At 33.8% G+C, this 144179-nt stretch overlaps 12 protein-coding genes and 1 pseudogene across 14 annotated transcripts; 3 read left to right on the top strand and 10 right to left on the bottom strand.

Annotated features, from left to right (window-relative positions):
* Positions 1-17059: 17059 nt before the first annotated feature.
* Positions 17060-19739, top strand: LOC11435064 (GDSL esterase/lipase At2g04570). Its single transcript, XM_003616788.3, has 3 exons — positions 17060-17617; positions 18685-19174; positions 19273-19739. Exons 1-3 carry the CDS (start codon positions 17237-17239, stop codon positions 19467-19469), a joined length of 1068 nt encoding a protein of 355 aa, XP_003616836.1. The 5' UTR covers positions 17060-17236; the 3' UTR covers positions 19470-19739.
* Positions 19740-19893: 154 nt separating this feature from the next.
* LOC11429701 (transcription termination factor MTEF18, mitochondrial) lies at positions 19894-24315 on the bottom strand. The gene is made up of 2 exons (XM_003616790.4): positions 22386-24315; positions 19894-20109 (listed from the first exon to the last, which is right to left on the bottom strand). The coding sequence occupies exon 1, from the start codon at positions 24227-24229 to the stop codon at positions 22451-22453; it is 1779 nt and encodes a 592-aa protein (XP_003616838.3). The 5' UTR covers positions 24230-24315; the 3' UTR covers positions 19894-20109; positions 22386-22450.
* A 4351-nt stretch (positions 24316-28666) lies between these two features.
* On the top strand, positions 28667-37406 carry LOC11425020 (centromere/kinetochore protein zw10 homolog). 2 transcript variants are annotated; one of them, XM_024784280.2, is made up of 15 exons: positions 28667-29138; positions 29408-29695; positions 31217-31354; positions 31458-31616; positions 32035-32196; positions 32544-32777; positions 32857-33006; positions 34984-35076; positions 35315-35410; positions 35564-35692; positions 35802-35879; positions 36046-36204; positions 36294-36438; positions 36541-36623; positions 36846-37406. In XM_024784280.2, the coding sequence occupies exons 1-15, from the start codon at positions 28878-28880 to the stop codon at positions 36927-36929; spliced, it is 2259 nt and encodes a 752-aa protein (XP_024640048.1). In that variant the 5' UTR covers positions 28667-28877; the 3' UTR covers positions 36930-37406. The 2 variants fall into 2 exon arrangements, with proteins under 2 accessions (XP_024640048.1, XP_003616841.2); XM_003616793.4 differs by having other exon boundaries at positions 29000-29134.
* Positions 37407-39711: 2305 nt separating this feature from the next.
* On the bottom strand, positions 39712-41191 carry LOC11425581 (stemmadenine O-acetyltransferase). The gene has a single exon (XM_003616795.4). The coding sequence runs from the start codon at positions 41124-41126 to the stop codon at positions 39807-39809; it is 1320 nt and encodes a 439-aa protein (XP_003616843.1). The 5' UTR covers positions 41127-41191; the 3' UTR covers positions 39712-39806.
* Positions 41192-45040: 3849 nt separating this feature from the next.
* On the bottom strand, positions 45041-46363 carry LOC11431172 (stemmadenine O-acetyltransferase). The gene has a single exon (XM_003616797.3). The coding sequence runs from the start codon at positions 46361-46363 to the stop codon at positions 45041-45043; it is 1323 nt and encodes a 440-aa protein (XP_003616845.1).
* Positions 46364-50260: 3897 nt separating this feature from the next.
* LOC11425021 (stemmadenine O-acetyltransferase-like) lies at positions 50261-52496 on the bottom strand (annotated as a pseudogene).
* Positions 52497-53765: 1269 nt separating this feature from the next.
* On the bottom strand, positions 53766-59184 carry LOC11434558 (protein disulfide isomerase-like 2-3). Its single transcript, XM_003616803.4, has 9 exons — positions 59006-59184; positions 57415-57573; positions 56395-56508; positions 55900-56063; positions 55687-55786; positions 55228-55404; positions 54993-55138; positions 54403-54549; positions 53766-54313 (listed from the first exon to the last, which is right to left on the bottom strand). Exons 1-9 carry the CDS (start codon positions 59126-59128, stop codon positions 54136-54138), a joined length of 1308 nt encoding a protein of 435 aa, XP_003616851.1. The 5' UTR covers positions 59129-59184; the 3' UTR covers positions 53766-54135.
* A 2668-nt stretch (positions 59185-61852) lies between these two features.
* On the bottom strand, positions 61853-75267 carry LOC11421296 (triacylglycerol lipase 2). Its single transcript, XM_039834531.1, has 14 exons — positions 75133-75267; positions 74925-75076; positions 74776-74848; positions 74530-74594; positions 74322-74434; positions 71285-71394; positions 64651-64754; positions 64308-64448; positions 63853-63963; positions 63625-63768; positions 63466-63506; positions 62849-62928; positions 62645-62740; positions 61853-62323 (listed from the first exon to the last, which is right to left on the bottom strand). The coding sequence occupies exons 2-14, from the start codon at positions 75036-75038 to the stop codon at positions 62004-62006; spliced, it is 1512 nt and encodes a 503-aa protein (XP_039690465.1). The 5' UTR covers positions 75039-75076; positions 75133-75267; the 3' UTR covers positions 61853-62003.
* Positions 75268-76022: 755 nt separating this feature from the next.
* On the bottom strand, positions 76023-99308 carry LOC25494911 (E3 ubiquitin-protein ligase BRE1-like 2). Of its 2 annotated transcripts, XM_013598825.3 has the most exons (20): positions 99199-99308; positions 98947-99064; positions 97867-98028; positions 92553-92640; positions 92236-92466; positions 91935-92102; positions 87694-87887; positions 87529-87612; positions 87298-87417; positions 86977-87163; positions 86733-86893; positions 86068-86139; positions 85743-85819; positions 79711-79902; positions 79304-79376; positions 79118-79204; positions 78008-78145; positions 77704-77906; positions 76784-76946; positions 76023-76442 (listed from the first exon to the last, which is right to left on the bottom strand). In XM_013598825.3, the coding sequence occupies exons 2-20, from the start codon at positions 99055-99057 to the stop codon at positions 76311-76313; spliced, it is 2643 nt and encodes an 880-aa protein (XP_013454279.1). In that variant the 5' UTR covers positions 99058-99064; positions 99199-99308; the 3' UTR covers positions 76023-76310. The 2 variants fall into 2 exon arrangements, with proteins under 2 accessions (XP_013454279.1, XP_024639849.1); XM_024784081.2 differs by lacking the exons at positions 91935-92102; positions 92236-92466; positions 92553-92640; ... (1 more) ...; positions 98947-99064; positions 99199-99308 and adding an exon at positions 88006-88625.
* A 5627-nt stretch (positions 99309-104935) lies between these two features.
* On the bottom strand, positions 104936-105507 carry LOC11425582 (SKP1-like protein 1B). The gene has a single exon (XM_003616811.2). It carries the CDS (start codon positions 105422-105424, stop codon positions 104957-104959), a length of 468 nt encoding a protein of 155 aa, XP_003616859.1. The 5' UTR covers positions 105425-105507; the 3' UTR covers positions 104936-104956.
* Positions 105508-127382: 21875 nt separating this feature from the next.
* On the bottom strand, positions 127383-128798 carry LOC11431233 (ethylene-responsive transcription factor 3). Its single transcript, XM_003616813.4, has 2 exons — positions 128694-128798; positions 127383-128586 (listed from the first exon to the last, which is right to left on the bottom strand). The coding sequence occupies exon 2, from the start codon at positions 128582-128584 to the stop codon at positions 127730-127732; it is 855 nt and encodes a 284-aa protein (XP_003616861.1). The 5' UTR covers positions 128585-128586; positions 128694-128798; the 3' UTR covers positions 127383-127729.
* Positions 128799-135607: 6809 nt separating this feature from the next.
* Positions 135608-136318, top strand: LOC11431234 (transcription elongation factor B polypeptide 3). The gene has a single exon (XM_039834134.1). It carries the CDS (start codon positions 135654-135656, stop codon positions 136302-136304), a length of 651 nt encoding a protein of 216 aa, XP_039690068.1. The 5' UTR covers positions 135608-135653; the 3' UTR covers positions 136305-136318.
* A 4159-nt stretch (positions 136319-140477) lies between these two features.
* Positions 140478-141615, bottom strand: LOC11429515 (ethylene-responsive transcription factor 3). The gene is made up of 2 exons (XM_003616816.4): positions 141535-141615; positions 140478-141431 (listed from the first exon to the last, which is right to left on the bottom strand). Exon 2 carries the CDS (start codon positions 141427-141429, stop codon positions 140575-140577), a length of 855 nt encoding a protein of 284 aa, XP_003616864.1. The 5' UTR covers positions 141430-141431; positions 141535-141615; the 3' UTR covers positions 140478-140574.
* Between the last annotated feature and the right edge of the window lie 2564 nt (positions 141616-144179).

A 144179-nucleotide genomic window follows, 5' to 3' on the forward strand; every position in this document is an offset into this window, starting at 1 on the left:
TACTTTTTCCAAAATTGAAGGATAATTTTGGAAATAAATGATTATTATTGACAAATTAAAAGGTTCTTGCACACATGAATGTTGGTATTGATAGCATGTGCCTTTGAGCATCTCCCATGGTAAAATTTTAAGGAACTCACTACATTGCCAACTCAATTTTATGATACTCATGAAGGTGAAAAACACAAGAAGGGGGGGTTGAATTGTGTTTTCTTTTTCTCTTAAAAAATACTTCTTCTGATAAAACTTCAGAAGCAGTTTGATTGCTTCTGATGAAATGATCAGAGTCAGATTGCAGCGGAAAAGAACAGAGCAGAGAAAAGAAAGACAAAGACACAAGCAGTTATCCTGGTTCCTTCCACAACACGGAAGTAGTCCAGTCCCCCTTGCACTTCCAAGGAGATTTCACTATAATCACAAAGATTACAACTGCTCAATACTTTCTAAGTATGAGACTTCACAAAAATGCTCAAGCACACACGCAAGAGTCTTCCAATGCTCAAGCACTAAGCAAGAGACTTCTAATGCTCAAGCACGCAGGCAAGAGACTTCTAATCAAACAAAAAATACAGAGAATTGAGTTTGAATTGAACACTTGATATACAATCAGTGGTGTTCACAATACAATACAGAAAAGACTCTAGACTTTGAATTTCTAGGTTGTATCAAATCAGTGCAGAAATTCAGTGTGCTTTGTAGAATCAAATTGACAGAGTTTTGGCGCTTTTGAACTTATGTATCTCTATCTACAATCTTCAAGTCTTCACTCCTTTATATAGAGGCGTGAAAGAGACGTTGAGATAATCAGCACGTCTAAAGAGTCGTTTGAAATCCTTTGATTATCCACCAGTGATCCTTTGCCTGATTTGGGTGTAGTCCTTTGAAGAATAAGCTTCAAATTCATTCCCATCTTGAGTGAACAAATTCTGCAGGCATGGCTGTTGTTTTGTCTTGTAGCGTAGACAGAAAACAGAGTAGTGGAGGTAGTGGTTGTACACTTGTACTTTGTCAACTCTATTAATGAGAGACAAGTGGTCAGTGCTATCCATATATCCGTTGATACATCCCTTTCAATTCTTCGTTCTTCGTTGATAAGACTGAATTGAGAATCAGCTACTTTGAATCTTCAGTTTGATTAAAGGATCAAATGTAGCTTCTGGTGAAGATATTGCTTCTGATGAAAACTTTTGCTTCTGATGACTTTCTGCTTCTGATGACGTCATCTCTTCAGGAGCAGTTTTCTTCAGATGCTCAGAATTTCTTTTTCTTTCCATTGTTCTTCCAAGACCTATTGAAATAACTTGAGTAGCCTTTGGTCCTGTACACTTGAACAATTATTAGTAATAACCAATTGACAATTTTTAATACCTTGTTATCATCAAAACTTAATAAGGTTCATTGTGAAACACATTTTGTTCCAACAATCTCCCCCTTTTTGATGATGACAAACAATAGTATTTAAAATGTTCAATTGATGTTGATCTAATTAATAAGTTGACTACTGGGGCAGAGGTTTGTAAGCTCCCCCTGAGTCTAATAGATCTTTAAGGTGAGGTTTGTAAGCTCCCCCTAAGTTCTATTCTTATTAATTAAATTTCAATAAAATACTTATAAAATCAAATCAGAAGTATTTAAAAGAAATTTAGAAGTGGTTATAGTAGGGCTCAGTGCCTTAAAAAATACTATACATTTACTCCCCCTTTTGTCATCAACAAAAAGAATAGAAACAAAAGAAAGAGTATCAGAGCAAGCAGCATTAAAAACAGTAAATATCATCAGAGTTAAAGCTTGTAAAACATATTGAAGGTGAAAAAGCACAAGATCCAGAAACAATGATAATATATATAAAGAAAGATTAAGATACAAAGACACAGCTACTAAGAACAAAAGTAAAAAACAAGCTAGAGTTGGGTGTGCAACTAAGGTTGGGCTTGCTTATACAACTGTTCTAAGAGATACTTGATCTGATCATCCTTCTTCTGAAGTAGCTCATCCTTTTCCCTCATTCTTCTTTTATATCCAGCCTGAATTCTAGCAGCCCTAGTGATGTACTCTTCTTCTGGATAGAAAGGAGTGATGTCCAGCAGAGGCACAAAATTCAGCTCTTTCTCCTTAGCTGCTTCATGCATATCATCCAAAAGCTTCTTCAGCATAGCAGAGTGAGATGACACACATTTAGTTCTAAGCTGATCCAGCAGCTCATCAAAGCTCTTCTGTAGATCCATCCACTGATCATAATAGTGAATAGGAGGTACAGGAACTGTTCTGCGAAGAATCAGTGTCTGAATCTCATCACTAAGTCTGATCAGTTGTTCCTCTATATACTCAGACTCCAGGATATGGTCAGGGATGAGTGAAGGTTCAGTTTGAGTTGTATTTGATGTGGAAGGTTGGTCAGAGGTTAAGTCTATTATAGTGGGTGAATCTGGTTGTTGTTGTTGTTCTGTTGTTTGGTCAGAAGGTATATGTTGGTCAGAAGTTGTTTGGTCAGGAGCAACTTGTTCAGAAGCAGTTTGCTCCTGAACAGTTTGCTCAGGGATGGTTTGGGTTTCTGTTTGGGTTTCCAAGACAGTCTTTTCAGAAACTGTCTTAGAGGCCTTAGTGGGTGTTGGTTGCATTTCACCACCTAGATGTTTTTCTAAGTTGTGAAGGGTTGAGGATTCTTGGTGTTGGGGGGTTTCTGAAGTAGTTGCATCTGAAGCTACTTCAGAGGCTTTTTGTGGAGATTGATTATTTGGTGAGTTTGTTTGGGTAGGTTCAGGTTGTTGTATACTAACAGGTTCTGGAGTATCTGGATATAGTGGATGAGTAGTAGGCAAATTGAATTTCTCACAAAGTTTTATCCTATTTTTTGAAAATTCTATTTGAGTACTCTCATAGTCAAGTGTTCCAAATTCTGTTAGTTTGGTAGGTTTGGTTTTTAGAAGCTTGTCTATATGTTGGCTAAGGGGTTGGTCATCTGATTCTGTGGATGATGAAGAGGGTGAAGAGGGTAGAGATAGAGACTGAGTATTAGTTGGAGCTTTAGATGGATTACCTGAGGACTGAGCTTCTGGATGAATTGCTTCTGGAGCTTTTGAAACTGGTTCTGATGAAGTTGTTCCTGAAGCTTGCTTATTCTTCAAGGCTTGAGAAAGCAGAGTTGCTCCATACTGAACAGTTTCTAACTCAGACGCTAAAGCAGCAATGTCAGGAGTAGGCACATACCCTGCAGCCTTGAGACGCTCATCCCTATCTTTCTCAAACAGTTCCTTCAACCTTTTCTTCTCTGCTATCTTGGATGCAGAAACCTCCCTAGCATACTGCCTCATTTCTTCAGTCATTTCGAAACTGGGCATGACTATGGGCTCAGAAGTTGCAGTCCTTTTTGCCTTCTTGGGGCTTGAGTCTTCATCCCAGTTCTCTTCCAGTTCTTTCAACATTTATTCCCTTCTTCCTTCAGCTGTCTTCAGATTTCTTGTTAAATTAGACCTCTTCCTTTTGATGGTCTGAAGAGCAGCTTCTCTTTTATTTTTGGGACTTGAAGGCTTTTCAGAAGCAGCTTGATCAGAAGAAGCTTGTTCAGAACCAGTTTGTTCAGAAGCAGGCTGTTCTGCTGTTTCTTGAGTACTCCTAGTCCTTTTACTGATAAGAGGGACATCATCCAAATCCTCCACTTCCTCAAGAATGGTGGACATAGCAGATTTTTCCTTCTTGACTTTCTTATGCTTCTGAGCACCCACCTCAGTAGCATCTTCAGCAAGGTATTCTTCCTTGGTGATCTGCTTCTTTTTAGATTTTCTGCCTTTGGCCACAGGCAGATCACCACCATACATTTCTTCTGGGATATCTTTCAGGCTGATTTTCTTGTTGTAGCTCTTGTAGTAGTCCAAGATGTAGGCCCTCTGCACATCCAGGGGATCTTTCTTGCAGATGGGGATGTGATGAGTGACTAGATCAGATATGACATCAGATTCATGCATATCTGTATCTAGTTTCCTGCATGTTGAAATCAGCCTCATCTTGACTAGAGTTGCCCCATTGATTATTTTTCCTGTGACTGCTCTCAGCTTCTGATTATCATAAATACCCACGTCTTTCAGGGCACTTAGGAGTTCTCCTTCTTGAAAGATTATGGAGAGCAGCCTACCATAAGGAACGTACTTCCTGTTCTCCATCTGACTCTTCTTGAGTTCCTTGATCATGTATTTAAACATATACTTAGGAACGTTCATTGTTGTTTCCTGAGAGATGGTGTGATGCAGAAAGACTTTGTGACCAAGTGAAGGTTGATCACTTCCTCCACCTTTGGGAAAAATGTTTTCATTCTGGATCTTCAGCAGCATTTTCTTTTCCATGCTTAAGGTGCTGTAAGGCTTAGCATCCTTTGATCCGTAGATAGTGTTGTTTACTATTTCCTTCCAAGGGCTTGTTCTGGGGTTAGGAATCTCTTCTCCATCGTATGTCCCAGAAGCATCTCTCCTCATAGCTTGAGCAATCACTTGCTCATTGATTGTTACAGGAATCCCCATGACGTTTGATCTAATCTCAGTCCCAGTGAAGGCGAGTAGACCCATTTCTTCTCTGGTTTTTCCCTCCAAAGTAGGATCAACCAGAATCATCTGAGCTTCTTCCTGTTTAGCAGCAACTTTGTCAAACACTGAAGCTCTTACCCAGAATTGTCTGACAAGCACTTCATAAGTAGGACCGTTGAGAAGACTGAAGTAACTCATTAGCTTCTGCTTCTTGTAGAATCTTACCAAGTCGCACCCATGGTGAGTTAGAGAAGTGAAATCCACAGGATTTTCCGCTTGAATGATTAGCTCCCATTCCTCAATAGACATAGTTCTTCCTTTGATTTCATAAGCAGGAGTATCTATATCCATATTCGATGAAGAACCACCGGCAGAACTTGAAGATGCCATTGATTTGAAGTAGAATTAGGGTTCTAAGGTGTTTTGAGAGGTTGAGAGAATGTGCTTACTTACACAGAGGGTTGAGAAGAAAAAATAGAAAGTGTTTGTTGTGAAGTGAGAAGTGTGTGAATTGACTTAGTGTTTTTATTAAAACGTTTGTAATTCAGAAGGGACAAACAAACACAGCATTAATGACAAATTGGGGGCGCGTGAAAGTATGTTAAAAAGCGAATAAAAACATCATTGCCCTTTTTGTTATACTCCAATACAAATAGACCACGTCAGAGACTCTTCAGAAAACTACTTTTTGGGTAATGGGACAGCTGTTACATAAAGTAACTACCAACGTTCCCACTAACCAAGCTTTTCAGAAGCAAAGAATAACTCTTTTGAAGTTTTAGTGCTGACGTCATCTTCAGAAGCACATTTTCCTCAGAACCTCAGTTAAGAGCTTCTGATGAACCAAAATGCTCCTGAATAAACTTCAGAACCAAACTTCTTATTCAGAGGCAAGCAATTTTTCAATCAGACACAAAATGCATGTTCAAATTTTTCTTAATAAAATCAAATCTTTCAACAGACAAAGGTTTTGTAAATATATCAGCCCATTGATGTTCAGTATCAATGAATTGTATATCTAAAATTCCTTTTTGAACATAGTCTCTGATAAAATGGTGTTTGATTTCAATATGCTTGGCTCTTGAATGTAGAATTGGATTCTTTGACAAACAAATAGCAGCAGTATTATCACAATAAATGGGAATACTGTTAGCATTGATCTGATAGTCTTCCAACTGATGTTTCATCCAAAGTAGTTGTGTGCAACAACTTGCAGCTGAAATGTACTCTGCTTCTGCTGTAGACATAGCAATAGTTGCTTGTCTTTTGCTTGCCCAGGATATCAGATTCTCTCCCAGGAATTGACAATTTCCACTGGTTGATTTTCTTTCAATCCTATCACCAGCATAATCAGCATCACAGAATCCAATCAACTTATAATCTAGGGATTTCCTATACAGGAGTCCAAGATTAGTTGTTCCTTTCAGATACCTGAAGATTCTCTTAACTGCAGTTAAATGAGATTCTCTAGGATCTGATTGAAATCTTGCACACAAGCATACACTGAATAAAATATCAGGTCTAGATGCAGTGAGGTATAACAGAGAACCAATCATACCTCTGTATAGCTTCTGGTCTACTACTGTTCCAGTATCTTCTTTGCTTAAGGTGCAGGTTGGATGCATTGGAGTGTTCATCACTTTACAATCTTCTAGCTTGAACTTCTTCAGAAGCTCCTTTGTATATTTTGTTTGATGAACATATACTCCTTCTTTACTTTGGTTGATTTGAATTCCCAGAAAGAATTTCAATTCTCCCATCATACTCATTTCAAATTCATCCTGCATTAACTTAGAAAATTCTTTGCAAAGAGATGCATTAGTAGAACCAAATATTATATCATCAACATATATTTGCACAATCAAAATATCTTTCTTAAGAGTCCTTCTGAAGAGTGTTGTGTCAACTTGTCCTCTTTCAAAATCATTTTTAATTAAGAAATTACTTAGTCTATCATACCAAGCTCTGGGAGCTTGTTTCAAGCCATATAGTGATTTCTTAAGTTTATAAACATGGTCAGGATGCTTAAGATCCTCAAACCCAGGAGGTTGTTTAACATACACTTCTTCTTCAATGACACCATTAAGAAAGGCACTTTTGACATCCATTTGATATAATATTATGCCATGATTAATTGCGTAGGATAGAAGTAACCTGATTGCTTCCAATCTTGCAACTGGAGCAAATGTTTCAGTGTAATCAATGCCTTCTTGTTGATTGTAGCCTTGAGCAACAAGTCTGGCTTTGTTTCTGGTTACTTCTCGTTGTTCATTCAGCTTGTTTTTGAATACCCATTTTGTTCCAATAATGTTCTTCTGAAAAGGTTTGGGTACCAGATCCCACACATCATTCCTTTGGAATTGATTTAGCTCTTCTTGCATAGCTAATATCCATCCATCATCTGTGAGAGCTTCTTCAATAGTTTTAGGCTCAATTACTGAAAGCAGTCCTATTAATGACTCTTCTTGTCTAAAATGTGATCTTGTTCTTCTAGGACTATCTTTGCTTCCAATGATTAGCTCCTCAGGATGTGAAGATTTGTGCTTGAATTTAGGTTGAATAACCTGCTGAGTGTTATCTTGAAAGTCCTCAGAAGCAATTTCATTCTGTACTTTTGAGCTAGGTTCTGCTTCTGAATTAGACTCAGCTTCTGGAGTGATTTCAGTTTCTGGACTAGATTCAACTTCTGTATACTTTTCAGAATCAGAAGGTTGATCAGATTCTGATGCATCTTCAGAATCAGTTGTACCTGCATTACTTTCACTTTGCTCTGAAGTTTTACTTCCAGGCTCTCTATCATCAAATTTTACATGCATAGATTCTTCAACACATTGTGTTTCTGAATTATACACTCTGTATGCCTTTGACCTTTCAGAGTAACCTAAAAAGATTCCTCTTTGAGCCTTGGCATCAAATTTCTTCAGATAGTCTTTAGTGTTTAAGATGTAACAAGTACATCCAAACTGATGAAAGTAAGAGATATTGGGTCTTCTTCCTTTAAAGAGTTCATATGCTGTTTTCTCCAACATAGGTCTGATATAGATCCTATTTTGAATATAACATGAAGTATTGACTGCTTCTGCCCAAAAATGTTTAGCTAAGTTGTTTTCATGGATCATGGTTCTGGCCATTTCTTGTAAGGTTCTGTTCTTTCTTTCTACAACCCCATTTTGTTGTGGAGTTCTAGGAGAAGAAAACTCATGGAGAATCCCATGTTTTTCACAAAAAAGTTCAAATGGCTCATTTTCAAATTCTCCACCATGATCACTTCTGACTTTCAAAATTTTCAATTCTTTTTCAGATTGTATTTGAGTGCAGAAGCTGCTAAACACTTCACATGCATAGTCTTTACTTTTAATGAATTTTACCCAAGTCCATCTGCTGTAATCATCAACAATGACTAATCCATATTTACTTCCATATAAGGATGCAGTGTTAACTGGACCAAAAAGATCAATATGGAGTAATTCTAAGGGTCTGGAGGTTGATACGATGTCTTTAGATTTGAAAGAACTTTTCACAATTTTCCCTTTCTGACATGCACCACAAAGTGCATCTGAATGATAATCAATGTTAGGCAATCCTTTGACCAGTTGTAACTTGCTAATTTTAGAAATTAATCTCCAATTAGCATGTCCCAACCTTTTATGCCATACCCATTTTTTATCATTCATTGACAGAAGGCAAACTACCTTCTGATCAGCCAGATCAGAGAAATTTATTTTATAGACATTCTCAACTCTCTTTCCCTTGAATGTAATGGATTTGTCATCCTTGTTGACTAGTGTGCAGTTGGTCTTACTGAACGTTACATCATACCCATTGTCACAAAATTGACTTATGCTCAATAGGTTATGCTTCAGACCATCTACTAGCCACACATTATTAATTGAGATGGAGGAATTACCAATAGTACCTGTACCAATGATCTTTCCAGTTTGGTTGCCACCAAACTTCACTTCTCCTCCATCTTTCATTGTAAGGGTAAGGAACAAAGCTTTCTCTCCAGTCATGTGCCTTGAACATCCGCTGTCTAGGTACCATGACCTTTGTTTCTCTCTTGCGCTTAAGCACACCTGCATTTTTGGCCAATTCAGATTTAGGTACCCATATCTTCATGGGTCCTTTTGGGTTAGTTTTGGAGGTTTTACTTTTCCTCCCTTGTACCTTAGGGTGAATTCTGAGTGGCTTCTGATCATTCAATACTTTAGGTTTGACACCTTTTGGTATTGTTTTCTCAGAAGCAGTAGCTGCTTTGTTCTTCTGATCCTTTTGTTTTGGAATTTTAGATTCTGGTTTAATCAGATTCTGATGAACAGGTTCTGATCTTTTCAGAATTTTAATCTTTTGACTCTTAGGATCAGATTTTGTCATTACCTTGATCTTAAGATTCTCTGGCTTTGATGTGATCTTAGCCTGTGAACCTGAAGCTTCAGGTTTTGACTGAACAGCAGTTATAGCATTTGTACCTTCAGGCACAAAGGTGGATTTCAATCCATCCTTGATACAATCACAGTAGCTCTTGAGACTGTATTCTTTGGATTTCTCCTCAGAATATCCAATCCCTTTGCCTTTGTTCTTGTATGTGCTGTAGATCATAGAAGCAACTTTGCTTCTGTCTATTCCAGCCATAATAAAATCATCCAAGGCAATCTCATGTTTATTGCCTGAACCTTTATCACATTTTTCTTGTAGCTTCTGACAAAGACTCTTGAGTCTATCTTCATATGTTGTTGATATGAGGTTAAACCCTTTGAGTTCTTCTTCAGAAGCTTTCAGTTCCAATAGAGTTGACTTTTGTTGTTTCATCAAATCAACATATTTTTCTTTTAAATCTGTCAACTCATTGGTTCTGTGTTCAAACAGTGATAAAAGTTCTTTTAGAGAATCAACAAGTTCTTGTCTAGGGATTTTGGAATATACCTCATTTTCATCTTCTGAATCTGATTCAGCTTCTGATACTGCTTCTGATGATACTGTTGCCACTAACCCCACGGCTGCCTTAGCATTATCATCAGCTTCTTCTTTATCAGAACCAGATTCACTATCCAAATCTTCCCAGGTCGCCATCAAGCTCTTTTTGATTTGCTTTCTGAATTTACTGGAATTGAAGCTTGATTTCTTGGATTTGCCTTTAAACTTCTCCTTCTGAAGATCAGGGCAATCAGCAATGAAATGACCAGGCTTCTTACAATTGAAGCATCCCTTCTGATCTTCTTTCTTGGAGTTCTTGTAGCTACCTCTCTTGCTCAAAAATTTCTTCTGCTTCCTTGCCAGATACTCAAGCTTGTTGGACAGCATAGCCATTTTTACAGATTGATCTTCATCAAAATCTCCATCAGGTGATTCTTCTTCAGATTCACTGGCTTTGTAGGCTTTGGAAGATTTTGAGATCTTTCCTTTAGATGGTAAAGCAATGGATTTACTCTTCTTAGAGGTTTCATGCTCATTTAAACTCATTTCATGCACTTTGAGTGAGCTAACAAGATCTTCAACACTTAAAGTATTTAGATCCTTAGCTTCCTCAATAGCAGTTACTTTGGGTCTCCATCTTGAAGGTAAGCTTCTCAAAATCTTACTAACATGATCAGAAGCAACATAGCTTTTCTTCAGTATTTGCAATCCAGAAACTAAAGTTTGAAATCTTGAGTACATTTCTTCTATACTCTCATCATCCTTCATTCTGAAAAGTTCATACTGATGAACTAGCATCAAAGCTTTAGCCTCTTTTACTTTCTTGCTGCCTTCAAAGTTTGCACATAGAGAAGCAAACATAGCCTTCGCAGTAGATTTGTCACTCATTTTCATGTATTCGGTGCGAGGTATAGAAGCCACAATGATTCCTCTTATCTTGTGGTGTTTCTTATAAAGCTTCTTCTGAGCAGGAGTATGTATTCTTCTGTCTATAGCAGCTCCTTCTTCATCCAAATCCAGATCATCAACTCCATCTTCCAGTATATCCCATAGCTCTTCATCCAATCCCATGATAAAGCTGTACATATTAGTTTTCCACCATGAAAACTCTTCTGGATCTCCATTAAACTTTGGAGCTTTTCCAGAGTCTGTTTTCTTGTCAGCAGTATCATAGTCATGCTTGACACTTGTGTATTTTGTAGTAACTGATTCCTCATCTCCAGACATATTTTTCTAATAGATCTTGAACTGTAACACGGTTAAGTGCTGTGATAACAGAGCAAGCTCTGATACCAATTGAAGGTGAAAAACACAAGAAGGGGGGGTTGAATTGTGTTTTCTTTTTCTCTTAAAAAATACTTCTTCTGATAAAACTTCAGAAGCAGTTTGATTGCTTCTGATGAAATGATCAGAGTTAGATTGCAGCGGAAAAGAACAGAGCAGAGAAAAGAAAGACAAAGACACAAGCAGTTATCCTGGTTCCTTCCACAACACGGAAGTAGTCCAGTCCCCCTTGCACTTCCAAGGAGATTTCACTATAATCACAAAGATTACAACTGCTCAATACTTTCTAAGTATGAGACTTCACAAAAATGCTCAAGCACACACGCAAGAGTCTTCCAATGCTCAAGCACTAAGCAAGAGACTTCTAATGCTCAAGCACGCAGGCAAGAGACTTCTAATCAAACAAAAAATACAGAGAATTGAGTTTGAATTGAACACTTGATATACAATCAGTGGTGTTCACAATACAATACAGAAAAGACTCTAGACTTTGAATTTCTAGGTTGTATCAAATCAGTGCAGAAATTCAGTGTGCTTTGTAGAATCAAATTGACAGAGTTTTGGCGCTTTTGAACTTATGTATCTCTATCTACAATCTTCAAGTCTTCACTCCTTTATATAGAGGCGTGAAAGAGACGTTGAGATAATCAGCACGTCTAAAGAGTCGTTTGAAATCCTTTGATTATCCACCAGTGATCCTTTGCCTGATTTGGGTGTAGTCCTTTGAAGAATAAGCTTCAAATTCATTCCCATCTTGAGTGTACAAATTCTGCAGGCATGGCTGTTGTTTTGTCTTGTAGCGTAGACAGAAAACAGAGTAGTGGAGGTAGTGGTTGTACACTTGTACTTTGTCAACTCTATTAATGAGAGACAAGTGGTCAGTGCTATCCATATATCCGTTGATACATCCCTTTCAATTCTTCGTTCTTCGTTGATAAGACTGAATTGAGAATCAGCTACTTTGAATCTTCAGTTTGATTAAAGGATCAAATGTAGCTTCTGGTGAAGATATTGCTTCTGATGAAAACTTTTGCTTCTGATGACTTTCTGCTTCTGATGACGTCATCTCTTCAGGAGCAGTTTTCTTCAGATGCTCAGAATTTCTTTTTCTTTCCATTGTTCTTCCAAGACCTATTGAAATAACTTGAGTAGCCTTTGGTCCTGTACACTTGAACAATTATTAGTAATAACCAATTGACAATTTTTAATACCTTGTTATCATCAAAACTTAATAAGGTTCATTGTGAAACACATTTTGTTCCAACAACTCATACTTTTTTTTACTTCAATGAAAATTTTCATTCCTAAGTTGTTTAACTCACAAATATCATATATTTCTTCCTTAAAAAATCATATATTTCTCTCCCATCTATACACTTTCAAATGCATAAAAGTAAGAGTCATGCTAACATGCGCCCTATGAGCTCATATTAATCATTTCATAAATAGTAAATATTTATTACAAAACATTAATTTTCAACCTTTTAAAGAATAAATTTGCAGAATTTCCATTTTAGGTTTTCTAACATATGCTCCTAAACATTCTCTAAAAGTAATATTATAGTCGTATGGAACTCATTTAGTCAAAAGAGAAAGAAAAAAAATCACATCAAACTCACTATTAAGGTATCTTAGATATGCAACTTTGACTAAATCTATGAAAACCAAGATGTGCCACTCCAAAGCAATATTTTATTATTAGAAGTCTCTATGTTACTTTCATTAGAGAATGAAAGGAATAAAAAGAGAAGTTTTGTGTTATGCTTAAACTTCTAAGATACTTTACACGCCACTTCCAAAACGATATTTTAATAGTCAATTTATTTATTTATCTTTAGGGCATTTAATAGCATTTGCCAAATACCAGCCAAATTATAGGAGGGACTCCGATTCATATAAGAAAAATTCAAACCTCACTTTTGAATTAGAAGAAATTAGAATTAGATTCTTCTCCTTAGAAATTAGGAAAACAATACATCAAGTGTAAAGATTTGTTTGATCGATCGCGTATATTAAAAATAATATTTACAGCTAGTATTTACAAAATTCGACTATTTAGAAGTCCTACGCTAACTCATTTTGAAACGTTTTCGACCTACTAACTCACTTTATATATATGATCATAGCTATAAGTTTAGATTGATAGTTAGGGTAAAAAAATATATTAAGGAATAAAGTGATTTTTTATTCCAAAAACTAAACATAGTAAATAGTAGAATTTTTATTCGAAAAACCAAAAATTGCTTGGTCACATAAGCTATTGACTTCTGTATCAGCTTCTTCTTTTTTACGTAACTTCTATATCAGTTGATGGACCATGTTCTCGAATCCATATTTATATTTTTAAGAAATAGACCTTCATGCACGTTCTTAACTTGATCAACTTTTAAAATTCACATATATACCGAAACAACTAGGTTATGGTCTTATGGACCAAAAAGGCATGTTATACTTTAATAGCTACCTAAGAGTTCATATAGGCTTGGAGGCAGATACATAGATTCAGTTCAGCATTAAATGAGTATGCCTCAGCCGATTATAATTTATCTACAAATACTTCTATTTATTTTACTAATACGCAATTAGGATCTTTGACGCTAAATAGACGCTACAAAATATTCACACAATTTATATTCTTAAATTCGGTATAAGATTAATCTTCGAGTCAACAACATCATACCATCAAATATTTTTATGAGAAGTTTTAACAACACTCTCTTTTTAACCGTTTCTCTAATACTCACCCTCTCATTGGATAAAATCAATGTGAATCTCATACTTTAGAAATTGATCTCACATAGAGTAGTAGAGTCCATATTGATTTCATCTAATTATAGAATAAGTATTAAAGAAAATGTTAAGAAAAAGAGTGTTGTTAGCATTCTTCGTACTTCTATTTTATGTGGGTACGTAACAATTCTATATTAAGAGTATGGTTCTTTTAATATCTATAACACCTACTAAAATTTGTACAAATTAAACCATGCATGAGAGTTGAGACCGAGTAATAAATACTCGTGGAGAGAAGTTAGAAAATGAAGAAAAAATGATATGGTTGTGTAATGTTTCACACGAACTTGTTAGGTCCTTGTGTGACAATAATTTATTGGGCAACAGTAGTAGACATAAATCACATCACCTCCATTTCGGTTGAGAAAACATTCATTCAATTCAATACAATTATTTAATGGTTTCATTGGTTTAGACCATAAGCTAAGGATATTGTCCCTTCTTTGGGCGGTTGCAACTGCATGACTGCCTAATTAATATACATCGTGCCACCTCTCTTTCACCCAGTTCATCCTATCCTTTCTGGTAGTTAGTTAGTTGGTGTGGAAAAATCCACTCACTCTCTCCTGATTAAATACTCCCCGGTCTTATTTATAAGAGAAAGTTAGGTCAACAAAAATTGATGTATCTGATTAAAAATTCAGTCTAGATACATTTTTTGTTGATCAAATATTCTCTTATAAATATGATCGGATGGAGTATAAGTTAAAATAACTAAGTTCAAACTTAATTAAGTTGTTTTTTTTTTAACAGCTAGTTAAGTTGTTTATATTTTAGACTCATAGACATAATTTCTTTTTTTCTTATAATTAAATTTGTTGGGTCTAGTGAAAGATTTTAGACTCCCACAACATGCTGAATCAAAATTCGAATCTTAAAGGAAGATATTATTCACATTTAATATCTAACACGCTTCGAATATACGATTACTTCCGCTACTTGAAAACCCACAAAGAATTGAGAGAAAGTATAAGTAATATTATAATTAAAAGAAGGTGACACCTAGGCTTAACTAATTTTGTAAGTGGAGTAAAAATTAATTTGTGAGTATTAGGTTTGTTATCACAATTCTTTTAAAGTGATCTAGAAAAACCTTAGAATAAACTTGATTATAAAAAACTTTTATTTAGATGATGAAAGGTTTTTATATGCTAAGTTGAAAGCGCAATTTTTCATTTTACAGGATTTTGAGTACATTGAGGTGTTTAGTATTCAAATCTCAACCCTTACATATAACATTACATCTCACTGTCAAATGAATTTGCTCACACGAGGACCGCTATTAATTTTGTTGAGAATATAAAGTAGTTTTATAATGTAATAGGAATATTATTTTTCAGCAAGCATCAATAGATATTTAAGCTAGCATATGAAAAACTCAGCCTATATTTCATGACATATCTGCACCTAAAACTAGGCTTAACACCACTCTTAATTACAGTATGACTCGGTTTATGTTAGGTTTGCTTCCATTTTCAGAACGATCATCTAACCGCACGTCCAAATTACACAACATTAATTAATTAGTTAACCTTTTTTTTCTTTCAAATTTCTTAGTTTCCAACCTCTCAATGTGGGTAAACTACATTAATTTTTTATTTAGCACTCAAAATCTCAATACACTCTAAGTAGTATACTAGATATTTGTAGATGATATATCCATCCAGCTCCTAATTAATTAATTAATGTAGTACGAATTTGGTTTGAATGTGAATCTAGAACTAGAAGCTTGACTTTGTCCATTCATGCAATAGAAGTAAGTAGGTGGCTACTCACGAATTTATTCATGGTTTTTCACGGTGAGTCATCTTCAACTTTACACGTAAGGAGTGCAAAGAAAAGTACATATTTCATGTATAATATATGCACAACAAATTATTCAGTTATTATTTAAACATTCTATTCTACCAAAAAAATAAATAATAAACATTCTTCTTTTCTCTTGATGATAAACATTCTTTTTTGCGTATGGATATTATTTAAACATATATACTTAATGTTGTAGTTATTATAAATATATATAGGACCACGATAAATGATAAATACAGTGAATGTCTTGTATTAATTCCTCTTCTAAATTGGAGAAAATTTTGTATATTACGATTAATTAACTATTCCATGTTGCTTTGGGCCATGACTCACTACTAGAAAAAGCAAAATTTGGGAGAAAAATTTATGACGGAAAACATAAAATTCCTCACAAATTCCTTGGTCGTAAAATTTAGTGACAGAATTAGAGAGGAATTTTATGTTTTCCCTCACTAATTTTTGTTTTTTTAGTAGTGACTCTAGGTCTTAATTTGGATTATTAGTACCAATTGAATTATATATGATTTGGATTGTTCACAGGTTCAATATCCAATCGAATTTTATAAAAGGGTTTGTCTAACATGTGCAATATTGCACATGTTAAGGTAACTAAAAGTAGCAAATTTTTATTGAAACCAACAATTATTTAACAAAAAGTTATATATTTAATACAAAATGTTCAAGTTCCAATGCAAAGTTACTATTTTAAATTTCTTAACATGTGCAAATTTGCACATGATAGAAAAACCCTTTATAAAAATACATATCAAGCTATATAGAATAAAAGTCAGATCATATTTTAATTACAAGATGATATATTTATCATTATACTAAAACTTTTTCTTTCAAAAACAAACTTTTCATGCATGCTATACAAACTTTCAGTGTTATTATTATATATATAATAATGTTTCAAGCAGTAAAACTTTCTTGTGCTTGGTTGTGATTTATTGATGCATTACCTTTTGCTTTTGAAAAAAAAAATTATACATGGATGTACTACAATATATATTTTTTAACATTAAATATCTAGTTTTGTAATGTTAATAATTAAATTTACAATTGTTTTGAACTCGGTCAAAATCCATCTGGTTTGGACTCGGGTCCGATTTAGAACCTGGGAGCAGGCGACATCATACAATAGACACATCCAACATTTTATTGGATAATCGCCTGGGCAAAAAGATCATGACCATCCGGTCTTGATCCAATGCAAGAGGACCACTTAGATGGCCTAGAGTTTTACTTTTGCACATTAGGGTTTGAGAGTATATATAAAGACAAAAATGGTACATGTGGATACCTGACCGAACTCATCCTAACTTTAACAAGGAAAACTCGAATTATGTGAGATTGCATTTAAATTAACTCCGATTTCAAAAGGTTAATTATACAGGGCGATTAATATTGACGTTTATATCTGTCTATCCTACGTGCATCCTAATTACACTTTCATGTCTCTTAAATTAGAAACTCTTAAACAAACCCTTAAATTGAATTCACATGTTTATTTGTATTGTTTAGGTAAGTCTTAAACAAGTTGTTTCATCTATATTTTGAATTAGAGCATAACTAAATTGGTTTAAAATTGGTGTTAATTACATGATGAAATTCAAATAGGCAACCGAATTGCACATTAAGTTAAGGGGGTGCTATAATTCAAATCAACTAATGTCACCTTTGGCCAAGAGAAAACTTCCATTCCCACCGCAAAACGGTTTGTTGAATTCCTGTCCCATGAATAATAGTTGTGCTAGTATTGTCTATACAATTTATGGTTCCCAACAACTTATTCACCCGAATTTCAAAAGATCAAACTTCCATAAATAAGTAGTATACTCCTAACCAATATTTATTTCTTCACAAGTCCACCTCTTTAACACACACTCCATACTCACGTACGTATACTCAAAAATTAACACAACATGGAATTTCAATCAAAGCTACTTGCATTATGCTCCTTGCACATTTTGTGCCTCCTATTGTTTCATTTGAACAAGGTAAGTGCAAAGGTTCCGGCAATAATCGTGTTCGGAGACTCTTCCGTTGATGCCGGGAATAACAACTTCATTCCGACGGTTGCACGGAGCAATTTTCAGCCGTATGGACGTGACTTTCAAGGCGGAAAAGCGACCGGAAGATTCTCAAATGGGAGAATACCAACCGATTTCATAGCAGAATCTTTTGGTATAAAAGAATCTGTGCCTGCTTACTTGGATCCCAAGTATAATATTTCAGATTTTGCAACTGGGGTCAGTTTTGCTTCTGCTGCTACTGGTTATGATAATGCAACTTCAGATGTACTTGTAAGTCCATCTTCTCTTAATACTCAAACTAGTGAAATATGAGAGTTCAAGTGCATACAATACATTTCTAGTTTCAGGAACTTTTTTTGGTTGGAAATACTAAACTTTTTTTGGTTGGAAATACCAAGACATTTTATCTTTAATCAAATCTCAAACTTTTTTTGGACTTTATTTTATAACAGAACTTCCCAGACAATCTCAAGTATCACTTTATTAAAGACTATTTTTAGTTATATTTTCCACAAATATGGAAATGTAAAAAATAGACATAAAAGTACATTCTTGTCAAAACAAAAAATGAAGAAGACATAAAAGTACATTTCATCCATCACACCAATGTCTTTAAATATTTATGAGAACTTATTTGGGATTCAACTATGTTCCTACTATATCAAAAAGCTTAGATCTTACTATACGTTCTTAATTTTCATTTTACTAGCCAGTCCATTTCCTTTTAATTTGTATAAGAAATATATGCATAGCTAATTCAAAATAAATAAGTGGCTTGAAATAAAATTTTCATCCCTAAAAATATATAGTGAATTTTGATTTCAGTCTCTTAAAAATAAAACGGGATGTTTTCACCCTCACAAAACATTCCATTTCATTTCTTGTCCCTAATCGCTACTTTATGCTCATATTAGGTTATGACTCTTGTATCTTCAAAATGTTTCTAAGTTATGTTCAGCTATTATGTTTAACCCCTGTATGCACATATTTTGTTCAAGAAATGTCAAGGACATGTCTAAATTATGTCCTATAGTGACCAAAAACAAAACGGAAAACAAATTTTCCGAGGGTGAAAACATCTCAGTTTTTTAGGGACTAAAATCCAAATTTACTATATTTTTAGAGACCAAGAACTTATTTAACTCTAAATAAATTTATAAAATAAATATTATGTCATTTTAAAAGTATGTGTGTGGTTCCTTTGTTTCTTCTCTGTTTCTCTGTCTTTCATAAGAAAACTGAAATGATTTCCTTGTTTCATTAAAATAAATAAATAGCTTATGATATATACTGATTTAACATATATAATAATGCAAAATATATGATTTTTGATGCAGTCTGTGATACCATTATGGAAGCAATTAGAGTACTACAAGGACTACCAAAAGAATCTAAGTTCATATCTTGGTGAAGCCAAAGCAAAAGAGACCATATCCGAATCAGTACACCTTATGAGTATGGGAACAAACGATTTCCTAGAGAATTACTATACCATGCCAGGAAGGGCATCACAATACACACCTCAACAGTACCAAACTTTTCTTGCTGGAATAGCTGAGAATTTCATAAGGAATCTATATGCTCTTGGTGCTAGGAAGATTTCTCTAGGAGGGTTACCTCCAATGGGATGCTTGCCATTGGAGAGAACTACAAATTTTATGGGCCAGAATGGTTGTGTTGCCAACTTTAATAACATAGCACTTGAGTTCAATGATAAGCTCAAGAATATTACCACTAAGCTCAATCAGGAGCTCCCTGATATGAAATTGGTGTTTTCAAATCCCTATTACATTATGTTGCACATCATAAAAAAACCTGACCTCTATGGTATGTTATAGCAGCAGATAATATAATTCAATATTTTTCTATATAAATTACCATTATGAAGCACATTATAAATTTAAATATTTTTCTTTTGTTCACAGGGTTTGAATCAGCCTCAGTGGCATGTTGTGCTACTGGAATGTTTGAGATGGGTTATGCATGCAGCAGGGGCAGCATGTTCAGTTGCACAGATGCTTCAAAGTTTGTCTTTTGGGACTCTTTCCATCCCACAGAGAAAACAAATAACATTGTTGCAAAGTATGTGGTGGAGCATGTGTTAGCTCAATTTTTAGAATAAATAGTACTACTACTTGTGGAATTTTATATATTGTGATCTCACCACTTTTGCACATTCACCATAAAGGCTTTCTATCTGTGGTTGCATGTCGATGTGTGTGTATAGATATATTTATATATGTCAGAATGTTAATACAGCACTTTTATCATAAAGTATGCTGATATTTAGAATATAAGTCATTTTGTTTGGACTAATATATAAGTTTTCCTTTGTGTATTCGTCTTCAAATATTTGTTCTATTATATGAGCAGCATGTTGTGTTCACGTTTATAGAGATTTAGGCCATGTTTTGGAGGGTGAAAATATTACTATAACATTTTCTACATCCGTATATAATCGTTTTTTTGAACTGGTAACAAGAATTGATTACCAAAAGAGGAGGCACAAGATGTGCTAACCAAAAATCTAGATACAATGTCTGAGATAATACAAAATGCCACATAACAACAAAAGCACAATAGAGAAACCATTCCAAATGCCAAAGTTAGCAAACAGATAAAAAAAAGATATGTACCACTTCATAACTTTAAGCCAATCTAAATCTATTGAAAGGAACTCTAGCAATCAACTAAACCTGCATGAATCACCACAGCCTAGAACACCCAGCAGAACCACAGAACTATGCTTCAAACAAGCATACCTGACAAACACAGCAGAAATGCATTAACAGACAAACCGCAAAAACTGCCGATAAAATGATACCAACCCGAGCCATTTTGAGACCAGCCTGCACAAATACTATTCCCTAACCACACATCTGCTCTTAATTGAAAAAATCTGATGAAAAGGCCACTACAACAAACAAACGCCCTGCATCTGGCAGAAGCAAAAACCAGCCTCACAGAAAGTTGCCAACAAATTTGACTCTCCATCTTCCCCTTTGATCCTTACAGGCCAACATAGACATTCCAAAACGCCCCAAGCACTCCCCCACCCGACACTAACATACCCCCTACAAAATGCACAAAACCCAGCACTAGTACATGAACTGCACTTCTTTCAACAATCCTTCCCTATGTACTGCAACAAAACTTGCTCCTACTCACCCTCTCTGAACCTCCCAGCCTCTAACAAACCCTCTGCTTCAGCCCACCTATGAAATTGCAACGAACGAACGTTGCACTCCTGCTTCGGACTCGAAAAAAAGTCAACACTGCAATTTTTCTGCACAGATGATCCAATGGCATATCTGCACCTGCAATGACAAGCAACCAGCTACACTCCTGCCTCGTGTACGAATGGATTGAACATGATCAATCCGCAAACAAAAACTGTGACACTCAATTGACCCATACTAACTTTCCTCCAGAACCACCAAGGACTCAACTAGCAAACACTTCCCAATTATACACCCCTTTCCTGCAAATCCCACAACCATTACCTCTCCTTCCTTCCGCGAACTCCTGATTACGCTTCCTTGAGTTCCCCCACGAGGCCTAAGCATATATAATCTAAATTTTGATGTCTAACCCGGAAAAGTTTTTTTTGTTTTTTGTTTCTCCCTTAAGTTGAAGTTATTTGTGTTAAATCAAATACCTATCATATTGTCAAACTCCTGGGAGAAAAATATGTAAATGAAAATCAACTCAAAGTAACTCACTCTTTGGGTGCGTTTGGCCCAACTTTTTTGAGACATAAAAGCTACTTTAAACTTAAAGTTAAAAATATGAGCTTTAGAAATTAAGTTTAAGTTGTTTGGTAAATTTTTCTTTTTATTTCAAAATCTATTTTATGTTAAAGTGTTTGATAATATTTTTAAACAAAATGAATTGATTTTAAGAAAGTTCATATTTCATAATAAATTATGATAAATAAATAAATATTTTTAAAATGAAACAAACATTTATTTTAGGGGAAAATGAATCAAAAATTATAAAAATATTATATATAAAGAGGTGAATAAGATTTATAAAAATTCTTTGTCAAAAAAAAAGATTTATAAAAATTCATACATTATGGACCTATGAATTTACAAAGAGCACATCATAAATAATATACCATTCCTTTAAAAAAAATAGTATACGCATTGTCAATAAAAAGTATCAGGATGCCAATTTGTGAATAGTAATTTGTATAACTAATTTGTTGATACCATTAATAAAAGATAACCATTTTTTAACTAAACAAATTATAGCAATTAAAAAAAAATGGTAAAAACAAACAAAAAACAATAAACAGCAATTGTAGACCACATGCATGCCGTAAGAAATCAAATAAAATGAAACATAAAATGTGCTCAATGGGATTCGAAGGGGAAATCTAGAAAAAAGTTGCCGAGAATTCTTAGAATTAGGTTTCAACAACTTTAACAAAAGTTATTTATTTGTGTATTTTACACACAAAAAATAAGCAACTTTTTATACTAAGTGCTTCTCAAGAAATATGTTTGGCCCAACTTCTCCTTTTATAATGTAGAAAAGTCAAAAATAAGTCGGGCCAAACACTACCTTTGACTAAAACTATGCAATATTAAATGGGTCATGTTAACCAGTACCCCGGGGGCACTAGTTAAGGAACCTAAAAAAAGAAAGTTTTAAAATGAAAGTGACACTTTTTATGTTTTTGAAGAGTTGACAACACAAGTTCCAATGCAATACTTACTGCATTTGACTCAATAGCTCAGATTACCCATATTAAATTGATCCTCCTAGCTCAGATTTACATACGACAGTTCAAACAGCCACTCAATAGATGAAGGATAACAATGGATTGACTATTACTATTGATTATTGGAAGCATTTCAATAAGACAACATTTCTAGTTATTATCCTGAGTTTGAAAGATGAAAAACTAAGACAGCATGTACCAAGGGGTAAGCAATGGAATTTGGAACAGATAATAATAGAGAGACAATATCAACAACAGAAATTAAACATGCATCAAAGACAGCTTATTTCTTTGAAAGGCATTTCTTACCTTTAAAAAGTAAGTACAGGGTTTAGCAAGGCGTGTATGTATATACATCTCAACAAAATTTCGTATCATGTAAGGAGCTGATAATTCTTATCTTTGTTTGATAAAGTTTTTATACGTTGCCAGATTGTTGGACCTTCAGGATGCATATTCACAAAGACTTGTACAAACCGTTTTTCATCATATGAAACTATGGTACTCAAGGATAACGCATGACTTACTGCATTCCTTTCCTTCAACCACTCATACATTGAAACTCTTGCACTCATTCTGTCCACGTCCTGTAAAAAGTATGTTGGGTATCTCACAAGACATTCTATCGGGTAACCTAAAGTGTTTTTTAAGAAATCAATCTTCTTTTGAATTACATTTCTCTTCAGGACTAGAATCTTAGGAACTCGCTTTACCATTCTAATCGCAGTGCTACAATCCAAACCAGCTTCTACCAGGCAATCCAATCTCTCCTGTAACTGATCACCTCTCCCTGGAAACAATTTTACTGCTTCTTCCATCTCCTCAGAGTTTTCAATATACCCAAGTTTCAGCAAGAAGGCCGTTTTCTCCAATTTACTAAGCGGGACACAATAGGATTGCCCTCCACTCCTTTTATGTTTCTGTTTACAAGCCAAACTAATAAGCTCCAATGGATCATCGTTTATGATTCTGCATAAATCAGCTTTTGGAACTCCTAACTCCATACAAACCGCTCTATAACCTTTTATCGAATGTTTGCTCAAGATATGCATGTAGTTAGACAAAACATGTGCAATATCATCTTGTTCCATTCGAATATTATACAGAAAAGAAATAACGCTCATCAAATTTTCCACACGCTTACTCGACAACATATCAGAATGCTCTATGAAACAAGAACAGACAACATTCACGTCAACACCCGACTTAATAAACCGACCTAAAAACAAGTACAGCTTCCTCCCTAAACCTTCCAACAACAAATTCGGATCCACCTTGAACAAATCATACATATGTTTCTCAGAATAACCCACTTGATGAAAAAACTCTAAAGTCTCAATCATTCTTTTCCAGCTATAAGTGTTTGAACTAGACATACAATTCACAAACCATTTACTCTCAATCCCAATTCTTTTCAACCAATCAAGAACAACAACAAACTCAGAATCAACATCACCAACCAAAAGCAAAGGACAACAAACAAAAAGCTTGATAAGAGATGATTTACTCAAACCCAAATCTTCATAAGCTTGAAATTTCTTTTCCAAAACTCCATTTCCATACCCAAAAATTTCTCTTGCTTCTGTATAAATCTTCGCCATTCGATTCCTCGGAACCCCATGATAACACAATACATGAAAATTATCAACTAAAACACTATCATCACAAAGAAAATAGCAACCTTTAGGTAGAAATTTTTCCAATTTCGTGTGATTAATTCCTAAACTCTCTAAAAAAGGTTCAAATTCGTTAATGGGGTGATACATAAGATACCTACTGAGAGCACGAAAAACGTCGCCATCGTCAGGGATGTTGATTTTGGAGATGAGGAAATCGATGAAATGTGGAGAGTTTTTGGAGATGAATTCAGCGTCAGAGAAAGTGTAGTTTTGTGTGTAGTGAAGGTATTCAAATAGAGCGCGTTGTGCTTGGATTTTCGTGGCGCGTTTGATGTAAATTGGTGGAGAAAGAGCGGGAATTTGTGTGGATTTTGAACAGTTCAAGATGGAATTTTTGAAAGAAATGGAAGAAGATGGGTTTTGGCGCAAGAAATTGGGGTTTTGGTGAGAGAAATTGGAGTTTTGGGGTGTGGAATTGGGGTTGTAGAGAAAAAAGAGGTTGAGATTATGCAGAGAAAGTGAAAGAGTTCCCATTGGGAACAAACGTTGGAAGAAGAAGACGATCTTGTTTTCCTGGGTTTTAGGGTTTTGGTGTGAAAAGAGAAAATGGGGGTCTGTAATAGAGTTCATTTATTTCCTAGATCGACTACCCGTACATATATAATTAAACATAGTTTGCTAGACATATTAGCTCTCAAGCCCCAATATTCCAAAAATGGTGAAGTATCGTATCCTACACGTATCCGATATCGATACGTCCCGATACGGGTATCGGAAAAATATCAGGAAATTAATATTTATTTTTTTGAAAAACAATGACCGATACGTGTCGGATACGTCCCGATATGCGTGTCGGAGAAGTATCGGACAATTAATATTTATTTTTTTAAGGAAAAAATGACCGACACGTGTCGGATACGACTAACTTGTACTCCGACACAGCTTACTTATACTCTGACACCTATCAAGTCTGGCAGCGCTATCAAAATCATATTGTCTCTTCTAACCTAAAAAAATAGGGTTTCTCGTCACCACATAGCAATAGCTATTCTCTCTTCTAACCATTATCACTGATTGAATTCTACTGTTTGTTTTTAATATAAATTAGTATTAACTGTTAAGTAGTCAACATTAGACAAAGATGTTCTTTTTTTTTTTATAGTACTTATGATGTTCTCTTTGGATGGTACTAATGATGTTTAGCTATATTCTATCTAATTTGTGCGGAAAAAATATGTAATTGTCACTTGTTTTGATCATTTTCATTAATGTGAATGTTTGTTTATCATCATTTTTAGTTATGTTTATACATTGGGCACTTATACTATTAATTTTAAATTTAATTTTTTAATAACGTATCGAGGCCGTATCGTATCGGAATTTTGAAAATTTTCCCGTATCGCCGTATCGGTATCGGGTCTGCATAGCATATTAGTACGTCGCACGAAATTAACACAACGTACGAGTGTACATGATGCATTTTATCCTAATATGAACAATTGAGTACATTATTTCACAGCCCATAAGTTAAGATAATTAACGAAATGACGCGTATAAAGTTCATTACAATCAAAACCTTTAACGACCTTGAACATAACTCCTAGACCGTATGCTTTAACACCACTGTTCCTTGTCCTATCCATAAAACCACACCGTCGTATTCCCTTTCCCTCAAATTCAACCACTATTCATCACGATGTAGATCCAATTGGTGGTGGTGCGACGAGGTGCGGCCTCCGCATCACCTCACCTTCGGCGTCCCTCATCCTATTCGGTAGTTTGTCGTCTCAAATCAAGCATTGTTCTGGTTTGGGCTTGCTGTGGTGGGTGGCGGCGACGTCGCTAGTGACTTTGAGAGGTTTTAGCAACACAAATTGCGGTGGGTTTTCATAGTTTGTTCCTGATGGGTGGATTTTTAGGGGTGATGGTTTGCTATTCATGGTGGCTTTCGGAGAGGTTTTTGTGGGTGGTGGTGGTGCTTTTCGTGGAGGTGTTAGTGGTGGTTTGTGGTGGTGGATGCGAATCCGGATCTGATAACCATATATCGATCTGGATATGTGTTGTTTTTTTAATTGGCGACCAACAGAGACGTTTCGGTTGGTGATGTCATAGTGGTGGTGCTGCTGTTTTTTTGTAAGTTTTGAATGGAGGTGATGCAGTCTACGTGTGGTGATCTTCAAATCTAAGGTCATGGTTTATGATTTTGGTGGTTGTTAGTGATGGGTATCACGAGTGGTGGTGTTTTGGTGTTGAGTTGGGAGGCGAAATGTTCAATGTCTCTTTCTCGTGTGATAGTGAGTTCGGGGGTGTGGTGATGATGATGATAAGGAGCTTATGGGTTGTGTTGTGTTGGGGTTTTTGTGATTGTCTTCCTTGCGGGTATGGAGTTTGTGGCTGTTAGAAAAACACAGGTTGTCTGATGTTTTTGCTTGGTGGTTGTTTCCTTCCAATCCAGATTTATGTGGAGGAGTTGATGGTGGTGTGAGGTGGTGATGTAGGCCACATTTTTTGTAGTGTGAGGAGATGTCGGTGAGTCTTCAATGGTGGGTTCGATCAGAACCTTTTCATCCAGTTCGACTACTCTATTTTTCCGGTGGTTTGTCGATGTGGATCGATGGTGTTGTTGTTGTGAAGGTGGATTTTGTTGTTGCGCTGGTTGTTGTTGTTGCAAAGGTGGATTCGTTAAGGTGTCATTGATTGTTGTTGTGGCGAAGGTGGTTGTTGTTGTTTCAATCGTTATAGTTACTGGTTGTTTTTCAAAGGTTGTTCGTTGTTGTGTTGGTTTTTGACATTGTTGTTTAGGGGTTGTGCGCGAGCAGCGGAGTGTAAGTGGTGAAAGTTGTTTTTGTGTCAGCTTGTGACGTTGGTTGAGGGTTTATTTATGTATGTTGGATGAGGGTTTTGGTACAACTTTGTTTTTCTTTATATGTTGCTACTTTATAACTTTTAGTCTAACATTCCTTGTGCTGGTTAGGATTCATTCTGATTTTAATAAATTCAATTTTGGTTTCTTCGAAAAAAAAATATTACATCATTACTATTTAACTGTACCAGCAGTTTGGGTGTTATAAAATGGGCATTGTATAAAAAAAACATAAATAATCTACGCAAATAATGACTAATCATAGAACCTCAATATAGGTAAGTCTTAACATATGACAAAACAATATACATGCACAACCATGAATGGGCATCATATCCTACTTCTGTGATAAAACAATATACATGCACAACCATGAATGTGCATCATATCCTACTTCTGTTTCCACCTCATAAAATCATTTTCAAAGTATTTATATCAGCTAATAGTGGCTTTAATAGTTGGAATTGTCTTCGACACTTTCAAACAATCAAAATAATATATGATTGGAAATGATTTTAATTATTGTACCAAGTATGTATATGAACCTGAAGATTTATAGCTATAGATTTGAAAGACAATGATTGATATAATTTAGGTCTTTGTAAAATTTATAGCTTCAGGTTAATATACATTGACCTAATTGTAAAATTGAAAGAAAAAAAATATAAAGTATAAATAAACTTTAAGTTAGTAAAAACATTATATATGCTTGTGAGAAATTATTAAAGAAAAAGACTATAAGCTTGTGAGAAATTAATGTGACCAAACAAGTTTTTTATGATATATACATTCGATATCACTATTATAAATACCAGTAGAAGAGAAATGTTAACTAGTGGTTCGGGCACTAACTAAGGACTTTAAATAGTAACTTTTTTTATTTTATTTTTTATTTTTATAAAAGTTTGTGTAATTAGTACATTGAAAATTGAAAACTTTGATATTTTTGAAGAATAATTATTTAATTTAGAATGTTTAAAAAGTATCCGGAGACACGCATTAAGACCATTTACAATGGTTTCAACACCCAACACACACTTTTTTATTTTCCCAACACTCCACATCATTTTCTCTCTTTTCCACCTAATAATTCAACACTCATTCAACTTTTAGACTCTTCAATGATTTTTTTTTTTAAAACATTCAACACTCTACCCACCACTTTTTATTTCATATTCTTATTTAATTTTATAGTTTTGTTTTTATGATTACATAAAATTACAATTATCGATTATAATTAAATTAAAATAATAAACACTTAACAATTTATGTTTTAGATTTTTGTAAAAAAAAAAAATTATTTAAAAAATTTATTTATATTTTCTTATCTTATATTCATGCCACCAAGAGTTATTTTTGTTAAAAATTCGGAAAATTCAGGTGCACCAACACTCGGAACATTTTCATTCCCCATTGACATATCAACATTAAACAGGGATGTTTGAGATAGATATCCCATCATAGATCCATAATATGGTTAAAGTTTGGAACAGAGGATGATTGATTGAAATTTGGTGCAAAACCAAAATTAGGTCTATTTTGAGGACGTAGGTTGAAAAATTAATTTGAATTTTGATAATTGTTGGGAGTTTGATAGCTAAATGGATAATTAGAAGTATTCTAGACGTTGAAAGGATTATTATTGGAATCCATTTCACTAAAAAGAAGATTAAAACTTCAAAAGAAAAGCTAATAGAAAGATCATAATATCAAGATAGTGAAAAACTTCATTTTTTTCTGTGTTCAAATAAAAAAATTGATTTGCAATGAAATAATTGAGTTCAAATAATTAAGATGAGATAAATTTAGCCTCAATCAGCAATCGCCACCAATTCATTGTTATCCAACCACCTCTTATCTCTCCGCGTCTGGCCCACGCCCACTCGCGCTTGTCTGGCGCGCATCATGCGCTCTTTCATCCAATCATAGCGCACCGCGTGGCCTGCATTTCATGGAAGTTTGCATCATTCAACTAATTGAGTGCTTTTATCACCTTTCTGAATCACTCTCAAAAATATATCCCTCTAAAAAAAATAAAAATATAGACCATATATATCAAATTTTGATTTTTGTTTATAATAACAATCCTGTGGTATAAATTTATAAGCTGTAAGTTCAAAAATCTAGCATCCTGAAACTGAGCTTATGAATTATTGATCATGTAAAAAATTTGTATATTGAGTGACTCATCCATAAGTCGAAGTTTTTTTGATCACCGTCGGGTTCCAAAAACATCTAAAAACTGAAAAAGTCCATAATCAAGTCCAAACAAAAACCACCACACTCAATCACTCTCTCCACCATCACCGCCGTTGCTCCATGGAATCTCTCTTCAACACACTCAACATTCGCGATCTTCTCTCCGCACAAGATCTCTCCGACCAAAACTCCCCTCTCTCCGCCCCCGATCTCCGCCTCCTCATCGACCGCGTCGACTCCCACTCTCACCAGATCCGATCCCAAGTCCAATCTTACCTCGCTTCTCACCACGATGATTTCGCAAATCTCTTCTCCCTCTGCAACGACGCCGTTTCACAGACCGTTAAAGTCTCCGATGACCTCGACACCGTCCTAAGGCTGGTATTGTAGAGAATAACATCACTAAATTTCTATAGAGATTGAGATTAATTTTTATTAACTGACAGTGTAAAATATTTTACACATGCAACAATAAAAAACATGTCAAATCAGTTTTGTAGAGATATTTTATCAACTAACCTAAAAATGTGGCGTCATGATGAAGTGATTTGATTGGTTGCATGTGTAAAAAAGTTTTACACTGTCGATGCATATCAGTTTAACCTATAAAATATATCTCATATAATTTCTGCAACTAAAAACACTATCAGGTATCAGAGCGGCCAGCGGATGTGGAGGTGAGGGAGGTTGTGGAGGAGATGAAGGGGAAAAGTGAGGAGTTGAAGGTGAAGAGAGAGTTGTTAGGGTTGGTGGGAGTGATTGTAGGGTTGAATGAGAGGTTGGAGAGTGTGAAGGAAGAGTTGAAGAGTGGGAAGTTGAAGGTTGCTGCGGAAGGGTTGAAGGAGTTGAAGGTGGCGTTGAGAATTGGGGAGGAAGATGAACGAGAGCCGTTGGTGTATGGGTTGTTGAGAAATGAATGGTCTCAGTGCTTTGAAGAGGTACTATTTTTTTTTAATCTATGAAGCACTGATTTAGACACCCGACACGACACTCTGACATGTTGACACCGATAGTAGTTTAAGAAAATGACATAATTGAACGTAATGACATGTGTTGATGTCGGATACTGGACACTCCTTTGATCAGAAATGTCGGTGCTACAGAGGATTTAATGCATTTAGTTTGTATTTCATTGCAATGTATGTAGGAATTTAATTGGCGTTTATGATTTAAATGTGAAAGATGAAACTGTAATTGGTATTGGTGACAATTTGTCTGTAGAGTTTTTTGTTTGTATTGAATAAAATTATGTGATTGGGATTTGGAATTATGCACTGGAATGGTTAAAGGAGATTTTGAATTTGTTTGAAATAGAAGGAATTGCATTTAGGGTTGGTGCATGAATAGGTACAATGAACAAAGAAAGATTAATAGCTTGGGACTTTATTTTTCATTTTATTCTGTTTCCTCTTCAAACAGATAAGTACTAAGTTATTTCGAAAGAGAATGCTAATACCCCTATGGATACTGTTGATCTGGGAGTTCTTCTGATCTCCTAATCTTTTGTTTGGCGTGAATTCATTTAAGTATTTTTTTATAAAGCATCAAGATATAGGTGAAAAGAAGCCAACTAAGTAATCACTACCAACCATTTGCAGCATACCTAATTTATTTGAAAAAATAGAAAAAAGAACAAGAACAAGCATGGGGGACTAAGCGAAAACCCATGCCAAGAATATTTGAACCGGTAGCTCAGATGACCTTACCAATCACGATAAAAATCTTCCCTAATAAATCCAAGAATAGAATCCCGCTAAGTTTAACCCTTGAATTGAGCAGTGTTGTCAAATATCCGCCATGGCAGATATCTGTGGCGGTTTTTGGGCTCTCTGCCACACCCAATTTCGGCTGATACGGCGAGAATTTTCACCATAAACCGATAAGATGGCGTCACAAAGTGGCTGGTATGGAGGTGTTTCGGTTCTCCGACATGGACCGCCATTCGCCATCGAGAACATGGGATTGAACCCCAAAGGAAGCCAACTCATCTTCACAATCATTCCTTTAGTATTTTAATAAGTAGTAGCTATATGATAATCAACTGTGTAGGGAACTCGTGCAGGGGTAGAGTCAACAGCACTTTGCTTCCCAAACAAAAATGTTTAAAGTCGTATCTTTCTCCCTTTTCAAAGCATATGACACATTATCAACAAAACATTTATATAAATGTGTAATTGTAACATAAGGAAACATGAGGCTGGCGTATGCAAAAAATACCAGCAGGGCTGGAGTTCCCTTAACCATCAATCTACCTTCTCCCCTGAAGTTTTGGCGTGATGTATTTTCCAAACAATTAGCCCATAATTGCTTTAATGATGATTGTTGAATTATATTTTCGCCGATATGTGTAACAGTATAATCAATGCATATTATTTGTGCCATAGAAATGATGATGGGATAAGTTATGATTTTTATTGAGTTTGTGATTGTTTTTAGAGGAATTCGATTTGGGTTTGTAGATTCAAGAGGTCCTCGTGAAGTTTATGGAAAAAGCTGTGCGATTTGACGGGGACTTGAATCAAATAGAAGTCAAGTATCAATTAGAAGTTCATAATTTGAGTGGGGTTCAGTTACAAATGGTTTTGGAAGCAATGGAGGTAAGTTAATTTATCACAATTTTACAACTGTGATGTTGTAAATTTAGAAAATTGTGAATTCAGATGTATTTATTTGCATTTCTTCTAATAGTTGACTTTTTAGGTGGTTGGTATTCTAGAGTATGGGCTTGCTAAAGTTGCTGATTTAATGATCAAGTATGTCATCACTCCTTTCATTAATCGTGGACAACCTCTTTCATTTCTAGAGGAATCAAATCAAGATTCAGCCTTACTGAAGATAGTTCCATCACCAGATAGTAAGGTGAATGTAATGTGTTAGGGTCTTGTAATCAATTTATTTTGTCATGCTTCACTGTTTTATGACACAGACCACCCCTAGGGAAGGTTTTATTGCTTGTATGTGTTATTGATCTTATTCTTAGGGTCTTGGCTTCTATAAAAATAGCAGAATTATGGATGTTGATTTGAAAATTAATAGTTAGATTACAACAGTTTCATTTTTGTTGTATAGATGCATGCATTTTTATTACAATATCAACCATTGATTGGGTTTATTACTCTGTACTTTACCCTCCAAATTGAATGTTGCATTTGAAGTAGCAAAATCCTCTTAGATATTATCATCAGTTCTTTTTGTTGATAGGTTTTCTGAGGTCACCTAGGAATCATTGTCATTTTGCTGCTATTTTGTTCCTAAATATCTGATTTTCATTTTGCAGCTTGAGTATTTGGATGGGGAGCTTCTGTATTCAGGGATTGTGCTCTTTATCAAATTTATTTATAGAAGTATTTGCTTCCAGAACAGTTCTTGGATCCGATCTTTTGGACGTTTGACATGGCCTAGGATATCAGAGCTAATAATATCAAGCTTTCTTTCAAAGGTTTGTTTGAAGTTCTATGCTATAACAAACGTGGTTATACATAGACCGTGTCCATGCATTGCATCCTGTGCTACAAAACAAGTCTAAGAATATGTAACCACAAATATGATGTTTCATTGATTTCAGTTGAATTTTAATTAAATGCTACTGTAACTAATAATATGCAAGCTTACATGTCTTCTTCAATCTCAACCAACAAAATAAGTGCTTGTTGGATTAGTCAATCCCTGACAATGTTATAATCTAGGAGAATTACTTGGTGGTTAGTACTGTGTCTAGAAACCAGAAAGAAACTGAGTATTTTAAAATTGCCTATCCATATAGTCACTCAAGATGTCTGATTTCAGGTTGTTCCAACAGATGCATCAAAACTACCTGACTTTCAGAAAATTATCAAATGTACATCTGATTTTGAAACGGATTTAAAAGAGCTTATGTTCATTTCGCCATCAGATGACAAGGATAACAGGCTGAGCAATTTTGCTGAAAATGTTGAGGTTCACTTCGCATTTAAGAAAAAGACAGAGATCTTGGCTAAAGCTAGAGATCTGCTCCTAGAATGTGACTTTTCCATTCCTCAAGTGAGTTTTCACTTTTCAGACTGGAAAAATTCTTCTGTCGCTGTTAGTATTTGTAGTTGTTAATGAAGAATTGCTGCAGGAGTATACAAGGGATGGTTCTATTTGGAAGAACGATGGAACTTCTATCCTGTCATCCAGCCATGTGGTAGATTTGATTTTCTTATCAGAGAGGTGTTTGGTATCCAAAGCAGCCAAACAATTGATGGAACTAATTCATCAAACACTGCAGGTATACGATCCAGAATAATGAATATTTACAACACCCAATTGCAATCCAGTTTTTTCCTATAGATGAAATTCTCAATTGGGCCTAACTTTAAACATTTCTACTTGTTATATAACTGAAAAATTCAAAGGAAAGTAGAAGAAAGAATTAGCATTTTTTAACCTGTTAGTTTTAAAACTTGTAGAATCAGAATCTTGAGGTAGTGGTCATTGACAAAGATCTGTGAATGGTAGACACCAATGTGATGAAAAAATACTATTGTTGCAGTGAGTACAATAATAGTATACACCCTGCCGGTGATATACCAAGCAGAGGTCTTAATTGTGGTGATTTGTGAACGTGATGATTTTTAGCCTGACTTTGATCCTCCTATTTACACTAACTTTTGACCTAGTAAGACGTGCAACGGCTCTGCGGTTAACCTCGGACGTGGGCTGCCAGATCCCCCTTTTCCCGGGATCGTGGCAGGTGGTCTTTATCTGAGCTCCCCCTCCTTCGTGCCTACTCCCTTGTGCAAATGCACATGTTTCCTATGGGGACTTAGTCAAAGTACAACGCGTACCATAATTTTTCATCGGATAAGGGTAGCTGAAACCCACTGCTAATGACCCTTTACCGAGATCCCCTTTTAACATACTCAGCTCGTCAACGTGCCGAGCACGTGGCCAGTTCGTTTATCTTCATTCAAGCTGTCACATGTCTCTCATGTGACTCTGAAATATTGGGCTAAATTTATGTGACAGTCCACAGCCCTCCAAGCACGAGGCCTGTAAGGGCGAAATGATTAAATTACTTCTTATTATGGAGGTCCAATTATCATTGCACTTAGATTTAACATTTTCATTGCACTTAGATTTAACATTTTCTTTAATTAGAGATTTATACTGTTTTTACATTAGCATGAAACTGCTGCTTGGACCATATTATTCACCTTACAAGCTCACATGACATTTCCTGTAATGATGTCATTTTCAAATATGAAGACTGGACATAGTTATTTTGAGATTAGGTTCTTTAATGATATATATGATGTCATTTCCTGTAAGCTCACATGACAAGCTCACTATTCTTTCCATCGACTATATATATTATTTAATTTATGATATGACCGATTATCTCATTGGCTAAAATATGAATTATTTATTAAATACTCTTGGAATGAAATATAAGAAAATATCAACAACTTCTCTCCGATTTAATGATAGCATCTCTAGAGTACTCCTCATTTAATTTAACTATTTGTATTTTCAATGAACCAATCTAGTATTAGTCATGGAGGGTAACTTAGACAATTGGCTCAATTTTTTTATTGAGATTGTACATGTTAATTGTGTTCAACTACATTTCTTAACATGCGTAATATAGTCCATTTTTGCTTATATTTCATTCTGGAAGGAGTGTTTAGTATAAGTAAATTGAATATGATTTTCAAACAAAAAAAATATGGTTGAATGAAGTAAAGTTAATAATATAGTAGAAAGAAAGCTGGGCATACTTATGAAGTTCTGGAGAAAGTGAAAATAATAGTAATACTGTAAGAGTAACTGTTTGCTTCTTGAATATACGCTTGATACTATTGTTTTAATTTACATTCACATAAATATTTTCGGTTAATTGACCTTGCTAGATTTGAAAGAAACTGAAAAAGTGTTTGGGCAGATAAAATCTGAGATCTTAACATTGAGTTTGACAACGAAATGATATATTGATTGATTTGGTAAAATACATGATTGCGTGTGTAGGGATCAAGAGTTCAGATGCTAAAGTGGATTTTGTTACAACAGTAACAGAACGTGCTGGGTCAGCATAATCTGTTGTCACTTGTTACATTTACCAACTATATGTACAACTAACCATATAATTGGCCTCTAAACCGACATATGTTCAAATATAACTGTTATTCTAATAGACATACGATACCTTTTTTCTTCTTCTTAACAGTGAAATTGATCTTTATAAATGGATAAATAAATTGTGCAGGATATCTGCCTGTCATCTACAAGAGTTGCTATGGAATTTTATCATGCAGCTAGAGATGCTATACTTCTTTATGAAGTAGTAGTCCCTGTCAAGGTTAGTCCATGCAAGACGGTGACATATTGGAAAACCCTTTTTAGTATTTCTTTCATCTGGGATTGACTTTAAGGGGTATTTATAATGAAGTAAAACAAGCTTATCACCAACATCTATTCTAGAATCATGTCCTTATCATGATGTTATTCTCAAAGTGAACACTGCATTTGAGTGTTTATTCTTGTCTATGTACATGCTTTCAACTTAGAGTAATTACTTCTGTTTTTGACTTGTGAAGCTAGAAAGGCAGCTTGGTGGCATCAATCAAGTAGCTGTTCTGATGCATAATGACTGTCTTTATCTTTCCCAAGAGATACTTGGATTCGCATTTGAGGTATAAATTCTGTTTTTTTCTTTCTTTCTACCTGGTATCTTCTTTAGCATGGGGTATATGTTATATTTTTCTACAAGGAAAATATTCAATATAAACCTTGTTTGTTTTATATTTTTTCCCCCTGTCTCACACATTTGGATGCTATTGCTTCAGTATCGAACAGATTTTCCAAGTTCAATGAAGGAGCATGCTGTGTTTGCTGATTTGGCTCCAAGATTCCAGCTTTTGGCAGAAGATATATTGCAGAGACAAGTTCACCTTGTTATTTATAACTTGAAGGAGGTACTGCCTTTGTTAAAATGCATGCAGCACCTGTAGGATATGACTTTGGTTTTGGTTGACACTTGCCTTTCTGACCTGGTAATTTCCATATTCCCCCATGTTTTTATAGGCTATAGATAGTGCTGATGGATTTCAGAATACTCATCAGATGCAAGAATTTGAGTCAGCTAAATTCAGCATTGATCAGGTTATTTTCTTGTTAATGATTAATATAATGTGTGGGCATTACCATTTTTTGTCCCATAGTTTGCTTTACCAGGTGCTGCATTTATTACAACTTACAATAGGTTAAGAATGGTAGTTGACGCCCTTTTAGTTTGACAAATGACATAAGCTAAAATTTACTTCATCAGGTTGTCTTCAGTCTGGAAAAAGTGCATATCATATGGGAGCCACTTTTGCTTCCTTTAACTTACAAGAAAAGCATGTGTACAGTATTAGAGTCAGTTTTCTCTAGGATTGCAAGAGATATACTTCTTCTAGATGACATAGCTGCAGAAGAGACTTTACAGGTAAGTCTATACAATAAGTTAGCTAATTAATGCTTGTAATACCATTTTAGTTAAGACTTTTGTCTAATGCATTCCACTCTTATTTCCAGCTACAAAGACTAATCCATTTAATGCTGGAAAACCTATCATCTTTATTTGAGTCCTTGGTCACTGGTGATCCAAATTTGAGTGAGTTCCCTGCAGAGTCTCTAGAAGATCTTATCCCATCTTTACGTAAAATCCGCAAACTATCAGGCATGTTTTATCATTTACTCAATTTTTATGAAGAAACTGTTGGTTGGATTATTATTTACTCATATATTGACTATTAACCTGTCCATAATCCTTCTGCTGCAGAATTATTAGATATGCCTTTAAAATCCATTACAGGATCTTGGGAGAATAAGGAATTGATCAGTTGTGGCTTTACTATATCGGAGGTATCATTTGGTTATCAATGGCTTTATTTCTTTATGGCTTTATAACTGAGGATTTATGCTTTTAAATCATTGTTTATCCAGCCATATTACCAAAGATTCTGATATAATGTTATGCATGATTAAAAATATTGTAACCGTACTTAATTGAACCTTTTCTTCACATGCATTCTCCTCACATCTCCTCACATATGTTTCTTACATATTTTTTTTTTCTCATTGCAGGTGGAAGATTTCATAAAAGCTATATTTGCAGACTCACCTTTAAGAAAAGATTGTTTACGGAGGATACAAAATACGAGCTTTTAGGATACATCCAACTTCCTACATGATACATAAATCTTAAAATACTCGAGGTGGGGATTAAAAAATCAGACGATGATCCCTCCGAGGCAAAAACATGTTAGTTTGAGCTAGTTCTCCAAATATTTGAGGTAGCGGAGAGTTAGTTTGTGGAGAAAAATCATGCTGATGATTTTTCTGACATGGAGGCTTCCCCATGACGATTTTGTTGTCGTAAATCAATGGTCATAAGTTAGTCTTTTTCTTTTATTTGTTTTTCCTTTACTGTTTAGAGCAACCACGGGGATCGGATTGGTGCTTTCTTGAGCTTAGTTTCTGCTACACGCTAATTTGTCATCTACTAATGGCAAGCATATTAGGATATAAATTATATATATAATGCCTACCAGTGAAGACTATTTTTAGATCCAGATGCATAAAAATATTTGTAGTTCAAATTTCGGAAATATCATTTTTTTTTTCGAGTTAAGGATGATTACAGTATAATGTCACTCATTATTTCTTTAGTTCAGAAGACAAATGAGAAAGGATTAAGAGGCATATATGTTTAGAATTGGTAACAAATAGAAATAATAAACTATTTGTCCAAAAGTCCTAGCTCAACTGTTTTCTTTTTTTTACGTAAAACTACATTCCGAAAATCATTAATTTCATCATGGTGGAATATACGTGTAGGTTTCTTTGAAAATAAATTCAACAACAATTGGTTTCAAACATACATACATACAATATATTTTTCATTTGGCTATTTCTTTTGATGGACACATTGAAGTTGACTTCATAAAAAGGCAAGCAAATTAAATTAACTAACAAATTAATACATTGAAAGTAAAAACAAATTAAAGAGAAATAGTAATTAAAATTTAAAAGACCAAAATATAATGACTTGAGCGAAATTATAAGACTAAGATATATTGAAAAACTTAAATATGTAAATCGTCCCTATAATTTGGCGTGTTTTTGATTTTCGTCCCTGTATCTTTTTTTTGTTCTAAAACAACCCCTATAAGTTAATAGCTTTTTGCTTTTCGTCCCTCCCGTCAAACTCTGTTACAAAAATGCCTTGCTGGCTAACGGTGAGTGACGTGGCAGGTGCTGACTTGGCCAAACACGCTTATGTGGACTGACAGACGATCCCTGACTATATTACAGGGACCAAAACCAAAAACAAAAAGGTAAAGAGGGACGAAATTAAAAACACCTAAATATGAAATTTAGGTGGCCTTTCCTGACTATATTACAGGGACCAAAACCAAAAACGAAAAGTTACAGAAGGACGAAATTAAAAATCACGAAGTTAAAAATTTGAAATTAAAAACCCTTGTTGTTTCCATCTTCTTCCTCTCTCTTTGCCATATTCTTCTTCTTCTTCTTTTGTGCTTCTGAAATCACATGTCTGGCAACAATGTCTTCATCATCCATTGTTTTTTTCTTCAATTGAATTTCACAGCTTCTTCATCGTATGGAACGAAATTAAAAATCACGAAGTTAAAAATCTCTACCATCTTCTTCATCTTCTCTCTGTTGTATGGATTCCATTCCAAATTGTATTGATTTTGTTACGATAATATGGAACAAAGATGGATGTACCAATTCATATACCCAATTCCTTCCTTGGTCACCCCACATGAAAATTAATAATAATAATAATGTAAAGCACAAGAATGACGTTTCCATTGTTCTTCTTATCCTTACAATTGTAATCTCACCCTTCTCATTTCTCATGTGCTTCAAACTTTGTCATAATTCCATTAACAAGAAAGCATACACAACGACAACAAAGAATGAGAATTTGTTCGACATATGGAATTATGATGGAAAAATAACATATGATGACATTATTAAAGCAACACTTTGACATTAGATATGCATCGTGACATAAGCATATGGAAGTTTATACAAGACTCAATTATCATGTGGCAAATTTGCCACCTTAAAGAAACTTCACAACTATTAAGCAGATGTATCTTTTGATGCGAGTTTCAGAATTGAAGTGAGAATATTATCAAAAATAAAGCAGATAAATATTGTTAAGCTTTATGGATTTTGCTTGCACAAAAGAATCATGTTTTTAATCTATCAATACATGAAAAGAGAAAGTTTGTTCTCGGTTTTGTATGAGGATTTAGAAGCTGTGGAATTCAATTGCAGAAAAAGACTTAATTGATGATGAAGACATTGTTAGCAGGGCATGCAATTTCAATGGTGCAGAATAAGAAGAATATGGCAGAGAGAGACGAAGAAGATGGAAAACAAGGGATTTTAATTTCAAATATTGTAACTTCATGATTTTTAATTTCGTCCTTCTGTAACTTTTCGTTTTTGGTTTTGGTCCCTGTAATATAGTCAGGGATCTTCTGGAAGGCCACCTAAATTTCATATTTAGGTGTTTTTAATTTCGTCCCTCTGTACCTTTTCGTTTTTGATTTTGGTCCCTGTAATATAGTCAGGGATCGTTAGTCTACATAAGCGTGTTTGGCCAAGTCAGCACCTGCCACGTCACTCACCGTTAGCCAGCAAGGCGTTTTTGTAACAGAGTTTGACGGGAGGGACGAAAAGCAAAAAGTTATTAATGTACAAGGGTTGTTTTAGAACAAAAAAAGATACGTGGACGAAAACCAAAGACGCACCAAATTACAGGAACGATTTACATATTTAAGCCTATTGAAAACAAATGTCTCAAGCGCTATGCATCAATCTTGAGCACACTTTCACTAAAAAAAAAAAAAAAATCATTTATAATATAATTAAAAGAAAAGTTTTAAGAAATAAGAATAAATCTTGCATGTTTTAACACATTCGCAATTCGATGCTTATTGAAGAACTTTAATTCACATCCACACTTTACATACATGGACCAACATTTAAAGAAGTTGAGAGAGCTCAAGAACGGAGCACACAGTCATCACTTCCAACATTGTTTGGATTAAGAGAGGCATATTGAAGAAGCTCAAAATCATGTTCAAATTTAGCCATATATTTCTCTTCCATGTTCACAACAGCTTCAATGCCATCTCCATCTCTTGTATCCATTAGAAGAATATTATTCTTTGAAGAACAACCAGTAGTGGTGATCCATATTGGTTTTCCCCATCCAAAATCTGCTTCATACATTGGAAACCTACACCAACTACTAAAACCAAACACATTTTTATTTTCGGATTGAGGTTCTGTAGCTTGCTTCAAGCACTCAGATATCAACAAATTGTTTTTCCCTATCTCTCTAAACATTTTAGGATAAACGTCACAACATTCAGATAACCCTTCTTTTATTTTGCATACCAACTCTTCTAGTTTCATTTCCTTCTTATTTGTCATCATCATAGACGAAAACCAAAGTATGTTCCCTACACATTTTTCAGACAACGGAGGAACCATTCTTTTGCGTAGATTCACAACCATGTAAAACGAAGCCGTCTGGAAATTTAACCCCATTATTGATACAGCATGCTTGTAAATCCATGCAATTACAACTTGCACGCGTGTGGGAGAAGGCATGGAACTAGAAGTTACCATTGCCTTAAGAGACTTGATCATCGCAGGTTGAAAAACAAACCTTTTAAACTCAACATTGTTTTCTCTCTTTAACACATTTTCTGGGAAAATAGGTAAATCCCTTTGTGGAAAAATTGTCCCCCCTGCATCAAGTAAACTTAATAAATCTTTTTCATCTTCATCAAACTTTTGGTAGATAATGGCCCAATCATTCATGAAGTTGAAAATGGTTGCAGCATCACCAATTTTGTGACTAATGCAAATACTTATTACCATTCCTCCGCATGCAAACCAATTTACTTGAATGGCTATAAAACTCGCTCTCCAATCCATTTCTTTCCATTGTAATTCATCAGGGAACAAAGGGTTTAACAATTTTTCAGTGGGATTTTGAACAATCTCTGAAAGTTTGTTTTTTACCTTTGTGACCAAAAATAACACACCTTGATCATTACATTCAATGGTAATTTTATCTTTAATCCTACCAGCAAAATGATAGTATTTAGATAGAAGTTGAGATAAGGATTTTCGGAGTTGTGATGTTTTTGAATTTTGATCTCTATTTCCGTTTGGGTTGTAAAAGTAAAGTAATGGCAGATAGTTACTGCAAACAATGTTGTCTATGAAAGAAAGTGGATAAAGTTTAAGGTGAGAAGGAGTTGGTGATGAAGGTTTGATGGTTTCTCTTGAAAGTAATTCTATTTCCATGGTAATCAATCTATGCTATGACTTGTATATTGATTGAATGTATTGACATAACTATATCACAAGTGGTTATATAATGAATGAATTATAAGATATCAAGACTCGTATGAAGTATCAAAACATGTGGAACTTTGTCTTTTAGTTACCCTAGTTGTGACATCAATAATGACAATATATAAATTACAAGTCAAATTTCACAAAGTTGATTCTAAACCGTTGCTCTAGCAACTGAGTTTAGTTTATAGGTTACAATAAATTAATCGTAATGCTACTTATCTAGACAGATTTCCTCGCTAAAGATTCACGACCTTGTTTTGACTAATATTTTTTTCTAAATTATAGCACCACTATTTTTTGAACTCTAGACCTTGCATATATTATGCATTATTCTTATCAACTGAGTTAAGCTCACGAGAACATAAGAACAAATTTTATCTAGATAAATAGCCGTGCTCATAAATTTATGAGTGCTGATACATAAACACCAATAGGTGGCATCCACCCCCTTAAACACCCACACAAAAATGCAACAAGTGGCAACGTGGGACCCACACACAAACACATTGAGCTTTATGACCATTTCTCCTCTCTCATCCGTCCGTCTTTCTTCCTTCACAGCTTCTGCTCTCTTATCTCTTTCTCTCTCTTCCTTCACCCTTTCTCCCACTCCTGCCACAACCACCAGCGGCCTTTGTCATCACGATTCCCGACCACCACCATTGGTAGCCATCTCAGCAGCTCTATTACTGTCGATTCAGATTTGCCTCTTTTTCCCAATTCCTTCTTCGTTATCTCTTCTATGATGCCTACTATCTCCTTTTGTTTCTTTTTTTAAATTGATGATGCTATTGAAATCCCAAATGGGTATTACACAAATACAAGCTTCAAATTTAATTTAATTTTTCCACCTTTGTGAATTTGGTTTTACACTGTGGTTTCACAAATTTCTAAACAACCAATTAGAAGGAATACAAATCAAAAGATTCTGGAAAATTAATTGTTCAAGAATTTTACCATGTTTATTATTTAGTCAAATTGTTCATGTTCATTGGCATATAAGATATCAAATCTGTAAAATAGAACCATCATTTAGTTTGAAGGTCGGAATCTGAAGAAATTAGTGTGTGAGATGAGTACCTGAATGTGGAAAAGACAATGGACCTTCAACAACATTTTATGACGTGTTTAATTGATTTATTTTTTATTTGTAATATCAAGCAATGGATTGATCTAACGGCCGATAACAGAGATGGCTGCAGGGATTTCAACTACAGAGGATCTGGATCCTTTATTTTGAGAGAGGAGTGATGGTGAGGTAAAAGGACTAAACTATCCCTTAATGCCATATGGAGGTGGTATAAAAGTGGTACAAATAAAAGGGTGTACACCAATATTTTCCCTAAATTTATATGCAAATAGGATTATTTTTGTATATAGAAGCAAGGATTCCAATGATCAAATTTTATATTTGAGAAATGGCCACAAATAAAGAATGTGAAATGATATTTGTACATTCACTTTGTGATAACTTTTAGACAATTTTCTCTCTCATACTCACATTATATTCTTACTCTCTCTTTTTCTTTTTCTCTCTTCATTGTTTTTGACCAATGAAAAGAGAGAAAATGAAAATTGTCAAATAAATTGTATCAAATGCTTGTTCAAATATCATTACTCATAAAGAATAGACAACCGTCCTTCCTTTATGAGCAAAGCAATAATATGCAAAGTGTTATTATTTTAGGAAAATATAAAAGACTAGTCACGTTAAAAAAAAATACATGGATGGATATATATTCCCTTAACCAAACAAAGGATGGATATATAATAAATCTCGAAAATAACCAACCGCGATATTCAGATTTACTCTCTCAAATCCTATTTATAAGGAATATTTGGGTTAATAAAAATTTACATATTATGGTTTAAATTTTCAACAATATATATCAATTATTGTTGATTAAAATGTCTCTTGTAAATAGAACCATATACGTCGTATCATTCTTTTTTATAGTAATAAATAGTCTCTAAGAGTATAGTTTAGTTGGCAAGAACATGCATTATTATATACAGGGGTTGAAGTTCGAATCCCCGACACCATATTTATTCACTTTGAAAAAAGATGAATTCTAATCATTAAACTACTTTAAAAAAATAAAAATAATGCCAACTGTTCCTTAAAAAATATATATAATGCCAACCAGCTTAATGTAAAATAATGCCAACTGTTCCTTAAAAATATATATATAATGCCAACTGCCATAGCTTAATGTTTAGGCTATTTGATGCTTGTTTATTTAGGGGTATGCACTTGTACATGTTGTTTTATATTGTGTATTAATTATTTGTAGAGTAGAGTAGTAAACCATTCAAATCTATATTATATACTACTTTAAAAATAAAAACTCTATATTATATACTATTCTCTTTGGGTAATTTTTTTTTTTTGACTTATTAATAAAGTCGTGAATTCAACTTCTATTATTAATATGAAGATCTCTTTAGTGAGTGATTTATAAGTATTACGGTAAACGTTCTTTGAGCATATGATAACTCGTATAACTTGGCCAAAGATTAATTGAATTAATTAACTACCATCTTAACCCTATTTTTATTACATTTATTTTTTGAAAAAAAAATTGGTCACTAAAGTGACTTGATTTAAATATATCTTGATTTGAATATATCAATAGTGTCAATTGTACTTAGAAAAAGTAGTGCCAACTTCCATAGTTAATGTTTAGGCTAAACCCAAGAATGCTTAGATGAGATGACGCGAGTCTCTTCTAACTTAATTAAGGTCATATGTTCGAATCTAGCCTTAAATATGCAACAACGTTAAAATTCTTAGGGAGAGTTTACAACAAATATGTTGCCATATGGTGTACTAATTCTTTGTAAAAGAAAAGCAATAAACCATTCAACTCTATTTATACTATTTTCTTTGGGTAAAAAAACAAACAATCACGCCGATATGAAAGTTGGTATAAAGTTGACTCATCCACAAAACCGTATGTCCAACTTCTGCCGCCAACGTGAGATTCTTTCTAGTCGGTGATCTATAAATACCAAAGTAAGTGCTCTTTGAGCCTATGATAACTTGTTAAACTTGGCCAAAGATTAATTGAACTAATGAATTACCATCTTAGCACTATTTTGATTACATGATTTCTTTAAAAAATAAAAAATTGGACACTAAAGTAACTTAATTTAAATACAACGATCTTAGATAGATTGTTGATTGTGTGCTGATTTATCCGGTTCAAAAAATAGGGATGTTGTATAAAATAAGAGAAAAATATGGTTACCACAGAAAAATGCGAACCCTCGAATAAGTTACTATGTAGAGAAATTGGAGAAATTCATTGGTACCTGAAAAATATTTTATTTTATTATTATTTTTTAAAAAAAACAGGAGACGGTTCAGAGTAGAAAAGAAAAATACATTTTAAAAAATATATTTGAAATTTTAGTTTGGGAAAAATGTCTGTTTAAAATGATGGAATAACTAGTGTTAAAACCTTTTATGTTTTCAAAATGAGGATGTATGAAGTTGAAAGATATGTACATGCTTGGTTTGAAAATGGAAAGTATATGATGAACCTTAATTGATTGTAGTTTCGATCAAGAACAAAAAAATAGCAATATTTTGTGATGAACTTATGCAATATTTTTTTATACTATCTTTCACATTCTCTCTTTCATGTCTCCACATACCCATGTGAAAGATAATATAAAAATATAATCTAGTGGTTGAGAGAGTATGATAAGAATATATTCCTTATTTAATATAACGGACATGATCAACTTTCCCATGGTGGGAAAGAACTCTCATTTCCCAAATTAAATGGCACCTACTATTGATACGTATAGTCTTACCGTCTTTAACCTTTCACCGCCATATATGCTAACTATAGTTACAATTTTGAGGGTATTACATCATGTCTAGCATTGTTTGGATTAAAAGACGCATATTGAAGAAGCTCAAATTCATGTTCAAACTTAGCCATATAATTATCTTCCATGTTCACAATCGCTTCAATCCCATCTCCATCTCTTGTATCCATCAAAAATATAATATTCCTTGAAGACAAACCAGTAGTGGTGATCCATATTGGTTTTCCCCATCCAAAATCTGCTTCATACATTGGAAACCTACACCAACTACTAAACGTAAACAAATTTTTATTCTCGGAATAAGGTTCTGTAACTTGCTTCAAGCATTCAGATATATTATTGTTCTCTTTCTCTCTAAATAATTTTGGATAAACGTTACAACATTCAGATAACCCTTCTTTTATCTGGCAGACCAAATCTTCTAGTTCCATTTCCTTCTTATTTGCCAACATAGACGAAAACCAAAATATGTTCCCTACACAATGTTCAGACAATGGAGGAACCATTCTTCTACGAAGATCGACAATCATGCTAAACATTGCCGTCTGGAAATTTAACCCCATTATTGAAACGGCATGCTTGTAAATCCATGCAGTTACAACTTGTACTTGCGTGGGAGAATGCATGGAACTAGAAGTCACCATTGCCTTAAGAGACTTAATCATTGCAGGTTGAAAAACAAACCTTTTAAATACGACATTGTTTTCTTTCTTTATCACCATTTCTGGGAAGATAGGCAAATCCCTTTGTGGAAAAATTGTTGCCCCTGCATCAAGTAAACTCAAGGGTGATACTAATAACTCTTTTTTATCTTCCTCTATCTTTTGGTTGATAATGGCCCAATCATTCATGAATTTGAAAATGGTTGAAGCATCACCAATTTTGTGAGTCATGCAAATACTTATTACCATTCCTCCACATGTAAACCAATTTATTTGAATGGCTATAAAACTTGCTCTCCAATCCATTTCTTTCCATTGTAATTCATCAGGGAACAAAGGGTTCAACAATTTTTCAGTAGGATTTTGAAGAATCTCTGAAAGTTTGTTTTTTATCTTTGTGACTAAAAACAACACCCCTTGGTCATTACATTCAATGGTAATTCTATCTTTAATCCTACCAGCAAAAGGATAGTATTTGGATAGAAGTTGAGATAAGGATTTTCGAAGTTGTGATATTTTTGAATTTTGGTCTATACTCTTGTTTGGGTTGTAAAAATAAAGCAATGGCGCATAGTTTCTGAAAATAATGTTGTCTATGAATGAAAGTGGGTAAAGTTTGAGGTGAGATGGAGTTGGTGATGAAGGTTTGATGGTTTCTCTTGAAAGTAATTCTATTTCCATGGTAATTAATTCATGAAATACTTTAATATTCTCACCAATGCAATTTATGCTATGACTAGTATATTGATTGAATGTACTGCCTTAACAATACCACAAGTGGTTATATAGTGCATAAATTATAAGATTAAGACTAGTATGAAGCATGAACAAACGTATCTTTTGGTAAAAAAAAAAATCACACAGTTGACCAAAGTGTATTATTTTAGGAAAAAGATACATTTGCTTTGTTATCGGTATCACCAAATCAATTTTTGAATTTGTTTTTGCAGTGTCTCAGGTTCGAACTTCAAACCTTACATATAATAATGCATTATCTCTGTCAAGTGAGTTATACCGGTGATGATTGTGTGCTCGGTTCTTGAATTCTCTCATTTCCTTCTTTAATATATGGATCCATATATGTAATTATGTGTGTGGATAAAATTTCTTCAATAAGTATCGAATTTATTCTTGTTTCTTTAAACTCAAACATTTAAGATTTATTCCAAAAAAAATAAAAAATAAAAAAATTACACACGTAGTGGCGTCCACATCAGCATTGACTTGATCAAAATTGCTCTGAGGGATCAAAATTGAAAAAAGGGACAATACTTAAGGGGCTAGATTATATTTTATTTTATTAGGGGACCAAAATTGCAACTTCCTAATACTTAAAGGATCAAAACCGCTATTAATCCATTTTAATATTAAATCTATTCTATCATTTTAATTTGTTTCTGCATAACATTAACCAATTCTACCTAATTCCCTATGTTTTGGGCCACTATAGGCAACCATCCACTACTCTATCCTCTCAGTTATTTATTTATGTTTTATTTTTTCTATACAATTCCCTAATTTTATGGGCAATGTAGTCAACCATCAATTTCTCTTTCTCGATTATTTAATTTTTTGTTATTTGTCTAACTTTCATAACTTATTTTGAAGAAGCTAAATTAGCAAACTCAATTGACACCGGGGAATCGAACGTAAGATCGCGAGGAATATCACACTCTCAGATCCCAAATCAACACCGCTATACCTAAATTTCATAACTTTAAGCCTACTATCTTATCTTTGTAAAAAAAAAATATAATATCTTATCGTTTAGATAAGAAAAAAATTATGTCTCTTAAGCAATTTTGAAGCCAAAAACATGGTTACTATTTTAATTCTAAATCTATTTCATTATTTTAATTTGTTTTTCCATTGGTTTTAACCAATTCTACCTATTTTATGGCCGGCCACAGTGGGAAACAACCCACTTCTCTTTCTCAATCATTTAATTTTTTCCCCTAATTTTCTGCCTACTATCTTATCTTATTTTATATATAAAAGTTGATAAACAAATTTATGTATAAAAATGCTATATCATTGGTGTTATTTAAATAAATAAAAATTTATATTATATTTGTTAAATTATTGATATCATTGAAAAAGTTAAATATAGTTTATTACAATACGATAAAAGTGCAAATATTGTTTTTTTAGAGGTAAGAAAGTGTAAAATATTATACCTAAAATTTTAATCAAATCTATATTCATTCTATACCATGTATAAAGGAAATAAATAATTTTGGGGTGACTTTTCACCTACAATTATATTCTTAAACAAATTAGTCTGTAAAAATGCTATGTTGTTGATATTATTAAAAAATATAAGAATTTATATTATGTATGCTGTATATTTTATTTTAGGGGATATTCATTTGAAGAATATAAATATAGTTTGTTACAATATAAAAATGAAAAACAAATGATTTCCTTGAAAATTACTATATTTTCCCAACAAGACAACTTCATTTCACCGTATCACAATATCAAGATTTTCTAGTGGATATTGCTGAGGATTTCGTTAGAAAATTACACTCACTTGGTGCTAGGAAATTATCTATAACTGGTCTTGTTCCTATTGGGTGTCTCCCATTAGAAAGGGCTACAAATATTTTTGGTGACCATGCTTGCAATGAAAAATACAATAGAGTGGCTTTGCAATTTAATGCCAAGTTGGAGAATATGATATCAAAGCTAAATAAGGAGTTACCACAATTGAAGGCTTTGTCGGCAAATGCATATGAGATTGTCAATGATATCATTACAAGACCTTCCTTCTATGGTATGTTTTCTTTATTTGTTCTCACAACATATATATCTATCTTATGTGATACATCTTATTATGGTATTTTATGTGTTGCACTTCTCTTTCGTTGGCTATGACTATAAGTCTATAACACAAAATATACAAACACACATATAGGTTCAAAAATAAAATAGAATTGATGTTCTTCTTCTTGGTCATGGGGCCATCACATGGTTTTGAGCAACTATATAAGTGAAGTTGATACCATATTTTCATCCGAAATGCATTAGGTATATTGGTCATTTCACTTTTATGTTGTTGAACATCCACTTTTTCTTTCAACGTAAGACTCTTATTCACCTTTGATATACCAACAATCTCCTTATCAAATGTCAGACCATGGATATGTATATGTTTCCTCCCAAGCGAAAACTTTTTCATTCACATACACTTGCATCGTCGTATGTCGTTGACACTACATCAACAGGACATGCCGTCTGACCACCATTGTTAAGAAGACTTTTGATACAAGAGTTGGTTGAACCATTGACTTTGATATCATTGTTATGTCACGAGGAGATCCAAAGTATCATCACTCCATTGACCATTAAACAACAACACAAGTGAAATTGGATATTACATCGTCACTAAAAACCCATTTCATTATTTTAATTTGTTTCTCCATTAACTTTAACCAACTCTACCTAAATTAACATTTTGATTGATTATTGTCTAACATTCCACTTAACCAGTCCAACAACACTTGCTTATCACCATAGTCACAAGGTGCCTACACATTTACCCTGATAGCCTTATTGATTCCCCAAACATCCTCCACCACAATCTCATGTTTATCATGGAGTATCATCCAATTCTTCCAATCGATGTTAACAGACGAAGCGTCTTTAACATTTCTTTCCTCTCTTTACTCAAAAGTCTTGCAAATATTCCTCAAGGAAGTAAGGGGAATCTTCTTACCCTTGACAAAAGTATTTTTGAAGTTATGATCAATACGGGAAACACCACCTTGTCTAGTCTAGCTCCTCGTGGGTGCCACACAATGCTTGTTATTCAAACAAGAAGACGCCTTCTTGGCCGCAACAAAAGAAAAAACAAATCCAACACACCTAACATTTTGATCTTGCATCCACTCAATGCTCTACGATCCAGAAACGATAGTGACACGTCGCTTGGGAGGACAATAAAGAGATTGTTTTGCAGACTTCGTTAGTTTCGTTCCCGTGGTAGAACCAGCACTACCTTTTTGAGCACCCTTCGTACCTGCATTCTCCTGGCTACCTCTGCTGCTGGGGTTTACTTTAATTACACATTCCTTCCTTTCTTAAAGTAGTTAGTTTATGCAAAAGATGATGATACCACCGAGGCAAAGACATGTTAGTGAGCAAACATGAGGATGGAATCGGTGCATAATTGAACATAGTTTATGCTACACCCTAATTTGTAATCCACCAATGGCAAACATGTCTCTTTACTTTAGAAGACAAACTAGAAAGGATTAGGATGCATATATGTTTCGAATTTGTACCAAATAGAAATATATTACAAATATTGAATAAGAACGGAGTTTTGCCTTATTTTCTTCATTATTCTGAAGCAAATACCAAACAGAAAATACTTGAAACTAAGTTTACAAGGAAAACCATTAATTTCATCAAGGTGGAAACAAATGTATTCACTAGATAAAGTCATTTAAGACTGATAAATTGGAAGAAAATAAGGCATTTTAGAATTTCAATCTTGACTTAGAAGAAATATGTTACAAATCTTTTATGCGAACCCACACATCGACAAATAATTAATACATATAGATCCACATGTTAAGAAGGAATTGAGAGAGGTCAAGAACAGTTCACACAATCATCATCTCTAACATTGTTTGGATCAAGAGAGGTATACTCAAAAAGCTCAAAGTCATGTTCAAACTTAGCCATATAATTATCTTTCATGTTCACAAGAGCTTCAATCCCATCTCCATCTATTGTATCCATCAAAAATATAATATTCTTTGAAGAACAACCAGTAGTGGTGATCCATATTGGTTTTCCCCATCCAAAATCTGCTTCATACATCGGAAACCTACACCAACTACTAAAAGTAAACAAATTTTTATTCTCCGAATAAGGTTGTGTAACTTGCTTCAAGCACTCAGATATCTTATTGTTCTCTTTCTTGTTAGTTTGTTTTAATTCAAGTTTAGTTTAGTGATAATCACAATCAGTGAATAATCACACTTTGTTTTAGTTTGTTACAAGTTTGTTAGAGGTTAGCAAATAAGATCTAGAGTTTGTTACATTGCTTGTGCTTCAAGCAACTTAGCTAGACATTGTATATAAGCTACCTCCTTTGTATATTTTCATAAGCATCAATAACAATTTCATCATAACTTCTCTCTTCTCTCAATTCTCTCTAATTCACAAATCACAAATTCACATAAACCCTAGAATCATAAATCTGCTTCTGTTGCTTGTGTAACAAGCATCAATTGATGCGCTATCATTTCTCCCTAAATAATTTTGGATAAACGTTACAACACTCAGATAACCCTTCTTTTATTTTGCAGACCAACTCATCTAGCTCCATTTCCTTCTTATTTGCCAACATATACGAATTGCAAACTATGTTCCCTGCACATTTTTCCGACAATGGAGGATCCATTCTTTTTCTAAGATTTACAGCCATGCAAAACGACGCCGTTTGGAAATTTAACCCCATTATTGAAACTGTATGCTTGTAAATCCATGCAGTTACAACTTGTACATGTGTGGGAGAATGCATGAAACTAGAAGTTACCATTGCCTTAAGAGATTTGATCATTGCAGGTTGAAAAAAAAACCTTTTAAATACGACATTGTTTTCTCTCTTTCCCGCAATCTCTGGGAAAACAGGCAAATCCCTTTGTGGAAAAATTATTGCTCCTGCATCAAGTAAACTTAAGGGTGATACTAATAACTCTTTTCCATCTTCCTGTTTGGTTGATAGTGGCCCAATCATTCATGAAGTTGAAAACGGTTGAAGCATCACCAATTTTGTGACTCATGCAAATACTTATAGCCATTCCTCCACATGCAAAGCAGTTTATTTGAATGGCTATAAAACTTGCACTCCAATCCATGTCTTTCCATTGTAATTCATCAGGGAACAAAGGGTTCAACAATTTTTCAGTGGGATTTTGAAGAAACTCTGAAAGATTGTTTTTTACCTTTGTGACAAAAAATAACACACCTTGATCATTGCATTCAATGGTAATTTTATCTTTAATCCTACCAGCAAAATGATAGAATTTAGATAAAAGTTGAGATAAAGATTTTCGAAGCTGTGAGATCAGGGGCGGATACATACACCGGCTATGTGTGGCTAAAGCCCCACATGCCTTTTCCTTTTTTTTTAATTTTTTTTTAATTTTTAATAATAGATATAATACAAAAGAACAAGTCGGTAAATGAGTAAATTATCTCTTTTAAAGTGTGTTTTATATTTGAATCCTGCAAAGTCATTTGCGGTTTTTGATGTGAACAAATTATTGAGGATGACTAAGTTTTATCCAAATGATTTAATAGATGTGCCGGAAGTGGCGTTACGCCATTAACTTAAGAATTGTGTTACAAATATTCGATTTGATCCAAAATTTGCTAAGTCGAATCTACTTTCACATCTTTGTGCAAAATTTGTGGAAACAAATAAATGCAACACATTTGCTATGGTTTATTAACTTTTGAAGCAGACTTTGCTTTTGCTGGTAGCAACTGCAAGTGTTGAACATGTTTTTTCATTGTAATGTATTGTATCAAACAATGTTATTACTTATTTTTAATATAATTATTTGTATTATTGTTCTTTGAAAATTTAGCCCCACATATATTAAAAGTCTGGATCCGTCCCTGTGTGAGATATTTTTGAATTTTGGTCGATACTCTTGTTTGGATTGTAAAAGTAAAGCAATGGCACATAGTTACTGAAATAAATGTTGTCTATTAAAGAAAGTGGAAAAAGTTTGAGATGAGGAGTTGGTGATGAAGGTTTGATGGTTTCTCTTGAAAGTAATTCAATCTCCATGGTAATCAATTGCCTCTCCAACTGATGAAATATTTGAATATTCTTACTAGTACAATTTAATTTATGTAGTGAGTCGTATATTGATTGAATGTATGTATTGATATAACTATAGCACAAGTGTTTATATAGTGCATGAATTATAAAGCTATTACAAGATCAAGACCAGTCTAAAGTATATGAATACATGTATGAATTATAATTATATTCTAGCACCAACGTGTTATTATTATATCCCTAAAAAAAACGTGTTATTATATCGAAAATAATCAATCACGATGTTATTCGTTTCTGTGACATTCAGCTTTATTTAGTGTGCGTTATTTAAATCTAAGATTATTATATTTATTTGAAACATGCATATAGTATCAGATTTATTTATTAGTAGTACCAGTCAAAAAGATGAAGCTTGCATAGATTATTTTATTGATTAATTGTCACAATGGAGGATAATGTATAATTACCCTTGTTGATTAATGGTCAATAGTAGGCTTTCGTATCACTTTGTTCAGTAAACTGTTTGTCACGGGCATTTCCTTTGACATTACATTGGTTAGGTTTCGTATAAACTTGTATATTAACAAGAACAATCCATTTGTGTTTTTTTTTTTTTGTTGTTATAATGCTAAGAGTGAAAAAGAGAAGAGAAAACAAACACAAACTACTCTCTAGAAAAGAAATTTTGAAATGCGTCCATCTTCTGAAGATACAGAGAGATCATCTAAATATGAAGAATGTCATATGATCCTTGAATATAGCATAAAAGATCCGATAAATAAAAATCAGCGCTATTTCCAATAACCCTACCATCGCCAGCTCTAACAGGCAAACCTAGACAAGAATGAAGCAAGAATAGTTACCGTTGTTCCACTTAACGAGTCTTTCACCAGGTATAGCATTGGAATTAACAGAAAAGCAAACTTGTGTGTTTGAGTTACCTAGATGTTTATTTTAGCAAGTTGATTATTAGTTTTTATCAATGATTGTCAACTCTAATAACTAATAATTGGAAATGAGTCTCAATGATTGCCATCTTGTAAACACTTCACTGATGCATGTAGGTTGTACATAAGTTTTTTTTCTCTCAAGAAGCAGATTCATATAAGTTTGATATTATTTATATAAATTTCAATAAATAATCTCCGTGAACAAAGCTCAAACATTGCATTATAAAGGGGTTGAGATTCGAACTCCGAATTCCCCACTTATTCACCTTAATTGATGAGTTTCAAGCCACTATGCTACTTCAAAAATACAAGAAATAGAAGAGTATAGTTTAAAGTGTTGTGTGTTGCACACAACCACACAACCGGCTATGATCAATGAGGAACGATCCAAAGAACCAGGTCATAACGTACTAATGTTCAATCAGTTGTTCATTAATGGGAAAAATGAAAATAACAACATGCCAACATTTTCCTGAGGTATTTGTATACCACTAAATGACATGATGCTCCTCAAAAGATTACTCATCACTACACTAGTCTTTAATTCCGAACATGAAAAAAACGAAAAACAGTGAGGATAATCATCTTTAAGACCACACATTTCCCTTTAATATTCTACATACTATCATTTCCTATAGCATAAAACTGGTAATGATTTCAGGACTAATTTTGTAACACTTTGTTTGCGAGTTTCATTATAGTTCATCTTTGGTCGAGGCATCTTCTCCCATGAGTTCTTCAAGAGAAAATTCATCCTCCTCAACTATTTCTCCATCTTTTCCATCCCATGGTTCTGTCTTTACAATGGTGGGAGGAGTGTCACCTAGGGGCAAGTTCCCTTTGCCTCCGCGTCCAGCTTCTTTCACAAATTCTCTGAAGAAAATAAATCAATAATGTTCAAGCACTTGTTCGTTTCAGTAAAGCGCGAACTATTTAGCATAAAATTAGAAAAATAGACTTACATAATTTGGTCAAGTTCAAAAGCACTTTTGAGAGGAGCATAAACACCTTTCTTAACGTTCAAGGCTACTAATGCTGGATAACCATACCCACCAACACCAACTTTCTGCTCAAGATCTGGCTGCTTACCGGCAGCTGCCCATACATAGCTGTTCAAGACACAAATTCAAACAAAAACCGTTCAGCATCATTCATCAGCAAAGACTGATTCAAGAGTTTGATGAAGATGCATGCATTGTTGGTGTAAAATAGTTTTACACTGACATCCAATGAGAACCCATTATATTTCCATGTAAGTACACTTTACAACCGCAATTTAAAAATAACTGCAACATGTAGGATTCACATTGGTGTAAAACTAGTTTACACTAACAATGCATGTTGCCTTTTATCTTGATTTAAACATGTTTGTAAAGCATTTACAAAATCAATAGTATAAACCAAAAGTTAAATTTGAAAGATTAACTCAGTCATAGAGTGATGTTAAATTTACAAAATCAATAGTATAAACCAAAAGTTAAATTTGAAAGATTAACTCAGTCATAGAGTGATGTTAAAGTATGAACTGTACGCAAAATGTTATTTTACTTGCCTGTAAGGACTCCTTTTGAACTTCTCTGCAACTGTTAATAACTGCTGAAGGTATCTGTTTCTCCCCTCAGCCTTGGAATCCAAAATGTCGGGAAGGAAGGAAACAAAACAGATAGCAGCAGAACCACATTTCTCTTCCAAAACATCCTATAGACAACACTTATGTTTATATCTTATATTCTTTCTTTCAAATCAGTGTACAATCAAGTAAAGTTTGCAGGAGAACAAACACTCACTGGACTATATAGCTCTGTCACTTCTGGAGGAGCAACATTTGTTTCCAGCTGCTCTAGTGCGAATGATTCGATGGCTGCTGCAGTTCTAGCACCCTCGTAAGGAATTGGAGTATCTTTATCGGCTCCAAATACCAAGATTGTTGGGAATCCTTGAACATTGAACCTGCTCATCAGAGACTGACAAAAATATATTCTATCAGAATAATATAAACCGAAAGGCAGAATAAAAAGGTTAATATTGAACACTAATAATAATTGTAATAAATAAATTGAAAAGAAAGGTAGAGATCATCTTGATCAAACAACCAATGGATTTTCGAGTACTAATCAGTTTTGTCGATTGCAGATAGTAAAAAATAGCAGTTTGTTAAAATTATGCTACGCTATAGCCGCTATTTGACAAAACTGATTCTAATTTTTATCAACTACTATGAGATTAGATATACTCCATAAGCTTACCTTGTCAGCATCACAGTCAACATGACCCAGTTTAACCTTCCCTTTCAAATTATTGGATGCTCTTTTCCACTCAGGAGCTAATTTTTTGCAATGGCCACACCTTTGAGAAATAAAAAAAGACAAAAGTTGTAATTAGATTTAGAACTGCAAATCTGAAAGTAGAATTACATGTTCAGTCAGGTAATAAATAATTGAAATATAGGAAGTACTCACCAAGGTGCGAAAAATTCTACAATCCAAAGTTCTTTGCTTTTGATAACCAATTCATCGAAGTTACTAGAGTTTAGTTCTACCGAAGAAGAAGCGGTGCTTTCTTTTTTTTCATTTGATCCACCTGTTGCTTTTCCATTTAACCGTTCCTTCAAAAGAGCCTTTACCTGTACATGCAAATAAACTATAATCACACGATATTACAAGTAGTAGCCACTTAACAGTCAACCCTAATCCCAATACAATAATATTCCCACTCTGCTGAAATTTTGTACACTACCAAGTGGTGTTGCAAGTTTCCCTTTCAAGTTATTGATCAAATTCTCCTTTACTTGGAGTAATTTTTCATAGAAGTACAAGAAATTGTTGTTTTCCACAAAAAGAAGACATCTATCTACTCTATCCAAAATCCAAATTGTAACACTACACATGTTGGAAATATTTGATTGAAACTTTAGGGGAAAAAATGTTAAAATGTCCCAAGAGATTCCAACAAACCTGTTGAAGTGCAAATTCTGCGATCGGTTTAACGTCTCTGGCTCCTTGGTAATCAACTGGTGGTTTTCCAGGTGAAAACACCTTTATAGTTGGAAATCCTCTAATACCATATTCCTGAAGGGAATTAAGAAAAGACACAAAAATCTAAATGATTTTTTCAGATTTTGCAATTAACAGTTATAATAAAATAAATGAAGAAAATAGCCGAACATGTAAATCATAACAGGAGAAAGTTACAAGCATTAGATGAATAAATATTTCATCGTGCAAACAGTAACAGATGTCATGTAAGAGACAGGAAAATAAATAATCTCAACAAACATATTCTTATTCGTTAGTGTAATATATTCTTTGGTTGCTTTACATAGAAATGGAAGACTAGGAATATAAGGAAGGAAAAACTTTAAATATAATGATATAAAATATGTCAAGCATGGTAGGATCTTGAACATGCCTTAAAACATCAAACAATTTTATATCTAAAATGATGACGTCGAATTAATCATATGCCACATATTTAAAATAGTTATAGGAGGACACTTGACCCTATTTGGATAAACAACTTAATTAAGCACTTATCATATAGGTGTTAATGTATAAACTATTTCTATAACAAAAGATAAAACAAATTCGACCTGTTTTTCATATAAGCCTAAAGCTGTTTTCATAAGTTATCCTAGAGAGCTTATGGAAATAAGCTGAAAAAAGCTTATGAACATGTCATACACAGTTTTCATAAACTTTCCCCAACAGTCTAACAGTTACTTATTTCAATAGTTAACTCGAATAAACCAATCTAAACAGGTTCAGTACCATGTTTTGCATCGTGTGTGGTCCATCAAAGGTATGTATTTCTAGTGTACATTGTAGAAAAGTGTGAAGCATATAATAACACATATTCATATTCATAAAGGTTAAATGTAAGATGAAAACAACACATGCAGCATAGTCTTCCTTTAATATATGTCATTAAAATTTAAATTTTGAATCTGAGCAATGAAGAAATGAACAATGGAAAACCTGAGCCAGAGATTGGTGAGCATCAGCATCAAGTGCTGCTACAGTAACTACACCCTTTAACACAGTAGCTGCCTTCTCCCATATTGGAGTCAGAGCCTTACAGTGCCCGCACCATGGAGCAAAGAATTCAACAAGAACAACTCCATTTGAATTCAGAACCTGTCGTTATTCAAAATAGCACCCATAAAAACCTGATGCATTACAAACTAGATAAAACAAAGAAAAGGCTAACTCATAAAAATTATTCATATTTTCTTGGGGAGGGGCTCGTATTTCATCATATCAAAATCCAATCATAATACAATAATATTAAAAGACTGTTTGGATAAAGAACTTAATTAAGTGTGTATGTCTAATTTATCTTTATAACAAAAGATAAAATAAAATCAAAATGTTTTCATACAAGTTATAGACTGTTTTCATAAGCTATCTTGAAGAGCTTATGAAAATAAGAGGAAAACAACTTATGGACACGTCATAAGCAATTTTCGTAAGTTCTCTCAAACAGTCTTATAAGTGCTTATGTAAATAGGTAAGTTCAAATAAGACAATCCAAACAGACCTTAATTTGAGTTTTTTTTTTTTTTTTTTGAGAGATAATTTGAGTTTAGTTAGTATAAAAATATTTACAGCAATGAATCACATGCAATCATATGTGTGACTTTAGAAGTAGTTATGATTAAATTGAAACGTTCTTAATGATCAAAAGATTATGTGTATGTTTGGTTTCACTTTAGAGGAGCCAAAATTGACTCTAAAGGTGTAGAACTAAATTTTACATGTTTGGTTCACCTAGAGTAGAATTGATTTTGCCTCCAAAATAGATTCTACTTGAAGCTGGAAATTGTAGCTTCTAATTCTAGAATTGTTTTTTACACTCAAATTTAATGTTCACCTCACTTTTACATGAACCTATCAAAACATAAAATCCCTTTACCTTCAACTAAATTTTAGTGATAATCAATTTCACAGAATCAATTATTACAAAATCAATTTTTCTCACCACAAAACGAAACATACACAACATCTATGAAGCACAGACACCTGATACGACATGGACATGGACACTGACACATGGAAACCGATAATAATTTTAGAAAGTGACTTAACTCCATGTAAACGAAATTGTCGGTGTCAATGTGTCTGTCCGACACCCGGACACACCTAATCCGAAGGGTGGCTGTGCTTCATAGCATAACATTAACACATGAATTAAAAGATCTTTATAAGATTTTATATGAATTAAAACCTATTGATTTTTTCAGGTGATAAAACACAACATTAACACATACTTGCACAATGGTATGAATCAACAGATTTGTTACATTACATATCACACAAATCAAAAAATTGTATCTCCACAAAACCAAGAACCATTAAATCAACCATTTTTACACACTAAACTACAATCAACAGAAACAGAAACATCACAATACAGCAACATAGCAAAATTCCAATGCAAAACACCCAGATAGTTTCCCAGCATAAAGATACAAAATTTAACAATTCTACGCAATACCCATTTGAAAAAACAAGCTAAAAAAGTGGGATCACGAACTGGGTCAATGAAAAATTGAAAAAAATATTAAACCTTGGACTTGAAGTTGTTAGGAGTGAGTTGAAGAACAGGTGAGGAAGAACCGTAGAGAGCGTGAGAAAGGATGAGATTGTTGAAGAGAAAGATAGTTACAGCAATGAATGAGAGTTTTGCCATTGTTGAAGAATCGTAGATTGATGAATGAATCTGCGGGGGATGAAAATGGCGTTGTTTTATGAAGAAGGAATGAACTCTTGCAACGTGTGTCATCCAATAAAAGGTTGCCACGTCATCTCTCGTGTGTAAATATTTGTTAAAAATTCAAAACTTTTTAATCTCATTGGACAAAGACTTTGTGGTGGTCTCATAAAATTTGAAAAACAAGAAAAATATAAATTAATTATTTTGTCATAGAAAAAAAATTATGTCACCTTATTCTCGTTTTTAGGAAATGTTTACCTTCCCTTATTCTTGTTTTACAAAGAAAATAGGCTAAACTTCACTTTTCGCCTTCTAAGTTTCAAAATATTGTGATTTTGGTCCCCTATTAAAAAAAATGGCAAAAGTGAGCCCCTATGTTTAGAGAAATATGCTCTTTTGACCTCCTAACATAAGGGAAATATGCTTTTTGACCCGTTATCTTTATAAAAAGTTGCGATTATGATCCCTTTTTTGGGACACATGGCGTCTTCTCAGCAATTTTTTGATGAAAGGGGCCAAAATTACTATTTTTTTTAATAGGGGGCCAAAAACATTTTGAAACATAGGGGGCGAAAAGTGCAGTTTAGCCAAGAAAATAATGTTAGGTCATTATTGCTATATTAATCTCCCATTTTAAATTATAAATCGTTTTGGTTATTTTACGTAAATAAAAATAAGATAAAGTAATAAATAATTAAGGATACAATAGAAATAATAATATTAATGTTATCGTAAAATAACTTATAACTTATAATTTGACGGTACATGTTTCCAAAACAACTTTTAATTTAGACGTAGGAACAAGGAGGAAGAGAAACAAATGTCTATTAAATACGTATTTGAATAATGAATAATGTTATATTGTGAAAATGTCTTTTATGAAAGTAATTTCAGATAAATGATCAAAATGCGCAAGGAAACTTGGTTGCATAGGGATGTCAATTTCATCAATAAAACGGAGATCCCTTTGTTTGGAGATACATATATGGATAATTATTTCTTGCGGAGATGGGAGAGAAAGTCCCCCATGCTAGTGTGATGATGGGGACGGAGATCATACCCTCCGTCTCGCGAGGACTCCCCCGAGCAATTCACTATAATACATACTTTTATTTGTCTTTTAAAACAATATGTGTTGAAATTTTTTATACGAAATGTTTACCATAATGTTCTAATATTATACCATACCAGTTTGGTGTATTCATGTATTTGTGTGGCTTATCGCATTTGCACCCGTACTACATGTCTGGACCTCACCTCGTCGTAGGTCCGCTGTTGTCCTTTCTCCAGTTGTGACAGTTCTCGAGCTTAACAAACAAGGATTTTGCATACATTAGCGTCTCCTCGCTAGACCTAACATGAGGCATGTGTTCCTCAAAGGATATCTCATGGTTATGAGTTATAACCTGGCTGATGATACATCTAATGTGGTTGATGAGATGGACAACCTGATGAAGCATGGAGTTGTTGATTCTTGTCACTTTACTCATGAGGAGATATCGCTGCTGATTGAAATGTGTGTTGAGTATCCAAAACAGCATTTTGGCAAAGCCAACGTTTATAACAATCTGGTATTGGCTAAGGATGATCTTGTCATTTTTATTACCGATAAAGAGAATGATCTTGTGGGCTTACAGCCTATGTATGGAAGCCCCGAAAGGTTGTGGAATAACATAATCAATATAGCCATCAAAATGGGTCCTATTGAAGATTTGACCGAGGTTGTTGGAGAAGATTGTTTCATGTTAGACTTTCCATTGAGTTTCTCGGTTAACCTTGGTATGGAGAGTATAATAAATTTGCCCTCAGAACCAAGAATTGTTGGTCATAGTGGTTACCTACGAAGCACCGACACTCCTCCAATTAGGCGTGTCCCGTGTCGGACACGTGTCGTGTCCGACACCAACATGACACCGACACTTATATTTACACTAAAATATGTCACTTTTTCAAATTATTAACTGTGTCGGCGTGTCAGTGTCCGTGTCGTGTCCGGTGTCTTGTCCGTATCCATGCTTCATAGGTGGTTACTATGCTACTAGCAAATGCTTGGTTTCCGATCTTCAGCTCGTACAGATGATGTTGATGAGCGTGTTTAATGTCGTCGAGAATCTGGGTGCCTTCGGCATTTTCGGCTTACCTAGTGGAAATGTGAAAACTGATCCCTATTTCAACAGTAATTTAAGCAATTGGGGGCTCAGGAGCGAAGAAGACGGTAATAATAGTCTTCTGCACAAATGGAAAGGATTCCGGGGTGTACCCTTTTTCCTTGCTATGATGGGTAATCTGAGAAATGTTGATGTTGCCTTGGCAGGTGAGATACGAGAAGGGGTATGCAGCCGTTTGAGGCCTCAGCTGTTACACATCCTACCGTTCTCTAGGTGTCGCAATACAATTTGGGGCATCATAAGAGGACACAAGATTCCAGAGTTGTTTTCTATGCCTAGTAAACAAGAGAAGGTGAAGCAAACATCTTTATTGAAAGCCTTTGCTTGGGTGATGGGCTTGACCAAGAAAGTGCCTATGGTGGGGTTGAATGCTGTTGGCCAACTTTTCAGTAAGAGTCTGAGCAATGAGGAGTTGAAGTTCATAGTTTTGTCGGATGGTACGTACGATCTGTGTTTGATGAATCACAAAATAATTGATCAAGTATTGTAAGTTATGTAATTCTACCAGGGAAGTGAAATTCTACTAGAGATGTCCACAAAACAGAAGAGTATATAGGATTTTAATTTAACAGTATCTTTTGTATGCTTACATTATGAAATTTCTGTACTAATATCTTCTTTGATATGGAAACAAAGTAATTGAAAATTTTCTATAAGGTGTACTATATGTTGTTCTTTAACTATCATTGAAGCTTAAAGAAAGATATAAGAGGTTCATATACATCTTGTTTAGCACTTTGAGCCATAACATAATCTGCATGAGCATAGTCATTTCTGTACTGCACGACAAGCTTATCTGCATCATGATCTTTGAGACTTTCTAACAGAAGTTGCACATCTTTAACATCAGAAAGAGCATCGGCACCTCCATAACTGACGAAGAGTGGAAGGTCATTTGGAAGCCTTGTCATGTCATATATTGGAGGAGTGGATTGTCCGTAGTGTCTAGTATTCTCATCGTTGTTTTCATAATCAAACATTGCTATTGTTCCTTCTCTGATCACTGTCATATCCATATGATTATCATTCAAACATAACTCATATACACCGCCAATGTAAAAAAGATAAAAAAATGTCAATCAATCATATTCATCAGATCAATAAAAACGTTTACTTTAATCATAACTGCTTTTAAAGTCACATATAGCAGCGGTTGTGATTTGTTGACGATGTAAAACTTTTTATATTGACACCATATCAAAATTAAACTCATTCTTCTATTATTAACAGTAGATGTCACTTGGACTTTTAATATCCATACTTCCTTTTTAACATGAGCTGTTGTGATGCATGGTATTGGAATAAGGAAAATAGGACCACTTACTCTGAGATAGATGGATCATGTTCTTTGTTGCTGTTGGCTGAGGCTCATGATCCAAAAAAGTATTCATTATCGAAGGGTTTACGCAGCAATTTGGACCTGAAAGTATGATAATAGTATCAATGTAGGTGATAACTGTAAAAATAGACCTTTTCTGGTGGTAAGGGTGTATGAGGATTTATTGCTAAATTAGAACATGCATAAAACCTGTGAAAGATGTAAACAAATTGGTGCAGTCTATGGATGTGCCCTTGCACATGTCCTTAAGAAACTTCACAACAGATCCCCTAATCAAACATGAGACAAAATATGAAACCAATTATTAACTCATGATTAATCAGCATCACAAAATTAGCCGTATACTTGATTAATGTGTGACATGGAAATATTAGTTCAACCTCACATTCAATACAAAACGTTATACATCAGGATGGATTCTGATTCTGTTCTTATTACACACGTAGAATTTTGAGAAATTTCATCTAAAGTCTTACAACAAGAAAAGTTGGGATTTGCATAGCCGACAGCCAGCACATCAGTAACTTGTTGAATCAAGATCGTATGATCCAAAATTCAAGCTCAGTAAATTTAAAAATAAAAATATTGCATTGAAATATGGATCGTCCAATCTCAATCCAACAACTACAGATGTACTGATTGCGTGAATGCGTGAGATTGTTACTGTAGGCAATCCAAATCCAAAAATTTGAGCTACAAGGAAGTAGTAAGGTAGCATTCTTATTAACCATATGCAAATTAATGAATGATCATTACAAAAAAAAAAAAAAAAAAAAAAAAAAAGAAAGATAATAAGAATTACTTACTCTTTAATGCTAAATTCGAAAATTCCCAATTTGTACAGTGACTGTAAAGAAGAAATACAAATTTTGAATGTTAATATTTGAATTTTGAACAATAATTATATCTATTTCTTTCATTTGGTGAAGAAAAAAAAAAACAATGCATTTATCAACAAGTGTTACCTCTGCAATGAAATGGTCGGCGGCATTTTTCGCCACTGGTGAGGTCATCTGACCAACATAAGCAATTGGACAAAGCAAGGCAGCTGATCTCAACTTGTCCAGTTGTTGATCTTTGGAAAAAGCAGCTAATGCAACCAAAGTTCCCTACATAACAATTCAACAATCTTAAGTCTTTATCACATTGAATTATATATATGGAGAACTTGAAAAAATTCAGCAATTAATCACCTGTGAGTGACCAACATAATGCAGTTTTTGTCCAGTTTGATCATGCACATACTGGAATGTTGCTGGAAGATCATATGCTACTAATTCATCCCATGACCAATTCCAATAATCCTAAACATTGGAAACCTGATATTAGCAATGGAATCAAATTGGACTATCTAAACGTACTAACATGATCCGAGAATTTTCAATTTCAAAGACTATTTTGAAATATTAAACATTCCAGAGACTACGTTGAGAGCGTCCTATAATTCCACAGATGATTTTGGTTATTCAATTGAATCAAATTTCATGACCAGAGAAATGCAGCAACATATGATTTTAAATTGTGGTCTGCAACGGCAATTGCAGCCAACACATGAAGCATTTTGAGATCTTCACAGTGGCACCGCAACTCCAATTTCAACCACATTGACTGCATTTTTCCACAATATAGTAAAAAAAACAAAACTAACCGAGCTGTTATTAGAAAATGATGTATGTCCATGACTATATTTGGTTCCTCGTGTGTTAGCAATCCAAACATCAAATCCATTATCTGCCAAAAGGAATGCAAGAGATTGACTTGGTGGTAGCAACAACCATGTCACACCATCCTACAAAAACACACCAATCATATAAATGCTTATGCATAAACTATTTTTATAACATAAGATAAACTAAAGTCAAACTGTTTTCGTAAACTCTCCTAGAGAGCTTATGACCATGTCATAAGCTATTTTTATAAGCTCTCCCGAACAGTATCACACATATTTATGTCAGTATATTATAAACTCAAATAAATCAATCCGGCCTAACCATGAATAGTCCATGCTGTAGCACAACTGGTACACTATTTCCAGGTTTCCCTCTTGGTAGAATTCTTTGCATGTTGAGAACATAACCATCTTTTGTTGTCACCTAAAAACAATTACATACATATAGAAGCTATTACTTGTTCTAAAAACAATTATATACATAAAACCTAGTTAGAAGCTACTTTTTCCTCTAAATGTTGCTGATTTCTAATAAAAAACAGAAACAGAAACAGAAACAAAAACAGATGAAAGCAATGCACAATACCAAGTGTTCTTCACAAGCATAGCCTTGTGTCTTCACTAGTGATGAACAAACACCATCATTGAGTTCTGGTGCCAATGCAGTAATAGTGCTTAAGGGTAAGATTTTTGTTCTTGATGCAAGAGTTAAACCACAGAAGAGAATCACAAGTGTTATTGTGAGTGATGACTTTGCCATCTTGTATTTTCTGATACATTAATCTTCTTAATTCAGGCATCATTTATTTATATGAACAGAAAACAGAATAAAAACACAGGAAGGAAAAAATAAAAATAAAGACTAAAGTTATTCACATGATAGCTTTGAACCACCCTTTTGTCAATAGATTGGACCTAGTGGGTTAAAAAATGCTACTGTGGGGTCCACATTTGTACTATTAAACTATGAGGAATGATATTGCTAGCAAAATAAAGTGAGGTACTCCGAACACTGCACACGATGTTGACACGTAGATACTATTAATAATTTCATAAAATGTAATTATATATCTTGTACCGCGTTACATATCGCTACCTTCAATTTAAAATGTTGGCTGACATGGTTAGCAATATAATCTCTAATATACACTTTCGAATAGACTCATTAAAAATAGATTAGTTGTGATTTGTTGATAATGTAAAACTTTCGACATTAAAAGTGTATATAAATTGAATTTTAAAGTTTACTGCGAAGTGCGTGTGTTTTCTTAGCATTTTTGTTAAAATATTATAGACTTGGACTATATTATATAGTTTTGGACTTTATTGACATGATTCCTAAGCTTAACATGAAATGTATGAATGGTTATTAATTTCAGAGGGGACCCATGAGCAGACAAATGTAGTGTATATAAAAAGCCAAAACATGTGCCTTGAAGAAAATGTTGTGTAATAGTTCTCCTTTTTGTCTGACTAAACAAACAAAGCCTAGCTTCCAAATAAGGCGATGGAAACTTAGAATAGAGGATTTTCTTATAATAGAAGCATGGAGTTTATACATGTAACATGGCTTAAGGTTAACAAATAAACTACAAAATGTCATGCAATTGATAGCCTCTATTAAGAAAGTGTTATACTCAACAAATATTTGATGAACATTCTTTATTATTAGACTATGTTTTCTACTTACGGTAATTTGTTTCTTTTTCTTGTTTTGATTATTGAGTAAGTGTTTTATATAGGGGATGTTTATGAGATGGGTTGATATGAATTTGGGATTAAACTAAACTTGAATCGATCATATTTAATAATTAATTTTTTACATGTATTAAATTGAATTTGAGTTAAATAGTTGAATCTTTATCTTTATTATAAATATTTGTTTTCCTTTAAATCAAAAGTACACGTGATATCTTCACATTTTCTATCTCATTTAATGTTTTCTTATCTTCTAATCAAAATAGATTATGTCACGTTTATTTTATATCAACCAATAAAAGAAGGACCACGGCTCATTTGTTTTACATGAACCAATCAAAATGGATCATGACTCATTTGTAAATTAATACATGATTTTTTTCCCTATGTAGACAAATCCTTTTTCACATTTTCATCTTTCTCACATAAAAAATATACCGTGTGTTTTTATTCACATGATCGTAGATTATAGGTTTGCTTTTTATTTTTATTTGTATCTAATTGTTAATGAGACTTTTTTAAGGTTCCATTGGAGAGCATGTGGCCGGAAATTTTTAAAATTGATTCAATTTCTCATATAAGTCCACTGTATATTTTATATTTTCATGTAGGTTTCTTTTTCGTGTTTTAATTATTGAGCAAGTGTTTTTAATACAGGGGATGTTTATGAGATGGGTTGATATGAATTTGGGATAAAACATAACATGAATCAATCATATTTAATAATTAATTTTTTACACAACAAAATAATAATGTATGAAATTGAATTTGAGTTCAATAGATGAATTGAATTTACTTAGTTTGATTAAAACATTTTTAAAAATCTAAATTAAACCAAACCAATCTAAATTTAAAAGTTTAAAAAACGAAATATTCATGTAAAAACAGGTTCAAATATAAAAAACAAAAAAAAATGGTAAGGTTTCCAAATTAGTAAAAACAAAAATCATAAACCTTTGGTCAATCATTTTAAGTTTGAGACGAAATAAATTTTTTATTGAAGATTCATTTTAGTTTCTCACAATTTTTTCGCAGCTCAATTTACTCTTTAACAAAAAATAATATCATATTAATCTCTGAAATTTATTTTTTTACAGAGGATAAAATAGTCTTGAACAAATAACAAAGAGATTAGTTTGCCCCAAATATAAAAATGTAAGATACAAATTTGAATATTATTTTGTCTCGTGAGTTTAACTCAGTTTGTATGAACAATGTATAATATATGCAATGTCATTCCAAACGTTAGATTATTGGATACATAATATCAATCCAATCCAATGTTTGTGTTGAACAAAATCTAATAATAAAATTATTCAAAATAAATTTATTTGTAACGTTTCAATCCTGCTCTTCTGAAACAAACATTTCACTTTAGAAGCTAATAAAATGAGTAACACCAACTATTTTTCTTTTACCAAAGAAGAATCATTGCATTTCATTCATGCTAAAAGAGCTTATACACATAAGGAACACACTGGAAAACATGAGGTAACCCAAGCAAACGAAGGTTTGTAGTTAAAGATTGCACTCTTTAGCTTTAGCATTTGGTCATTTCACACAAACACATAAATATCATTTGAACAATTTTAAAATTTATGAAAGTTAAATAATCAAAAGTTAAAATTCATAGATCTATTTGTCAACCCCAAAACTGAAAATTTTGTTCAAAATACCGAGCTTAAAATTTGGACCATCATATCTTAAACCAACGACTATCGATGTGCTGACTATGTGAATACATACTGATCAGCGCAAGCAATCGAAATCTTTTTTTTTTTTTTCTTATTGAATGAAAATATATGAAATCCCTCAATGTATTTTGTATTCAATGTGAAGTTGGATTAATATTTCCATGTCGCACATTAAGCACCTAGTATATGACTAATCTTGTGATGCTGGTTTAATCGCTTCATTTTTTCTCTCATGTTTGAATAGGGGACAATCAACTCCACCAATATATGACATGACAAGACTTACAAATGAACTTCCTCTCTTCCATAGTAATGGAGGTGTTGATGCTCTTTCTGATGTTAAAGATATGCAACTTCTGTTAGAAAATCTTCAAGATCATATGCATATATGCTTGTAGTGCAGTATGGAAATGATTATGCTCATGCAAATTATGTTATGGCACAAAATGCTAAACAATATGTATATGAACCTATTGTATCTTTCCTTAAGCTTCAATCATATCTAAAGAACATACAGTAGAAATTTTTGAAATTACTGTTTCCATATCAAAGAAATTCATAGTACAGAAATTTCAATTTGTAAACATACAGAAGATACATTGTTACTGAATGAAATTCCAATATAGTTCTGTTTTGTAGACATCCCTAGAAGAATTTAATAGCTTGCAACACATGACTATTAATTTTGTGTGTGAAACACAAATCGTACGCGCCATCGGCCAAAACTGTGAGCTTCAACTCTTCATCGCTCAGACTCTCACTGAAAAGTTGGCCAACAGCATTGAACCCGACCAAGGGCACTTTCTTGGTCAAGCCCATCACCCAAGCAAAGGCTTTCACTTTCTCTTGTTTAGGAAACTCGAACTCTGGATTATTGTGTCCTATTATGATGCCCCAAGTTGCATAGTGACACCTAGAGAACGGTAGGGCGTGTAACAGCTGCGGCCTCAAACGGCTGTACACCCCATCTCGTATCTCACCTGCCAAGGCGACAGCTACATTTTTTAGATTACCCATCATAGTAAGGAAAAAGGGAACACCCCTGAATCCTTTCCATTCGTGCAGAACAGTATTATCACGTTCAGCTTCACACCTTAGCCCATACTTCCTTACATTACTGTCAAAAAAGGGGTCAGTTCTCACACTTCCACTAGGCACTCCAAGAATACCAAACGCAGCCAGATGCTCAACAACATTAAACACGCTCATCAACATCATCTGTCCAAGCTGAAGATCAGCAACCAAGGATTTGCTACTAGCATGGTAACCGCAATGCTTACCAACAATTCTTGGTGTGGAGGGTAAATTTAACAAGCCCTCCATACCAAGGGTGATCGAGTAACTCGGTGTAAAATCCATAATGAAACTATTTTCTCCAGTGAGCTCGTTCATCTCACGCAAAAAATAAGGCACACCCCTCATTGCAGCCACAACCTTGGCCAAATCATCAACAGCACCCATTTTGATGGCTATATTAATTATGTTATTCCATAACCTTTCCGGGTTGCCATACATGGGCTGCGAGCCGACCAAACTGGCATTTTCTTCGTTGGTACTAAAGACAACAAGATCATCCTTAGCCAATATCAAACTATTATAAATGTTGGCTTCGCCAAAACGCTTTTTTGGATACTCATCACACATTTCAACCAACACCCACATCTCCTCATTGGTGAAGTGACAAGAATCAACAACAATGTTATTCTTCATCAAGTAGTCCACCTTATCACCAAAGTTCTTGTATTTAACCTTCACACAAGTGATATCATTGCATCCACACTCCACCACATTAGACGCAACTGCCAAGCTATAACTCATAACCATTAGATATCCCTTGAGGAACACATGTTTCATGTCGGTTTTAACGAGGAGACGCTGATGTATGTAATTCAATTCAGCCTCATACACCCCATTTACACTCATCAATTTCTTGTACAGATATTCAATGGTTTCGCGTGACTTCATTCCAGATCTTGCCACAATTGCAGATGTAGTCTCTAACTGAATGGAGCTTTTCATGAGATAGCTTTCGGTCAAAATGAACTCGTGACTAAGACTTTCTTTCTCAAGCGGTTTATCTCTGTGCTTCGCCAAACATGAGGATTCTAGCTCAATGGTACAGTCCATTCCAGGAAGAATGAAGTTGTCTGGCATGATCAAACCTTGAACAATATTTTTCTCACCAATGCCTATTGTTCCATTTTCCCACACATTCAAATCAAAATCCGGAACAACCCCACCGGAACTAGACATCTTGATCTCTCAAGTGCATAAACAATTACACTCTCCGGTCTCAAATATAAACTACAAAAATTGCAGGTCTAATAGTGATATAAGTATAATTCAAGTACCATTACTCTGTTTAATAGTACTGGTATTCCAAATTTATGTAGTTGAAATAAATTTAAATTCAATTTCCAATATTTTTTATATTCCGATGAAATGGCTTTCCAGTTTCTATCAATAGGCATTTACTTTTGTCATATCTTCAGGCTTCGCTTTCCAATGTCTTTTCATTCAGTGTACATACTTAGTATATTTACTACTGTACTATATCTCTCATCGAGACTTTTCAATTTATTTTCTTTTTCATAAGCTTCTATAAATATAAAAATGAGAATAATAAACACTATTTACATAACCAATTTCGTCTAAATTAATTCAGGGACCTATTTGCAAAAGCTAAATTATTTTAGCTATTTATTTATATTAAGTTGATGATGATGTGTAAAATTAGTTGATATGTCCCGGTCCACGCCCATTTAACTGATTGTTGATTAACATTCCTATAATGAAAGGATGTTAGTGAAAAAAAAATAGTTTACGGAGTTGATTACAATTCTTTTTTAATTCAATGACCTATTTAAAAAATTGCAAATAGTTCAAAGACCTACAGATTAATTAAACCTTAATTTTTTAAAAACATAATCTTTGTTGATATTGAAAATGTTATGTTCACACAAAAATTAATGGGAGAGAGGGGAGGGGAAAGATGGAGGGAGTGAGCGGTGTAATATTAAACTAGTTTCAAAATAAACCAATTTTGATTTCAAAATAGTTCATAATATGAATCCGGTTCATAAATACAAACCTGTTTGAAACTGAACTGAAACCGATACAAAAATTAACTAGTTTTTTTTTTTTTTTACTAAAGTACTCCACCCGATCACACTATTATTATAAGCAACATGAAGGATGAGAATAATTTTCCGGTAGAAACATGAAGGATGAAGAATATGAAGCTAAGGGCGAGGAACTGCAGGCAAAAAATAATATAATACCAATGCAAAATCTGACTATTATTGGTTATAACTACATTTCTCCTCTGTTTATCTGATAGGAAGACTAATCCAATACCTGCAGCTATGTGCTTGAATGAACTGTTTTAATGGTAGTAATGATTCTAATGAGATTTTCCAGAAATATGTGTTGAAGATGCATCCTTTATTATTGTTTCAGATGTTTTCACTGCAGTATCTGGCACTTTGGTTCTTCTAGGGAACTTGAATTGCCACCCTTTAGGTTTTATGTTACGAAGCATTTGCCACCCTTTAGGTTTTAAGTTCCCAAGCATTTGCCATCTTCGAGGTTTAATCTGTCCTAGCAATTTCATCTGCTCTCTTTTGAACTTCTTGGTTGTGTACCAGCTTCCACCTCGCCATCCCAATCCATATCTGCATATATAAGCTAAATTTAAAAATTAAGACTAAAAGAAAATTAAAACGTTTGAATTCATTGATTACAAAATACCAAAACTCAATATTCTCAACACAGGGCAAATGTGATGGTATTTTATGAGACTCTAATATCTAGTTGGCATGCTATATGTAATTTGAAAACATTTCCTTCTACTGATTATGCATTTTGTATGCTTCACTTGTGAAGAACTAATACATTAACAGAGGACCTTGTGTACACTAACACATTATGTAATGAATAACTTTGACACCTTACCAGTTCTGTATTTCCAATTCAGAAGCATGACTATTATATTTATATGTCCAAGTATACAGGAAACAAAGAAAAGAAACGGACTGTGATAATGTAGAGTGACCTACCCTCTCCCACACGAGGCCCCATTTTCCTCCCACTCCCAGTCCTTCTATATTAGTGAAATTAAAACCAAAATAAATCTTCACCACCTTGATTATTTATGTTGTCCATGAGGATCAAATTTACATTCAGGACCATTATCATATGGAGAAAAGGAATTTGGACTTCAAGAAACCATTTTTGTACCCTTTTAGTTTATTTGCCTACATTCCTCCTGTTGTTTTACCATGTGAATACATTTCCTCATTACATAAAAAGAAAGAACCAAAACAAATCCAGAACAATTTGGCAGTAATTATCTTCAGCTATGACTGGCTGGGTCGATTTCAAATTTAGGTGTGAAGAATACAAAAATCAAGGGTCAGTAGAATCACTTGAATGTTTTGTCAGAATAGTAAATTCAATCACATCACAAGGTTCACAACTGAAATTTAGGTTACTAAGAAGCAGATTTGAAGAAATGTTTAATCTGTTTCCAACTTTTAAAATTTAACTTTCTTTTTATCACTGTTTTTCATTTCCTCAATGCGTGGTAGTGGTTGGAAACTTGAACCAAACAAGTGGTTAGTAAGGCAAACTATATACTGAGCTATCATCAGTATAACAAAAACAACAACCACCAAACCTTATCACGTTAGGTAGGTCCGTTCGACTACATAGATCAGAAAACATTAAGTTCAAAGATAGTCAGTTTACTTCTAAATCTCTCTTAATGGTTTGGTATAATGTTTCTTTCGTTCTCCTGCAACCCCTAATTATTGGACATTCTCTTTTAGGTCAACCCTTCTTACCAGAGCTTTTATGAGCCTTTTCCACATATTGTCCATTTCAGCTAAGTCGAGATTCTACTATCTTTTATACAAGAAGCGAGTAGCGACCCCAATTTTCATCCTAAAGACTGTATTCCTAATCGGCTAATCCAATCTTGTCTTCTTTGTCCACTTGTCCATTTTAACATTTTCATCTCTATACAATTTACTTTACTTTGTTTTTAGCTCCTTATAACTAATCATTAAGTTCCATAGAGTACTGTATATCTAGTAGCTATATAGCAAAATTTTCTTTTAAGCTTAGTGGTATACTTTTTATCCCAGATTACATTAAAAAATTCCTTGATTTCATCCACACTATACATTTCTATCTCTTTTCACAGTACTTGAAAGCATGAGACTTCGGGTATTGCATGTTCTTCAACTATGCATTTCATATATGTTGAGTTACTCTTACTCAAGGCAAAAATCGTGTCTATTTCTAAGGCCTACCGCTGTATTCCTGAACCTTCCATTCATTTCTTCACATGAACCCCAATCATTTGCAAAAAAAAAAAAAAAAAAAACGTGCATTGTGGCATTGTCTCTTTCATTTGTTTATTAAACACGTCTTGGAGCAAAGATGAAAAGATAGATAAAGGCTTAAAATTGACTCAGTGCATACTTATAGTTATAGGATAATCTACTTGTATTCTCACACTAGTCATGACCCCTTAATACATACTTTTGATTGCTCAAATATAAGCAATGCAAACTTCTTCCTTTTCTAAAGCCTCCCACAACATTTCTCTAGGTACTCTATCATATGTCTTTTCTAAATTGATAAAAAAACCATGTGTAGGTCTTTCTGATTCCGCTATTATCTATCCATCAGTGTTTAGGGCAAGTACATAACATCCATAGACTAAATTAATTTTTTGTGATGTGGAGGCTGGCTTCACTCTCTGCACAACACTCTCTTCCAAAACAACACAGTGTGATTTAAGAGTTTAGTCCCTCTATAATTTGCAGGTAATTGTATGTGAACTTTGGTAGGAACCAACACTCATAAATATCATGCAACCTAATTTAATCCACCTAAACTGCGAGATAAAAGATTCAAAATGATTTGAATAACAGATAAAGTAAATGAGTAGCCCAAGGTAGAACTTTCAACTATAATAACATACATAATTAAAATGTTAGTTTTGAATTGAATATAGATAAGTGAGCCTCTTTCTTTAGTAATTTGCTGAAGCTTTCCAGCTTACCATAAAAAATGTTGATTATACAATAATGAAAACCCACCAAATCCTTTCCAACTTTGACCTAGAAAATTAAACCGTACAACTGTCAGCAATCTTTTATTATAAACAACAACAACCATGCTACAGTTTTCCATGTTTCTGAAAGTCACTCTCAATAATTGTCAATGATATTCAATTATTAGTAAATATTGATACTTGTATGTGTTCCATAAAATTGCAATCAATCTTTCTCTTATACTTTTCAACCGCCCTAATAATAAAACTAAATGATACCATATTAAAATTACAACAGGCATTGAAAAACAACGAAAGAAATATATCGTTTTAATACTCAATAGTGAGATGATGTTAACTATCAATTGGCAGAGTCACAGAAGGAGAAGCTCAGTGGTAATTAGGCCAAAGACACTGAAGTCGTGTTATATAGGACATTCAGGGTTCGATCCCCCTCCCCCTAACAAATTAACCACTGCCAATTTGGCTATAAAAGGAAGTTAATCATAGGAAACGCTCAAGGGAAATGAAACAAACCCGATAAGTAAGGTGGTTCCGGCAGTGGCTGCACAAGCAGGAATACTAACCCCTCCAGGACGACCAACGATATCTTTGATTTCAGAATGTCGAAGATTTACATTGCTTTTCATCTATGGATTAACATAAACAAAGCATAATTAAATGAAAGCAAGTAATGCAAAAAACATTAAAAACTGAATCAAAGCAGATAGACATAGATATATACAGCTTGTTCAATGGATTGGAGCCTTTCATTAACTCTTGTTTCATGTACATGCCGCAAAGAATACCCTACAATTTTGAACCAAAAAAAAAAATCAAATATACAAATATAAGCATAATAATCACAGCCCATTTTTAAAATATTCAGTGTCCTACAAAGTCTAGGACAATCATGTGGTTTATTCATTTTTTGCATACAATTTCAGGGGGGCAAATTGGTAATTTAAGAGCAAAGAGTTTAAAAGCAAACCGATGAAAGCAGTAGCGACGGATGCGATGGAAGTTCCAACCGTGAAAACAACGCGGTGTCTTTCAAACGTATCCTATAACAGAAAGATAACAGAATCAGACGAGAGAGGAAGAATACATGAGAGAGAGGAAGAAGAAGAAGAAGCGGACCTTGGTGGAATGAAAAGTATCTTGAATAGCAGCACATGAATTGAGATATTTGCGTTTAACGTTTGCGACTGAAAATGAATTTGAGCTTGATCTCAAATTCCTTAATCGCTGCATTATTCTTATTATCGCATTCTACAATATTCAAGATACTTGCGTTGCGTTGCGTTCTTCAAACGAACGCAAGGTTTTTGAGTTTGTTTTTTTACTTCTTCTCCACCCAATGATCCACTATGAGGAGAGAAATATATGGCATGAAACATTCAAAAACTCTAACTAATATTTAAGTAAAAATTAGTAAATTACTCATCCGGTATTTTATATATATATAAAAAAAAAGTTTGGAGCTAAAAATACATCAACTTTTTTTTTTCTTTTGAAAGAGACCAAATACATCAACTTTTGTTTATCAAACTTTCTCGAATAAAAAAAACTTTCAACAATAATAAATTGAACTTAAATTCTCTTTAACGATCGTTCTAGACATTAACCACTTAAATTTATGGTATGAATGGACTTACTACTATTATTTTGATTTTGTTGACTGATTATTTTTTGTTATTAGGTAGGTATTAATCAATCTATAGTCTCCTTATTTTATCAAACTCATGAGCATAGTCTCCTTATTTTATCAATCTATAGTTGCAATTTTGTTCACAACTCCAACTTTAGCCTCAAAACTGCTGGCAACAAGGTTTTAGTTGACATCGTATTGAATATGTTGATGTGGCAAACTTAAATTACAAAAATATATGAATCTGAGACTCTAAACGCTTTGAAAAGAAGAAGAATAAGAATCAAGAGGAAAGGGAGAGCTATGGACATTTTCAACTAAAAGATGATAGAGTGGACACTTCATGAGGGAAAATGTGTGCAATGATAATTGATGATGAAGGGGAGATAACGTTTGGAGGAGATGCATTGGAAGGAAGAAGGAGCCCTTATGTAACTTTTAATTCTTTCAAAACAAAAAACAAAAGATGAATAAATCATGGGTAGTGTCTAAAAAATAAAAATAAAAATTGGATCAAGGAATTAAACGAAAATGTTATTTGAACATCAATTTAAGATTACGAAAATGAAGGAAGTGCTAGAATTAGATTATAAATATATCATGAGTCACATCTTATTAACAATTTACTGAACTTTTTGTTTGGTTTTGTTTTGTAGACAGCACCTACTATGCTGCCTGAAAGTGAATTGATGCTAACAATAGTCTTACACAAAACAAGTGCAAGAAATACCAACAATGTCTATAATCTGCAAAATTGATTGCTTATTGGATAAGAACGCCTGTCTACAAAGTACTATCAAGGACAAACAAACACCCATGAAAAAGGATCCAATACATTAAACAGCACAAGGTTATCATGACATGAGTTATCAGTCTCATATTTTAACAAAGCGAACATCACTCTGTCCAAATGCTGTTCCACAGGCAGGACATTTGCGGTGACGGAGTTCAAGATTTCTTTGTATGCATGGATTGCAGAACAAATGATAGCACTTCACAATCACAACCTGCCAAATACCATATTAAACTCTTAGACAATGCAAAAGACACCAAGTGTTAATTTGGGAAAATAGCTTAATTGAGTTCTTATATTCAATAAAGGGAGCATAATTTAGCTCATGTTTGTAAGCTACAATGAAGAATTTATTTAAATAAGCTAACAACATTTGAATAGGTCATAAATTATTTTTACGAATGCATCCAAATACAAATACAAAATAAAAAGAAAAAAAAAAACCGCTTAAGATGTGAGAGTGAGATGAGTTAAAAAGCTCTTCCAAACAATCTCAAGTTAATTTGACTACCATAAAAGTAAGAACTGTAGTTACATAAATTGGCCTGTTTTTACCTCCTTTGGACGGTCAGAACAGACAGTACACTTGATCATGTTTTTGCAAACTCTGATTTCTTCTTCAAGTTGTTGTACTGCAGTTTTTTTGGCATCAGAATTCAGCTCAGTAATTTGGTTATTCACTTCCATTAGTTCTTCCTCAAGCTTCTTCCGTGAACTCCTGCATGATATAATTGTATGAGTATATTTGAGCCGATTGAGAGGGCATTTCATGAGACAATCATTTTCCAAAATCAACTATTTCATGGATGCATAACATTAACACAGATCTCATGAAGTACAAATTCTGCACCAAACTTTCAGAATCCAGACACTGAAAAGACATAGCGAACTCGCACTATAGCACTTGCATTTCACCTCGAGTAAAGAGGTATATCTCAAAAGATGGATCAGTTTGATATTTTGGGTCTGCAAAAATATGCCATCTTAAAATCTACATGTTTAACCAAACTCTACTTTCTTTATGTTTTTGAAAAACCTAAGTGCGAAAACTTGTTGAGCACTTGCATTTCACCTCGAGTAAAGAGGTATATCTCAAAAGATGGATCAGTTTGATATTTTGAGTCTGCAAAAATATGCCATCTTAAAATCTACATGTTTAACCAAACTCTACTTTCTTTATGTATTTGAAAAACCTAAGTGCGAAAACTTGTTGAGTTTTATACAATATGATTTTATACAAACTAAGCAACCATGAGAAAGTAAGCTGACACCAGAATTGAACCATATACCAACTACAAAGGCTCTTGAGCTCCAAGATTATTATTGATCCCCCTCAGTTTACACAAACTTATGGAGGCTCTAGGAACATCATTAGAATTAAAACTGTATAAACACACTAAACTAACTTAGTGGAGAGTAGTTTAAAAATCTGTTCCGGATCCAGACTTGATTGAATGATTAAGAGAGAAAAATACCTTTCACTATCCAATTCCTTTTCAAAAGCTTCCACATCTTTCTGAATCTGCTCGTACTCTTTCTCTGAAGCTGAAGCAACAGACTTGAGCAACTTCAACTCCTTCTCAGCATCTGCCAATTCCCACCTGGCAAACTCTAAGGCGGCTGCGAGGTGTTTTTCATCGTGAGTACATTTAGCAGCTTCTGATAGAATGTGTTTGATCTGCTCAGTTCAAATAATTGTTTAAAACAGCGAGCAGCAGCACAGTTGTTTAGCAAAATAAGACGCATTAGTAGGGGGCTAAGTAGCAGGGGAAATAGTACCTGTTCTTCACTATTTGCAATCCTCTTCTTTGAATTTTCTATCAAAGAATTAATCTTTTGAAGTTGATCAACGAAGGCTTGCTTTTCAGACAATAAAGTGCTATGTAAATGTTTTGCCTTCATGCTTTCTGATACAAGCTGCATAAAGTTTGCAATATGATAAAAACAAGGTTTCACCAACACCAAATGGAATTATTTATTTAGAGAGAAGTATATATTATTTAGAAAATATCATGATTTTCTATGCATATTAGGTTTATGTTTAGAACAAGATTTTATCCTTTCTAAAAGTAAAAATCAACCAGGACTGAGAAAATAGAATTGTCAAGGTACCTCACCAAAATAAATTATCAGCTGGCTGGTCCAAAGTTGATTCTCGCAGATATGGTAACATTAATTCTATCATGTGTCATTTATTATAGTTTATTTATTATATAAATCTTCTTTGGTAGTTTGCCAATTGTATTCTGTTTTCAAAGTCTAACATTAGAAACCTTGTAGATAACTTTTAATTGTATTCACAGTTTCCTATAAAAACCTATGAAATACAAAGAAACAGTAAAAAAAATTATAACGTTTTTGTAATTAAATTGAAAAAAAAAAAAGTTTTGCAAAGTAAATAGGCCCATATATTTTCAAAATCATTCTATACAAAACCAGTTTTCCAACAATTACTCCCTTCGTTTCAAAATGAGTGTCACTTTAGCCAAAAAAAATTGTTTCAAAATGAATGTCACTTTACATTTTCAATACAACTTTAATTTTTTTCTTCCAACTTTACCCTCAATAAATACTCCAGCTTTTCTCTCACAATTTTTTATACAACTTTAAGTTTGTCTTTTTCTTATAAAGTAAGGACATTTTAGTAAAAGTGTTATGTCTAATGATTATTTCATTTCATTCCTTAATCTGTGTGCAATTAGCTAAAGCGACACTCATTTTGAAACAGAGGGAGTAATATATTAGTTACAAATATGAAGCATTAATTTTCATCAACCAGGTTAGCAAAAGCCTAGACAATAACCTAGACACTGCAGGAGTTGGGCATGGAAAAATGGTGAAGAACACAGAAAGGTAGCATTTACAACTACTAGTGATAAGAAGAAATACCTTGATATTACAGTCATCCCTCTCAGCCACTTGCTGTAATAGACGTTGGTGCTGTGTCTGCATATCTTCATATGCTTGACCAATAGTCTACAAGAAAACATTTAATCATATTACAAGAAAAGACAGTTAAAACAAACTCATCAACTAACAGCAGTTTATATAGTTTGAGCATGAAGAAAAGTAAACCTCGATTTCAGATATATAGGTTTCTGCCTCAGCCTCTTTAGCTTTAATAGCCTCGGTCATCTCCAATTTTTTCCTGAATAGTAGGGCAGATAAAACATGGTCAAAGAATGTATCAACAGATTGATAAGCGGAGGCAGTTTTTACAATCGTTTATTCCATTCATATGAAGACAACCAATTTGAAAGAATGTATCAACTATGAAGACGCTATCTAAAGGAGCACAATATATCGGCCAAAGAACAAAGTCCTTGAACTCTACATAAACTTTTAACTCATCTACCTTTCACTCCTCATCGCCATAAAAAACCACCAATATGGAACTAAAAGCGAATGAAAATAAATAAATTTTCTCTACCAGTTTGTCAATGCAGCAAATCCATAATCAGTTAGTGTGCATAAACACAAACCTTTCATTTGCATCAAGCTGGGCCCTTAACTCTTCTATTTCAGCTTCTGCAGCAGAAAGCCTTTGTTCACAAGCAGCTTCAGCTTCATTAGCAGCTCTTACTCTCAACTCTAGACCATGTTCATCTAAGGCTTTTTTAAGCATTTCAGCTTGAGAGTGTGCTTTACTTTCAGATTCTCTAACTTCTGGCAAGCTGGAATCAAGTTTGTAGCATGTTCAAAATGAATCATCCAAGTAAACAGAAAAGAACAACAATTTGTTTTGAATGTGAAACAAAACCTCAAGTCAATTACCATATGCAATAAAACATTTATCATAAGTTCAATTGGATAGTTAAACCGTAAGAAGTTGGGCACCATAAATGATAGTATTTCTCTACCAGCATTTTCTTGTTCAAGAATCAACCCATTTGAAGTATGTATTTGCCATCCTCCAAAGATTAGAATATGAAAATAAGATTTGCAAAAGAAAGTACTAGAACCATTGGCAGACAAAATTTGAGGCTTTCTATAATTAAGTTCTTGAAAAAATAAATGAATTTTAAAGGAACAGTGGAACCAATTCATGCACATCATTAAAATCAGCAAGTGGTACATAAAATAATAAGGCAAAGCAGTGAAGATAGACCACAAACAAAGCAAGTTTCTTCATCCAGAATCCATCAAAACTTGAATACAGGAGGTCAGGGACAATCATCAGCTTTTAAACATGTGCAAGGGGAAAAAGAGGGAAATAAAAAACCTTATGGAGATTGGAACTAGTATGACATTATGTGCATTCTGCTAAAAAGCAAAAATTTTAAAATCTTGTAGCAAAGAAAAAAATATATTTTTATTTGTTAGAATAATTAATCAAGTACTTAGTGGAGATATTGAAAAGTTCTGACTATTTAGTTTCAACTCCACTAGTCATTGTATTGATTGTATTGATTAATCTTCCTTATTAATTAGGGGTTAACTAGGAGACTCTTACCTATATAAATGTACACTCTCACCACATAATATGATATAATAAACATATTTTCAGTTCTATTATGGTATCTAGAGCTTCTTGATCCAGAGCCATGTCTACGTCTTCTCCCTCTGATGCGCAACGCGTAACTGCTGCAGCATCCAAAACCTTCAAACAAGTAGTTTCTGTTAAGCTTGATGATACGAACTACCTTCAATGGAAGCAACAAGTCGAAGGTGTTCTTCGCGGAACGAAGATGGTGAAATTTGTGATTTCACCTGATATTCCACCGGTTTTTCTCACAGATGCAGCGCGCGAAGCTGGAACGGAGAATCCTGCTTACACTGAATGGGAAGAACAAGATTCATTGCTCTGCACCTGGATTCTTTCAACGATTTCGGCTTCGCTACTTTCGCGATTCGTTCTCCTTCGCCACTCATGGCAGGTTTGGGATGAGATCCATAGTTACTGCTTCACGCAGATGAAGACGCGTTCGCGTCAACTTCGATCTGAACTTAGATCCATTACGAAAGGTTCACGCACTGTCGCTGAATTCATTGCTCGAATTCGCGCAATTTCAGAATCTCTTGCTTCAATTGGAGATCCAGTCTCTCACAGGGACCTAATTGAAGTTGTTCTTGAAGCACTTCCTGAAGAGTTTGACCCTATTGTTGCTAGTGTGAATGCAAAATCTGAGGTTGTTTCTTTAGATGAACTTGAATCTCAGCTTCTCACACAAGAATCTAGAAAGGAGAAGTTCAAGAAAGCTGCTATCAGTGAACCTGTTTCAGTTAATCTCACTGAAACTGCAAATTCAGAATCCCAATCTCATGGTCCTAATTCTCAAAACCACAATTATACTGATGGCACCGGAAACAATCAGTTTCCTAACTCTAACCCTAATTTTGGAGGAAGAAATGGTCAGTTCAGAGGACGTGGTGGCCGTTTTGGTGGTAGATTCAGAGGACGTGGTGGCCGTTTTGGTGGAAGATCCAATGTTCAATGCCAAATATGTTCAAAAACTGGTCATGATACAAGCTATTGTCACTACCGTTTCTTTGCCCCACAAAATGATTACTACAGTCCCTATGGCTCACCAAGAGGCTATGGTGCACCTCCAAATGTATGGATGCAGAACATGTCACGTCCTCAACATTCTGGACAGTTTCTTAGGCCTCCCACACAGGCTGCGAATCAGAGAGGTCAAGCTCCCCAGGCCTTCTTAACTGGCTCAGATCCATACAATTCATTCAACAATGCCTGGTACCCTGACTCAGGTGCTACTCATCATGTCACCCCTGATGCATCCAACCTCATGGATTCCACGTCTCTTTCAGGTTCTGATCAGGTCCATATTGGAAATGGACAAGGTTTGACTATTACCTCTGTTGGTTCCTTACAATTTACTTCTCCTTTACATCCTCAAACTACTCTAAAACTAAATAATCTCCTTCTTGTTCCCTCTATAACCAAAAATCTTGTTAGTGTGAGTCAATTTGCTAAAGATAACAATGTTTACTTTGAGTTTCATCCTAATCATTGTTTTGTCAAATCACAGGATTCTTCTAAGGTGCTTTTAAGAGGTATTCTAGGACATGATGGTCTCTATCAATTTGAGCACACCAAATCATTCAAGACCACTGCTCCTGTCTCTCAAAATTCCAGTGTCAACACTGTTTGCAATAAAGTTCCAGCACAAACTGATAATTCTGCCTCTTTTCATTTAGGCCCTCAACTGGTTTCAATTTCAATAATTTTCAATGCAATAATGTTGAACATTTACCTAGTAGTTCAACATCTAGTTCTACTCAGTCTTTTCCTTCCATGTATGGTATCTGGCATAGCAGACTTGGACATCCTCATCATGAGGTGCTCCAAAGTATTATCAAACTTTGTAATATAAAATTACCAAATAAAAGCTTGTCAGATTTCTGTACTGCTTGTTGTCATGGTAAGGTTCATAGACTGCCATCTTTTGCATCTCAAATGACATATACTAAACCTCTTGAATTAATTTTCTGTGATCTTTGGGGACCTGCACCAGTTGAATCCTCTTGTGGATATACCTATTTTCTTACTTGTGTGGATGCTTATTCTAGATACACATGGATATATCCTCTGAAACTCAAATCTCACACACTTTCTACATTTCAGAATTTTAAAACCATGATTGAATTGCAGTTAAATCACAAAATTACTTCTGTCCAAACTGATGGAGGTGGTGAGTTTTTACCTTTCACAAAATATCTCAATAGCCTTGGCATCACTCACATTCACTTGTCCACACACTCACCATCAAAATGGCTCAGTTGAAAGGAAACATAGACATATTGTTGAAACTGGTCTCACTCTTTTATCTCATGCACAAATGCCATTAAAGTTTTGGGACCATGCCTTTTTAACTGCAACTTACCTTATCAACAGGTTACCTACACCAGTTTTAGCAAATAAATCACCATTTTTCTTACTTCACCTTCAATTTCCAGACTATAAATTCCTTAAAAGCTTTGGTTGTGCATGTTTTTCCTTTTTGAGACCCTATAACTCTCATAAGTTTGATTTTCATTCAAAGGAGTGTGTTTTCTTGGAATATTCTAACAGTCACAAAGGATATAAATGTTTAGATGCTTCAGGTAGAATTTTTATATCCAAAGATGTTGTGTTTAATGAGGTAAAATTTCCTTATCTTGACTTGTTTCCATCTCAGAAAGTGTGTTCTGTTTTACCAGATGGTCCCACTTTATCCACTTTTCTTCCCACTCCTGTCTCAACAACCTTTACTGTAAACTCACATACTCCCCAAAATTCTCATTCTGAGTCTGGTCCTCACATTGTTAACTCACCTACTCCCCAAACTTCTCATTCCGAGTCTGTTCCTACTACTCCCATATCAAACACCCCTCAGACTCCATCTATTAGTTCTCATCACTCCGAGTCCTCACACAGAAATAATGTGGTCCTAAATCCCACACCCATCACCATTCTATCTCCCTCTGCATCTCAAAATTCCTCACCTGAGTCATCTGCTAGTGTTACTAGCTCTCAGTCTACTAATTCTGAGTCTCCTCCTCCTGTTCCTCACAGAATTCATCCTCAAAACTCTCACACAATGAGAACCAGAGGTAAACATGGAATTGTGCAGCCCAGAATTAACCCTACACTCCTTTTGACTCATGTTGAGCCCACTACTTACAAAACTGCTCTTCAGGATCCTAAGTGGCATTTAGCAATGCAAGAAGAATATAATGCTTTACTTCATAATCAGACATGGTCTCTAGTATCTCTTCCTGCAAACAGACTGGCCATTGGATGTAAATGGGTATTTAGGGTAAAAGAAAATCCATATGGCACTGTAAACAAGTACAAGGCACGTTTAGTGGCTAAGGGTTTTCATCAACAAGCAGGTTTTGACTACAATGAGACTTTTTCCCCTGTAGTCAAACCTGTTACAGTGAGGACAGTTCTGACACTTGCAGTTACTTATAACTGGACTCTTCAGCAGTTGGATGTGAACAATGCATTCCTAAATGGAGTGCTAACTAAGGAAGTCTACATGGTGCAGCCTCCTGGCTTTGAATCTTCTGACAAGAACCTTGTATGCAAACTACACAAGGCTCTCTATGGGTTAAAACAGGCTCCCAGAGCATGGTTTGAGAGATTGAAATCATCTTTACTTAGCTTTGGGTTCAAGTCAAGCAGATGTGATCCTTCTTTGTTTACTTTGCACACTCAAGCTCACTGCATTTTTATATTGGTTTATGTTGATGATATTATCATCACTGGAAACTCAAAACTGGCTATTCAGAATCTAGTTCATCAGCTCAATTCTGAGTTCTCCCTTAAAGATTTGGGTATACTAGATTATTTTCTTGGCATAGAGGTGCATCACTCACCATCTGGCTCTTTACTTCTTTCTCAAACCAAATATATCAAGGACCTTCTTCAGAAAGCTAACATGATTAATGCTAATAGCATGCCTTCACCAATGGCATCTAGTACAAAATTGTCTAAATTTGGTTCAAGTACAGTCTCAGATCCTACATTTTTCAGGTCAATTGTTGGTGCATTGCAATATGCAACCATAACAAGACCTGAAATATCCTACTCTGTGAACAAAGTTTGCCAGTTTTTATCAAATCCCCTTGAAGATCACTGGAAGGCAGTCAAGAGGATACTTAGATATCTGCAGGGTACTTTACACCATGGGTTAATGCTTACACCTGCCAGCTCTACTGAACCTATTGCAATCACCGGATTTTGTGATGCTGACTGGGCTTCAGATCCTGATGACAGAAGAAGCACATCAGGAGCCTGCATATTTCTGGGCCCCAATCTAGTTTCCTGGTGGGCAAGGAAACAGACCCTTGTAGCTAGATCTAGTGCAGAGGCTGAATATAGAAGCCTTGCACAAGCTTCGGCTGAGATTATTTGGATCCAATCTCTTCTCAATGAATTGCAAATTAAGAGTAAAATTCCTCATGTCTATTGTGATAATCTCAGTGCAGTTTCTCTTGCTCACAACCCAGTCCTGCACTCAAGAACCAAGCACATGGAATTGGATATTTTCTTTGTGAGAGAAAAGGTTATAAGGAAGGAACTGAATGTCTCGCATGTGCCTGCTCAAGACCAGTGGGCAGATGTCTTAACTAAGCCTCTGTCCACTGCCAGATTCCTTTATCTTAGAGACAAACTGAGGGTTTGTGACACCCTTCGTTTGAAGGGGGACTGTTAGAATAATTAATCAAGTACTTAGTGGAGATATTGAAAAGTTCTGACTATTTAGTTTCAACTCCACTAGCCATTGTATTGATTGTATTGATTAATCTTCCTTATTAATTAGGGGTTAACTAGGAGACTCTTACCTATATAAATGTACACTCTCACCACATAATATGATATAATAAACATATTTTCAGTTCTATTATTATTAACATCTAAACACAGGCAGGTGCTTCTTTACATTACTTATTCCAACGAATTAATTCGGTATATCATCCCAAACACAACATAGAATAACGAGTCCAATAATTACATTAACTAGACTAAACTCTGCCACTACTGAACAACTTCAGATCAGCATACCTTTTCTGATAATCCTCCAGACCATACATATCCAAAACAAATTCTAACTCCTGGTTCTCCTCCTGTAACTTTTCAATCTGTAACAAAACACCTTAATGAGTTGTTTGAAATTAGAGACAATCTTAAGGCCTCTAAAATCAGAATGCAGATAATGTTTGAGAATCATGGAAAGTATAGTTGCAGATACACATGCAAAACAAAACTAACAAAGGAAAAGAAAAACAATGCAATCAAATCTGATTTAGTCAGAGACATGCTCTAAAATTTAGAAGGTAAAATATAAGAGGCGTTGAAGAACTAAATATCTACATATAAAGAAACTTACCATTGCTTTTGACGACTTTATTTCCGAATCCTGCTCAGCACATTTGTTTGCAAGGCTCTTGAGTTCGCTTGTCTGCTTCAAAACAAAGGAATCAATAAACCTTAATGCTTAAATAGTATTAACTCAAGGACAAGAACTCGCCTATAACCTCTGGCAGTATAATCCAGCCAACATAATTTGTGAAGTCATTAAATTCAAAGAGGTGTAAATCGACAAACAGTATTCCAGTTTAGTAGGTAACTTCAAAATTAACTCAACCCTTACAAAACCGGCCTGTAAGGTGATGAGTGATGACTTCCCAACAATTATAAATATGTTTTCAGACCAAATCGCATCAAACGTTAGACTCTCAAACACACACAGGATTGGACATCTAGAGTGTAGTTAGAGCGACCCGATAGCGGGGGGCGACAAATCTTAGATAGGCTTTGATGCCACTAACATTTATTGTGACTTTTTCCAAACCACTATCATTTGAGTGAACCATTTCTTAAAAATTAACAATAATTAAGACAGCTTATAAGACTTGCGCTTCCAACCTCTATACTATGAAAAAGTAACTATACAAGATCATTGCGGACTCAAATTATCTAGATAACTTTCTGTAAAAGACCTATCACAAAGAAGGTGAGAAAGAAAATGAAATGGCAGTTTGTGTGAATAACCTTCCCACTCAATTTCTCTCTTAGCGAATGTGCTTTCGCACGCAATGATACAGCTTCATGAGCTGCATCTTTCCATCGCTTCAACTGTGTTTCCATCATCCCCATTTCTTTAGATAAGGCTGAAGACATCACACCAAACTCAGCTTTGATATCTTTTCTCCCTGAAACATTTAATATTGTAAGAAATGAGGAGATCCAAACATACACACTGCAAATCTAAATAATGAAAATATGATACACAGACCAATATCTTGTTTGGCCTCTTCCATCTTGATTTCAAGATCATTCCTTTCATTAATACACTTTTGCAACTGAATCTTGAGCTCATCAGTCCTAGAGTCAGAAATGTCATGGATATGCCTTGCATTAACCGCAGACTCCAATTTAGAATTCAATTCCTTCTCCCGTTTTGCAATGTTAGTCCTGCTAGCCTAAAATTTTATTTGAAAAGAATATGTAAAAGGGGAAGCAACCAAAAAAAATAATATCAAAGAAGAAACAAGAAATCACTGTTAACACCAAAAAAAAACAATTATCAAAGGAGAAAGAAGAAATCATTGTTAACCTGCAGAGACTCTGTCAATGATTTAAATCTATCCAATTCAGCAATCCAATGTTGAAGTTGATCCTTTGCCAAAGAGTATACTCGGGAAGTGCGTACATACTTATCATCATTTAGTTCATTCTGGAATAAACATACATGAAAAGATACTTTTAGATGGAACCCTGAGTCAATGCATCTCAATTACTGAAGAAATAATGACAAAACCATTGCAGATAGTTCAAATTTACAAACCTGAAGTTCCTCAAATTGCTTTGTCAATATTTGATTTTCTTCCCCTGAATCTTGAAGCTCAGAAAGACGATCAGCATTCACTATCTATGATATCAGCCAAGCATAAATCTTAGACAGAGAATCGACAAATGAATGACAGAAGGAAAGAAATCACAAAAATAAAACCTTCACTTCCTCAATTGAATTCTTCAACTCAGACAAACCCATAGCTCTCTCTGCAGGCTTCTCAGGAGACACTTTTCCGTTCACTGCATCAGCATTGGAGGAATTCATTCCCATAGCTGCATCCTTTTGCATTTTCAGACTGACTAGTTTTCTTCTACTCTCTTCAAGTTCGGCCACGATTTCGTCAAACTCTCCTTTAATAATAAAAAAAACTCTCAAGAGACAATTATTTTAAAGCCATCGACCAAATTTATAAGAGCCAATAAGATCTCTAGAATCATAGAAAAATATTTGTGCATAAATATGTGTTACCTCAGGTCATATCTATTCCGATGTTTTATAAACCGGAGTGGATGTTGAACCGGCGAAACCTCAAGGTAATTGGTTCACTTGGTTCAATCAGTTTATTCATGGTTGAATCAAAGGACAAATAGATAAATAAGAAAGTATTGAAAAAATAAATGAAGTGCATACAAAAATGTAAATAAAAAAATTGGTCAAACCAATCGCAGTTCAAACAGACTGCAATGTAACCAAGATCAAACAAACCGGCCAGTTCGGTCTATTTTTTAAAACACTGTTTTTAAGGGTTGATAATCTTAATTACTGAAAATTTCAGTAGCACTATCTCTCCTTGCTCGGCATACGACTCCAAAACTGTGTCCTCCACCGAGGCCAATGTTACTTTTGCATTATATTATATCTCCCAATAGCTTTCATTATGATTCCCTTCGTCGAAAAATCAGATAAATATCATAAAAACAATTTAATTGTGCATTAGCCTATTTGCCTAAATATTCAAATTACTGCGCATGGGTTTATGTTGGAATACTTAAAATTGTAGTTAATTTGATTTTATACATAAATTATGTTAGGAACTCGTCATAAAAAACTTCAGATTTGAAAATCAAATTAACCAAATTTGCATAGATTTTTATTTAATAAAAAGCTAAAATCTAAAGGATTTCAAAATCAAATTAACTCCTACATTATATATTTCCATACAACAAAATTCAGTTCCATAATTTTCCAAATAAAAAATTACAATTATAAATACATGGAAGTTAGAACTATGGATAAAACTGAATATTGTGTCTGGTGATTTGAAAGCACAAGCTTTGATACAGCTATACACAAAAATGCTAAATTATAATCAGAAAAAGAGGAGGTAAAATTTATCTTCATAATCACACACTACTACGGTGATAAGTACAGAAGAAAGAAAATAATAAAATATTCTATCCTAAAATCAGAGTCATCCTCAACTCAGTAAGAGTGATGAATTCACATTCAAACCTGTATAAATAATGACAATAAGTCTTACAAATATGTACCCAAGAAGTATTAATGTAACTCTCAACTAGAGAAAAATCCTCTTTAACAGTGTAAACAATAAAAGAAGGAAAAGTAGAAGCAACCAATTATAAAAGAAGAAAAAAATTATCATCAACCTTTGGAGACTCCGTGAATATTTTATATGGATTCAATTCAGCAATCCAATGTTAACAATGACATCAATGGAAAGTAGAATGTGACAGTTGTAACAATTCTACAGTAGGGAAGTACAATCTAACAATTAAAATTACAATTGTAAAAATTATAATAATACAAATTTAAACAAGTTTTATGCAAAACAGTTTGGGAACATATGTTAACGTGGCGTGACATTTTTGTTCCTCAGGATTATCCCAGGCAAGCATCATGCAATTTTGTAGGCATATGGATGTCAAACTACTGGGCAGGATGATGTGATTGCAAGGTTGACCGCGATAGATGATTTTCAGTTGCACTTGTTTTTTGCACTAGTTCGACAACTGACAAAGGACTTTTCCATTGGCAAACTCTGTTTGTGTTGTTACTTGTTTGATTAATGTAATCGGTGTTTTGTAGATTTCTTGGTCTACGAGAATTTGGGTGTTGTCTACCCCGATATCCCCACCTTGGGATCACTGCCTCATTTTCTCTTCTTTCCAGATGCTCGTTCAGTCTATTAGGTCTTCTTTCTCTTCCTCTACCTCTTCCACAACCATTTCCTAGCTAAGTTGTTGGTAGAGCGCATTCTATTATTATATTTTCAACATTTGAGTCGCTTTCTGGACCGGTTGTTTCTGCATAGTTTAAACTTTGACTGCGATTTCTAAAATTGTATGTCGTTTTCTTGGGCGGTTATCACTAGAAATTTCAGAAATTTTATCAAACAATGTCAACATAACGTATTCACAATAGAGGTGACACTCACCTCTATATTAGTACATTAGATTGACATTGTTTGATCAAATTTATAAAACTTCTTGTGATAACAATCCCAAGAAGATGACATACAATTTTAGAAATTTCAATCAAAGTGTAAACTAAGGAGAAACAAGTGATGCAGAAAGTGACTCGAATGCTCAACATAGAATTGCAGTATGCGCTCTACCAGCAACAACTAAGCTAGGAAATGGTTGAGGAAGAGGTAGAGGAAGAGAAAGAAGGTCTAATAGGATGAACGAGCATTTGGAAAGAAGAGAAAACGAGGCAATGATCCCAAGGTGCGGATATCAAGGTAGACAACACCCAAATTCTCGTAGACCAAGAATTCTACAAAACATCGAAGACATTAATCAAACAAGTAACAATCACAAACAGAGTTTGCCAATGTAAACATGTGCATCGTCAGTTTTCGAACTAGCGCAAAATACAACTGCAGCGGAAATATCATCAATCGCGGACAACCCTATGATCACATTATCATGCCTAGGAGTTCGATATTCATATGCCTCATAACTGCAGACGCTCACATGGGTAACCCTGGGGATAAAAAAACGTCACAGCAAGTTCACATATGCTCCCTAAAATGAAATTGTTTTACATAAAACTTGTTTAAAATTGTATTATCAAAATTTTTATAATTGCAATTTTAATTGTTACATTCTTCTTCCTTATTGTAGAATTTTTATAATTGTTACATTCTAATTCCCACTGATGTTCATTGTTAACATTGGATCGCTGAATTGGATTGATATAAAATATTGGCAGAGAATCCGCTTGTTAACAATGATTTTTTTTTTCCTTCTTTATAATACTCTTCTACATATTCTTTTTAAATACAATTTTAGGCTGGCAAGGCTAACGTCGCAAAATGGGAGAAGGAACTGAATTTGAAATAGGAGTTTGGTGATAATGCAAGTTGTATCCTTGACAATTCAGAGTGGGACTGATGACCAACAAGTGTGGAAATGTATTATTGAAAGGAATGATATGGAAATTAAGATGGAAAAGGCCAAACAAGATATTGGTCTGCATATCACATTTTATCTATTTAGATATGAAGTGTCTATGTTTGAATCTCCTAGTTTCTTACAGTATTGCATGTTTAAAGGAGAATAGGTATCAAAGTTGAGTTACGTGTGATGATCATAGCTTTATCTAAAAAAAATTGGGATGACAGAAGATCAGTTGAAGTGATGGAAAGATGTAGCTCTTGAAGTTGTATCATTGTGTGAGAAAGCAGTTTTACTAAGAGCGAAATTGAGGGGGAAGGCTGTTCTCACTTTCTTTCTCACCTACTATGTGATAGGTGTTTTACAAAATCTTATCAAGATAATTTGAGTATGTGATGTTTTTTGCATAGTTACATAAATTTCAAACATACTTCCAATTATGGAAATCAATCCTCAAAGATCACCTTTGTTTTAAGATGCGAAAATATTAATTTCATGAGATCCTTCCATATTAGTCTAACATCATCAAAATAACAAGAAATGAACATCGTGCTTAAGAAGTTCTTTGTACAATTATAGAAGCCAGAGATGCCCCAACATAATTTTATGGTAAACCCCATTTTGATATTTGAAAGATTTTCAAAACCTTCAATCTGGCCCTCAAAAGATTATGATATAAATTTGGTCGGATGATATTTTAACAAATGTATCTGCTTACACAGGCCAAATTGATGTCATGTACTGACCAAAAATATCCTTGTTAATATTTCCAAGGTCAAATTGATGTTAAAAAAAAGCTTTTAAGGATCAAATTGGAGATTTACACGTACACCATATATAATATTGCCACCTATATTTATAGCTAACAAATATAATTAAACTACAAGAAACCTTCCATTTACTAAACCATGCTGCTAACCATTTAAAACCCACATTATATGATAATCAATATCTTTTAAATTCATACCGAGTTATTCTAAACTTCATAATAACTGAAGTGGTTAAAACAATAAAGAAAAAAAGTGACATTTCAAATACCTGTAAGGTGTCTTATGTCAGATTGATCTCGTAAGCACTCGTCTATATAATTCTGTATACCAACAGTATACTCCTTGTGTTTTGCATGGAGAGTATCAATCACTTCACGAAAATTGTTGGATTCCTTTTTCGTCATATCATCAATCTTAGACATTTTGATGATAACATCTACAAACCCAAGTATAAGTAAAAACAAAAGATCAATTATACATGTTTCCTTAAGCAATACAACATCTGTGATATATGGTAGATAACTATCAATTCAATACAATCATTGCATAGTATCTCATATGTATTATACCTTCCGTGGATAAATCTTCGTGTAAAACCTGACCTATATTCTCAATTCTTTCCATATGATCATCAACAGTATCTTGAATGAGTTTCAACAACTCCCTGGTAGATAACCGACGCAAAGCAAGGGCTTCCTCAACATAATTAGTAATCTCATCATTACTGCCTCCCTCCAAAGAATCTTTCTGGATTAATCTACATAGAAGTAGATCATCCGGAGGACACGAAGGAAAGGAATCTAGAAAGAAAGTAAAGTCAGTCAATTGTTTTTCCTTAATACTACATAAAAGAACTTGTTGTGTGTGTGTGTGCGTGTTAAAGTACCTTGAGGATTATCAAGGTAATCCAAAGTTTTCAAAGAATCTTTTCCTCTCCCAGCTTGTATCCCGAGAAGAGCCATATCATCAACCAGCTACAGAAGAAAATAAGTCAAACCAATGTGCACATCATTCAAGAATATGGCAATATTATCTAGCCAACTGGGTCACCAGAACATGCACTACTAATGGCCATTTACATTTGTAAGAGGAAATAACAAAATGAATAGTGAGCAGAATGTATTAGAACTGAAAATATGTTTATTATATCATATTATGTGGTGAGAGTGTACATTTATATAGGTAAGAGTCTCCTAGTTAACCCCTAATTAATAAGGAAGATTAATCAATACAATCAATACAATGGCTAGTGGAGTTGAAACTAAATAGTCACAACTTTTCAATATCTCCACTAAGTACTTGATTAATTATTCTAACAGTCCCCCTTCAAACGGAGGGTGTCACAAACCCTCAGTTTGTCTCTAAGATAAAGGAATCTGGCAGTGGACAGAGGCTTAGTTAAGACATCTGCCCACTGGTCTTGAGCAGGCACATGCGAGACATTCAGTTCCTTCCTTATAACCTTTTCTCTCACAAAGAAAATATCCAATTCCATGTGCTTGGTTCTTGAGTGCAGGACTGGGTTGTGAGCAAGAGAAACTGCACTGAGATTATCACAATAGACATGAGGAATTTTACTCTTAATTTGCAATTCATTGAGAAGAGATTGGATCCAAATAATCTCAGTCGAAGCTTGTGCAAGGCTTCTATATTCAGCCTCTGCACTAGATCTAGCTACAAGGGTCTGTTTCCTTGCCCACCAGGAAACTAGATTGGGGCCCAGAAATATGCAGGCTCCTGATGTGCTTCTTCTGTCATCAGGATCTGAAGCCCAGTCAGCATCACAAAATCCGGTGATTGCAATAGGTTCAGTAGAGCTGGCAGGTGTAAGCATTAACCCATGGTGTAAAGTACCCTGCAGATATCTAAGTATTCTCTTGACTGCCTTCCAGTGATCTTCAAGGGGATTTGATAAAAACTGGCAAACTTTGTTCACAGAGTAGGATATTTCAGGTCTTGTTATGGTTGCATATTGCAATGCACCAACAATTGACCTGAAAAATGTAGGATCTGAGACTGTACTTGAACCAAATTTAGACAATTTTGTACTAGATGCCATTGGTGAAGGCATGCTATTAGCATTAATCATGTTAGCTTTCTGAAGAAGGTCCTTGATATATTTGGTTTGAGAAAGAAGTAAAGAGCCAGATGGTGAGTGATGCACCTCTATGCCGAGAAAATAATCTAGTATACCCAAATCTTTAAGGGAGAACTCAGAATTGAGCTGATGAACTAGATTCTGAATAGCCAGTTTTGAGTTTCCAGTGATGATAATATCATCAACATAAACCAATATAAAAATGCAGTGAGCTTGAGTGTGCAAAGTAAACAAAGAAGGATCACATCTGCTTGACTTGAACCCAAAGCTAAGTAAAGATGATTTCAATCTCTCAAACCATGCTCTGGGAGCCTGTTTTAACCCATAGAGAGCCTTGTGTAGTTTGCATACAAGGTTCTTGTCAGAAGATTCAAAGCCAGGAGGCTGCACCATGTAGACTTCCTCAGTTAGCACTCCATTTAGGAATGCATTGTTCACATCCAACTGCTGAAGAGTCCAGTTATAAGTAACTGCAAGTGTCAGAACTGTCCTCACTGTAACAGGTTTGACTACAGGGGAAAAAGTCTCATTGTAGTCAAAACCTGCTTGTTGATGAAAACCCTTAGCCACTAAACGTGCCTTGTACTTGTTTACAGTGCCATCTGGATTTTCTTTTACCCTAAATACCCATTTACATCCAATGGCCAGTCTGTTTGCAGGAAGAGATACTAGAGACCATGTCTGATTATGAAGTAAAGCATTATATTCTTCTTGCATTGCTAAATGCCACTTAGGATCCTGAAGAGCAGTTTTGTAAGTAGTGGGCTCAACATGAGTCAAAAGGAGTGTAGGGTTAATTCTGGGCTGCACAATTCCATGTTTACCTCTGGTTCTCATTGTGTGACAGTTTTGAGGATGAATTCTGTGAGGAACAGGAGGAGGAGACTCAGAATTAGTAGATTGAGAGCTAGTAACACTAGCAGATGACTCAGGTGAGGAATTTTGAGATGCAGAGGGAGATAGAATGGTGATGGGTGTGGGATTTAGGACCACATTATTTCTGTGTGAGGACTCGGAGTGATGAGAACTAATAGATGGAGTCTGAGGGGTGTTTGATATGGGAGTAGTAGGAACAGACTCGGAATGAGAAGTTTGGGGAGTAGGTGAGTTAACAATGTGAGGACCAGACTCAGAATGAGAATTTTGGGGAGTATGTGAGTTTACAGTAAAGGTTGTTGAGACAGGAGTGGGAAGAAAAGTGGATAAAGTGGGACCATCTGGTAAAACAGAACACACTTTCTGAGATGGAAACAAGTCAAGATAAGGAAATTTTACCTCATTAAACACAACATCTTTGGATATAAAAATTCTACCTGAAGCATCTAAACATTTATATCCTTTGTGACTGTTGGAATATCCCAAGAAAACACACTCCTTTGAATGAAAATCAAACTTATGAGAGTTATAGGGTCTCAAAAAGGGAAAACATGCACAACCAAAGCTTTTAAGGAATTTATAGTCTGGAAATTGAAGGTGAAGTAAGAAAAAGGGTGATTTATTTGCTAAAACTGGTGTAGGTAACCTGTTGATAAGGTAAGTTGCAGTTAAAAAGGCATGGTCCCAAAACTTTAATGGCATTTGTGCATGAGATAAAAGAGTGAGACCAGTTTCAACAATATGTCTATGTTTCCTTTCAACTGAGCCATTTTGATGGTGAGTGTGTGGACAAGTGAATCTGTGAGTGATGCCAAGGCTATTGAGATATTTTGTGAAAGGTAAAAACTCACCACCTCCATCAGTTTGGACAGAAGTAATTTTGTGATTTAACTGCAATTCAATCATGGTTTTAAAATTCTGAAATGTAGAAAGTGTGTGAGATTTGAGTTTCAGAGGATATATCCATGTGTATCTAGAATAAGCATCCACACAAGTAAGAAAATAGGTATATCCACAAGAGGATTCAACTGGTGCAGGTCCCCAAAGATCACAGAAAATTAATTCAAGAGGTTTAGTATATGTCATTTGAGATGCAAAAGAAGGCAGTCTATGAACCTTACCATGACAACAAGCAGTACAGAAATCTGACAAGCTTTTATTTGGTAATTTTATATTACAAAGTTTGATAATACTTTGGAGCACCTCATGATGAGGATGTCCAAGTCTGCTATGCCAGATACCATACATGGAAGGAAAAGACTGAGTAGAACTAGATGTTGAACTACTAGGTAAATGTTCAACATTATTGCATTGAAAATTATTGAAATTGAAACCAGTTGAGGGACTTAAATGAAAAGAGGCAGAATTATCAGTTTGTGCTGGAACTTTATTGCAAACAGTGTTGACACTAGAATTTTGAGAGACAGGAGCAGTGGTCTTGAATGATTTGGTGTGCTCAAATTGATAGAGACCATCATGTCCTAGAATACCTCTTAAAAGCACCTTAGAAGAATCCTGAGATTTGACAAAACAATGATTAGGATGAAACTCAAAGTAAACATTGTTATCTTTAGCAAATTGACTCACACTAACAAGATTTTTGGTTATAGAGGGAACAAGAAGGAGATTATTTAGTTTTAGAGTAGTTTGAGGATGTAAAGGAGAAGTAAATTGTAAGGAACCAACAGAGGTAATAGCCAAACCTTGTCCATTTCCAATATGGACCTGATCAGAACCTGAAAGAGACGTGGAATCCATGAGGTTGGATGCATCAGGGGTGACATGATGAGTAGCACCTGAGTCAGGGTACCAGGCATTGTTGAATGAATTGTATGGATCTGAGCCAGTTAAGAAGGCCTGGGGAGCTTGACCTCTCTGATTCGCAGCCTGTGTGGGAGGCCTAAGAAACTGTCCAGAATGTTGAGGACGTGACATGTTCTGCATCCATACATTTGGAGGTGCACCATAGCCTCCTGGTGAGCCATAGGGACTGTAGTAATCATTTTGTGGGACAAAGAAACGGTAGTGACAATAGCTTGCATCATGACCAGTTTTTGAACATATTTGGCATTGAACATTGGATCTTCCACCGAAACGGCCACCACGTCCTCTGAATCTACCACCAAAACGGCCACCACGTCCTCTGAACTGGCCATTTCTTCCTCCAAAATTAGGGTTAGAGTTAGGAAACTGATTGTTTCCGGTGCCATCAGTATAATTGTGGTTTTGAGAATTAGGACCATGAGATTGGGATTCTGAATTTGCAGTTTCAGTGAGATTAACTGAAACAGGTTCACTGATAGCAGCTTTCTTGAACTTCTCCTTTCTAGATTCTTGTGTGAGAAGCTGAGATTCAAGTTCATCTAAAGAAACAACCTCAGATTTTGCATTCACACTAGCAACAATAGGGTCAAACTCTTCAGGAAGTGCTTCAAGAACAACTTCAATTAGGTCCCTGTGAGAGACCGGATCTCCAATTGAAGCAAGAGACTCTGAAATTGCGCGAATTCGAGCAATGAATTCAGAGACAGTGCGTGAACCTTTCGTAATGGATCTAAGTTCAGATCGAAGTTGACGCGAACGCGTCTTCATCTGCGTGAAGCAGTAACTATGGATCTCATCCCAAACCTGCCATGAGTGGCGAAGGAGAACGAATCGCGAAAGTAGCGAAGGCGAAATCGTTGAAAGAATCCAGGTGCAGAGCAATGAATCTTGTTCTTCCCATTCAGTGTAAGCAGGATTCTCCGTTCCAGCTTCGCGCGCTGCATCTGTGAGAAAAACCGGTGGAATATCAGGTGAAATCACAAATTTCACCATCTTCGTTCCGCGAAGAACACCTTCGACTTGTTGCTTCCATTGAAGGTAGTTCGTATCATCAAGCTTAACAGAAACTACTTGTTTGAAGGTTTTGGATGCTGCAGCAGTTACGCGTTGCGCATCAGAGGGAGAAGACGTAGACATGGCTCTGGATCAAGAAGCTCTAGATACCATATTAGAACTGAAAATATGTTTATTATATCATATTATGTGGTGAGAGTGTACATTTATATAGGTAAGAGTCTCCTAGTTAACCCCTAATTAATAAGGAAGATTAATCAATACAATCAATACAATGGCTAGTGGAGTTGAAACTAAATAGTCACAACTTTTCAATATCTCCACTAAGTACTTGATTAATTATTCTAACAGAATGGACAAAAACGGGAGCATGATAATAAACAATAACCTGATCCCAGTGTTGGTTTATTGCAATTAATATGTCATCGTACGAATTTTGTCTTTCTTTTAATTCTTTAGTTTTTTCTTCAAGGTCTTGTATAGCCTGTTTCTGGACTTCTGTCTGCTGAACAAGCTGCTGATTCTGGAGCTGTAAGACACCTGCATCAGCCTGGAGGAAGTATCTCGAGTTATTATGTAAGTAAAACATATAAAGAAGTCATTATTAAAAAAATTACTTGCTGCAACCACACACAGATACAGCTTGTTTTTTATAATAAACATCAAAACTTTTGAGAGAACTTACGACAAACCCTTGCCCATACATATCTTTTCCTGTTTCAAAAAAACATGTTTTACAAATAAAGGATTTTCATTGACATGAAAAAACCTCTCCTTTCAAAAATATTAAGCACGTAACAAGTAGCATACATAATAACATAATGTATCCTTTCTACTCTTCACATCCCTAAAGTCTGTTTGGATCGACTTATTTAAACTTATCTTCTAGCATAAACACTTACAAAAACCATTTGAAAGAACTTACAGAAACAGCTAACAATATGTCCATAAAATATCAAAATTAAGTTATATGAAAAACAGTTTGACTTATATAATAACCATTTATACAAGAGGTTAATTAAGTTATTTATCCAAACAAAACTCTATTTAGTGAGCACTAAGCAGAATCAAACAGCCCCCCCCCCCCCCCCCACACACACACACACACCACCACCACCACCTTGTTTTAAATATCAAAATTTTCAGCATATTTTCATAAGCTCATCAGTGTCTTATAAAAACTAACTATATTTTATATGAAAATAGTTTTACTTATATGATAAGCACTTACACTATAAGCGCTTACCTAAGCAAAACCAAACAACCACCCCCACCTCACCCCTTCTTTCAAAAATCAAATTTTTACCAAAAATTCAACTCACAGTGAACTAAAAACACAACCAATCAGCTCTAAAAATCATACTAACACCAAAATTAAAAACAATATAATCAATAACCCAATTCATAACATGATTAATCAATAACAGAACAAGATTAAACAACAATTAATAACAAAAAAAAAAATTACAGTTTTACTGTTAGGAGAATGGTTGCTTGAATTTCGTGAGACGCGGGAAGAAATAGGAGTGAGAAGATGAGGCTTCTTCTTGTCTGGTTCGTCGTGATCTGAATTTTCCATTTCGATTCTGAAAATTTGAAGAAAAATGAACCAAAAGGAGCATTAGGAATGTGAGGAATTGTGAGAGGGGTTGAGTTCGAAAAGAAGAACGTGAAAATGGAGAAAGAGAAAGAGAAAACACAGTAGAAAATAAGCACTTACTCTTTCACTATAGAATTTAGCTTCTGAATTCTGAGACACACTTGTCTAGGGGTGTTGAATTAAGATTTAAAAGACTTTTTAATGATAAAAAAAAATTTGTGATATTCAATAAAAATTTTATGGAATATAAATAAATGAGTGAATAGACAAAAATCCCCCTTCAAATTGTAACTTTTGTCAAAAATCTTCCTACTTTAAAAAACTTCAAAAACCCTTTGAAATTGTCAAACGTTAGTCAATTACCCCCTCGTTCGTTTTGGCTGTTAAATGACTATGTTTTAATTTTTTTTTTTTTGCTTTATTCATCTTTTTCCTTCCACTTTTTTCATCATCTTTATCAATATTTATAAAAAAAAAAAAACAATCATTAACAACATCATCATCATCCCATATATATCCATAACTAATTATAAATGTGCTAATTTATGGTATACATCCAGAAAAAATTTGCCAAATTTTTGCTCGGGGGCGTCATACCAAATATATTCCCTTTATCAGTAAAATGTGAAACTGAGAACAAAGGACAGAAGAGGATATACGAAATTTTGAGGTAGAAAACTCCCTCTATTCAACCATGATTCGAAAAAAAACAATTCCATTTAACAAAGCCACGAATAACTGATTTTGAGTAACCTTACAATAGTAGGGTTGTGTATTTGGACCCATTGTAACATAGTTTAAAGTTATACAAAGGAGAGGATGGCTTATACCATGAATGGTCTGTAATAATTTTCGTAACTATGTTCTTGATAAATTATAAATAGTTGTAAAAGGATGGCTTATACCATAAATTAGCACATTTATAATCAGTTATGGATGTATGATGTTGTTAATGGTTGTTGTTTCTTAAATAAATTTTTGGGTTTTTTTATGAATATTGATGAAGATGATGAAAAAAGTGGAAGGAAGAAGATGAAGAAAGCAAAAAAAAAAAAAATTAAAATAGTCATTTAACAGTCAAAACAAACGGAGGGGGGTAATTGACTAACGTTTGACAATTTCATGGGGGTTTGAAGTTTTTTAAAAATCAGGGGGATTTTTAACGAAAGTTACAATTTCAAGGGGATTTTTGTCTATTCACTCATAAATAAATCTCATGGTATTCAATCAAGACAATCAAGATTTTTTATTTAAGGCAACCAAATCTCATGGTATTCAATCAAGATTTGTACCAACCTATAAAATGTCTATAGGTATTCAAAAATAGGTAGATTTTGATGGATTCTTTTGTACGGTAGATTTTATGAGACTTTTTAGTTGAAAATACACATGACATGCTTATTCAACAATCTCACAAAAAACCTTGAAACTTTTTCAGACATCCATAACTAGAGCTATCAAAACGGGCCGGCCCTAGCGGGCTTCGGGCTTTAGCGGGTCGGGCCAAAAAACCCGGTTGACAAAACGGGTTTGAAATATACTACCCGAGCCCGGCCCTACACGGGCCGCGGGCTAAACAGGCCGGCCCGTATTAAAAATTATATTATTTTTTTATTTTAAAAAAAATACTATAAAACACTACTATATTTTTTTATAAATAATATTTTTAATATGTTTAAATAATGTCTAGCACAAAAGTAAATTGTAAACATTTTCGTACAAACGACGAGAAAAATGATTTTAAATAAATTAGATATGTTATGGTTATAAATATTTATATATTCGATCTTTAAAACTATAAATAACGAAATGAATAAATATAATTTTATATTACATTTATATTTGTGTTAATTCATTGAATTTTCACTTTTGTTTTTTACTTTGATAATCAACTAAGTAAATAATTATTTGAAAAATATATATAATTTATAGAATTTTTTTTTGTTATGCGGGCTACCCGTGGCCCATTCGGGCTAGCCCTAGTGGGTACCGGACTTTTAAGAGCCGGGCTAAAAAGCCCTATTAAAATTCGGGCTCAATATTTTAGACCCAAGCCCTATATTTACTCGAGCTAAACGGACCGACCCGTTTTAACAGCTCTATCCATAACTTTTATTTTGTCTTTGTCTCATATACCCCACAATTATAGTCTATTTATTATTCATTGATCGTTTATATTATTGCTTCTCATTGTTGTTGTTCACGTTCCATTCAAGAAAAAAGTTGTTGTTTGTTCATGTTACATGCTACAGCTTCATAAGTGTAAAGTTATTTTTTAAGTTAATTTGTTTTTCTAATTTATTATTATTATTTGGTTTTTTTGCATATATTTTTTGTTATTGTTATTTTACCTTTCACTAATAGGGCATTATTCTTTTTAAAAACAAATTCATTTGGTAATTACTTGTTTTTGCAACAAATAAAAAACATTTTAAAAAAATTTCCTTTAGTCAAAAAAAATAAAAACTTCCCTTTTATGTGTTGATAGAAAAAAATCCTTTTTTGACCCAAAATGTAAATAAAAAAACTAGATCCCTTTTCAGTATTGCTTTGGTCAAAATAAGGATTTACTTTTTATTATGTTTGGCCAAAAAATAAGTAATTTTTATTTATTTGTTTATAACCTGTCATAAAAGGGTTTAATTAAAATAAATTCGGATATGATTCATTTATTTTGGTGGTGTCTGGGATTCGAACCCCATATCTTGCATATATTATGCATTGTCCTTACTATTTTAGCTAAACTCACGAGTACATGTGATTCATTTATAATCTTACTAGTTAATTTTGATTAAATTTTATTAAATTTTAATTTTTTTCATATTAAAAATTAATTGTCATTTACTTTTTTAGCTTTCTAAATAAATAAATTATATTAAAAAAGAATTGATTGCAATTGGCCAAATCAACGTGCTAAATCAACATATAGATGAAGTCTTTATCAGTTTAAATTGTTTTCTAAATATTCAAACAACATATTTTTCGATTCAAATTGTTTTCTTAACAATAAATTGTGATTCATTTTTATAGTTTAATGAATAAATATTATAGTAAAGTACATTCAAAAACACTCACAACTACTGACTAATTATATGATCGCAAGAAAATGTATTTCTTAATTTTTTTTTTCTAATTTACTATCGTTTGGCATGTAAGTTTTGATGTGGATTCATTGTTTTATTTAAAAAAAAAAATGGGGGCAGATAGGGAATCATTTGCACACCCTGTATAGATTAAAATAAAAAAGAAAGTACAAAATATTGAGGAACATAAAACATGACAAAAAAAACAGCAACAAACATAAACATGTTAAACAACCCGGAGATTTTATATATAGACTAAGCGTGTGTTTGTTACCACGTTGATTTTGCCTCCAACCGTGGTTTTTTCTAACTCTACAATTTTAAGCTTCACAAATATCACGGCAGCAATGCATTGGGAAGCGAGAAAAGTGAGTCAAACGTGATACCAAACGGACCATAACATAAAAAAGGATTAAGAACCAACATGCAAACACACACTCACACCACATGTACAATCCGGCAAATCCGCATTCTGATTCAAATGTCCATAAATGATCACGAGCAGCAAACTAGAGACAAGACCAAAAAAACTCGAACCCTTGAAAAGCTGATAGCGAACCCTTGAAAACTATCATGATAACATATTCACAATCTACCACCAGTATAAGGAAAACGAAAACTATCAAAACTGAAACAACCACTACGAGTTGTGACTGGTCGAGGAAGGCCATGAGAAGATTGGATATAGATCCATCAAAAACAGTGCCAACCACCACTATTGAGAAACCAAAGAAACACACTAAGGGAGATATCAAAGACAATAACCCATGTTGGAAACAACAAACAAACCGATGACAAAAAGCGAAGTTCATGATGAACAACGTCGTCGTCATAGACAAATCCAACAACCAAGAATCAAACCAATACATGATGCAACACCTATATCTATCAACAAGGAGCAAGCCAGAGACCCCAAATTTTGGAAAACAATATTATCTCTATTTTAAGGAGTTCCCAAAATTTGACAAATTTCGCCTTTGATATCATGAGTGCACAATTTTATCGTTGTAATAAAGAAATGATTCCACATGGTCTTGTGAATCTAAAGGTAGCATTTTTCTCTCCTAAGTATGCAAATAAAGGTTTTCTTTTTGTATCTTTATAAAGGATACAAGATGATTAGAAAACAATGTGATGTTTGTTATGAAAATATGCAATTAGGGAAAGTGCATCATAATCATTGGAGTTTATCGTAATAATGAATGATCCAAATCATATCCCTTCCTTTTACCTCAGAAATATATACTTAAGTATGAGATATTCTCTATTGTTTCATTTACTCTATCTCTGGTTATAAAGAATTTCCTCACCAATAAGGTTTACCTATTATCATATCTAACTTAATTGACAAGAACAATTAAGTCTAAATATCTATTTTTAAATCCCAAAAAGTTTTAGTTTATTATCATTATTCAAACATTTTGTTTAACCTTATATTTCCATGAACCTACCTTTATTTTCATTTATCAGAAGGTTTTCTAAGATTTTAGTGTATTATGGCGTCTAGGATCTTTCATTCTTCTAATTATGAACTCCAACTATCGTTCCTTTGTTGATAATATCTATAAATGATTGTTAGACTTTGTTGTGCTTAAACCAAATCTAACGTGGTCAGCCAAGTTCTAACAACCACACCATAATTCTATTTGAAAATCAATAAGGTTAAATTAGGGGACTATATTTCCTAAGTAAAAGAAAGAAAATAGGGATTTTAGAATTTTTGTCATAAGACTACTTTTCATGACCTCAAGACTTAGAAAAACTACTCAATGGTCATAATAATGAGCTTAAATAAATAAAATAAAGCGAATATAAAAAAGTAAAGACAATAAAACTATATTGATATAACAATGCAAGTACAAGGTGTATTTGATAGCAAGTGGTGGCAAACCAACTATTAAGATGCTAGATATTAAGGGTCTGTTTGGTTAACCCCAAAAAAGAGCTTTTAGCTTTTAACTTATAGCTTATAAGCTCGTTTGACAAAAAAAGCTCTGTTTGGTAACACTTTTTCACCATGAGCTTATAGCTTATTTCACGAGCTTATAAGCTATTTTTCAGAAGCTATTCCAAGTAGCGTTTGAGCTTATAGCTTATAGCTTCTCACTTTTTCTTCCAATTTTACCCTTATTATTTCATTTAAATTGTATTTTTATCCATTATAATTTTTATAATAAGCTACGTAATAAAGACTACTATCCCTTTATTCCAATTTTTGTATATATATCAGCTGACCTTTTTTTTTTTTTGAAAAAATATATACCTTCGTTTTTTTTTATGAAACAAAATACTATTATTCTATTAGTGTTACTTTTTTTTTTGAGCTAAGTGTTATTTTCTTTATTCTCTGTTATTAGTATTACTCTATTAGTGCTACCTTTTTTTTTGTTTTTGAGGTAAATGTTATTTTTTTTATAAAGTGGAAACACTTAAATGATAATAAATATAAGATAAAATTTTAGTGAATAAAATTTAATTTAATTTATAATACATAGAATATATTAAATTAATAAATTTAAAGTATTTTTTTAAAGAAAAATTAGTTTACAAAATTACAAATACTTAAATTAATGATATAATTTTTATTATGAATTAAGAATACCCTTTATGTCATTTTACATTTATCAGCTAGTTGAACCGCTATTTTTACCAAACACTTCAGTTAGCTTATCAGCTAAAAGCTATCAGCTAGCTTATCAGCTATAAGCTATCAGCTAAAAACTATCAGCTAGCTTATCAGCTATCCGCTATTTTTACCAAACAGAGCCTAAATTGACTGATTTATTTTACAATCGTTATAAAGCCCATTGATTTCCCCACTTAACATCATCTTCTTCCTTAGGACTATAATCATTCGCACTACTGAAAGTCTTGAGAATCTCCTCTGGTGTTGTTTTCTTCATCATCTCTCCTACCGTCTTACATGTAAGATCCAACAAGTTCTTGATGTTCAAATAGTTTGCAGCCGAGATCAGATCGAGGAGTGTATCTTGATCAACCTTGACAAATTCACTTTCCCAAGCCCTGAGATCATCCTTCAAGGATTTTTCTTCAGAACTCCCAACTTCAACATGCTTTTTACAATATTCAATAACCTTTGCCAAGATGTTGCTAGTTACATTTGAAAGAGGGATTCCACTATAGTCGACACAATCATCCTCGATTAAAAGTTTGATCGTTTGTGATTCCAATGCCACTGCCTCGTCGATTTCAAAGGTCTCCCCGTCGGAACTCTTCAGGGTGATCTTCCTCGTTGATGACATGATTTTGTTCTTCCCCTTTTCAAAAGATAAAAATTATAAACCCTAAATTTATTTTTTTTGAGTTTGAAAATAGAGTGACTGGATTGAAATTATATAATATCTCATTCCAATAATAAAACAACTACTCCAAATATTTTTATTCTACAAAATAATATAAATTAAAGCCAATGATATTTTTTTTTTGTTTTTGAGATTAATAGTCTAGGTTCAATGTGTTGGAACAAAATTTGTTTCACAAAGAACCTTATTAAGTTTTGATGATAACAAGGTATTAAAAATTGTCAATTGGTTATTACTAATAATTGTTCAAGTGTACAGGACCAAAAGCTACTCAAGTTATTTTGATAGGTCTTGGAAGAACAATGAAAAGAAAAAGAAATTCTGAGCATCTGAAGAAAACTGCTCCTGAAGCTCAACTGCTCCTGAAGCTAAACTGCTCCTGAAGAGATGACGTCATCAGAAGCAGAAAGCCATCAGAAGCAGAAAGTCATCAGAAGCAAAAGTTTTCATCAGAAGCAATATTTTCACCAGAAGCTAAACTTGATCCTTTAATCAAACTGAAGAGAAAGTTGCTGATTCTCAATTCAGTCTTATCAAAGAAGAACGAAGAATTGAAAGGGAGGTATCAACGGATATATGGAAAGCACTCTGCACTTGTCTCTCATTAATAGAGTTGACAAAGTACAAGTGTACAACCACTACCTCCACTACTCTGTTTTCTGTCTACGCTACAAGACAAAACAACAGCCATGCCTGCAGAATTTGTACACTCAAGATGGGAATGAATTTGAAGTTTATCCTTCAAAGGACTACACCCAAATCAGGCAAAGGATCACTGGTGGATAATCAAAGGATTTCAAACGACTCTTTAGACGTGCTGATTATCTCAACGTCTCTTTCACACCTCTATATAAAGGAGTGAAGACTTGAAGATTTGATAGAGAAAAATAAGTTCAAAAGCGCCAAAACTCTGTCAATTTGATTCTACAAAGCACACTGAATTTCTGCACTGATTTGATACATCTTAGAAATTCAAAGTCTAGAGTCTTTTCTGTATTGTATTGTGAACACCACTGATTGTATATCAAGTGTTCAATTCAAACTCAATTCTCTGTATTTTTGTTTGATTAGAAGTCTCTTGCCTGCGTGCTTGAGCATTAGAAGTCTCTTGCTTAGTGCTTGAGCATTGGAAGACTCTTGCGAGTGTGCTTGAGCATTGTTTTGTGAAGTCTCATACTTTGAAAGTATTGAGCAGTTGTAATCTTGTGATTATAGTGAAATCTCCTTGGAAGTGCAAGGGGGACTGGACTACTTCCGTGTTGTGGAAGGAACCAGGATAACTGCCTGTGTCTTTGTCTTTCTTTTCTCTGCTCTGTTCTTTTCCGCTGCAATCTGACTCTGATCATTTCATCAGAAGCAATCAAACTGCTTCTGAAGTTTTATCAGAAGAAGAATCCTTTTTTTTAAGAGAAAAAGAAAACACAATTCAACCCCCCCCCCTTCTTGTGTTTTTCACCTTCAATTGGTATCAGAGCTTGCTCTGTTATCACAGCACTTAACCGTGTTACAGTTCAAGATCTATTAGAAAAACATGTCTGGAGATGAGGAATCAGTTACTCCAAAATACACAAGTGTCAAGCATGACTATGATACTGCTGACAAGAAAACAGACTCTGGAAAAGCTCCAAGGTTTAATGGAGATCCAGAAGAGTTTTCTTGGTGGAAAACTAATATGTACAGCTTTATCATGGGATTAGATGAAGAGTTATGGGACATACTGGAAGATGGAGTTGATGACCTGGATTTAGATGAAGAAGGAGCTGCTATAGATAGAAAAATACATACTCCTGCTCAGAAGAAGCTTTACAAGAAGCACCACAAAATCAGAGGGATTATTGTGGCTTCTATACCTCGCACTGAATACATGAAGATGAGTGACAAATCTACTGCGAAGGCTATGTTTGCGTCACTATGTGCCAACTTTGAAGGCAGCAAGAAGGTGAAAGAGGCTAAAGCTTTGATGCTAGTTCATCAGTATGAACTTTTCAGAATGAAGGATGATGAGAGTATAGAAGAAATGTACTCAAGATTTCAAACTTTAGTTTCTGGATTGCAGATACTGAAGAAAAGCTATGTTGCTTCTGATCATGTTAGTAAGATTTTGAGAAGCTTACCTTCAAGATGGAGACCCAAAGTAACTGCTATTGAGGAAGCTAAGGATCTAAATACTTTAAGTGTTGAAGATCTTGTTAGCTCACTCAAAGTGCATGAAATGAGTTTAAATGAGCATGAAACCTCTAAGAAGAGTAAATCCATTGCTTTACCATCTAAAGGAAAGACCTCAAAGTCTTCCAAAGCCTACAAAGCCAGTGAATCTGAAGAAGAATCACCTGATGGAGATTCTGATGAAGATCAATCTGTAAAGATGGCTATGCTGTCCAACAAGCTTGAGTATCTGGCAAGGAAGCAGAAGAAATTTTTGAGCAAGAGAGGTAGCTACAAGAACTTCAAGAAAGAAGATCAGAAGGGATGCTTCAATTGTAAGAAGCCTGGTCATTTCATTGCTGATTGCCCTGATCTTCAGAAGGAGAAGTTTAAAGGCAAATCCAAGAAATCAAGCTTCAACTCCAGTAAATTCAGAAAGCAAATCAAAAAGAGCTTGATGGCGACCTGGGAAGATTTGGATAGTGAATCTGGTTCTGATAAAGAAGAAGCTGATGATGATGCTAAGGCAGCCGTTGGGTTAGTGGCAACAGTATCATCAGAAGCAGTATCAGAAGCTGAATCAGATTCAGAAGATGAAGATGAGGTATATTCCAAAATCCCTAGACAAGAACTTGTTGATTCTCTAAAAGAACTTTTATCACTATTTGAACACAGAACCAATGAGTTGACAGATTTAAAAGAAAAATATGTTGATTTGATGAAACAACAAAAATCAACTCTATTGGAACTGAAAGCTTCTGAAGAAGAACTCAAAGGGTTTAACCTCATATCAACAACATATGAAGATAGACTCAAGAGTCTTTGTCAGAAGCTACAAGAAAAATGTGATAAAGGTTCAGGCAATAAACATGAGATTGCCTTGGATGATTTTATTATGGCTGGAATAGACAGAAGCAAAGTTGCTTCTATGATCTACAGCACATACAAGAACAAAGGCAAAGGGATTGGATATTCTGAGGAGAAATCCAAAGAATACAGTCTCAAGAGCTACTGTGATTGTATCAAGGATGGATTGAAATCCACCTTTGTGCCTGAAGGTACAAATGCTATAACTACTGTTCAGTCAAAACCTGAAGCTTCAGGTTCACAGGCTAAGATCACATCAAAGCCAGAGAATCTTAAGATCAAGGTAATGACAAAATCTGATCCTAAGAGTCAAAAGATTAAAATTCTGAAAAGATCAGAACCTGTTCATCAGAATCTGATTAAATCAGAATCTAAAATTCCAAAACAAAAGGATCAGAAGAACAAAGCAGCTACTGCTTCTGAGAAAACAATACCAAAAGGTGTCAAACCTAAAGTATTGAATGATCAGAAGCCACTCAGCATTCACCCTAAGGTACAAGGGAGGAAAAGTAAAACCTCCAAAACTAACCCAAAAGGACCCATGAAGATATGGGTACCTAAATCTGAATTGACCAAAAATGCAGGTGTGCTTAAGGGCAAGAGAGAAACAAAGGTCATGGTACCTAGACAGCGGATGTTCAAGGCACATGACTGGAGAGAAAGCTTTGTTCCTTACCCTTACAATGAAAGATGGAGGAGAAGTGAAGTTTGGTGGCAACCAAACTGGAAAGATCATTGGTACAGGTACTATTGGTAATTCCTCCATCTCAATTAATAATGTGTGGCTAGTAGATGGTCTGAAGCATAACCTATTGAGCATTAGTCAATTTTGTGACAATGGGTATGATGTAACGTTCAGTAAGACCAACTGCACACTAGTCAACAAGGATGACAAATCCATTACATTCAAGGGAAAGAGAATTGAGAATGTCTATAAAATAAATTTCTCTGATCTGGCTGATCAGAAGGTAGTTTGCCTTCTGTCAATGAATGATAAAAAATGGGTATGGCATAAAAGGTTGGGACATGCTAATTGGAGATTAATTTCTAAAATTAGCAAGTTACAACTGGTCAAAGGATTGCCTAACATTGATTATCATTCAGATGCACTTTGTGGTGCATGTCAGAAAGGGAAAATTGTGAAAAGTTCTTTCAAATCTAAAGACATTGTATCAACCTCCAGACCCTTAGAATTACTCCATATTGATCTTTTTGGTCCAGTTAACACTGCATCTTTATATGGAAGTAAATACGGATTAGTCATTGTTGATGATTACAGCAGATGGACTTGGGTAAAATTCATTAAAAGTAAAGACTATGCATGTGAAGTGTTTAGCAGCTTCTGCACTCAAATACAATCTGAAAAAGAATTGAAAATTTTGAAAGTCAGAAGTGATCATGGTGGAGAATTTGAAAATGAGCCATTTGAACTTTTTTGTGAAAAACATGGGATTCTCCATGAGTTTTCTTCTCCTAGAACTCCACAACAAAATGGGGTTGTAGAAAGGAAGAACAGAACCTTACAAGAAATGGCCAGAACCATGATCCATGAAAACAACTTAGCTAAACATTTTTGGGCAGAAGCAGTCAATACTTCATGTTATATTCAAAATAGGATCTATATCAGACCTATGTTGGAGAAAACAGCATATGAACTCTTTAAAGGAAGAAGACCCAATATCTCTTACTTTCATCAGTTTGGATGTACTTGTTACATCTTAAACACTAAAGACTATCTGAAGAAATTTGATGCCAAGGCTCAAAGAGGAATCTTTTTAGGTTACTCTGAAAGGTCAAAGGCATACAGAGTGTATAATTCAGAAACACAATGTGTTGAAGAATCTATGCATGTAAAATTTGATGATAGAGAGCCTGGAAGTAAAACTTCAGAGCAAAGTGAAAGTAATGCAGGTACAACTGATTCTGAAGATGCATCAGAATCTGATCAACCTTCTGATTCTGAAAAGTATACAGAAGTTGAATCATGTCCAGAAGCTGAAATCACTCCAGAAGCTGAGTCTAATTCAGAAGCAGAACCTAGCCCAAAAGTACAGAATGAAAGTGCTTCTGAGGACTTTCAAGATAACACTCAGCAGGTTATCCAACCTAAATTCAAGCACAAATCTTCACATCCTGAGGAGTTAATCATTGGAAGCAAAGATAGTCCTAGAAGAACAAGATCACATTTTAGACAAGAAGAGTCTTTAATAGGACTGCTTTCAATAATTGAGCCTAAAACTGTTGAAGAAGCTCTCTCAGATGATGGATGGATATTAGCTATGCAAGAAGAGCTAAATCAATTCCAAAGGAATGATGTGTGGGATCTGGTACCCAAACCTTCTCAGAAGAACATTATTGGAACAAAATGGGTATTCAGAAACAAGCTGAATGAACAAGGAGAAGTAACCAGAAACAAAGCCAGACTTGTTGCTCAAGGCTACAGTCAACAAGAATGCATTGATTACACTGAAACATTTGCTCCAGTTGCAAGATTGGAAGCAATCAGGTTACTTCTATCCTACGCAATTAATCATGGCATAATATTATATCAAATGGATGTCAAAAGTGCTTTTCTTAATGGTGTCATTGAAGAAGAAGTGTATGTTAAACAACCTCCTGGGTTTGAGGATCTTAAGCATCCTGACCATGTTTATAAACTTAAGAAATCACTATATGGCTTGAAACAAGCTCCCAGAGCTTGGTATGATAGACTAAGTAATTTCTTAATTAAAAATGATTTTGAAAGAGGACAAGTTGACACAACACTCTTCAGAAGAACTCTTAAGAAAGATATTTTGATTGTGCAAATATATGTTGATGATATAATATTTGGTTCTACTAATGCATCTCTTTGCAAAGAATTTTCTAAGTTAATGCAGGATGAATTTGAAATGAGTATGATGGGAGAATTGAAATTCTTTCTGGGAATTCAAATCAACCAAAGTAAAGAAGGAGTATATGTTCATCAAACAAAATATACAAAGGAGCTTCTGAAGAAGTTCAAGCTAGAAGACTGTAAAATGATGAACACTCCAATGCATCCAACCTGCACCTTAAGCAAAGAAGATACTGGAACAGTAGTAGACCAGAAGCTTTACAGAGGTATGATTGGTTCTCTGTTATACCTCACTGCATCTAGACCTGATATTTTATTCAGTGTATGCTTGTGTGCAAGATTTCAATCAGATCCTAGAGAATCTCATTTAACTGCAGTTAAGAGAATCTTCAGGTATCTGAAAGGAACAACTAATCTTGGACTCCTGTATAGGAAATCCCTAGATTATAAGTTGACTGGATTCTGTGATGCTGATTATGCTGGTGATAGGATTGAAAGAAAATCAACCAGTGGAAATTGTCAATTCCTGGGAGAGAATCTGATATCCTGGGCAAGCAAAAGACAAGCAACTATTGCTATGTCTACAGCAGAAGCAGAATACATTTCAGCTGCAAGTTGTTGCACACAACTACTTTGGATGAAACATCAGTTGGAAGACTATCAGATCAATGCTAACAGTATTCCCATTTATTGTGATAATACTGCTGCTATTTGTTTGTCAAAGAATCCAATTCTACATTCAAGAGCCAAGCATATTGAAATCAAACACCATTTTATCAGAGACTATGTTCAAAAAGGAATTTTAGATATACAATTCATTGATACTGAACATCAATGGGCTGATATATTTACAAAACCTTTGTCTGTTGAAAGATTTGATTTTATTAAGAAAAATTTGAACATGCATTTTGTGTCTGATTGAAAAATTGCTTGCCTCTGAATAAGAAGTTTGGTTCTGAAGTTTATTCAGGAGCATTTTGGTTCATCAGAAGCTCTTAACTGAGGTTCTGAGGAAAATGTGCCTCTGAAGATGACGTCAGCACTAAAACTTCAGAAGTGTTATTCTTTGCTTCTGAATAGCTTGGTTAGTGGGAACGTTGGAAGTTACTTTATGTAACAGCTGTCTCATTACCCAAAAGGTAGTTTTCTGAAGAGTCTCTGACGTGGTTTATTTGTACTGGAGTATAACAAAAAGGGCAATGATGTTTTTATTCGCTTTTTGACGTACTTACACGCGCCCCCAATTTGTCATTAATGCTGTGTTTGTTTGTCCCCTCTGAATTACAAACGTTTTAATAAAAACACTAAGTCATTTCACACACTTCTCACTTCACAACAAACACTTGCTATTTTTCTTTTCAACCCTCTGCGAACGTAAGCGCATTCTCTCATCCTCTCAAAAACTCTTTAGAACCCTAAAACCACTTCTTATCAATGGCTTCTTCAAGTTCTGCATCTGGTTCATCATCAAACGAACAACAAGGAGAAGCTCCTGCTTACGAGATAAAGGGAAGAACCATGTCCTTGGAAGAATGGGATTTAAACATCCAATCAGAAAGTCCGGTGGATTTTGATTCTTTAGCCGCTAACGGCTGCGACATTGGCATGTTCTACGAGAAACAAGGTCTGGGAAGATACTTCAACCTTCTGAATGGACCAACCTATCAAACACTTGTTCGACATTTCTGGGTTAGAGCAAGTATCTACGACAGGAAAGCTGCCAAGATTGAAGAAGATGAAAAAGTTCTTCTCAATCCAGAACTCAAAGGGAAGTCTAGAGCGGAAATGGGCTTGGAAACCTTCTCCAAAACCCAGATAAGATCAAGCATCATGGGAATCCGTGTCTGGATCACTGAGGACACTATTGCCTTTGTCATCAGAAGACCAGCAGAAGGAGAACATGAGGCTGGGATTTCAAAGCCAAAGGACAGCCCCTGGAATGCTATTGTCAATAGAACTCTCTACAACAAGGTAAAGGACTTTGCCTATGCTGATATGAATAGCAAGACAAAAGTCATGTTGAAGATTCAGAACGAAAACCTACTACCAAAAGGTGGTGGTAATGATCAGCCCTCTCTGGAACATAAAATCCTCTTACACTTTGTCATAAAGGGTGTAGAGGCAAATATTCCCAGATACATTTTCAGGCATATGGTTCATCAACTCAGAGAGAGTCAACTGAATAATAGGACCTGGGTACCTTATGGAAGACTACTTTCTGAGATTTTCCATCAGGGAGGAATTATTGAGATGCTGAAGGAAGCTCAGATCTTCACAGATGAACAGTTGGGAACTGTTAGAGGGAAGATAATCAATGGTGATACTCTAAAGGCTATGCATCTGATTAAAGCAAAAGATGTGAAGAAGAGTCCTACTGACTTGAAACCTTCTGATGCCAAATCAGATCTTATCCCAGACTTTCCTCCCATCTGCAAACAAGATCCCTTGGAGGTTCAAAGGGCATATATCATGGATCACTACAAAACCTATAACCAGAAAATCAGCTTGAAGGATGTTCCTGACCAAATGTATGGTGGTGCTTTGCCTGTGGCCAAAGGCAGGAAGTCCAAAACTAAGCCAATCACCAAAGAAGAATATCTTGCTGGTGATGCTTCTGAGAAGGGTGCTCAGAAGCACAAAAAGGCTAAAATTGTCAAATCTGCTATGTCTACCATTCAGGAAGAGGAGGATTCGGATGATATCCCTCTTATCAGGAAGAGGACAAGGAGTGATCAAGAAACAGCAGAACAGCCTGCTTCTGAACAAACTGGTTCTGAACAAGCTGCTTCTGATCAAGCTGCTTCTGAAAAACCTCCAAGTCCCAAAAAGAAAAGAGAAGCTGCTCTTCAGACCATCAAAAGGAAAAGGTCTAATTTAACAAGAAATCTGAAGACAGCTGAAGGAAGAAGGGCACAAATGCTGGAAGAACTGGAAGAGAACTGGGATGAAGACTCAAGCCCTAAGAAAGCAAAAAGGACTGCAACTTCTGAGCCCATAGTCATGCCCAGTTTCGAAATGACTGAAGAAATGGAGCAGTATACTAGGGAGGTTGCTGCATCCAGGATAGCAGAAAAGAAAAGGATGAAGATTTTGTATGAACAAGAAAGGGATGAACGTCTCAAGGCTGCAGGGTATGTGCCTACTCCTGACATTGCTGCTTTAGCGTCGGAGTTAGAAACTGTTAAATATGGAGCAACTCTGCTTTCTCAAGCCTTGAAGAATAAGCAAGCTTCAGGAGCAACTTCATCAGAACCAGCTTCAGAGGCTCCAGAAGCAGTTCATCCAGAAGCTCAGTCTTCAGGTAATCCATCTAACGCTCCAACTAATACTCAGATTCCATCTCTACCCTCTTCACCCTCTTCATCATCAACAGAATCAGATGACCAACCCCTTAGCCAACATATAAACAAGCTTCTAAAAACCAAACCTACCAAACTAACAGATTTAGGAACACTTGACTGGGAGCAAACTCAAATAGAATTTTCTAAGAATAGAATTAAACTTTGTGAGAAATTCAACTTGCCTCCTACTCATCCACTCTATCCAGATAATCCTGAACCTGTTAGTGTACAACAACCTCAACCCAACCCTGAACCTACAACAAACACACCACATAACTCAACCACACAAAAAGCCTCTGAAGTAGCTTCAGATGCAACTACTTCAGAAACCCCCCAACACCAAGAAACCTCAACCCTTCACAACTTAAAAAAACATCTAGGTGGTGAAATGCAACCAACACCCACTAAGGCCTCTAAGACAGTTCCTGAAAAGACTGTCTTGGAAACCCAAACAGAAACCCAAACCATTCCTGAGAAAACTGTTCAGGAGCAAACTGCCTCTGAACAAGTTACTCCTGACCAAACAACTCCTATGCAACCATCACCCATTCCTGACCATATCCTAGAGTCTGAGTATATAGAGGAACAACTGATCAGTCTTAGTGATGAGATTCAGGCACTGATTCTTCGCAGAACAGTTCCTGTACCTCCTATTCACTATTATGATCAGTGGATGGATCTACAAAAGAGCTTCAATGATCTTCTGAGTCAGCTAAGAACCAAGTGTGTATCATCCCACTATGTAATGCTTCAAAAGCTTTTGGATGATATGCATGAAGCAGCTAAGGAGAAAGAGCTGAACTTTGTGCCTCTACTGGACATCACTCCTTTCTATCCAGAGGCAGAATACATCACAAGAGCTGCAAGAATTTATGCTGGGCATAAGAGGAAGTTAAGAGAGAAGGAAGAACTACTTCAGAAGAAGGATGAGCTACTTCAGAAGAAGGATGAACAGATTAGACTTCTCTTAGAACAGTTGAAGAAGCAAGCCCAACCTTAGTTGCACACCCAACTCTAGCTTGTTCTTACTTTTGTTCTGTGTAGTTTTATCCTTGTACCTTAACCTTTCTTTATAAATATTATCATTGTTTCTGAAATATTATGCTCTTTTCTTTTAAACTCTAATGATATTTATTGATTTTAATGTCATATGCTCTGATACTTCTTGCTCTGATACTTCTTATGTTTTTATTTGGTTATATGCTCTGCTACTCTTTCTTTTGTTTCTATTCTTTTTTGTTGATGACAAAAGGGGGAGTAAATGTATAGTATTTGTTAAGGCACTGAGCCCTACTATAACCACTTCTAAATTTCTTTTAAATACCTCTGATTTGATTTTTATGAGTATTTTATTGAAATTTAATTAATAAGAATAGAACTTAGGGGGAGCTTACAAACCTCACCTCAAAGAACTATTAGACTCGGGGGGAGCTTACAAACCTCTGTCCCAGTAGTCAACTTATTAATTAGATCAACAACAATTGAACATTTTAAATACTATTGTTTGTCATCATCAAAAAGGGGGAGATTGTTGGAACAAAATTTGTTTCACAAAGAACCTTATTAAGTTTTGATGATAACAAGGTATTAAAAATTGTCAATTGGTTATTACTAATAATTGTTCAAGTGTACAGGACCAAAAGCTACTCAAGTTATTTTGATAGGTCTTGGAAGAACAATGAAAAGAAAAAGAAATTCTGAGCATCTGAAGAAAACTGCTCCTGAAGCTCAACTGCTCCTGAAGCTAAACTGCTCCTGAAGAGATGACGTCATCAGAAGCAGAAAGCCATCAGAAGCAGAAAGTCATCAGAAGCAAAAGTTTTCATCAGAAGCAATATTTTCACCAGAAGCTAAACTTGATCCTTTAATCAAACTGAAGAGAAAGTTGCTGATTCTCAATTCAGTCTTATCAAAGAAGAACGAAGAATTGAAAGGGAGGTATCAACGGATATATGGAAAGCACTCTGCACTTGTCTCTCATTAATAGAGTTGACAAAGTACAAGTGTACAACCACTACCTCCACTACTCTGTTTTCTGTCTACGCTACAAGACAAAACAACAGCCATGCCTGCAGAATTTGTACACTCAAGATGGGAATGAATTTGAAGTTTATCCTTCAAAGGACTACACCCAAATCAGGCAAAGGATCACTGGTGGATAATCAAAGGATTTCAAACGACTCTTTAGACGTGCTGATTATCTCAACGTCTCTTTCACACCTCTATATAAAGGAGTGAAGACTTGAAGATTTGATAGAGAAAAATAAGTTCAAAAGCGCCAAAACTCTGTCAATTTGATTCTACAAAGCACACTGAATTTCTGCACTGATTTGATACATCTTAGAAATTCAAAGTCTAGAGTCTTTTCTGTATTGTATTGTGAACACCACTGATTGTATATCAAGTGTTCAATTCAAACTCAATTCTCTGTATTTTTGTTTGATTAGAAGTCTCTTGCCTGCGTGCTTGAGCATTAGAAGTCTCTTGCTTAGTGCTTGAGCATTGGAAGACTCTTGCGAGTGTGCTTGAGCATTGTTTTGTGAAGTCTCATACTTTGAAAGTATTGAGCAGTTGTAATCTTGTGATTATAGTGAAATCTCCTTGGAAGTGCAAGGGGGACTGGACTACTTCCGTGTTGTGGAAGGAACCAGGATAACTGCCTGTGTCTTTGTCTTTCTTTTCTCTGCTCTGTTCTTTTCCGCTGCAATCTGACTCTGATCATTTCATCAGAAGCAATCAAACTGCTTCTGAAGTTTTATCAGAAGAAGAATCCTTTTTTTTAAGAGAAAAAGAAAACACAATTCAACCCCCCCCCTTCTTGTGTTTTTCACCTTCACAATGCACCAAAGTAATGCGCTTAGCAGGCAACCATGTGATACAAATAATCTATACTATATATATATATATATATAGAAAACAACCCATTTTAGTTTTTTTTGGTTGAATTTTGCTTTTCAAAAATGTCTCAATTTTCAATATAATTAACACATGTAACAAATAGATGATGACACTAGGTCATATAGCACCTTTGCTATAGTTTTTATGTATTTTTAAGCTGAGTCCAGATGATTTTGCATGAGATAGAAGCTTCAAATGACACATTTGATGTTGGCAAACAAAGAAGAAATCGTGCTCCGATTTACAACATCGGGCTACGATTTCACAGCAAATTTGAGATATTTTGTCTCGTAAAAAATCGTGCTCCGATGGAACCAAATCGGGCTACGATTTGGCAGACGCTCCAGTTAGGATATGACTTTAATGAAGTCATTGTGCTCCGATTTACAGCATCGGAGTACGATTATCATCTAGGTCATATAGCACCTTTGCTATAGTTTTTATGTATTTTTAAGCTGAGTCCAGATGATTTTGCATGAGATAGAAGCTTCAAATGACACATTTGATGTTGGCAAAAAAAAGAAGAAATCGTGCTCCGATTTACAACATCGGGCTACGATTTTACAGCAAATTTGAGATATTTTGTCTCGTAAAAAATCGTGCTCCGATGGAACCAAATCGGGCTACGATTTGGCAGACGCTCCAGTTAGGATATGACTTTAATGAAGCCATTGTGCTCCGATTTACAGCATCGGAGTACGATTTTGGCGTATCTGAGAATTTTCCTATAAAAGGGAAGGGGGAAAATTTTTGGAGAAAGAAACTGACTTTTAGAGCTGGAGAGAAGGTTGGAGACCATCAAAACTCATATCTGATTAACAATTTCATGTAATGAATCCTTCTTTTATATTAGTTATTTGTGCTTTAGCCATGAGTAGCTAGATCCATTGTGATTAGGTCAAGAGATGATTTTGTTCTAGCTCATGTTTATGTAACCTGTAACTCTTAATATTTATGAATGTCATTCTAGTTTATTCAGTATAAATCGTTCTTAATGCTTTTATAATTCTGACCCAATATAATCGATTCTAGAGCTTAGATGACTGCTGACACCAACTTTTAACTCTGACATATTTATACTGTTCAACTTAATGGACAATCTAGGGATGGAACGTTGTTAGGTTGTGAATTTTAAATTAACGTGTTTAAACCTTGAATGAATATAGGTTCACCTGAGGAATTAGGGAATTATAATCAGGAAAGAGGGCTTAGGACAAGGGATTGACCTAAGCTATTTTGTTAATTTGTCGTTAACTTTATAGTGTCATAAACTTAAGAAACAAGTGGCTAATGACTGATGAACAGATGAATTGATTGACCTAGTCATCTCTCCATATTATTTCTTAAACCAAATTTTCCTTAACCATTTAACTTTAACTTGCAAATCAAACCAATTGTCTCAGTGCACCTCCCATTTTACAAACATCCTTAATAATAACATTACTATCGAGTAGAAGTTGAAACAGTCCCTGTGGATATGAATCTTATAAATTTTATTACTTCGACATAAGTTAGTACATTTGCTTAATAATAAAGATTATTGTTGGTGTCATTAAAAAAAAGAATTTAAATTATATATTTTTTGTTATATTGTTGGTTTCATTGAAATAGATAATCATGGTTAATTTTAATTGTTTTAATTTGAAAGTAACAAATATTTATATTTTTACTTTTATAATTTTTAAACATTAGCGCAATAAAAAGGGCGGAAAGACAGACACGTGAGTGTCCGTCTTTTCGCTAGTTGATACAAGGGAAGAAAAGAAATATAAAAGTAGATAACATTGGTTCCCATTTAAGTCATTTTCAAGTAACACTTCATTTTTTTTTTTAAGAAGTCAAACTAGTCCATCAAAGTTGACATTAAAGATAATCAAACCTGAGGTCTTGAAATGGGCACACTTCATAGTTTTATGCTAACACAACCCGACCAACTCAATTGAATTTTCATGTTATTTTAATTGTATCCTTTAACAATATATAAATGTGATATGATATTTTAGGTTGACTTTTTCATTCTTTCAATTACACATTTAAATAAATTTGTCTATAAGAATGTGTATTTCTAGTAAAAAAAAAATCAACCATAACAATTACTCTTTTCAATTTTAAATATAAGTAAAATGTATTTTGTTTATATTTAAACTAAATACATTTGACAATTTTGATTATAATTAAGGCAAAGAGAGTATGACGACAACTTTCCACACCCTAAAGTAGTACACATTTATAACTCCAACATAAATGAAGGTATTTTTAATAGGTTTCGTCCACTAGATATATATTCTTATCTTATTTGAGTCATTGCTAGACACTAAATTGTGAACATATAAATAATAGCCAAAGATAATTTGATCCCGCCTATCTTTTTTAAATGAAAATAATTAGTCATGTATTTCTAAGAGAGAATGAAAGATTTGCAAATTTTCTCAAAAATGAAAACTTAATGTTGAGGTATTTGAACATGAAATATTCAATATTCATTACACCATTGAATGTAGGACCTTTTTCGTACACTTGAGACTTAGGCAGTGTCAACTTGAATCTATAAAGCATGTACTACGACATGGAACCTGACACGATACATACACACTGACATTACTAATGTAAAAAACATAAGAAACCAACATATATATATATATATATATAGACATGTACACATATTCATTTACTATAATTAAATAAAATTTTAATATTATTAATAAAAGATCTAAGTTGAGAATCAAAGTATATATGACCTTTATTTATCTATCCATTATGGGAAATGTTGTAATCAATTTTAATGTCTTTATCCTCTCATTGATTAACATTGTTTCAGTACATCTTTAACCTTTAGAGATGTGTTCTGAGAAGTGTTCAAAGAGTTTTGAACCAAAGAAAAAATATAAGTCTTTTGGACATTTATCTGAGTTGTCTGACATGTACGATACGATTGTCACACAAGTGTCAAACATTATGACACGCCTAATCCTATGATAATTGTGCTTCATAGTTCGTAATCCTATTCTTAACCTCTATCTAATCGATCGACATTCCGAGCAATAGAGTCATTGGAGAGTAGAAACTATCAATAAACGAAGACTATAAATTTTGAATAACATCAAGAAATGCTTGATTAGATTATATATAATATCAAATCTATAGATGTATCCATTTTACATCATAATATCCAAAGAAGTGACCATGCTCTAAATTTCAAATTCTTTATTATGCAAATCGACGATTTTGCAGGAAAAAAACCAAATATAAAAAGTTGTTATTCATTGATTGAAAAACTATATCGTGAATCCATATTCAAAACATGATTAATAACCTAGTATATTTTCTAAATCTGAAATCAGTTACTATATAAACTGTAAGATATATACTGCAATGAATCAAGATTCAGTATTGCGATTCATCCATAAATCTAAAACAGATCCAGACAATCATTTTCAATGATTGTATTCATTTATGCGCGCTGAATAGATATAAAAATATATTATATCCGAGTACAAGTAACATGCACTAATTTTATCCAAAAAAAAAAGTAACATGCACTAATAGCATGGTTCATTCTTACCTCAAAATCCATAAGAAAAAAAACTTAAAAGATATTGAAGAAGAAAACCACTATAACAATCAGATCAAATATTGTCCAATGCCATTCCAATGCTATATGCTAGATTAGATTTTCTATGTGTGCAATAGAGACTCGAGAAATTTCATCGATGTGAGGGTTGTGAGGAAAGAAAGCTTGTGCTAACTATGATGAACCGCAACACATGCAAATTAACCCTTCGAATCAAACACAAGAAAGAGTAGAGATCAAATTTCCACCTCCTCATGAATAACCATTGTGTTTCCTCAACTGCCTTAATTCAACATGAGTGTTGAAGGAAGACTTGGATTATAACTTACACATGTTTGGAGGATAAGTGCTTCCTCCTCTGGTATCAACCAAAATTCAAAATGGAGGCAATGAGGAATATTAAGTCTTGAAAGGCTATTCACCGTCAAGATAGAAACCCTTGGAGGAAATTCATGGTGTGCAAGGACAAAGTTTCCCATGGTGAGAAAAGAAATGCGAAAGAAAACATGATAGTAAGCGGTGAAAGAAAAATTGTGTTGTGAAAATTGTAACATAAGGGCATGGTATTTATAAACCATGATTTACACATCGAGGTGGAGATTACAAGGCAAAATACGTTGATTATTCTTACCGCCCAAGGCCAAAAAAATGTCAAAGGTGTGTTTGTTTCAAATTTACCAAATTTATTCATAGGAATAACATTCCTTGGAATTTAAAGATGAGAATTTTATTTCAAGGAATTTAGGAAAAATATGTTTGGTTAGCTTTATAATATTCCTAGGAACCATAAAAATAGGGATTATAATAAAGATGAGAATTTTATTCCAAAGAATTTAGGAAAAATATGTTTGGTTAGCTTTATAATATTCCTAGGAACCATCAAAATAGGGATTATAATAGGTAAACTATTTATGAATTTATTCTCATCTCCATAGGAACTTTATTCCCACCCTTTTTCTTGGGAAATTTTTTCTATTCCCAGGAACATTTTATACCAAGGAATAAATTTTAGTAAACTTGTAACAAACATAGACATATACATTTCTATCATTTTATTCCCGATAATCAACAATTATAACTTGAAACAAACACACCCAAAGCTATATTAACATTATACGATGTTGTTTATAAAAAATTTCATTAATTGAAGCAATTTAGTAAAATTAAAAATAAAACCAGATATCATTTTCAATATAAACAACTAATTGTGATTTTTTTTTTTTATAAAAACAATTAATTGTGATTAATTTTTATAGCTTTCTGGATAAATAATCTTATTATAATAAATTAGAATATTCATAAACATTCATTACTAATTATAAGATATCAAAATAATGTTTTCATGCGCCCTAGATTCACTATTGTCATGTAAGTTTTTTTTATGTGTTGATAGATTATCTATTTAGATAAACAAAATGACAATAAGAATTGAAAACTTACACACATAAGTGAAGGATTTGAGATTCAAACCTCCGGTATCCAATTTAACAATTCTAACATTTTTATCAATTGAGTTAAGATTGTGTCTTGATAGACAAATTTAGTTTTCAATAAAATATGTTAAGCGATGGAAGAATTCCACCTTCAATGCTTAATTTATTCTCTCAATCTTGACCATGGTTAAGTTTTTTTTTTTTACCAATTGGTAAATTTTGTAATAGACTATTACAATCATATTTACAACACTTCAATTTTTTAAGTTAAAATAAAAACTTCAATTTTTTCAATATAGCGACATATAATTAGTTATATTTTGTTGGAAATGTAATTTCTTTTACATGAAAAATGTATAAAAATAGAGTCCTAGTTATATTTATGTACTTTGTGCATGGGTTTGAACATGCAAGTAATAAACAGTTTCTCTTTGGGTTGATATGGTTGTGTTGACTTGGTACTTTGAAGCAGTGGCGGAGCCAGAAAATTTATAGAGCCTGGGCAAAAATAAAATAATGATAAGTTTTACCTACGGAAAAAATCGGAGGTAAAGGTAGAAAACATGTCGTGACAGCCATTTGACACTGACATAAGGATTTAGCTACATAATTTTTTCCTATATTGACGGATTTTGGCCGTCAGCAAAATTCAAATTTATTGTAGCGATACAAAGAAAGTATGCGCAGTGGCGGATCCTGATTATATTTGTTACGGGTGCCAAAACTATATATAATATATATAGAACCGTTTCAATATGTACCAAGAAGTGGTAAGTAGATAAAGTGGTTAGGTTATTTTGATTTTGGTGTCGGGGAGCCTATTCAAGTCCCTAGAGGGACACTTTTTTGAATAAAATATTAAAAATGCAGGAGAAATACTAAAAAGTCACAACGAAGAAAAAGATGAGAAGTTAACTCATTGTTACCTTCACAAAGAGCACAACGCACATTGCCATATGCTAGAATGATCCCTCTTCTCAAAGGATTATTGCACAATGCACATTGTTATATTGCCAAAAAACACCAACGCCTTGGGAGGCGTCGGGCTGCACCACAACCTTTTAAACACCAACTCCTCTACCCAGGAAAAAATTACATTACCCCTTGTAATCTAGCCACATGAATATAGGTAGTTCTCACCGAAAACAAACCCTTTAAATCCGGTTTGCAACATCACTAATCCTCCAAATTCGACAACTGTGCATTACCTAAGTCCTCCAACAAAACTCAAATTTTCTCTTTCTCCCAAGAAAACAATCGCCTCCACCTCACCAATTTCGATCTCCATTGTCCCCCGTCACCCCACCCATATACGCTATACAACAACTTTGATAGGAGGACAACGAAAAAAAAGCCTTGAGAAACTTCTATATAGATGTAGATTTTCTTGCAAAAATATTAATGGAAATATGCTTCCTTTTCTTGACACAATTGTGATATGTTTTTTTCTTCTTTCTATTTTCCCCCTGGTCTTGTTAGTATATTTTTAACAAGTAGGTACATTTTTGTTGGCTCTTTCTTGTTTTTATTCTCAGATATGTGTATTTGTTTAAAAATATATCGACCAGTATATATGTGGAAGGATATTCCGTATATTACAAAGTTGGATTCTTTTGGTTAAGAGATAAAAGAGAAAGATAACAAATCCATGCCAACAGAGAGAAAAATCCCATTTCAAATATCTTTCTAACTTTCTTATTCTTTTAAAAATTATTATTCTATTATTCTTTAAAAAAAATGTTTTTAGAAATACAAATTTAGGTGAATTGAATCTTAGACTTTTCAGAGTTAGACCACATTCTTAAAAAAGAAAATATCATTTTCGTGAAATATGAATCACATCCTTGTCGATTATAAACAAAAAATTGTTGGCTTCTTCAAAATAATAAGAACATAAATATAATGTTTTCTCATAAATAAGAAGAAAAAAAAAAACAAGTATTCCTAATGCTCCTTTCGGAATAAAGCACATGTGGTGCTTCAATCTCCTTTAACCAAAAACTATCTCGGTTCACAAATTTAGTTGTGGATTAAATCAAAGAACAAAAACTTCAAGCATGATTTGAATCATTGGTTGATGAATCTACTAAGTTGTCTTGCAATCTTGGGTTTACGGTACATGATATTTTTTGCGTTGCTTAGCCATTATTCATGTGGCTTTATTGATAGTTGTAATGTAACTTTTGCTTTTTCTATTATGGACATGTTTTGTGCTAGAATAGATTTTTTAATATATTAATTCTTTGATTTTTTTAAAAGAATTTTTTTGAGAGGTCCTTTTAACTATTTATTGATAGTCAAAATTTATCGATTGTCTTGATATAGATAAATAATCTTAAAATGGAAAATAAAATGGAAATAGGAGTACTATTTAAAAAATGATTTAGAAGATTCATTTCAACTAATTCCCCTATTAATTCAAAAAGATTTTCTGTAAAAGTAAAACTTTATACTATAAATCTTGACACCGTTTACAAAACGGTAGCAATTGCATAGTATCCACTTCCTCTTTAGAAATCAATAATCTAGATGATTTAAACACACTCTCCTTGTTGTTTAAGTCTCTTTTTATGTTTAAACACAATGTTAGCTTAAAAAGGATAATCAAGATGATTTTCTTTCTAAACAATTTAAATATATCAGATACTCCAAAACATACTCTATTTGTTTATTTCTTAGTGTCGTTTGATTCGTGATTTTATTTTCCTATTTAACTGTCGTTTTGATCTTTTAAGGATATAATTTGTCAATTATACCATTTTTTATTTACTTACACTTACTCTTTTTCAATAAATCTAATTAATGATATGTATTTGAAGAAATTTTATTTTTTAAACAAAATTTTGTTACATATACTAACGGATCTATGAAGAGTAGAAATTCTATAAATAATATAAGATCGACACACTCTTAAAAGATGTAAGTACAAATTCGAAGAACAATTGTGATGGAAAAAAGTTAAAATGAAAATTAGCAAAAATTTTAAGTCATAGTTGAAGTCTAATTTTTTTTTTGCAAGAAGGTAAAATGGAATATTTTACGGAAAATCTGAAAATTTCAACCAAGTGACAAAAAAAACCAACAAAAGAGTATCGATTTACATCACAAAAAAAGAAACTAAGAAAAAGGTGAAAACCACCTCATTACAAATAAATACCCAAACATTATAATGAGTTTTAGCCACCGAAACTAAAAATTAAAGAAGTTACGTGATATATGAGTTTTTTATGAGTTAAGCCACCTCAAAATTCAAATGATAAAAATTAAAGAAGTTATGTGATATATGTGTCGGCACAAAGTCGTTTTACTTGTGTGATATATGTTGTCGGTGTAAAGTCGTTTAACTTTATATTAAATCGCGACTCATTATTAGGTTCTTGCATTATGCTCTTTTGAAGTTGTGTTTCCTTGTCTTTGGTTACGGTGATGTAATTCTCGTAAACTATGTATTTTGATTGAGATAAATTTATAGGGACCAAAAACACTTCAATTAATATTTTTCTAAGAAGTTAAATTAGTCCATCCAAATAGACATCTGAGATAATCAAACCTGCGACTTTGAGAAAGAGCGCACTCCTAGGTCCTAGTTGAATAAAAAATATATTTGTCTACTTGATTTTAATGATAAAAATTAAAGAAGTTACATGCTATATGGTGTCGGTGCAAAGTCGTTTTACTCACGTGATAAATGATATCGGTGTAAAGCCGTTTAACTTTATATTAAATCCCTACTCGTTATAAGGTTCTTGCATTTTGCTCTTTTGAAGTTGTGTTTATTTGTCTTTGGTTGTAGTGATGTAATTCTCGTGTACATTTTGATTGGCTTATGTTTTGTGAACTTCTTGTATCGGAAATAAGGCTTATCAATTTAATTCAACCAAAACAGTTATTTGTTGTCTTAAAAAAAGTAAAATGTCAAATGTATTTGATCCATATCTAGTCCAATTTAATTCAATTAAGTATGATGATAGCTTCTCAAACTTGATGTATTACGAATACTCACTTTCTATCACCGACTCTCTTATTGAGTGGAATAGAACCTGCATTTTATTAGGACAGAAGCATTTGCAAGCGATTTTCTTAAAAATGCAAACTAAAATGTTGAGGATATTTTGCATAGCTTGATTTCAGGGAGTGTGTCCCCTACTTTAATTCAAAAAACCTTTATCTTATCCGGTTTCTCTACATTGCCAGCGAGACTCGACAGTAGCAATAAACAAAGACTAAATTTTTTTGAATAACATGAACAATGACTGAATAGATTACCATATCTAATGTCATATCTATGGATGTTTCCATTTTCCACGACCTGCTCCAATGTTCAAACCCTTTATACACTCATCAAAGATCTTGCAGGAACAAAACAAAATCTAAAAAGCTAATGAAAAACTAAATTGTGAATTCAGATTTTGCAGGAAAAAAAAAAACCAAATCTAAAAAGCTAATTAAGAACTGAATTGTGAATTCAGATCTGAAACATGGTTAATGAGCTAGTATATTTTCCAAATCTTAAATCAAATCTCATTCTAAATCATAAGAATACATACTGCAATGAATCAAATATCAGGGTTGCAATGAATCTCTAAATCCAGAATAGATTTGCATAACAATTTGCAATGATTGAATTCATAACAGAATTACAACACTCATTGGAAATGCAATGTAGATTAAACAAATATTAAGAGCAACAAGCAAAGTATAGGTAATTTGTATAAATTCATTCTATCATCTGTTTGCCATAGTTTTTGTATACATGTAATTACACCAAAGATATATATAAAAGAGAGAGATAACAGAGAAAGAACACTAACAAGATTTCAGATCAAATATGCCATTCCATTTCAATGTTACATGACAGGATCCACATAAAGTTACAACAACAAAGATATAACCATCCAAGTTGATTATAAACTTTATCACTTATCACATAACAAAATGGCCATGCTCTATTTCAATTATAATAATCTACAACAACAACAGCATCATCATAATCATAACCATACTTATAATGATCTCAATCTATCATCATAATCTTAATAATCTAACAATGTAAAGTTCTCTTATTTTTTTCCCAGCCTCAATAAACTACATTCATAAAATTAAAACATAAAAAACATCTCTTCAGCAGATTGGTCCACAGGCAGCGGCGGGGAGTCAGAGACACAGGGTAGTGACGCGGATCACTTCTTCATCATCCATTGGTGGAGGTAAATTCAAATCAATAGCAAACACCTGAGCCTGAGCATGAACCTGAGCTTGGGCCAGAGCATGGGCCTGGACCGGAGGCTTCCTCACTGAAGCGGCAGAAGAACTGAGAATAACACAATCTTCGTCATCATCAACAACAGATGAAGATGAATCACAACCACTATGAAAATCTTCACCAGCACCAGCACCAGCACCACCAACAGCTTGAGCAACTCCACCACCAGCACCACCACCAACAGTAGGAACCCTGGAAACAACAGAAGAAGACGAAGAACCAACAAGCTGAACAATCCTAGGCCCACTGAAAGACTCAACGGTACTACTCATACCGCTTGAAGTAGGCCAATTAACCTGAACAACATCTGGCTCAACAAATTTCAAAACCTCAGCCGGCCGGTTATCAACAGCAGCCGGAGGCTGAGGATTTTGAGCGGCCACGGCTGCAGTCTCAGCCGCAGCCGCAAGAATATGTTCAGGAATAGGGAAATTAGTTTTCGCCTTCGAAGCGCGAAATTTAATCGCGGCTGAATCATACGCAAGTGCGGCTTGTTCTGCGGTATCGTAAGTCCCTAACCATACACGGGTTTTCTTCCAGGGATCTCTAATCTCAGCAGCGAATCGACCCCATGGTCGCTTTCTAACGCCGCGGTAGCGGATTTCTTTCACCGTAACCGAGCTCTTCATCGGTTCTGCCGCTTCTGATTTTCCCACCGCTGTAGATCCCGCGGCGTATCGAGCTACCACTGGTAAATTTACGATTTTCTTTCTCGGCATATAATCTCTTCCCTTAACTCGAACCATCGCTGCAAAAAAGAAAAAGAAGAAAAAAAAATAAGTTCTTTTTTTATTAGAGAATTGAAAATATGAATAATGAATAATCCGATTCTGAAACAAACTTTCTTCACCATACCTCTTTTTTTCTCTCTTGACAGCGCAAAAAAAAAAACAATTTTTTTTTTATTCTCTCAAGTTACAAACTTTTTTGTTTTAGGGACCCGTTTGGTTTTTTTGATGTGATTTCTACCTGTCCCAAATGACTCTTATATAACCGTTGATGGTCAGTTACCATATAAGAGGGTAAGGGTAAAATTGGTATTTAGAATTAATGATTTTAAATTTTTTACATGTTTATCCATTTATTTTAGGAAGAGAAGGGTAAAATTGGTATTTAAATTTTGTGAATTTATTCTTTTAACATATTTATCTATTTAAAAAAAAAAACAAATTTGTCTATTTGATTTTAATGATAAAAATTAAAGAAGTTACGTGATATGGTGTCGGTTCAAAGTCGTTTTATTTACGTGATGTATGTTGTCGGCGAAAAGTCGTTTAACTTTATATTAAATCACAACTCGTTATGAGGTTCTTGCATTCTGCTCTTTTGAAGTTGTGTTTCCTTGTCTTTGGTTGCACTAATGTAATTCACGTGAAGTATGTATTTTCAATGGCTTATGTTTTGAGAGATTCATGTGTCGGAAATAAGGTCTTATCAATTTAATTTAGTTTGTTTGGTTTTTCCATTAAAAAAACTCTTCAATTAATCTTTTTATTAAGAAGTTAAAGAGAATACGTGATATGTGTTGTCGGTGTTAAGTTGTTCAACTTTATAATATATCGCGACTTTTCAATTAAAGAGATTACATGATAAATGTTGTCGGTGGAAAGTTTTATTTTATATTAAATCGAGACTCTTCGCGAGGTTTTTGCATTTTGCTCTTTTAAAGTTGTGTTTCCTTGTTTTTGGTTGCGTGATGTAATTCTCGTGAATTGTGTATTTTGATTGACTCATGTTTTGTAAACTTATTGTGTCGAAAACAAGGGCTTATCAATTTAATTCAGTTTCTTTGGCTTTTCAATTAAAAAACTCTTCGATCAATCTTTTTTTTAAGAAGTAAACTAGTCCAACCAAATTGAAATCAGAGACAATTGAACCCATTACCTTGATAAGGAGCACACTAGGTGTCTCACTTCAATTAATCTTTGAATCAATAGTTATACAAATTATTATTTACTAAAAATTATTAAATACTTTCACGGATTTTAAATATAAACCAGTCAAATGTATTTTTAGACTAAATATATTTACTTTTGACTTATATTTAAAACCGAAATGAGAATAACTTTTTCTTAAAAAATATTAACTAAATGCTTTGAATCCCTTTTTTTCATGTCTATCCATTTGTTTTTGGAAGGGGGAAGGATAAAATTGGTATTCGAATTTTGTGAATTTAATTTTTTAACATATTTTTTTAAATAAAAACAAATTTGTCTATTTGATTTTAATGATAAAAGTTAAAGAGATTACATGATATATGTTGTCAGTGTAAAGTTGTTTAAATTTATATTAAATTGTGATTTTTCGGTTAAAGAGATTACATGATATATGTTGGCGGTGGAAAGTAGTTTTATTTTATATTAAATTGCGACTCTTCGTGAGTTTTCTGCATTTTGCTCTTTAAAGTTGTGTTTCCTTATTTTTGGTCGCGGTGATGTAATTCTCGGGAAATGTGTATTTTGATTGAATCATGTTTTGTAAACTTATGTCGGAAATAAGGTCTTATCAATTTAATTCAGTTTCTTTGGCTTTTCAATTAAAAACCTCTTTGAATAATCTTTTTTTAAAAAGTTAAACTAGTCCAACCAAATTAAAATCAGAGATAATTGAACTCATTACCTTGAGAATGAGCATACTCCTATGTCTCACTTCAATTAATCTTTTAATCAATAATTATAAAAATTGTCTGTTCAAAAAATAGTTATACAAATTATTATTTACTAAAAATTATTAAATACTTTCAAGGATTTTAAATATAAATAAGTCAAATGTATTTTTAGACTAAATACATTTCACTTTTGACTTCTATTTAAAACCGAAATGGGAATAATTTAAAAAAACAAAACAAAATATCATTTAATACCCTTTGTCAAAAGCTTTGAATCCCTTTTTATACATGTTTATCCATTTGTTTTAGGAAGGGAAGGGTAAAATTGAGATTTAAATTTTGTGAATTTAATTTTTTAACATATTTGTTCTAGACTGGCTAAAAGGATCTTTGACCCATTTACTTAGGCCCAATACACTCCAAAGCCTAAACACCACGTTTGGCAAAATTACCCGCGACACACCCCTTCCACGCTAGGGGGTGCACGGAACGAAAGAGACTAGTTCAAACGAACCCCAACGTCTCTTTCCACGTTCTCGCAATAAAATCGCAGGTGGTTACACTTTCCACGATTTCGTAACCGTCAGAGTTAGGTGTGCCATTACAACGGCTCTGCAGCCCTCCACCTCTATAAATAGGGGACTCAATGCAGTCCCCAAGGTAGAATCTTTCTTCCTCTCAAACCCTCACTCTCTGATCTCTACTAACTTGAGCGTCGGAGTGCCTGCAGGTACACACCCCCCATCCGCTCCCAAAAGCATTCTGATGTATTCAACTACAGTCACAACCACCACATTCACGACACCGGCAGTCACCTTCTGATCAGGTACGATCAATATTTATCTATTTTTTTAAAATAAAAAGAAATTTGTCTATTTTATTCTAATGATAAAAGTTAAGAGATTACGTGATAGAGTAATGATATTTGAACAACCGTTTTAAACAATTTTTGTGACAATTTCTTTTTTCTAATTTTTCATTGGTAAAAAATAATGAAGAGGGAAAAAGTAAGAGAGAGAATAAAAATATAATGTGAGTATGAGAGAGAAAGTTGTCAAGAAGTTGTCACAAAGTGGTTGTACAAATATCATTTCTCTACGCGATATGTGTTGTCGATGTCAAGTCGTTATACTTTATACTGACTCACAACTTTTTGATTAAACTGATTACGTGATATATGTTATTGGTGTAAAGTCATTTAACTTTATATCAAATCGCGACTCTTCGAGAGGTTTCTGCATTTTGTCCTTTTAAAGTTGTGTTTCCTTGTTTTTGGTTGAGTGATGTAATTCTCGTGAACCGTAACTTTTGATCGACTTATGTTTTGCTATTTTCTTGTGACAGAAATAAGGTCTTATCAATTTAATTATATTTCTTTGACTTTTCAATTAAAAAACTATTCAACTAATCTTCTTTTAAGAAGATAAACTAGTCAAAACAAAATGACATCAGGATAATCGAACCCGTTATCTTAAGAATGAGCACACTCCTATATCCCAATTCAGTTAATCTTTGAAACAATTGTTATAAAAATCATTTAATACTCTCTCGGATTTTAAATAAAAAACAGTCAAATGCATGTAGCTTAAGTTTAGACTAAATACATTTTAATTTTAACTTATATTTAAAACCAAAATGAGTATTATTTTTAATACCCTTTAATATCCGTTGTCAAAATCTTTGAATCAGTATTTTTTACATGTCTAATTGTCTATCCATTTGTTTTCGGAAGAGAAATTTTGTGAATTTAATTTTTTTTTACCATGTCTATCTTTTTTTTTTTTAAAAATAAAAACATATTTGTCTATTTGATTTTAATCAAAAAAATTAAAGAGGTTACATGATATACGTTGTCGGTGTAAAGTCGTTTTACTTTATATTAAATCGCATCTCCTTATGAGGTTCTTGCATTTTGCTATTTTAAAGATGTGTTTCCTTCACTTTGGTTGTGGTGATGTAATTCTCGTGAACTATTTTGATTGGCTTATGTTTTGTGAACTTCTTGTGTTGGAAATAAGGTTTTATCAATTTAATTCAGTTTTTTTTTTTCAATAAAAAAACTCTTCAATCTATCATTTTTAAGAAGTTAAACTAGTTCAGCCAAATTAACATTAGAGATAATCGAGCCTGTGACCTTTGAAACAACATATATAAAAATTATTTAATACTTTCTTTGATTTTAAATATAAAACACTCAAATGTACATAACTTAATTTTAGACTAAAAGACATTTTACTTTTTTACTTATATGTAAAACCAAAATGAGTATATTTTTTAAAAGAAGTTCAAGTTTTTATGAATCGTAAAAGTTGAAAAGGCCAAATGGGTTGCGCCACCAAAAACATTCATTTTTTTTTATTTACTCTTTTTGTTTTTTACATTGAAAAATTATATGTAAAACTGAAACAAGTATTATTTTTTTTTAAAAAGTTGAAGTTTTTATGAATCATAAAACTTGAAAAGACAGTAAGTTTGGTAAACTTGAATGGGTTACGCCACCAAAAACATTCATTTTTTAATTTACTCTTTTGTTTTTTTACATTGAAAAATAATGCTTATAAGAAATTTTGTAGGACTTTCAATATTGTTTCCAAAAATGAAAATAGATATGGACTGATCTATTTAGCACGTAGCATGTACATGGCCGGACTCAAATAGTAATTTTGGAGCCCACATTAAATAGGGTTTTTTGTCCACTTTTGATAAAGCCTGATAGCACCGACCTTAATTGGGTCGGGTAACCTGTTTTGATACCTCTAGTGATGAGATAAGATTATATCTTTAGTTTTCCTCATATATACGTTTAAGACTCATAAACGGTAGCATATATATTATCCTTTGAATTCTGAAATCATGGTTTTATTGATTTTCTTGGAGCGCAAGTAACCATGGCTAACATTGTGCCATGGTCTTTTTTGGCCTCTCTGCCGCCATCCGCTATGCCTATTGGCAACCGCACAACTACTCAGACCTTTGCACAAGCTCTTGCGAATGCTTGTGACATTGAACCTCACGATCTTCTGAAACCATTTGTCATAATTGAAAGGAGTGGAAGATTGAAAATTTATTCTTCATGGTCGTTGGATTTTGAATAAAGGTGACAGGCCTATCACATCTCACGATCTTTATTCAAAGTTGACAACTCTATGGAAGCATATTGGCAGAATGAAGCTGATTCCTCTTGGGAGAAGTTTTTTCCAGAACAGAACCTTTGGCCATTATGTTAGGATCTCGTTGATCTTGATTTGTCTAAGCGTATTTACGATGACATTATAATTAAACGATAAAAGTATGCTTTTTATGTGGATGTCTTGTTCTTGTAGGAGAAACTTCCTCGTTATTGCGCTAATCGTTGTATGATTGGACATCCTTTGAATCAATGCAAAAAACATCAAAAGAAAGATTGTTTGAATGAGAATGACGATGTTCGTGTTAAGAGCTCTGATGATCTTCAGAAAAATGATAATAAAAATATTCGATATGATAACTTTGCTGACGAAGGCGTCTTACTCGTTTGATCCAGATGCCTGAGAGTGTACAAAATCAACATCTTGAAATTATTCGGGAAGAGCCACAAGATTTTCAAAATGATAGCATAATGTCATGGTCATTGCAGGTTCCTCTTTTTTCATATGGCCAGTCATAATAATACCAAATAAATTGTTCACATAGAACATCTTGAAATTATTTATGGAATAACATCAGTTATTGCACTCTCACCAAAGTTTTCTTTGATCATCCTCTTCTTCTTATTGGTGATAACTCCAACACTTGTTATGCTTCACCTTTTAAAATTTTCAAAATATTGACATCTCATGATTCTTGTACACAAATTGTTTATGATCACCGGTACCGGAATATCCCAATTATTCGTTCACCTATGCAAATTAAGTTGAAAACCTTAAAAAAGTGCTTTGAAAAGAAGTCTCTGAAGATATTGTCACTAATGTTAACATTTCTAATACTAAGGTTGAGAGAATACAAATTTTTTTGAACTCTAACTATTATGAGGACATGTAAGCTATGGAAGTACATGCTCAATTTCCACTACTAGAAAAAACAAAATTAGCGAGGGAAATTAGTGATGGAAAAAATGAAATTCCTCACAAATTCTATGGTCGTAAAATTTAATGAAGGAATTAGAGAAGGATTTCACGTTTTCCCTCACAAAATTTTCCTCACTAATTTTTGTTTTTTTAGTAGTGGAAATTACATTATGCTCTACCATTCAATATCAGTTTTGGAAGGAAAAGTCAAGGGTCCATAAATTCAAAGATGGCATAGCTACGAACACCCACTTTCACAAAATAGTTAGAATTATGTTTTTAACGTACTGCTGAATCTATTGAAGATCTTGTTGTCAACTACTACAAATCTATATTTTCCACCCCTAATGAATGTATATATTATATTGGTTTTCATTATTTTGTTTTTTGAGTTTTTAACGTTTCTAAAATTCATAAGTAATTCGTCCTTAGTTGAAAAATTCTAATTTTTTGTGTAATGACATATTTTAATGTCCTAAACATATGCCTGAACAAAATCATGAAAAAATTCTACCTCTAAATATTTTTTTGGACTTCAACTATATTACAGGGTAAAAAATAATAATAAACTCAAATTACAGGGCTCAAATTAATTACAGGGTTGAAATATGTGTTTTTTATGCTATAGCTCACACATATAAATGTGGAGAAGTTGAGTGTCCGGGGTTCAAACCCCGGTCCCTGCATATAATATGCAATATCCCTACCAGCTGAGTTAAGCTCAATAGTTTTTATATTGGTGGCATCATTGAAAAAGATAAGTACATAATTTGTTACAATATGAAAATGCAAAATATTTATTATCTATTCAAAATATTTGTTACGTCTTTTTTTTTTTTCCCGGTTAATAGAAAGATTTTTTTTTTGTTACACCTAGAAAGATCGTTTTAAAAATATATCGTAGAAAGATTTGTTTTAAAAATAAATCGAATCTTATTTCTTTGAAAATCAAACATATTTGATAGTTGATACTATATATAGAATGGAAGCCTCCGTTAGGGTTGCACCAAAAAAGAGAAGAATATTTGCAAAGTCAGTATCTACTAATATTCGCTGTTCCTTGTTTTCAGTTCACTTTTGTGAATTCAGTCAGTTATTATGATGAGAAGGGATGAAATATCTGCAAGAAAGAAGCCATCGTTGTTTCAAAGGAATCCTGTTATGATGAAGAGAAAGGATCAAACATCTTTGGTTGATCTTTGTGTTGAGAAAGCTATTGATAATGTAAAATACCTTGGAGATGTTAGTCATGTTGATCATCATATGCTTGAGAGAATCTTGCCTCACTGCACACTTGATCAGTTGATGCATATTGAGAAGGCAAGTGAAGGGATGGATTTGAGCCCTATAACTGATAAATTGTGGAAAAAATTCTTTGAAAAGCAGTTTGGTATAAATTGCACTAATGAAGTAGTTAAGAAGATGAAAGAAAAAAGAGTTTCATTCACTTGGTTGCAGCTGTATGAGGCTAAGGTAAAAAAAATGGCTCAGGCTGAGAATGAAGCAGTTGATCGACTCGCGCAACGCTACAAGGAAGAAGATGCAAGAAAACAAAGCAGGAAAATAAAAACATGCACCATAGTTCCACCTAATAAAAGAAGATTTTCTGGAGACAACGGACCTGGATCAAATGTGAAGAGCAGCAACATAATGAAGAAGTCAAAGAAAGATTTTCTTAATAGTTTTGAGGTAAAAAATATCACAGCAATGAAGAATAATTGTAACCAGAAGAAGAGTAGTAATTCATCAGGCATCATCAAAACTGGAAGCATGGGTGGAATTGGTTCAACTTCCAAATATCTCACTTTTTAAGACAGGCAATGAGAATAACAATGCTATATATCATTATTTCCTTTTAGATAAGAATGCTATATTTTCATTGTAACTCTCTTATTTTGATAAGTCAAGGTATTCTATTGAAACTCTCTTTGTCTCATTATTATTGTTTCAATGAATCCTGTATCATATTCGCAAAGTAATCCACTAATCAGCACTCGAATGTATTAATTTGAAAATTCATGATTAGTAATCACTCAAGAACTTTAGGGTTGGAATTGATTTCACAAAAAGTACTGAATGGACAAGTTTCATCACTTACAGATATCTTCATGGTTGAATTTCTTATGGCATGTTGTGCTACTTTTGATGTTCTCGTGCCTTCTCGGTTATGTTCTACACAGGGCCGTCTCTGTAAAATAGGAGGCTCAACTCTCTTTTTAAAATAGATCCATAGTAAAATAAAACGTAATTTTTTTGTGTAGCTAAATTTTATTAAAAAAAAAATCAGAATCGGAAGATGTTCTAAACATGAAAGGAATTAAAAAAAAAAATGGTAAAACGAATGGTTTATGCGAAGAAAAAAAATTATGGTTGTGATTCTTTCAATAAAATAACTTTACAAATTGACTGATTAAATGATTATACAAATTAGGGGTGGTTTGATAGGATCCGATTCATGTACAAAAAGGAGAACTAGAGTCTAGAAAAAAAACTCACACGTGTACTAAAAAAAGAAAAGAATATAACATATATATTTTTTATTTAAGTGGGGAGAGAGTATTAGATTTATTTTTCGTTAGAGACCCGTAGCATTCGGAGGCCCGGCCTAGTTGAGCACCTTGCACATCCTCAAAGCCGGGCCCGATTCTACATGGCTTGGGTGCAAATTCGTTGGAGAAGATGAAGGGAAACAACCATTATAAGTCTCACTCCTGTCGACCGTCCTCCACGTCATCCACCGCGCCTCTCAATCTTGGCCATATGATGATGATCTCATTTACATTAATCAACCTCCAAACGTCCATTTGTTTTAGGAAGAGAAGGGTAAAATTGGTAATTAAATTTTGTGAATTTATTCTTTTAACATATTTATCTATTAAAAAAAAAAAAAACTTGTCATTTGATTTTAATGATGAAAATTAATGAAGTTACGTGATATGGTGTCGGTTCAAAGTCGTTTTATTTACGTGATGTATGTTGTCGGCGAAAAGTCGTTTAACTTTATATTAAACCGCAACTCGTTATGAGGTTCTTGCATTTTGTTCTTTTGAAGTTGTGTTTCCTTGTCTTTAGTTGCAGGGATGTAATTCACGTGAAGTGTGTATTTTCAATGGCTTATGTTTTGAGAGATTCATGTGTTGGAAATAAGGTCTTATCAATTTAATTCAGTTTGTATGGCTTTTCCATTAAATAAACTCATCAATTAATCTTTTTTTATTAAGAAGTTAAATAGAATATGTGATATGTGTTGACGGTGTAAAGTCGTTCAATTTTATAATATATCGTGACTTTTTAATTAAAGAGATTACATGATAAATGTTGTCGGTGGAAAGTCGTTTTATTTTATATTAAATCGCGGCTCTACGTGAGGTTTTTGCATTTTCCTCTTTTAAAGTTGTGTTTCCTTGTTTTTTGTTGCGGTGATGTAATTCTCGTGAATTGTGTATTTTGATTGACTCATGTTTTGTAAACTTCTTGTGTCTGAAATAAGGGCTTATCAATTTAATTCAGTTTCTTTGGCTTTTCAATTAAAAAACTCTTGGATTAATCTTATTTTAAGAAGTAAACTAGTCCAACCAAATTGACATCCGAGACAATTGAGCCCATTACCTTGATAAGGAGCACACTCCTATATCTCACTTCAATTAATCTTTGAATCAATAGTTATACAAATTATTATTTACTAAAAATTATTAAATACTTTCACGGATTTTAAATATAAACCAGTCAAATGTAATTTAGACTAAATACATTTTACTTTTGACTTATATTTAAAACCGAAATGAGAATAATTTTTTTAAAAAAATATTACTAAATGCTTTGAATCCTTTTTTTTCCATGTCTATCCATTTGTTTTCGGAAGTGAAGGGTAAAATTGGTATTCGAATTTTGTGAATTTAATTTTTTAACATATTTTTTTAAATAAAAACAAATTTGTCTATTTGTTTTTAATGATAAAAGTTAAAGAGATTACATGAAATATGTTGTCAGTGTAAAGTCGTTTAACTTTACACTAAATCGTGACTTTTCGGTTAAAGAGATTGCGTGATATATGTTGGCGGTGGAAAGTAGTTTTATTTTATATTAAATTGCGACTCTTCGTGAGGTTTCTTCATTTTGCTCCTTTAAAGTTGTGTTTCCTTATTTTTGGTTGCGGTGATGTAATTCTCGTGAAATGTGTATTTTGATTGACTCATGTTTTGTAAATTCTTATGTCGGAAATAAGGTTTTATCAATTTAATTCAGTTTATTTGGCTTTTCAATTAAAAAACTCTTCGATTAATCTTTTTTTAAGAAGTTAAACTAGTCCAACTAAATTGACATCAGAGATAATCGAACTGATTACCTTGAGAAGGAGCACACTCATATGTCTCACTTCAATTAATCTTTTCAATTAAAAAACTCTTCAAATTTGTACTTCAAGTCTTTGCTAAATTGTATGTGAGTGATTCATTGTGTCGATACTGTATTTTGAGTAAGAATTTTATTGTCATTATCATCAAATTTGTAGTTTTATGATCAAATGTATGAGATAATTCATTGTGTCGATAGTGTAGTGTATATGCAAATGATCTTTGAAGCAACAAAACCAAATCTATAAGGTTGTTAACTGAAAAAACTAAATTGTGAATCCATATTCTCAACATGATTAATGACCTTGTATATTTTCTAAATCTTAAATCAACTCTTATTATAAATCGTAATGTATATGCTGCAATGAAACGAGATCAGTGTTGAGATTCATCTCTGAATCCAAAATAGATACACACAACACATCTTAGATATTATAAGAATGAATCCAAAATTGAGATGCAGTGATTGATTTCATTTTTTATTAAAATCGAGATGCAACTAGATTATATCAAGTACAAGCAACGTATCTTAAGATACTAATTAACCTGGTTCGTTCTGACCCCAAATAAGTCCATAAGATATTATAACATAATTGCAATACTCAATAACAATGCACCGTAGGGTTTGTTTTTAGTCTTCCTCCAGTTCAACTAGGATTGGTTGATCCTGATAGGAGGAGGAGGTTAGATGGTTTTTTGGCGTTGTTTCAAACTTTCAATTTTTACTTTGTTTTATTGTTGGAGAGCTCCTTTGACTTTATTATTACTTGACTTGAATAGTTTTTATATTCATGATTTTTAAATGTTTATACACTTGTAAGAGATTTCTCATTTTCATTTATTTATATATATTTATTTGCCATAAAAAAAAAAAAAAAAAAAAAACAAGGCAACGTAGACTTAAAAAATGCTAAGATCATCAACCTAGAACTAAATGTAAATTCACTCTATCCTCTAATTGCCACAACTTTGTACACTTATCACAATATAACACTTAATCATAATATCTAACAACAAAGACGTAAACTATCCATGTTAAATCATCCTTCACCTTATCACATAACATAACGCTGATGGCCATGCACTATTTTTCAATACTACGCAACATTATTAGTTATAATCGTAATATCTATCAACATAATCTTAATCTTAATGATCTAACAGACTGATGTGTGTTGGATCGGTAGTGTGCTCCCTTCCAATGTGGAGAAAGACTCAAATTTTCTAGTTCTTATCTCTCATGAGTCATGATATTAGGAGAGTGTTTTGTTGGTGGGAAAAATAATTTATTTGGGTATTTTTCATCTTTGTTGTTCTCATTTGTAAAGATTTTTTGATTTGGTTGTTTGTTAGCACTATTTGGGCATCACACTGAGACTCTCGTGCCTATCAAATCTATGAACAACCTATGATTTTTACCCTTGCATTGTGGGGTTTTCCACGTTAGTGTTTTATTTGTTTTCGATTGCTGCTATATATTTGTTGCTGCTCCCAGTAGATTTTTGCAAGTTGGAGGAATTTTAATCCCACTGCATATTGGTGTGGTTTTTTTTTAGAGAACATATTGGTGTGTTATATTATGTTATTTCCCATTAATGTGATCCTTGAGGACATATTTAATTTTTATGGATCATTCTCGAATTGACTATTTTTATTATGGATGAGAGTAATATTGGATGGAAGAATGAGAACTAAAGATACAAGATGAATCAAAGTCAGTCAAATAAAGGTTATTCATCATCCATCGGAGGAGGCAAATTCAGATCAATAGCAAACACCAGAGCTTGAACTTGAGCCTGAGCCTGAGCCTGCGCCGGAACCTGAACCTGAGCCGGAACCTGAGCGGGAGCATGAACATGAGCCTGGGCCGGAGCCTGGACCATAGGCTTCCTCACTGAAGCAGTAGAAGAACTGAGAATAACACAATTTTCGTCATCATCAACAGCAGATGTAGATGAATCACAGCCACTATGAAATTTTTTGCCAGCACGAGCAGCAGCAGCACCAACAGGTTGAGCAGCTCCACCACCAGCACCAGCAACAATAGGAACCCTGGAAACAGCAGAAGAAGACGAAGAACCAACAACCTGAACAATCCTAGGCCCACTCAAAGATTCAACAGTACTACTCATACTGCTTGAAGTAGGCCAATTAACCTGAACAACTTCAGGTTCAACAAATTTCAAAACCTCAGCCCGACGGTTATCAACAGCAACCAAAGGCTGAGGATTCTGAGCGGCCGCAGCTGCAGTCTCAGCCGCAAGGATATGTTCAGGGATAGGGAAATTAGTTTTCGCCTTCGAAGCGCGAAATTTAATCGCGGCTGAATCATAAGCATGTGCAGCTTCTTCAGCGGTATCAAAGGTCCCCAACCAGACTCGAGCTTTCTTCCAGGGATCTCTAATCTCAGCAGCGAATCGACCCCATGGTCGCTTCCTTACACCGCGGTACCGGATTTCTTTAACCGCCGCGGTAACCGAGCTTTTCATCGGGTCTGCCGCTTTTGATATTTTCACCGCCGTCGATGCCGCGGAATTGACGATTTTCTTTCTCGGCATATAATCTCTCCCTTTCCCTCGAACCATCGCTGCAAAAAAAAAAAGAAAAAAAATAAGTTTTTTTTTTTTATTAGAGAATTGGAAATACGAAATAATGAATAATCGATTCTGAAACAAACTTTCTCACCATACCTCTTTTTTTCTCTCTTGACTGCACAAAAAAAAAAACAATGTTTTTTTTCAGGGACCCGTTTGGTTTTTTTTGATGTGATTTCTACCTGTCCCAAATGACTCTTATATAACCGTTGATGGTCAGTTACCATATAAGAGGGTAGGGGTAAAATTGGTATTTAGCATTTATGATTTGATTTTTTTACATGTTTATCCATTTGTTTTAGGAAGGGAAGGGTAAAATCGGTATTCAAGTTTTGTGAATTTAATTTTTTAACATATTTATATATATTTTAAATAAAAATCAAATTTGTCTAATTGATTTTAATGATAAAAATTAAAGAAGTTATGTGAAATATGGTGTCGGTGCAAAGTCGTTTGAATTACGTGATACATGTTGTCGGTGTTAAGTCGTTTAATTTATATTAAATCGCGACTTGTTATGAGGTTCTTGCATTTTGCCTTTTTGAAATTGTATTTCCTTGTCTTTGGCTGTAGTGATGTAATTCTCGTGAACCTTGTATTTTGATTGGTTTATGTATTGAGATATTCATGTGTCGAAAATAAGGTCTAATCAATTTAATTAAGTTTATTTGGCTTTTCCATTAAAAAAACTCTTCGATTAATCTTTTTATTAAGAAGTTAAAGAGATTACCTGATATGTGTTGTCGGTTTAAAGTCGTTCAACTTTATATTAAATCGTGACTTTTCAATTAAAGAGATTACGTGATATATGTTGTCGGTGGAAAGTTATTTTATTTTATATTAAATCGCGACTCTTCGCGAAGTTTTTGCATTTATCTCTTTTAAAGTTGTGTTTCCTTGTTTTTGGTTGCGGTGATGTAATTCTCGTGAACTGTGTATTTTGATTGACTTATGTTTTGTGAACTTCTTGTGTTGGAAATAGGGTCTTATTAATTTAATTCAATTTATTTGCCTTTTTCCATTAAGAAACTCTTCAATAATTTTTTTTTAAGAAGTTAAACCAGTCTAGCCAAATCGTCATCAAAGATAATCGAACCCGCGACCTTAAAAAGGAGCACACTCATAGATTTCAGTTCAATCAATCTTTGAATCGATAGTCATAAAAATTATTATTTAACAAAAAATATTTAATACTTTCTCGGATTTTGAACATAAAACAATCAAATGTATGTAGCTTAATCTTAGACTAAATACATTTTACTTTTGAATCAGTTTTATAGTTTAACATGTTTATCCATTTGTTTTCGGAAAGGAAGGGTAATATTGGAATTCAAATTTTGTGAATTTAATTTTTTAACGTATTTGTCTATTTTTTTAAATATAAAACATATTTGTCTATTTGATTTTAATGATAAAAATTAAAAGATTACGTGATAAACGCTGTCGGTGTAAAGTTGTTTTTCTTTATATTAAATCGCAACTCTTTTAAAGTTGTGTTTCCTTGTCTTTGATTGCGGTGATGTAATTCTCGTGAACCGTGTATTTTTAATTCAGTTTCTTTGACTTTTCTATTAAAAAAAATCTTCAATTAATATTTTTTTTTTTAAGAATTTAAACTAGTCCCGCCAAATTAACATTAGAGATAATCAAACCCGTGACCTTGAAAAGAAAACACCAGGTCCTAGTTTCTCTAATCTTCGAAGCAATAGTTATAAAAATTATTTAATATTTTCTCAAATTTTAAATATAAAACAGTCAAACGTATGTAGCTTTAGACTAAATACATTTTACTTATATTTAAAACCGAAATAGTATTATTTTGAAAAACATTAATAACTAAATATCATTTAATACACTTTGTCAAAAGCTTTGAATTACTTTTTTTTTCCACGTCTATCCATTTATTTTTCGGAAGGGAAGGATAAAATTAGTATTCAAATATTGTGAATTTATTTTTTTAAATAAAAACATATTTGTCTATTTGATTTTACTGATAAAATTAAAGAGGTTACGTCATATACGTTGTCGGTGAAAAGTCGTTTACCTTTATATTAAATCTTGACTTGTTATGAGGTTCTTGCACTTTGCTCTTTTGAAGTTGTGTTTCCTTGTCTTTAGTTGTAGTGATGTAATTCACGTGAACTATGTATTTTGATTGGCTTATGTTTTGGGAAATTCATGTGTCGAAAATAAGGTCTTATCAATTTAATCCAGTTTCTTTGGCTTTTTCAAAAAAAAAAAAAAAACTCTTCAATTAATCTTTTTATTAAGAAGTTAAAGAGATTACGTTATATGTGTTGTCGGTTTAAAGTCGTTCAACTTTATATTAAATCTCGACTTTTCAATTAAAGAGATTACGTGATATATGTTGTCGGTGGAAATTTATTTTACTTTACATTAAATTGTGACTTTTTCGCAAGTTTTCTGCATTTTGCTTTTTAAAGTTGTGTTTCCTTGTTTTTGGTTGCGGTGATGTAATTCTCATGAACTGTGTATTTTGATTGACTTATATTTTGTGAACTTCTTGTGTCGGAAATAGGGTCTTATTAATTTAATTCAATTTCTTTGCCCTTTCCATTAAGAAACTCTTCTATTAATCTTTTTTTTTTAGAAGTTAAACTAGTCTAGCCAAATCGACATCAGACATAATCGAACTCGTGACTTTGAGAAGGAGCACACTTCTAGATTTCAGTTCAATCAATCTCAGAATCAGTAGTCATAAAAATTATTTTTTAGCAAAA

The sequence above is a fragment of the Medicago truncatula genome, chromosome 5 (genome assembly GCF_003473485.1).
Source record: "Medicago truncatula cultivar Jemalong A17 chromosome 5, MtrunA17r5.0-ANR, whole genome shotgun sequence".
Classification (NCBI taxonomy): domain Eukaryota; kingdom Viridiplantae; phylum Streptophyta; class Magnoliopsida; order Fabales; family Fabaceae; genus Medicago; species Medicago truncatula.

Bases quoted from the DNA above. Each gene is read 5' to 3' on its own strand.
- LOC11425581 (XM_003616795.4), bottom strand. From the start codon at position 41,126: ATGGAAATAGAATTACTTTCAAGAGAAACCATCAAACCTTCATCACCA.
- LOC11421296 (XM_039834531.1), bottom strand. From the start codon at position 75,038: ATGCAGCGATTAAGGAATTTGAGATCAAGCTCAAATTCATTTTCAGTC. The intron at 63,769-63,852 runs GTGATTAATTGC...ATTGTTATGTAG, and splicing joins ATTATGTTGGTCACTCACAG to GGAACTTTGGTTGCATTAGC. The intron at 62,324-62,644 runs GTAAGTGGTCCT...TGGATATGACAG, and splicing joins CATGATCCATCTATCTCAGA to TGATCAGAGAAGGAACAATA.
- LOC11429515 (XM_003616816.4), bottom strand. From the start codon at position 141,429: ATGGTTCGAGGGAAAGGGAGAGATTATATGCCGAGAAAGAAAATCGTC.
- LOC25494911 (XM_013598825.3), bottom strand. From the start codon at position 99,057: ATGGAAAATTCAGATCACGACGAACCAGACAAGAAGAAGCCTCATCTT. The intron at 92,467-92,552 runs GTACTTTAACAC...CTTTCTTTCTAG, and splicing joins TTACCTTGATAATCCTCAAG to ATTCCTTTCCTTCGTGTCCT. The intron at 86,894-86,976 runs GTCTGTGTATCA...TAAATGTTTCAG, and splicing joins AGAGGCCAAACAAGATATTG to GGAGAAAAGATATCAAAGCT.
- LOC11425582 (XM_003616811.2), bottom strand. From the start codon at position 105,424: ATGTCATCAACGAGGAAGATCACCCTGAAGAGTTCCGACGGGGAGACC.
- LOC11429701 (XM_003616790.4), bottom strand. From the start codon at position 24,229: ATGGGAACTCTTTCACTTTCTCTGCATAATCTCAACCTCTTTTTTCTC.
- LOC11431172 (XM_003616797.3), bottom strand. From the start codon at position 46,363: ATGGAAATAGAATTACTTTCAAGAGAAACCATCAAACCTTCATCACCA.
- LOC11431233 (XM_003616813.4), bottom strand. From the start codon at position 128,584: ATGGTTCGAGTTAAGGGAAGAGATTATATGCCGAGAAAGAAAATCGTA.
- LOC11435064 (XM_003616788.3), top strand. From the start codon at position 17,237: ATGGAATTTCAATCAAAGCTACTTGCATTATGCTCCTTGCACATTTTG. The intron at 17,618-18,684 runs GTAAGTCCATCT...TTTTTGATGCAG, and splicing joins ATGCAACTTCAGATGTACTT to TCTGTGATACCATTATGGAA. The intron at 19,175-19,272 runs GTATGTTATAGC...TTTTGTTCACAG, and splicing joins AAAAAAACCTGACCTCTATG to GGTTTGAATCAGCCTCAGTG.
- LOC11425020 (XM_024784280.2), top strand. From the start codon at position 28,878: ATGGAATCTCTCTTCAACACACTCAACATTCGCGATCTTCTCTCCGCA. The intron at 32,778-32,856 runs GTGAGTTTTCAC...GAATTGCTGCAG, and splicing joins GTGACTTTTCCATTCCTCAA to GAGTATACAAGGGATGGTTC. The intron at 33,007-34,983 runs GTATACGATCCA...TAAATTGTGCAG, and splicing joins TAATTCATCAAACACTGCAG to GATATCTGCCTGTCATCTAC.
- LOC11434558 (XM_003616803.4), bottom strand. From the start codon at position 59,128: ATGGCAAAACTCTCATTCATTGCTGTAACTATCTTTCTCTTCAACAAT. The intron at 56,064-56,394 runs GTTTGTTGGAAT...TTGCATGTACAG, and splicing joins CAGAATTTGCACTTCAACAG to GTAAAGGCTCTTTTGAAGGA. The intron at 55,787-55,899 runs GTGAGTACTTCC...TATTTCTCAAAG, and splicing joins GTAGAATTTTTCGCACCTTG to GTGTGGCCATTGCAAAAAAT.
- LOC11431234 (XM_039834134.1), top strand. From the start codon at position 135,654: ATGATGAAGAGAAAGGATCAAACATCTTTGGTTGATCTTTGTGTTGAG.